General features: G+C 39.2%; 1 protein-coding gene across 1 annotated transcript; it reads left to right on the top strand.

Moving 5' to 3' along the window:
* Window positions 1-28,371: 28,371 nt before the first annotated feature.
* Window positions 28,372-91,056, top strand: CAPN9 (calpain 9). Its single transcript, XM_072647461.1, has 20 exons — window positions 28,372-28,691; window positions 43,333-43,402; window positions 49,091-49,209; window positions 55,172-55,305; window positions 58,245-58,413; window positions 60,758-60,841; window positions 65,481-65,566; window positions 66,253-66,330; window positions 68,092-68,252; window positions 69,792-69,952; window positions 71,374-71,582; window positions 76,446-76,482; window positions 77,343-77,423; window positions 79,710-79,767; window positions 80,022-80,086; window positions 81,036-81,104; window positions 81,806-81,884; window positions 84,952-85,068; window positions 90,531-90,589; window positions 90,906-91,056. The coding sequence occupies exons 1-20, from the start codon at window positions 28,479-28,481 to the stop codon at window positions 90,930-90,932; spliced, it is 2,076 nt and encodes a 691-aa protein (XP_072503562.1). The 5' UTR covers window positions 28,372-28,478; the 3' UTR covers window positions 90,933-91,056.
* Window positions 91,057-105,939: the final 14,883 nt, after the last annotated feature.

Genomic DNA, 105,939 nt, shown 5'->3' with positions numbered 1-105,939 from the left:
GGAATAGATAAACTGTTAAGATCCCTTACAGCTTAAATTCTACACAATCCTACAAGGCACTTTAGTGGAGATTCCATAAAAATTGAAAGAATTTATACTCTAAGATTTCCTGTAGTAGACCTTAGGGAAGGAAAGAAACAAGTACTTATTTTGTGCCAATTACTATGCTAAGTACTTTACAAGTATCATCTTATTTAATCCTCACAACAACTCTGTGGGGTAGTTGCTATTATTATCGTCATTTTACACTGGAAGAAAATGAAACAACAGAAATTAAATGATCTGCTTAGGATCATATAACTAAAAGCTAGATATGAACTCACATCTCCCTGAATCCAGAGCTCTATCCACTGTACCACATAAATATTTCTAGGCTTTAAGATAGTGAAAGAGCCAGATAAATAGCAAAAAAAAAAAAAATGGTCTGCAGTATAACTAGGAAGACATATGCAGGAAAAGAATCATGAATTGTGACCTGAAAGATCTGGTTGAAATATGGAAGTATGATGCTTCGTAGAGAACATTTCTAATTTACTTTTTTAATGAACTTAAGAAATATCAACATGTGAACATTTCAATATACAAATGACAGATTAATGGACCATTCATTCAGCTTTAATTTTCATTATTAATCAGTAGCTTTCCTCTAAAGACTCTTCAGGATGCTTTATTTATCTCTCTCATTGTTCCAGTCTATGGCAGTGGGTTTATGGAAGATGATTTCACACAAGAGGCAGCCAGTAATGCTAAAAGTAATAGGCCTTAATTACAGGCATTTATTACAGGTACATTTTAACTCACAGATTTCAGGCACAGGGAAAGGTATCAATCATGATGTCTAACAAGAAACATGGAACAAGGGAAGAAGGACTTCAAGGTAAATGTTATGTCCAGATCAGAGTCACCAAAGGAAAAAGGGTGTGATTCTGTTCTGGACCTCCTCCACAATATCACCAAACACCTTGCTGCTGACCCCAGAGACCCCATCTTCATCTACACGGGTGATCCCTTCTCTTGATTGGTGACTACAATTTCCGGACATTTTGCTCCGCCACCATAGTTCATTTCCTCTTTTCCTCTCCAGCCATCTCCTCCACAACTTCACCAACTCTCTTGCTGTCACATACATGCTTTTCCCCTCCTTTTTACTGTGGAATAATGACCCACAGTGATGGAGTCAACTCTGTCATTGTGCTTGGATGGGGCATGTTAATCTATTCCCCTAATGTTAAAAGTAGAAAGTCATCTATTAGCAAAGTTACATGGGGGAATGGAAGTGTCTAACATGGAAGCTTCCAGGAATGGAAAATTCCAGGAAAATGAGATAAGTGTATGTAAAACACACATATATACCTTTTACCATATACCTTAAGGTACCACAGACAATAAATCAACTTCAACACATACATGCACCTAATAGCATAGCATCTAAACACCTAAAGGAAAAGTTCATTGGAGAGAAATAGTAAATAGATAATAAACTGGGCAGCAGCCTGGCAGAAATTATGTTCAGAACAATAACTGACACTGTATACCAAGATGAGCTACAAATGGAATATAACCTACAGTCAAAAGAGCACAACATAACTCAGAGAAGCAAGGAAGAAATTCCCTTTTGAATCTATGGATAAAGGAAGAGTCTCTGATTAAATAAGCATTAAGAGAGGCTCACACAATAAACTGGACAATTTTTGATATATGAAATTAAAGTTTTTGCATTAAAAAATTTAAGAGCTAAATGGGGGGGGGGGGGGGTGAAACAATCTTTGCAGCATGTCTCTCTGATAAAGTTCTCATAGCCAAGATCCATAGAAAACTGAATTTTTATAACTAAGGGACATTACCTCTAACAAATGAATGGTCAAAGGATATGAATAGTTTTCAAAGGAAAAATCCCATCTATCAACAATCATAAGAAAAAATACTCTAAATCACTAATAATTAGAGAAATGCAAATTAGAGCAATTTTGAGGATGCACCTCACATGCAGATGACTGAAAAATAAAGAAAAAGCTAAATGACTAACTGGAGGGGTTGTGGGAAGACAGGCACACTAGTGCACTATCGGTGGAATTATGAACTGTTCCAGACACTCTGGAAAGCAAATTGGAACTATGACCAGGAAGTTGCCAAACTGTCTATTGAATACCTGTGACTCCCTCATATCAGTACTAGGACTCTACCTCAAAGAAATAAAAAAAAGCAGAAAACCTGTACGATCAAAAATATTCATAACAGCTCTTTTTATCATAGCCAAAAATTAGAAACTAAGGAACTTCCCTCCTATTAGGTAAATAAATATTGTTGTATGGATTTAATGTAATATTGTTGTATCTAAAGTATGATGAAATGGACAGTTTCAAAGAAAACTGAGAACACCTCTATGAACTTAGGTAGAGTGAAGTAAGACCTAGGAGAATAATTTATGAATGACCTCTATATTACAGAAAAAAAAATCCAACTTTTTCTATCATGTCTATATTTACTACAGCCCTTATCTATGGAGTCTACCTTTGTTTTTTTTTAAGTATAATAATTTTTGCTTCCACACCTTATTTTATCTCTATGGGAATCTTTGTGTTTCAAATATTTCTTTAAACACTGATGGATTCTTTTTTTCTAATTCATTTTGCTATCTTCAATCTTTTTGAGTGAGCTCAACCCATTCATATTCAAGTTAATTGTTTATTTTTTTCCAGCTTGTTTTCTTGTAAGTTTTCTCCCACTTTCCCCTCTTTACAAATAAAGTTAGCAGAAGTGAGAGTTTGACTCATGATTAATATATGAAATGGCTTGTTTCCTCTCTTTTACATCCCTTTTCTTCCCCTTGTTTTGCCCTTGATGCCGTTTTTACTCTTCATTCCTTTCCTTCTAAACCTCCTTCAAGTTCCTCTCTCCAACATTTCAGTTTATTTTGTTAATGACTATTACCTTTCCTATCTTTTAGATTCCTCCTTCCCAAGACCCTTTACCATCTCATTTTCTTTTTAAGTGTAAAATATTGTAATGTAATTTGTTCTTTTACCTGAATTCAGAGGAAAATCAGCTTTTTGCCATTTCCATTCACCCCTACTCTTTTATCCATTGTGGTATATACTCTTATGCATCTCTATTATGTGTGATTTTCCTCCTCTTCCTCCTCAATTCTTTCCTATATAATTCCCTGTCCCTTCCATCTTTGTCTTTTCTTAAAACTAACAAAACAGAACAAAATAATCCATTATTTTATTCTTTAAAAAAAAATCTTTCTCTGTGGCCCTTATAAGTGGCAGATAAGTGACACAGTAGATAGAGAGCAGTGAGCTTGGAATCACAAACACTCATCTTCCCTAGTTCAAATTTTACTAAGCTGTGTGGCTCTGGGAAAGTCACATAGCCCTGCTTGTCTCAGTTTCCTCATTTGTAAAATGAACTGGAAAACGAAATGGCAAACCACTCCAGTTATCTTTCCCAAGAAACCTCAAATGGGATCATAAAGAGTGAGACCTGACTGAAATAATTCAACAATAACATGACCCTTATATTAAGATTCTGGGAAGACTTATCCTTTTACTTAAGCAAATACACACTTTTCTTTCCTTTTCTTGACTCCTGTATTTCTATTTAAAGACATCTGCTTAGTTACAGTTTTTTCATTAGGAATGATTGAAAATCTGTTCCATCAAAGGCCAATTTTCTCCTTGTAGGATGATTGCATTTAGCTTTTTTCTGGATGGGTTGTCCTTGGTTGTATGCCTATATGTTTTTGCTTTTTGAAATATCACACTTTAAGCTTTCTTCTTCTTTAGTGTAGTAGTTGTCTTATGTTGAATAATCCTTATTGTGATTCTTTGGTGTTTGAACTCTTTTTGGCTTCACATGGTTTTACTTTGAGTTGGAAGCTCTGGATTTTGGCTATGGGATGTTCCTGAGAGTTTTCATTTTGGGGGTTTCTTTCAGGAGGTGACTGATGGATTCTATCTTTACTTTTCTCCCTAATTCTAGTTTTGGGGTATATGGGACATTCAGGGAGGATGAACACCTCTGATGTGAGACTTTGCTAAACCTTTTTTAGGGCTGCTTATCCATGTTGGTGTCCACCTGCCACCCAACTTTCACCTGTGGCTTCAAGAAGCTATAGTATGTGTAGTGGCCACACTTCAGTTAACCATCTTGGCAGGTGGGTTAAATCAGGTTGAGGGTAACTGACAGGACTAAAACCCACAGGTGAGTTAGGGGGATGTCAACCTCAAGTGTGTAAAGACTTCCTTCCCCCAACAGAATGGGTGGATGAGAACAATTTGTTCCAATGGCCATATAGGTGACTGAAGCAGACACTGACATGCTTCGAGCTTCGAGCTTCGAGCTTGGTCAAACATTGAAGAGGCCAAACTCTGCACCTTGGGTTATCACCAGTCATCCTGACTTTTGTCTTGAGGATGGACTTCAATGACTCTGGAAGAGAGGATGAGGATGATGACTTTGTGCAAATTTGTCTCACTTAAATCCAATTCTCATGTAAGTCAATACATCACACATCACACAGTGATGTCGCTGGTCCTCTGAAAATTAAAGACAAATAACAACAACACCTTATACCACAATAAACTCTAAATGGGAACATGACTTATGGTTAAGGGAAGAATTTTTATCTAAGCAAGGGATGGCAGTAATCATAAAAGATAGAATGTATAATTTTAATTTCATTAAGTTGGAAGATTTTTGCACAAGCCCAATAAATAGTTAGAATTAGAAGAGAAACAACTGGGGAAAATACAGCAAATTTCTCTGATACACACAGCTAGTAAATGCCAAGTAAGTGTCTGAGGTCAGATTTGAACTCAGTTCCTCCTGACTCCAGACCCAGTGTTCTAACCACTGCACCAACTATTTGTTTCCTGAGAGGATAAATGATTTAGCTATTCAACTTGCTATTAATTAATGGGATAATTGAAGAAAATTCTCCTCCAAGATAAATGTACATTTTAAAAGTGGTCTTCTATATCATGGACTTAGATAAAGTTCTAATATCTTGAGCTATTAAAGAATTGACACAAATATATCGAGCCATTCCCCAAAAGGTAAGAGACCAAAGGATGTGAATAGGTAGTTCTCAAATGAAGAAATGAAATCTACCAACAACCAGATGCAAAAATTTATCAGATCACCAATAACAAGACAAATGCAATTTAATAGAATTTTGGGGTTCTACCTTACATCGATTAGATTAGAAAAGATGGAGAAAGATTTTTTAAAAATGAGAAATTGTTGAAGGAGTTTTGTGAAGACAGACACACTACTGCACTTTTGGTTGAACTGTGAGTTGATTCAACAATTCTGAAAAACCATTTGTGATACCCAAGAACAGATTTTTTTGACTCAGTAATTCTACTATTTGGCATATATCCCAAAGAGGTCAAGTGTACAGGTAAAGGACCCAAGATACAAGAATATTTATAGTAGTATTTTTCCTAATAGCAAAGAACTAGAAACAAAATGGGTATCCATCAGGTGAAAAATAACTGAACAAATTTATATTTAAGCGTAATGAAATATTATTGTCCTATAAAAATAATAAAAGGGATGAATTCAGAAAAACATGGGAAATCTTATGTTAACTATTTCACAGTGAAATGAGCAGATCTAGGAAAAACAATTCACATAATGACAACATTTAATGTGAAGGAAAACAGTTTTGAAATACTTCAAAACTCTAATCCTAGCAGTGAATGTTAGTTACTGCAAAGACTTATGATGAAACATTCCTTCCTCCTCTGGACAAAGAAATAATGAACTAGAGAGGAAGAATGAGAGAGATACATCCTCTGATATGGCCAAAATGCTGACATCTTTTATCTGGATATATATTTTTTTAGAAGGGAGACATTCTAGTGGTGGGAAGGGAGGTGTCATAGGAGTAGCAACAGATATGCAGAAAAGCATCAAAAAAAATTTAATAGAGGAAAAAAGAAAGGGCAGGCAGAAATTTACCTTCTCAAATTATACATATGCATATTTCTTTAAAAACAAACTATATATAGACTAAATTCATATTTTTCTTATGCAATAATCTTACTTCTTTAAATGTTGACAACTGCGTTTTAATCTTGCCTTGAAACTTACAAGCTATATTTCTTTTAGCTTCCATTTCCTCATGTTTAAATGAGGGGGTTAGATCGGATGGTCCCTAGGATCCCTTTTAGCTTAAAATTCAATCTATGAATAGATGTAATGTTTGTTTTTGTGGATGATTATTAAGTTCACAATAGTTTTTTTTTTTAAAAGGGAAGGGAGGTGAATACCAGGCAGGAACAAGAAATATGTCGAGAACGGAGATGGCATTTAACAAGAAAAATCAGGCTTCACGTATCAGAAAGGTTTTTACAGATGACCACACCTGTCCTGCTGCAAAATGCATTTTCTCAGAGAACTTTAATGCCCCTGCCATTTTCCAATACCTTGGTAAACTACTCCCATTATTTGATATCTTGGCAACAACTCCAATGGATGAAGTCATCTTTCCGATCATTGCTTTTGAAATGTCCTTGCTTTCTAATTTAATAAAGAATTTCCTGTTTATCCTGTTAGAAATGAGAAAGCCAGCCTAAGACATGTTATATCAATTCAACAGGACACACTAGCAGGTGACATTTGTGTTTAGTGCTCTGCACAATACCCTGTTCCCTCCACTCCTTCCTAGGTGCTATACACCTTGATCTTCCTCCAGTTCTTCACCCCACTCCCACACTCCCTTTGTGCTCCAATCATTCAATCAGTCCAGGATCTGAGTTCCCACAGAAACATATCTCTTCATTTTGTGTGTATGCTTTTTTTTTTTTTTGCAAGGCAATCATGGTTAAGCGACTTGCCTAGGGCCACACAGTTAGTAAATGTCAAGTGTCTGAGGTCAAATTTGAACTCAGTTCCTTCTGACCCTAGGGCCAGTGCTCTATCCACCGCACCAACTAACAGCTGCCTCTCATGCCTATGTTTTCTAAGAGGACAAATAGCTTAGCTACTCAGCTTGCTATTAACTAATGTGACAGTGGAAGAAAACTCTCATCCAGATAAATGTACATTTTTAAAAGTGGTCTTCTATATCATAGACTTAGAGCTGGAAGAGATCTCAGAGACCATCTCCTCGTTTTATAGATGAGGAAATGGAGGTCCAAAGAGTTTAAGTGACTTTCCCAAGGTCACTCAGACATTGGGTGGTAGAGCTGGGAGCTAAACTCGGGTCCCATTATTTCCAAGTCAATGGAAAATTAAATAAACTTTCCACTACACCACACTGATTTCATATTGGTTGTCTACCAGAAAAGGGTAACATTTCAAAAAGTCCTTGAATAGATAGAAGGGAACTGATGCATGATAGAGCAGATACTAAATGTATTTGAGAGAAGGTGAAATCTTAAGGTTTCATTAAAATCACATGACAGACATCCCACAAATGTTTGAGGTTGGTCCTATTTTCTGGACTGTAAAATCTTTTTCATAGGAGGATGTATAGGTTCCCTTACAAAGTAAACTAATACAAGGAAGAAAGCCAAAAGACAATGATTTGAGGCTTGTGGTTAATAAAAAGAACAAAAAAATGATCCCTTTAAGTCTGGCTTGGATCAAGAAGAGAAAATTAGGGATAAGCCCACTTCTAGGGATCACAGGGATAATGCTAGATAATAGACCTTTCTTTCAGAATTCCTTAAAGCTACTTCATTTTCCCTTTCTCTGCCAATGAGAATGATCTTCAGACTGAAGAGGAAAAAACATAAAGGATTAAGAGGGAATTGAAAACCAAGCCAAGCGAGTACCTTTATTGGTATTATTCAGTCGTTTGCACTCATGTCTGACTATGACCCCATCTGGGGTTTTCTTGCAAAGATACTGGAGTGATTTACTATTTCCTTCTCTAGATCATTTTACAGAGTGGCATATGCCATCATATGTATGGTTAGACCAGGGGTTGGTAACCTGTGGCCTCCAGGCCACATGTGGCCTTCTAGGTCCTTGGGTGCAGCCTTTTGACTGAGTCCAAGTTTTACAGAACAAATCCTTTTTATTAAGGGGATTTGTTCTGAGAAGTTTGTATTCAGTCAAAGGGCCGCACTTGAGGACCCAGAGGGCCACATGTGGCCTCGAGGCTGCAGGTTCCCCACCACTGGGCTAGACCATAGAGAAATAACTGAGAAGAAAGAAACAAAGGAAGGAAGGAAGGAAGGAGGAAAGGAAGGAAAGAAAAAAGGAAGGAAGGGAAGAAGGAGGGAAGGAAGGAGGGAAAGAAGAAAGAAAAGGAACAATTAAGGAAGGAAGAAAGGAAAGAAGAGATAAGAAAGTAATAAACAATGATAAGGGCATGACATGGGGATCAACGTAGACTAATAAAATGAGGGAAGGTGTTCGTTGAAGCAATAAAGTGATTAGGATTAAAGAAAGGCACAATGTTGGTCACTGTTGAGTCTTTTGTTTGTTTTTAGAAAATGTCCCTACTCATTTTATAGGCCAATAGCAAACATGCAAGAAGGCAACAGTGGCTGCTCAGATTCGGATAATTTGAGCATCTGATGCTCTCCTCATGTTAAATAAATATTGAGGCTCTAAAGAAGTGAGATTGATTCTGCAGAGGCTGCACAAGAAATGGGAGTATCATTACTATATGATCGTGGCAAGTTAAGGGAGATGAGGCTCAGAAGGGAGAGGGAAAGAGGAAGGTCCTCTTTGATCTCTTGACCCTCTCTTTTCCAAAGTAACCAAGTGCTTGGGAACCTTCTCTGGAATGTAAGGAAGTACAAAGTCTTGCCTAGACTGCTCTCCTGAAGTAGTGCTGCTAGCATGAGTCATGGAGAACCGTATTTCACAGGATCATCGCTATAGACCTGGAAGCCACTTCAGAAACTGTCTATTCCAGCTCCTTCATTTGTCAGATGAGGAAACTGAGGCCCCAGGAGATTGAGTGACTTGTACAGAGTCACACATATAATAAGCATTAAAGGGGAATGTAAAGCTAAGTCCTCTGACTAAAGAGTCGTTGCTCCTTTTACTCTACCATATTGGCTCGCTAGTTAGTGCTCAGTAAATATTTGATTAATTGATTGAACTCCTTGATTGAAGACCTAAAAAATCCTTCCCTGAGGCAGCCCTCAGGGTTTTTTTCTCACTAACCTGAGAATAAAGAGTTCTAGACATCATTCCTATCTCTGTCACTAAGTCTGTGAGGGGCAGCGTGCTTAGTGGAAAGTGCATTGAGCTTGTTATCAGGAAAACTTCTATTTGAATCCTACCTCATACACACTCTGACTGTGTGATCTTGGACACGTCTCTTCCTTAATTTCTGTGAGACTCAGTTTCCTCATCTGTAAAATGGGGATAATAATAATGCCTACTTAACAGAGTTGCTATGAGGCTCAAATAAGATAATGTATGTAGAGTTCTATAAAAATCTAAGTTTTTATTGATAGTGGAAATAGCACTGGATTTGGAGTTGAAGGACCATTCCTCAAATCCTGGCCCTGCTACTTATTGCCTCAGCGATCTTGGACCTGTCCCCTGTTCTTTCTGGACCTGTTTTCTCATTTGCAAAATGAAGTTGCAGGACTGGACTTGACATCTAAAAATCCTTTGTAACTCTCAATCCTATTGAGCAGAATGGAAAAGCATTTATTAAGTTCTTACCACGTATCAGGATCCTATGAACTTGGGGCAGGTTGTATCTCCTTGAGACTGTTTCCTCATCTCAAGAGTTGGATTCAGTGATGCTGTATTCTAGAATATAATATAGATTAAAATCTAGGATTAGGAATTTACATTCCCTCCCAAAGAAAAACTGAACACTTGAAAAAGAAAGACCCACTAGAAGATCACTGCAATGGTCCCTAAAATTCATCCTCATGACCACCATTCCTTCTCTCGCAGGACATCACCCCATGGACTGGCTATGGACCTTCTGTCCCTATTGACCCCTTGATCCCACTGAACTTTCAATTATTTTATCCTTTGTTGACTATTACCTTTTGACTATTATGTGTTGTCTCCTCCCACTAGAATATAAGATCCTTGAGGGTAAGGACTGTCTTCCCAGCTTGCATTTGTATCTCCAGCAGAGTACCTAATACACAGCAAGTGCTTAATAAATGTTTCTTGACTTGTTGACTTGAAGTATCCCCCCAGGTATGTACAAATTCTGAAGTATCTGTGAAAACAGGCCTGGGAACACCAGACAGTGATAGCTCTATGAGATTAGTTCCTTTATTGAGTGAGTGGTTTGGAAGCAATTTTCATTTGCTACAGCTTAATTAACTCCATCTTTGTCCAAAAGTCATCCTGGCTAGTGCCAGGGACTACAGAAAGCTTTTGAAGGGCCATTCCTCTGGAGAGAAGCTGGAAATGAATTGGAGGTTCTGAGAATCTCAGCCAATGATTTATTACTTACAAATGAGTTTCAATTAGCATTTGCTCAGTGGGCTCTCTCCAGTAATTACATTTGATTTAATGATGCTATTTGAAGGCCAAGGGTTGCAGCTGTGACTAGGAACTGGAAGTAGACTGAGCCCCTGTTCACCTACCACTTGTCCATTTCCACATTTCTGTGCTCTATATGGAGAACTCTGTGGGCACTGCCTGGATCATTCTGACAAGAATACAGATATCACCCACCAACTTCTATTGTACAAAACAAGGAAAGATCTTAGAAAGGACCCTGGCTTTCTCAAGTCCACATCAGCATTGATCGTAATCGTCATCATCACCACCACCAGAAACAGTAATGACCCAACCCTACAAATCCCCTCCCCCCCACCCCCCACTCCCTACCTCTCCCCTCATGCTAGGGGAATTAATCCACTCAAGTTTGGAACACTTCGCTCTCCTGATTGGTGGGTGAATGGCTCTGGATCACCTGCAGTAAGTAGAGCATTGGCCTTGAAATCAGAAAGACCTGTAAGCAAATCTTGCCTTAGACACCCAGTAGCTGTGTGACTCTGGGTAAAGTCACTTAATGTGTATCAGACACAGTTTCCTCATCAGTAAAATGGGCGTAATAATGGCATCTACCTCCCAAGGTTGTTGTGAAGATCAAATGCAATAATACGTGCAAAGCATTTTCTAAATCTTTATGAGCTATATAAATGCTATTTTTATTATAATATTTAATTCATATTATTATATATTATATGTTATATTACATATATAAATATAATATATAATTCATATTATCATATATTATATGTTATATTACATATATAAATATAATATTTTCATTATAGAATTATTATTGTCATTGTGGTTTCGCTATCATCATCATCATCATCACCGTGTCATCTGCAAGGAAACCATGACCTACCCAACATGGATATCTCGCTATTTGCCCTAACACTTCAAATATATCCTATCACCACATCCCATTTTCACCTCTTCCTTTAGGAACAGCAAGTAAATTAAGTATTGCTACCACTATTATTGGAAAAGGTGTGACAAATGACTGCCCTTTGACTCTACCCGTAATCTCTGTGATTTCTCAGACTTTGCAAAGCTCCTTTCCCTAGGCACCATTCCCTGATATGTGTTCTATCTCCCTGAAGGACGTCATTCCCTTAAGGGATTGCCTCACTTTTTAAAATTTTAATCCTCACCATATAACCCACAGCCTGGATCATAATGGGTGCTTAACAAATGCATATTCATCCATTCATTCGTAATAACTAAGGTCCGGTTCTGATGGTTCATCATGCTATGGCAGTGATCCAGAATTCTTAAAAGCTGTGCAAATAAAGGACTAACAGGTCCTATCAAGGTTGAAAAACTTTCATTATCTGGAAAGAACTTTACAGAATAATGCAAAATAGAAAAAAACAGCAAAATCAGACAAATAAATTTCACCCTGAATACACCTACAAAAAGAAGACAAGAGAGAGAATCACAAACAAATAATCTTGAATGGAGCTTGTGAGAGGAAATGAGTGAAGAGTTGTTATGTGTTGAAAAGACTGTTCGAAGATAAACAATTGCAGTGTGTGTTTCTTTGGTTGTGTTGATGTTTAATGTTAAATAATGAATTGGAGCGTATGGGGCATTCAGGGAGGACCAGCGCCCCTGGTGAGAGGGTGTGTCTAGCCCTTCCTAGGGCTACTCACCTACCTTTGGTATCCGCCTGTTAACTACCTCTCACCTGCAGCTCCAAGAGAAGCTGTAGCGCCCACAGCAGCCACACCCGAGTAGAACTGTCTCAGCAGAAGGCCAAGCCAGGTTGAAGATAACTGACAGGCCTCAAGGCTGTTGATGAGTTACTTGGAGGGATGTCTAGCATAAGCATGCGAAGACTTTCCCAGGTGGACAAGAACAATTTGTTCCAATGACCATGAATGCAGCCGAAGCAGGCTCTGCGGAGAGCTTAGAGCTTGGCCATTCATCAAAGATGCCAAGGTCAGCCATTCACTGAATCCTGGGTCATCGCCAGTAATGCTAACTGTTGTCTAACTGCCACTAGACTTCAATGATTCTGGAAGAGAGAATGAGGCTGGCAATTTTGTGCGACATTGCCCCATTTAAATCCAATTCACGAAGGAGTCCAAGACATCACCCTGTGATATCATTGGTCCTCTTCAAAACAAAGGACAAACAGTAATAATGATGAACTGTGTTGAACGCCCTAGGAGCAGCCTGGTGAAATTCAGAAAAGATTGTCATCTGAAAGCTATCCTCCAGAGACTATGAAGAAGTCTGTCCACTAAGGTATGAAGGGATTATGATTTGCTCCAGGGGAAACAGCACCCATAATTAGGAAATCATGGCTCTTTTGAAAGATTAAGAAAGGAATAATAATTATTATTGCTGCTGTGGTGGTTGGCAACATGATTTAGTGGACCACTTGGAGTCAGGATGATCTGTGTTCAAGATCAGCCTCTAACATATTAACCACATCGCTCTTAACCTTTCTGTGCCTCAGAGAACTCCAGAAGTTGCCAGAATTTGCTGTTCAACATCATAGGAGAGTTCCCACACTGTCCCCACACCAATGAAATCAGGGTTCAACCAACAAGGTAGGTAGTGCAAGTATTGCTATCCCCATTGTTCAAACAAGGAAACTGAGGCTTGAGAGACTGGGCAGCCCTAGACCTTAGATTTTCAGACACTTAAGTCCTGAGCTTTAGACTCTGTGAACAACATCAGGGTCTTGACTCAAGCCTTGTGAGTCCCCTCACACGTAAAAAGGCCTTCTACATTTCACATGTGTTGATTACATTTTCCTTTTCACTGCATCAGAAAGTACCCTACAACATGTAGGCTTTCCACGGTGAAAAGGTTGACTTGTCCTGAAATATTCTATTTTTTCTTCTTAAAACTAGTCTAGCTTTCTTTTTTCAACCCAATTCTTACACCAAGAAGGAAACTGCAGTATCAAATAAGGGAGAATGAAACCCTACCTCTGGCCCCCAGTCTCTCCTCCCTGCCTCCCACAAATTGCTTTAGGGTTTCTCAGGGCTGAATTTTTCCCTGTGCATCTGAATGCAGTTGTATATAACCTGTCTCTTTAGCCAAAAGTAAAAAACAGTCCTGAGGAAGGAGGAAGTACAATGCCAAAAATGGCAGCAAGCAGAGATGAGAATGGACAGCCCGCCTGTTGTATTTGGCCAGCTAGAAGTTGAGGGAGCCCACTATGGTGCATTTTTTTGAGGATTCTGCCCTCTAGTGGGGAATTATTATCAATGTCACATCATATTGGCAGTTCTAGTTTGGGGCCAGGGATACAATTTATGGTAGGTAAGATCTTTCCTGGTATGAGACTATCCTCCCTCCTTTGGTGAAGCAGGTTGCTCTGGAGTCATTAAAGTAGCATCACCTCCCAAGTGATGGATACTCTGTTACCTGCTCTCTATGACACATTCCATAGCACAAGAAGTAAGGACTTTGCATCTCAATTTTGAACCCTGGTATGTAATCACTTATAGACCTCTGGATCTAGAATCAAAGAATTTGAGTCTGAATTTGAGCTCTGCCACTTATTGACAGTATGATCTTGAGCATATCTCTAAATTTCTCTGTGTCTTAATTTTCTTAACTGCAAAGAAAGGCACAGGACTAGATGGATCTGTAACATCCTCTTCCATTTTAATTTCTGATGCCAATTCTCTCTGTATTCTGTGTATTGTGAAATTTCCCTGTAAATTTTCCTCAAATCAAATTAAGTCTAAGTAATTTTTAGTTGAAAAATAAATACAGGTTGTCTCCAGTCTTCGTGTCTTTCTAAGCTTTAATAGCTTAAAACTACATTAAGATTTTTGAAATATGCTATATATGTGGAACAGCAATTTAGAAGGATGGGGAGGAGTGAGGGAATATCAATAAATCAAACATTGATAGAAGGGGAAACATTAACTCAATGGGAAACACTGATAAAACTTAAAGCTACTGAAGACAAATAGTAATAATAATAATGACATGAAAGCCATCATCATATTATCATAATCCAAGAATGCTGGATACAGACTGGTGATTTTTAACAATTGAATTAAACAGTAATCTAATTCAATAACTATTTCTCAAACTCCTTCTTTATTAGACTGTAAGCTTTGTAATGGCATGGACTATCTTTTGCCTTTATTTGTATCCCTAGTACTTAGCACAGTGCCTGGCACATAACAGGTGTTTAATAAGTATTTATTGATTAATTGGTTTTAATTGGTTCTGCTGATTGTATGACTCTGTATTAAGTCTTGAGGATATAAAGACAAAAAACAACAGACTCTACCCTCAATAGGCTTCCATTTTACTAGTGAAATATAACGTAATCTGACAAATATGGAGATGATAATTTGAGCAGGTGAGAACGCAAACAATTATCTCCAGATCTCCATCTGTGATGGTATGAACTAGGGCATCAAGAGAGACTGCCTGTAAAAGGTAACCCCTGAGATGAACCTGGGATGAGATCACTGATTCGTGGACAAATCAAGGAAGTTATTCGGCATATATAAGGTGCTTTGTAGCTATAAAGTGTTATGCAAATGGGACAGTTTTTGTATTATTTTATCTTTTTCTGGATCTATAACTGTGAGTTCATTGATGTGAACTCCCAGCATGAAAAGTCTCTCCACTGCTACAAATGGGCAACTTTTCGTAACCACAAAGTTACCTGGGGCATTGAGAGGTGAAACAATTTGACCATAATCACATAGTTAATATGTATCAGATAAAGGACTTAAACCCAGCTCTTCCTGATTCCAAATATAAATAGTAACTAGAACTATGATTTCATCAGTATAAAGATCTCCAAGTGAGAAACTTCTACCAATGCATAGCAATTCCTCTACAATTTATAGTTTTATAGAGTTGTCGGAGGGCATTGAGATGTTAAGCCATTGTCCTTAACATACAGTCAATGGAGGTCACAGGCAAGATTGGAACCTAGGTCTTCCTGGCTTTGAGGCTGATGCTATATAGTCCAGAGGTGGGATTTTATTGTTCTAGAACTGAAAGTAAGCTAAAACAGAAGAGGACTGGGGACACTAAATTTTACATAAGGATTCCTGCAAGCAGCATCTTGACTTAGAAAATCACATATTAACATTATCTGTGTTCTATTGTATTTTTGTTAGTTAAATATTTCCCAATTACTCTTCAATCTAGCCCCGCTGGGCAGTGTTGTGGACCACAATGCAGCCTGTCTGCCATGTGTTTGATCCTTCTGATGCAGAGAATCCCAGTAAGGAAATGCCCTGTGCCAATGTAGATCTATAGTCATTCTTTGATTTAGTCTCACCTGGTGCACTGGGAAGGAAAGGACTTGCCCATGGTTATATAGCCTCTATATAAGATTTGAACATGTTTTTTGTTTGCTTGTCTTTGGTTTTACTTTGTCTGGTCTCTGTCCACTTTACCACAATTCCTCTTCCCCTACCCTTACCCCCATGTATATGAATTTCCCTATTGGCCTTGTTAGTGCCAATGTTTCCATTCAATGTTTCCTGTGCTAATGTTTGGTACAAAAATTGTTAAGCAAGATAAAGGTAGACTAGTTCAATTGATTAATAGATATCTATTTCCAACACATTTATAGCCTGTTTGAAATGTAGCAGCTAGTCTATAAAGCTTGAACATCATCAGCCTTATATAGAGAAAGAACATGAACATTTTCCTTGATTAAATTTTTTAAACAAAAAAAGTGGGAAAACTCAGGGTCCTGAAAATCAGTAACATGAATCTTCAAGGACCAGGTCAGGTTTAAATTGTTTCAATTTAAAACCTAGTTAGGTGGTCAATCAACTGAAATGTCAGCTTTGTTTTCTGAAAAGTCATGGAGTGATCTTTACCAAGTTGTGCAAATCATGCTTTAAATAAATTACCCATGTAAATGATTCTGGATTGGAGCTTCAGCTGGCTCTAGGCTCAATCACACATACAAGATAGTTTGCCTGGGAGTTTGCCTCACCAAACAGTGAGCTCATTCTCATTAGCCATGAAGCCCCCAGTTCACTTTCTAGGTCAATTTCTGCAGGAAACCTTTTCTGATCTCCTTAGTTCATAGGATCTGGAATTTGGAAGTGGAATTAGTTGTCTGTACTATCTTGCTCCTCGAATTATCTTGGATATGTTTATCTATTTACATGTTACATATCCTAGTATGGCAGTTCTCAAACTTTTTGGTCTCAGGATTCCTCTACACCTTCAAAAATTACTGAGGATTTTCCAATAGTGCTTTTGTTTATGCACGTTATGTGCAATAGTGTGTTGGAGCCAACCTTTACCAGTTTACAAGAGCTGAATGTTTAATTTTCAGTCTGAGTATTTTCAAGCTCAGAAATCAGCAAATGCTACAAATCAGAGCATGATATATTGCTTTAGTGATTGTTCTAGAATTCAAAAATTAGTGGGGAAAATGTTAATAATGTAGATTATACTTAAAAATGTCAAGGGTACTTTTTTTGGAGATCTAGCTGCAAAATATTTACCAATATGGCACTGGTTATATCTATTGATATTTACCATATCTGAAGTTCAAACATCTTAACATTATTATGAAAATATTTTGATGTCACAAATGATCCAAAAAGATCTTATGTTTTTACACAAGGTGTATAAAATATAATTATATATAATATACATAACACATGTGTATATTTGTAAATATACATTTTTATCCATATATATTATTTATATTATAGGTGCTTAATAAGATGTCAATAATATATCATAATATATTATATATGTCACATTGACATTATTGTGTATAATGCATGCATAACTATGTATAAGCCTATATGTCCAGGTATTGTATCCCTAGCACCTGAAGCCTTTTATATAATAGGTAGTAATAAGTGGTTAATAAATGGTTATTGAATTGAATTGTAATTGAATTCAATTGCTAAGGCTAAGCCTGTGATACTTTCAGATATTATTGGATCATGGTGGCATTATTATGAGAACCATCATTATAGCAATAGGACTTATTAGTAACATATAAATAATAAATCACACTGAGATGAATAATGTTTTTTGTGTACTGCAACCTACAAGAACTCTAAAGGGAGCAGAATTCGCCACAGCAGGTAGAATTAGACACAATATACACAAAACGTTAATGATCAAAATTAAAGAAGAAATTTTATTTTATAAAAAAGACTACTTAATGGTAATGAGTAAAATACACCACTTAGAAATTTACCAAGGGCTATACAAACGCAAGGTCCTCTCACTATTGTTTTATGATATCTCATTGAGGGATGGGGTATGACTGACAATCTGCAATTTTACAAATTGTCTTTTCATAGAAATTCAAAGTAATAAATTTGCTTCAGAAGTCCTGTCATAAAGATTGCAATGAAACTTTATGAAAGCCATTAACTTACAACAGACAAATAGATATTTTCTTGAGCTATTCATCCAAGCAAACATATTGTGTGTTTGCTGCTTAATGCAGCTTTCCCAAAGTGGTAGAATATATCATTTACGAGGAATTGAATAGAATATGTCAAAAGAAGGAAATGGAAAGCAACGATGAATGCAATGCCAGAGAAGATGCAAAAGGATAGATCATCACATGCTGAAATACTAATTTTCAAAAAGAAGATGCATAGATATATACCATGCATTAAATAAGCATATATAGCTTATTTTATATTATTATATTATTATAGTACCAGAAGAGAATTCATATAAGAGGGATTTTTTTTCTTCACAAATCAATTTTAACTTGTATGGATTAAACTAGAAATTCTGGCAAATTGTAGGACAATCTTACTGGTGGGGAGAAAGGAGGGGTCACAGATGATATTTTGTCCCATTTGGAGCTTTCTCTGGCTGATCTCCAGAATGAAGCACAGGGAGATTTATCATCAGGTCAGGGTTGTGGTGGGATGGGAAAGGGGCAGGACTCTCATGGTGCTAGGTAAACCCTAGGAAAAGGGCAGGACCCTCATGGCCCTACATGGAGATTGGTTACCAAAAGATCTCAGGGCACAGCAAGTCTGGGACAGAGGACCACCATGGGACAGAAGTGTACCCATTGGATATTGGTATCTTGGAACCATCACTCCAGTTGCTACACTGTAGTTCTAACTGCATATACAAAAGTAGTAATATCATATAGAAAATTCTCATAGTCTCCATAATGAAACACTGTTGGTGCTATATTTATCCCTCATTTCTGGGTTAAACACAACTAGTTTCTTCAGTCAATCATATGGCATAGACTATAGATTTTTTTTAAAAAATCTTCCTGGTTGCTTTCCTAGGAATGCCTTTCAGCTTAACAATGCTCTTCATAGTGATGGAATACTATTGTGCTATAAGAAATGAGGAACAGGATGGTTTCAGAAAAACCTGGGAAGACTTAAAGGAACTGATGCAAAGCGAAATGAGCAGAACATTGTATAAAATAACAGCAACATTGTTTGATATTCAACTCTGAATGAGCTAGTTATTCTCAGCAATGCAATGATTCAAGACAATTCTAAAGGATTTTTGATGAAAAATGCTATCAACCTTCAGAAAAAGAACTGATGGAATCTGAATGCAGATTGAAACTCCCTTTTTAAAAAAACTTTTTTATTTTTCTTATTGTTGTTGTTGGCTTTATTGGTCTGTGTCTTCTTTCACAACATGAAAATATGGAAATATGTCTTGCACAACTGTACATGTACAACCTATATCAAATTCCTTGCCTTCTGAAGGAAAGAGGGGGAGAGAGAAGGAGGAGGAGAATTTGGAATTCAAAATTTTTAAAAATGAATGTTAACAATTGTTATGACACGTAATTGGGAAAAATAAAATATAAAAATTAAAAAACAAAACAATGTCCTTCCTAAACTGTGGGGCCCAGAGCAAAACACAATATTTCAGATATTGTCTGACCAGGGCAGAGGACAGGAGCCATTGCTTCTCTAGTCCCGGACACCATATTTCCTCCACTATAGCATAAGCTCACATTGTGTGTTTTTCTCTATCATATGACACTATTGATTCATACTGAGCTTGCAGTCCCCAAAAACCCTCAGATCTTTTTCAAAAGAATCACTGTCTAGCAATCAATCAACAACCTTTATTAAGCTCCTGTAAATGCCAGGCACTGTGCTAAGTTCTGGGGATACAAAAAGGCAAAAGACAGTTCCTGACCTCAAGGAGTTAATAGAAGAGACAAATGCAAATAAATATTTACAAAGTAAGCTATATATAGAATAAATAAGAAAGAATTACCAGAGGGAAGGAATTGGAATTATGAGAGGCTGGGAAAGTCTTCCTATAAAAGATGGGAATTGAATTGGGACTTAAAGGACACTAGATAAAGGAGTAGGCATGTACCCATGGAATTTATTTTTTGAACCCAAATCAGAGACTTTAAGTAAATTCCTACTTAATTTCATTTCATTAGGTTCAACATAAAGTTTGTCTCATTGAAATCTTTTTTGGAACCTGACTATAATCTAGTATGTTTCTTATCACACCCAATATTGTGTCATTTGCAAAATGGAATAATTTGGCATCTGCCTCTTTTTCCAAGTCAGTGATTATGTGAGTGTGTGTGTGTGTGTGTGTGTGTGTGTGTGTGTGTGTAGTAATAGTAGTATCAGGCCAAGCACAGATTCCTGTGGCATTATACTAGATACCTCTTTCCAAGTTAATGTGGAGTCATTAATGACAATTTTTAAAGTCTGGCCATTCAACTAATTCTGAGTCCACATAGTTGTACTATCATCTTTCTACATTACTAGCCTTGAAAACAAGCATGAGTAATTTTGTCAAATGCTCTACTAAAATCTACACAAACTATGTCTATAGTATTTGTCTTAGCTATAGATCAAATGAGATTGTCAAAAGAAGAAATGAAATATATCTGGCATGACCTAATCTTGATGAAACCATGTTCTTTATAATTATTACTTCCCTTTTGTTCACTTGCTACCCCTGTAATACTTAACCACCAGGGGGTGCTGTTGTCATTCACTGAAGAGTCTCACTCTCTACTGATCCGTTCATGGCATACTGGTTTAGAAGTGTCAGGTAATGAGGTAATGTTGTATTACCACAGAGCCAATGAAATACTAACCATTATGTCTCTTTACAGGGTTGCCACTTACTAACTAGTGGGGTGTGTGTGTGTGTGTGTGTGTGTGTGTGTGTGTGTGTGTGTGTGTGTGTGTTTGAAGATCTATCCAATCAAGATTAGTTCTCTGTTGACTGGCTAACCCAACCCCCTTTTGAGCTCTAGCATTGCAACAAACATTAGCAATGTGGCCATGGTATAATGGAGTTGGATCTCCTAGCGAAGCATATTGACATGAGAAAATTCTATATGCAGAGATTTTCTTCTTACAATAGAAATAACAAGTCAATAAATTGTACTTAATAACTAGAGAACAGATGTATAATAAAACATAAATATCTACCCAACACTTGTGAGCTCAATACACTCCTAGATCCCAGAAGCCCCATCAGATATAGACCAGGACATAGTCATATGAATGTAGGCAGTATGGACATCTAGGACATAGACAATCTGAGTCTTCCCTTGAGTAGGTTAAAGTGTACAGCTGAAGTTCCCTCATGATTCTGAACTTTGACTTTCCATTGTCCTCGAATGCAAACACAGGAATTCTGGAGTCAAGTTCTTAGTTCACATGACATGGGAAATGGAGTCTGGGATCCAATATGAACTAGGATTCAAGAGGTTTGGTAGTTACTGGGGAGTGCCTTTGATCTCATGTGGCCATTCTTAATTCACGTGACAGAGCAGTTAGTTGAATGCACAGCCAGCCTAGGCAAGGGGCAATGATGCCACTACCCTTGCATCTTTATCCCATGTCCTTGAAACCCATTCCCCTTGAACAAGGGACCACCTCTCTCTGTTTCTGCTATGTCATGTCACTATCTTTCTTGCTCCCTGAATCCAAAGCCACTGCTTCTCATAGCAAGGAGAAGAGGAGAGAGAATGACTGGAGAACAAAGGGTGCTTGTGTTACAAATATGTTCTTGAATTTTGCCCCAAATGGAAGTCAGATTCACTGCCCCTAATTTACAGACTCTCCTCCCTTTTTTAGAAATGTTGTATTTTCAGCATTGGGTCATTTGACCTGTGGCAACTCTTCCATTTGCCAAAATCCTTTAAAGATCACTCAGAGTGGCTGCGAAATCACTTTTTTCAGTTTATTGGTTTTTAAAATAATTTGGGGGGTGGTTCATCCATTTCTTGCGACTTTATCTTATCTAGGGCAGTCAGGTGATCTCAAATCATCTCCCAGCGAAAAGCAAGATGGGCATTGTATTTCAGATGCGTGTCAGTCAACTTTATTTATTCATTTATTTTTGTTTATTTGTGTGTTTCCAAGTAATCTGCAGGGGAAGTTTGCAGATTCAGCACTCTTAAGAACTCTGAGAGACAGAACCAATGAGACAAGATACAATCAAAACTACTGTAGAGGGTCCCTGCGGGTTAAACACTGGGGAATGGTAGAAATAGGAAGTTGTCTCAAATTTCCTCTGGTTATTTGCAAGCCAAAATCAGCATTTTTGTTTGACTGTTAAAGCCGTTCACAATCAGGGCCTGGACAACCATTCCAAACTTGTTGTAAAAACTTTTCTTCTCCCACTGTCTCAATCAAACTGATCTTCTTGCTGTCTGTCTCCTATGAAGTTCCATCTCTTATCTCCATGCCTTTGCATAGGCTATCACATAGCCCGGAATGTACATATACCATCATGCTTCTTGGGATTCCTGATTACATTTAACCTTGAGCTCAAGTGCTGCCTCTCCATGCAGATTTTCCTGTTCCCCCCCAACTCCTAGTGTCCTCCCATACTCTTTCCCCAAGAAATAGATTCTACTTTGTATATACATACCCATTTATATGTGTACATATTACTTCCTTAATTCAGGGGAAGATCCTTGAGAGAAGAACTGTTTTGTTTTTGTCTTCAAATTTCTAACCCTTAACACAGAACCTGGCACAAACTAGGTGATTAAAAAGGCAGCTGATTGATTGATTGATTAGCAGTCCCAATGCCATGTTCTTTCTGCTACCCTATGCCACACACTTAACACTTCATCACTATAATATCAAAACCTAAACAACCATAATATTTCTAGAAACAACATTTTTATGGCATAGAGAATAGAAAGTAGAAAGAACAAAGCAAGTTGATTTCAGGTCAAGACCACCCAGGTGCACAAGATCCCACTCCAGGCTGTAAGTCAATTGTAGAAACTGGAAACTATATTAGCAGACTGTTTAAGTAGCTGTCAGCTGCTCAAAGCAAAAACATAGCTAAAATGATAAATGGTCTCGGTAAGGACTCTATGGCTGAACATCACTCACACCTCTGGACTTTGCTCTTAAAACTGATGACATTGTCAAGCTGGTTAAAAAATGAAGACACCCCTCTACCCAATGATAACACTATCAACTTTGATAGTATTTTTCTCTAAAGAGTAGAAAATATCTCCTGGTGACTATCCTTTCAACACATTATGAGTTCTAGATTTGGGTACTGGGTTAGGTCTAGCAATCCATAAAATAGAGCTGTTGAAATTGTTCTCTCTGTCCAGGCAAAGGAACAGAAAATGAGAGAGGGATGCCAAAGGGTGTGCAAGAATTGGTGAGTATAAACGATTTGTACAATTAAATTAAAAAATCAACAAGCATTTACTACAGTGCTAAGTGCTGGGTATACAAAGGTGAAAAAAAAAAAAGAGTTCTGTCCTTAAGGGGCTTACATTTTATTGGAGAGAAATCATGTATAAATATGTGCAAAATAGAATATGAAGTAAATATAAAGTCATTTCAGGGAGAGGGAGACTCTAGTGGCTTGGGAGGATGGGACATGCATTATTCACCAGCTATTAAACCTAGAAGAAACCTTAGAGATTGACTCATTCAACTTCCTCCTTTTATAAATGGGGAAGCTAAGGGTCTTATCACTTGCCTAAACCCTGGGAGCTAGAAAGTAGCAGATTCTGGATTTGAATTGAGGTCTTCTAATTCAAATTCCATTTCAATTTCTGAGTTGGTCCTCTTGCTGTGTTCTCTCCTTTGGAGTCTTTTAACCGAAGTGAAAATGTAATGCAAGGGTCACCTAGATGACGCAGCTCTAGAACAATAACAAGGCAAGCCTTGGGAGCCAGCAGCTCAATTCCTCTAGTCTTCAAGGACGGACTGAGCTCATAAGAATGGTACTCTTGTGGGCCCTGGAGTAACTGGGAGGGGTGATTAATAGAAATATAAAGCACTCAGGGGCTGAAAAGCATTAAATGTTAGTAACACCCATATAGCTTTCTGACAGCATTGAATTTAGCTTTGAGGTTCCTTCTCCACGCAGCTGGGTCTTTGGAAGGGGAGTGCAATAAATGCTGATTTTCTTTTCTCCCAGATACAAATGTCACCAGAAATAAATGGTCTTTATGCCACCACACCTGCTCTCCTGCATGGTGCCCTTAATCAGCTCCAAGCAGCATTGCTTCACTGGGCTCATGAGGAGCCAAGATGATGGCAGCTGAATCCTTTGGAGCAGAGGCTCATTTGACTGCTGTTGTAAACCTAACATGGCCCCGGGGCCTGTGGTTCCAACATCCAGCTAGGAAAGGGCACAGAAGAAAGAATGCAAGAAGAAAATCTCCCCAAGAAGAGCTTGAAATATGAGACGAGGATACCTGATATATGAAGGCTGAGGAAGGTGACTGATTGAGGCAGCTGTTTGGTGGTGTGGATATAACAGGGCCCAGTGCACAGAAAGTCCCCAAGCCAGAAGGGAAGCTCTTGTGGGTTTTTAAGTTACGTAAATGCTAAATTCCTATTTAGGCTCTTGAATGTAATGGTGACCCTAGGCTTTTTGTTTTGCTTTGATTTACTGCCAAGTTAACCCAGCTCCTTCCAAACCCCAAATTTGATTCACTGTGTGACCTTAGAAAAATCATTCTCCCCTTTTGGCTTCATTTTCCCCCAGCTATAAAATTGGAATAATCATTGATAGACTGGAAAAGTTGTTGAAGAATATTGATTTTAGATCATATTTAGAGAGTTTTTCCAGTGCAGAAAGTGTCACTATTTGAAAGTGGGGCTTTTTCCTGAAATTCCTTACTGGGATTTATCAGATACTGTAGATGGGATTCTGGCACTGAATGGAAAAATTGCACTAGATGACTTTTTAATTCCTTCCCAATTCTAATATTCTAGCTTCCACGCTTCTAAGTGTACCATCCCACTGTCATTTTCAGGTCCTTGGGACCTGCTTGAGCCCACCATTTGTTCAAAATCCCTTCATATGAGCCCTTGCTTTAGCCTGAATCTTTTTCTGACCTAGCCAGTTTATAGCACATGTCATCATAGCAAGGCAAAACTGATAAGCCTGGGGTGGGGGTGGGGGGAGATCTAAGCATTTGTTATGGGCTAGGCACTGTGTTTTACAAATATTATCTCACAACATTCTGTGATGTTTAAAAAGTTCAAGAGACATAATTTCTGGATAACTATTCATTTTATTAATAATGCTAGCATTTTATTAATAAAAGGAGTGGTCATTTGACTGTCTTCTTTGGACCAAAGACCTCTCATGGTGGTAGGCTCACAGTTTACATACTCTTGGAAGAGTGAGTATTCCTGAGAGTGTCAATCAATTCTGATTGGTTAACAATTAATGGTAGAGTGAATATTATAATGAGAGGTGGGCTTATTCCAGTGAGGGTCTTGAGGTATGTGACACTGAGCACCCAAATCTTGGTCAAAGAGACTTATCAATCTCCATATCACCCATCTGACAAAAGAAAGAATCCACATTTCCCCAGACCTTTTTGAGTAAACACAAGGAGCAAGAATCTATCAATTCACCTAAACACCCTCTTTGAGTAGATCTTAGCTTTCCTGACTAGATAAGTCTTGTCCAGGTTTTCCCACAATGTTTGATTTCTGGATGAGGAAGTAGAAAAGGGGAACAATTTTGATCCTAATTCAATAATTAGTTATTAAATACAAAAGAGAAATAATCATTTTTCTCAATTCCCTGGAAGATAGGTGCTATTATTATCCCTATTTTACAGTGGAGGAAACTGAGACTGACAGAGGTTAGTCATGTAGCTAGTGTATAAAGCTAGATTTGAACTCATATCTTCCCAATTCTAGGGTATCTACTGTATCTTCTGAGCCGCCTAGTTGCCTCTCAGTAGTTATATTACAAGGAAACCAAATTAAACTACCACTTTCACCAATCATTTTTCAAAGCTATCTCCTCCTACTTCCCATGAAGGGGCGAGTTCATCATCCTAATTCACAGTATTGGGAGATAAGGAACAGGTAACTTATATTGACTTGTCTGCTGAACAAACAGAGGAGTCTCAAGGTCTGGCAGCTGCTGGGATCTCAGGGTCTCCAGGGCTCTCTTTCCAGACTAGAACTTCATTGTGATCATTTGTTCTTGTGAGCAGCTTCTTGAGACAAATGGTGCTGCCATCTCAGCCTCTGAAAGTCTAGCAATGCAGAACTGTAATTAGCAGTTCTGACACTTGGGGCAAGCTCCACAAGACCTGTTGGAAGAAAGCATAGAAGTCACTCTCAGAATAGCTTTTGAAGACAAATTCATTTGAGTTCAGGATGAGACCTTAAAATTCAAATGACAACATCCCAAGGGAAAGCTCTTGGGAAACCACCCTATTTGCTGGGAGAGCGGGGACAAGAGACAAACAACTTGGAATAACACAAAGCTATTACTGAGGAAGGGAGAAGTGAGGAAGCCCCAGCTAGAAGAAACTCACCTAGGGACTCAGAATGTTGTGGGATGTTACGTTGACTGATGCCCAATAGCCTTCAACTTATTTAGGACATTGGTGACTTTTGTGCAAGCCTTTGGACTCATTCATATTTCAGGATGGGTCACCACTGACCTTGGCTACCACTTCATTGCACCCTGGTTGGGTTCAATCATGACAGGATAATTACTCTGTCCCCCAGAAGTGGGGAACCTGGAGCCTTGAGGCCACTTGGTCTAGGTCCTCTAGGTCCTCAAGTGGGGCCCTTTGATTGTAACCAAACTTCACAGAACAAATCCTCTTAATACAAGTATTTGTTCTGTAAAATTTGGACTTAGTCAAAATTCTGCACCCAAGGACCTAGAAGGCCACATGTGGCCTTGAGACCATGGGTTCCCACCTCTGGTATCCCATGACCTGGCTGTTATGATACTTGATCTCACAGTCCTCAGTTGGAAGTTAAGAGAGAAATCAGGGAGAAAGTGAAGCTATGGTGAAAGGCAGGGTAGTGGTCATCTCATTTGACTCTAGGATATAACAAAAATGTGTCATTGGTGATCTTTAGCAGAAACAATGAAACTGTTAGAGGAGGCAGCCCAGGGTCCAGGGCAGGGAGTGGGGGAGATTGTACTACAGGTAAGCTCTGTGGCACATAGCTGACAGACCACCATCAGGTGTAGTTACATGAATCAAGGGTGCTCTGAGAGAAAGCACGCACCCTATATGTGAGGTGCCAACCTAACTCATTAATTGTTTAATTTCTAAAGAAGCACAAGTACTATCAGCACTCTCTAAGTGTCAGGCATCCTAGGACAAATATCCTGTCACCCCACCTTGGTTATGGCTCTAAGGTGATGCTTGTTAGAAGTAATAGGAGTTAGATTCAGCTACAGACAGCCTGTAGCCTTTACATTCATTTTCTTCTTCTCTCTTCCTTCTATTTTTTTGGGGGGTGGTAGGCAAGGCAATTAGGATTGAGTGACTTACCCAAGGTCACACAGTTAGTAAGTGTCAAGTGTCTGAGACCAGACACCAACTCAATGTCCTGATTCTAGGACCAGTAATCTATTCACTATGCCACCTAGCTGTCCCATCTTCTTCCTTCTATTTCAAGTCTCCTCATTTTCTGCCACCTGGAACATCCTGCTTTTCATCTTATAAGTATTTATAGTTTTTTTCTCACCAGGTATATCAGAAATGTTTCTATAGGGATTCTTAGTAATTGGGGATGGCAAGTTGTGATTTATGATTGGGAGGTGTTATAAGAAATGACAAAGGGCAAGTTTCAGAAAAACCTGGCAAGACTTATATGAACTAATGCAAAGTGAGGGGAGGAGAACAAAGAGAATATTGCACCCAGTAACTGCAATATTGTAATGATAAGTAACTGTAAAAGACAGTTATTCTGATCAATATAATGATCCAATACAATTCCAAAGGATTCATGGCAAAAAATACTATCCATCTCCAGAGGGAGAACTGATGAACTCCAAGTGCAGATTGAGACATAATTTTAAAACTGTATTTTTCTTGCCTCTTTTTTAGCAACATGGCAAATCGGGAAATACGTTTTGTATGATTTCACATATGTAATGGGTATCATTTTCCTTGCCTTCTTAATGGGTGAGGGATATCTTGAAGGTAGGAAGAGAATTGAGGACTTAAACTTTTTAAAAATGAATTTTTAAAATGTCCTCATCCAATGAGAGTTCACACTGGGATACACACCTGCTAAACATCACATATGATTATAGGGGATGTGATACTCAACGAAAATGACCCCAAGCATAAGATTCTATGATCTAAAGGACATTATCACTCAAGTAAGGGGCGTATGCCAGACCACTCTCATTCCACCAACATTATGAGAAAATAACCCACTTTACCAGTTCCTGAATGGACTTGGCTCTTTGCTCTCCTCCCATCAAGCAAATATTATTTTCTCTGCCACATAAGTCCATTAAGCAGAAGGGTGCTGCCTCTCTGCCTGTTATGTTAGTCTAGCTACAGAAGGAATTCAGAGAACTGCAGAACTCCCCTGAGCTGTCAAACATACTCTCTCCAGTTTGTTCTGAGGGTGTGCCCCATTGCTCAGGAAAGAAGGGTGCCAGCAGAGACTGAGCTCATTCATTGCCTTGAGGTGCATTTCTATTGGGCTCACTAACTCATTATTGACCTGGTGCAAATACTTTTGCTTTCCTCACATCCTTTGTCATTCCTTGCCAGCCTCCAGACCTTATCTGTGGGAGCAGAGAGCTTCAGGGTAGTAACTGAAAGGGCCATGCCTTACCCCTACCAGGCCCCGGGACCCCAGAAACATGCACTCCCCAAGGATTCCCATGCTATACACTCCTCAGGCCAGACCTTCGAACAGCTGAGGCAGGAGTGCCTACAGAAGGGCATCCTGTTTGAAGATAGGGACTTTCCAGCCAACAACTCTTCTCTCTTCTTCACCGAGAGGCCCTCCGTACCTTTTGTGTGGAAACGTCCAGGGGTAAGTGCAGAGGCAGTTGGGGAGGAATGAAGGATACCTGGGTTGCTGTTCAGTTCTGTGGCTGGGAGTCTCTCTCTGAGTTACCAAAGCAAAGTGAGGAAGTTGGAAGGACTGTGCCAGGAAAGTAGGGGAAGCAATGAGGTAATCTGCTGAAAGCTGTGATTAAGCCAGATCTTCCGCATCCCTGGTTCTGAAACTTTGCATCCTGAGGATAGGAAGACAGTAAACAACTGGAAGCTGCAGACAGGGCAGGCAGGTGACAAGCCCAGGCTGCAAGGGTGGGGAAACTGAGGCCTCCAGGCAATATGTGGTCCTCTAGGTTCTCAAGGGCTGCCCTTTGACTGAATCCAAACTTGACAGGACAAATCCTTTTATTATTAAAATTAAAATGAAATAATTTTATTGAATTAATTAAAAATTAAAACAAAAATTACTGTTAAAAGGATTTGTTCTGTCAAGTCTGGATTTAGTCAAAGGGCTGCCCATGAGGACCTAGAGAGCCACATGTGGCCTCTAGGCCACAGGTTCCCCACCCCTGGCCCAGGGCATCAGATGCCCATCCCATCTCTGTGACCAGGACCTTGTGGCAAAGAACTGTACAGAGTGGTCTAGAGAGTGGTAAGGCAAATGTGCAGCAAAAACAGTTGATATTTTTAAAAATTGTAAATAGAAAAGCTTTAACCTCTCTTGGTGAAATTTCTTTTAAAAAAGGAGGGGGAAATTTTCCATTTCATGCAATAAAATGTAGAAAGGATACAGCGTTTGGGGGAAATTGACATGTCAGTGAGTGCTGAGAAATAGAGCTGTAGAATTACAATGCAGCTACTGCTCGGATTTGCTGTTGGGAATTCAGGAGAGCTTTTCTCCCGGTACTGATGTCTCCCTATTCCTAGGGGAGACCCAGCAGCTAGGTAGCCTTCAATCTGTAGCAGGGAAGGGTCCAGAGCAATCCTTGAGTCAGAGAGTGAGGGCTTGGATTGGCAGTCTTAGGAAGAAAATGGGCCCCAAGTTGTAGGGACATCTCCTAACAGAAGGTACTTGATATGAAATGTTAATATTTGTCTCTCTAGATAACAGCGGATTGTCTTTTCCTGCTTATGATCTGGTTTTTCACCCCTCTTGGGTGTGTGCTGGTTTGGGAGTGGTTTTTGTTGACAACCTATCTATATCTGCTCTAGGTCACCCACTTTGAGATGAGTCAGGTGCACAGCCCATCCCTGGCTTTACCAGGGTAATTACACCCAGGTCTTGGTTTCCACTAATACCTAGCTTGCATATTATTTTGCACAATGCTTCATTTGATCCTCACAAGAACCCTGGGGGGGAGGAGCTATGATGATCCTCATTTTATTGGTGAGTAAACTGAGGCTGAGAAGTTAAGTGTCTTATCAAAGGTTGCACAGCTAGCAAGAATCTGAGGTAAGATCATGCCACCATGCTGCCTTAAGAGTTGGCATGATAGCAGAAGAGGAAATTTCATTCACTTTGCTATTCTGCATGGGGTTGAGGAGAATTTGTGGCATTGTTCTCATGCTCTGAATTTAAAGATGACCTCTCTGCACCTCAGCTTCCTCATCTCAAAAAATGGGATTGAACTAGATGATGTTTACAGTCTCCATCATTTCTAAATCCTTATGATCCTATGGCTCTGATGACAATGTTATTTCCCATTCAAGGTTTGCAACCAATGAGGAGAGAGAGAAACAGAGACAGAGACAGAGACAGAGACAGAGAGACAGAGACAGAGAGAGAGGCAGAGACAGAGACAGAGACAGACAGAGACAGAGACAGAGAGAGACAGAGAGAGACAGAGACAGAGACAGAGAGAGACAGAGACAGAGAGAGACAGAGACAGAGAGAGAGAGACAGAGAGGGACAGAGAGAGACAGAGAATGGCATAGTGGAGAGAGCTGGCCTTTGGGGCAGGAAGACTTGAGTTCAAATCCCACCTCTAATATTACTTACTACCCGTGATATCCTGGCAAATCACATAGACTCTCAGTGCCCTAGGCAACTATAAATTGCTGAGCCAGGGCTAATCTGACTGGTACAGGAAGTTTCTTACCAGCAGTTCCCTACATTAGTGAGATCACAGCCCCAGTAAAAGCAAACAAACAAAAACAAGAAAACTTTCTAGCTTAAACTGGTAATGGTGGCAATGACTGCTTTCCTACTCTCTACACCTAGTGTGGAGCAGCTAGGTGACACAGTGATTAGAGCACCAGGCCTGGAGTTAGGAAGACCTGAGTTCAAATCCAGATTCAGACACTTAATAGCTGTATGACCTTGGGCAAAAAAAAACCAAACCCTGTTTTCCTCAGTTTCTTCATCTGCAAAATGAGCTAGAGAAGGAAACATCAGATAATTCCAGTATCTTTGCCAAGAAAACCCCAAATGGGGTCATAAAGAGTTGGAAATGACCAAACAACAGTGACAACAAACATCCAGTGATCCAAAGGCCTAACAACCTGTCAAGCTCAGTTATATGATGTTGAGCAAGTAACTTATTTTCTTTGGGCCTTGATATTCTCAGGTGTAACATGGAAATAACAAAATTCACCTCATAGGATCATAGATTTAGGGAAAAGAAGGGACACTACTACCTGTGATTCTTAGAGGTCACCTAGTCCAATCCCTTCATTTTGTAGGTGGGGAAACTAAGACCTGGGGATGCAAAGTGACTCAACAAAGATAAAGTCAGGACTTGAACCCAGACCCTTTGACTCCAAATTCAGAGTGTATTCCATTACTCTTCATCCTTCCCTCACAAGGACTTTTAGGATGATTAATCAGTTGTCTATAAAAAAAGCTCTGCTCTATTCAGTAAGAAGTCCAAAGTAAATACAAATTATTTCTGTAGCCTTACTGTGTGCACATATGAGTGTATGAAGGGGCGTGTGTCTGTGTGTCTGTGTGTGTCTGTGTGTACGCCTGTGTGTCTGCATAGGTGTGCCCCTGAGCACAGGAAGCACATGTGCCTTTTGGCTTCATTTATACAGGGAACTAATTTAAATACAATCATAAAACACTATACAAACATGAAAAGCTATTTAACGGGGGAAACAGCAATAAAGATTTTCAATACACGCTAATAGAACTGGGAATAAAAACCAAGGAGTTTTTTTTTCTGGGCCCCTTCCCTCTGGTAATATATAAAGCCACTGTTAAAAATTGTGTTTTGATTCTGAATGTATGTGGTACTGACATGGAATCACTTCAATTCAATTCAATAAACATTTATTAAGGGCCTACTTTGTGCCAAGAACTATGCTTAGCACTGGGGACAGAAAAAGAGCAAGGAATTTACAATCTGATGGGAGAGACAATGAGCAAACATATACAAGGCTAGGTATATACAAGATATATAGGAACTAATTAACAGAAGGAAGGCACTGGATTTAAGAGGGATTGGGGGAGGCTTCCTGTAGGAGGTGGGATAAACCAAGGAGGTCAAGAGTCAGAGTGGAGGAAGACGAGAGTTCCAGGCATAAGGAACAGCCAGAGAGAATACCCAGAGCCAAGAGATGGTGTCTTGTTCCTGAAACAGCCAAGGAACCAGTGTCACTGGATTGGAGTACATGGTGGGGTGTACCATGAAAGAAGACTGGAAAGGTAAGCAGGGGCTAGGTTGTCAAGGGCTTTGAATATCAAACAGAACATTTTGTGTTTGATCCTGGAGGTAATTACAAACCACTTGCATTTATAGGGGGATGACATGATCAGACTTACGTTTTAGAAAAATTGCTTTAGTGGTTATAGAGAGAATGAATTGGAGTAGGGAAAGATTTGAGGCAGGTAGACCCACCAGCAGGCTATTTCAGTAACCAAAGTATGAGTTGATGAGGGCACCACAGATCATATACAAGCGTGCAAGAGGGGACAAAGTCACTCCTACCAGAAAGGAAATACTGTTGCCAGATTTACAATTACGATAAAAGAGCTCAAAATGGGATTCTCCAAAGGATACTGAATACCACCATCAGGATACTTTAGGCTTGGCTGGATTATTAAGAAAAACTTTCTAACAATTAGATCTGTCCAAACGTATCAGGGATTGTCTTAAGATTGTCAGTTCCCCAGTTTTGGAAAGCTTTTGTAGATTGTTTAAGCAGAGGCTGAATGATACCCACTTTATATCAATTCAACCAACATTTGACAGGGATGTCTTAGAGGGAAGTCATGCTTCACATAAATATTGGACCAGATGACCTCTTCTAGGAGTAGCCCTGGGTCTTTAGACCAGAACAGATTTTGGTATCTCTGCAAAGACTACTTTAGCTGTCTTCACAATGTTTGCCAGCTAACTTTTGGATAAGCAGTATATCATAAGGTCATTTCTCACCTTGTATCATGTGAGAATCATGTCAACTATCTCAGCATCCATATTATAAGAACCATATTGAAAAATGGCTTGGTTCCCAAAACTACTCAAGTTAAACAATATAGCTTTTTAGATGTCCAAAATTAATTCACAGTCAGCAGCACAACTAGGAATTTGGAGGCCCTCTCACTCCAGAAATATTTCAGAAAAGGCTCAATGTCACTCCTCACTAGCCATGATAATATTTCTTTTCCCAGTATCTTCTACCCAGACTGTGCAACCTAATTCTTTTTATGTCCTACTCAGCTTCTACTGAAGACTTCTATAGTCCTTTTATAGCCTGCTCTGCTCTCTCCCAGACCTCTCCACAGCTTGAAAGTACTTCAGTCCTCCTCCAGAGGAGGATGCACTCTCCAGAGTGCAGAAAAGGTCCTTGTCCAAAACAGAAACACCACAAGATGGGTCATGCAAGTCACAACCCACCAGCATTTCCCCAGACGCCTTTTCTCTTCCACACTGGCCAACACCAGATCTTTGGGGATAATTGTTACCTGGGTGTATGTACTGATTCATAGAAAGATGAGAAGTGGAATTGAATCCTATAGACTTGGGAAACCCATTTCATGCATATGGTTTGGGAATTAGAGGCCACATGGTATAGCAAAGACTATTAGCTAAGTTAGGAAGACCTGGTTCATGTTCTGGTTCTGCCAAGTTGTGTGAGTCACCTCAGCTCTTTGGGTCTTGATCTTCCTATCTGCTTTACTTGGTGTAAATGGGATGATAACAACTAATAATAGAGAGAAGACAGAGCTGTTTAGTCTTCTTTTGCTTGGTATCTTTCCAGAGAAGGGTGATGTTTGTACTGGAAATGACAGAACAAACCTCCAACATTAACTCCAAGTAGTCAATATACAAGATAAATAAGGAACTAGGAGGAGAACACCTCATTGCCCTACCTGCTCCAGGTCAACTACATCCTTAGGTCTTAAAAGAAATTGACAAATATGATTGTTGAGCCATTGTCAGCAATATTTGCAAGATTGTTAAATGTGACTAGGTGACTTTGGGGAAAGGTGTTGGAACTGAAGTCAGGAAGACCTGAGTTTGAATACTGCCTCAAGTGTTTAACTCGCTCTGAGACCCTAGGCAAGTCACAATCTCTAGAAGCTTCAGTTTCTCTCTTTGTACAATGAAGGTAATAACACCCATCTCACAGAGTTATTGTAAAGATCAAAGAAGTAATATATGTAAAGCACTTTGAAAACCTTAAAGTGATGGATTAATGTTAACATGTTGACATTTATAATATTTATTTATATATTTATAATATTATGTTATTATGAACAGCAGCAGTGTTATTACAAGATTTAAAAATGGTAAAGGGCAAATGTTGCCTTGATTGCCAAGACAAGAAAAAAGAACAGAGTCTAATAACTATAGGCCAGTGATCTTGACTTTAATTATTGGTAAAATTCTTTCAAAAGATGGTTGGTGAGTAACTAGAAAGGGAAACAGCGACTAAAAAAATCCAAATGGTTTCATCAAAACCAGGTCATGCCAGACTAACCTCCTTTCCTTTTCTTGACAGGCTTACTTTAGTAATCTAATCTAGTAGTAATCTACTAACAGATTAATGAAATGCTGTGGATACAATTTACCTAGATTTTAGCAAGTTTTTGTAGAGTACCTCATACCATTTTTGTAGAGAAGACAGATGTGGTCTAAACAATAGAATCAGATAGATTCAGGGCTCATTAGATGGTCACATTCAAAGAGTAGTTGTTGTTAATGGCTCATTGACAATGTGGCAGATTTCTAGTAGACTAATCTAGGGATCTGTATTTGGCCCTATGCTGTTTGACATTTTTATGAGACTTGGAGAAAAGCTTACATGGTTATTCATCAAATGTGCAGATAATTGTATTATCTTTCACTCAACTTTGTAATCTGGGAAGGATAGCTAGCACAATGCATGATTAAGTCAGTGGCCAAAAGGATCTTGGCAGGCTAGACAGAGCATTGGCCTTAAACAAATAATGTGAAATTAAGGAGCAAGAAAGTCTGGATTATCAAAAAAAAAAAAAAAAGAAAGAGAAAAAAAACGAAAACCAAAACAATCAAACTCCACCAGCATCATTGTATAGAGTAAGGGAGGAGATCACTGTTGTTTGGAAAAAGATTTGGGGGTTTTAGTAAACAGCAAGCTCAATATAAATTAACAATGTAATAAAATATCCAAGAAAGCTAATGGGGTCTTAGACTGCATTAAGGGAGATGTAGTTCCAGAAATAGGGAGGTGATAGTCCCACCATACTCAGTCCTTTTCTGACTTCATCTGGAAAATTGTGTTCAGTTCTGGGTATCGTGTTTTAAGAAGGACATAAATAATCTGGAGATGAAAGCAACTAGGATGGTGAAGGTCCTTGAGTTGATTACACATAAGGACTGGTTAAAAGAAATGAGCATGTTTAGCTCATAGAAAATAAAATGGGATAAGGAGTCAGCCTGGAGTCAGGAAGACTCACCTTTGTTCAAATTCAGCCTTAAACACTAGTTGCATGGCCTTGGGCAAGTCACTTAACTCTATTTGCCTCAGTTTCCTTATCTGTAAAATGAATTGAAGAAGTAAATGGGAAAGCACTCCAGTATCTTTGCCAAGAAAACCCCAAAAGAAGTCAGGAAGAGTCAGACATGACTGAAAAATGACTGAACAACAAAGAAGACTCAGTGGGGACATGACTGGTTTAATATGAAGTCTTGTCATATGGAGAACATGTTAGATGTATTTAAAAAAGAAAAAGCTTTGTTCAAGTATTTGAAGAGTTGCCATCTTGTGGAGGATAGATTTGCCTTGTTCTCTTTGATTTCAAAGGGCAGAATCAGAAACAAATTGTGGAAATTGTAAAGAGATTAATTTAGTCATGATGTCAGGAAAAACTTCCAAATGATTGTTGTTGTTTAGTTGTGTCTGACTCTTTGTGACCCCACTTGGTGTTTTCTTGGCAAAGATAGTGCAGTAATTCACCATTTCCTTCTCCGGTTCATTTTACAGCTGAGGAAACTGAAGCAAAAAGGGCTAAACCAGGCTGAGGGTAACCAATGAGCCTCACACTTGTCGGTGAATTAGGGGATGTCTACCCCAAGCATGTGAAGAATTCCCCTAGTAGAATGAGTGGATGACAATAATTTGTTCCAATGGCCATGAAGGTTGCTGAGGAAGGCACTGTGGAACACTTAGAGCTTGGTCAGACATAGAGGACACTGTGGTCATCCACTGCATCCCAAGTCATTACCAGTCATCCTGACTTTTGTCTTGCCATTGGACTTCAATGACTCTGGAAGAGAGAGTGAGGCTGATGACTTTGAAACTCTGCCTCACTTAAATCCAATTCACCCACAAGTCAAGACTTCACCCTGTGATGTCATTGGTCCTCTTTAAAAATGAAGGAAAATGACAACAGATGAGAGAAAACTAGGTCTCAGAAACATTGAGCCACTGGTTCAAGGACACTGAGTCACTTATTCAACAGATACTTATTGAGGACCTAATAGGAAACCTAGGAGACATGTTTAAATAACAATAATTATAATAGCTAGCATTTGCATAGCATTTTTAGGATTTGCAAAGTGCTTTGCATATCTCATTGGAACCTTGCAATAACACTGTAAGGTATGTGCTATTTATTATCCCCATTTTATTGCTGAGTAAACTGAGACTAAGAGAAGCAACTTCCAGCCAGTAAGTGTTTGAGGCAGTATGAGAACTTGGGTCTTCTTGACTCCAATTTCAATACTCTATCTACTTCCCTACCTAGACGAATTCCCGCTCCATTATTTACTTGCCCATTATGGGCAAGTCACAAGAATGATATTTTTGCCTAACAGGTTATTTATGGGGAGAATGCTATCTGCAGTGCAAGTCACTTATGGGCATAATAATATTTGAGGCACTTTTGTCACAGGATCATAGTGTGTGGGATGGCTCAGGTCCCTACATAAATCAATTACTCAGAGGCCTCTCAAAGTGATGACAGAAAAGAGTTTTATTCGATTCTCGAGAATCTGGACAATCCCACAGCAGTTCACCTGGAGTAGGAAAGCCGAAGACAAAAATCAGGACAGTGATTTATAAACCCTAACGCAAGTCCCTCCTCCCCCCACTGACCATTATCCTCATTAGCTGAGGATATGGTCTTACATTCTAGACACGAAATCTAACCAATCCCTTTAAAATGAAGACATCGAGGAATTACGCAAGTTTTGTCCAATCATTGAGACCCCAGTACACCACACAGTTTTATACCTTATATGGAACTATTCTATTCCAAAAACACTGCAGCCCCGAGCCTCCAGGCCCCACCTCACCCTTGGGAGAAAACCACAATCTGAGGAGTCTTCACCAAGTCTATCCCACTCAATAGTAAAGAAAGCACTTTGTACATCAAAAATGCTATATGAATGAAATTAAGTGTAAGGAACTGCTAGGTCAGAACAATTAAGCAAAATGTCCTAGGGCTTAAAGGGATCTTAGAAATGAATTAGTCCAACCTGATCTTTTTAAATCTTAGGAAACTGAAGGTGAGAGAGGGGAAATAATTTGATCTAAGTCATGCAAGATGGAAATGGAAGAATCAGGACCTGAACCCAGGTCCACTGACTTCTCATATATCAGTCTGTCTGTCCACTTTGCCATATGGCAGCAGCAGGACAAGACATGGGAACACAGGCTTTCTGCCTCCCACGTCAGTACTCTTCCTATCAGCTAATCCTTTTATGGGAGGTGTCTCTTGGATGTTCTCCTAAACTAGCTATGATTTCGCTGTTCACCCAATAATAAATCTCTTTTCTTTCTGGCTGGACAAGTCACTAAACCTTTAAGGGACTCAGTTTCTTTACCTGTAAAATGGAAATAATAATGCTTGTTTTGCCTACCTCATAGGGTTATTGGGAAGAATGTGCTTTGCAATCTGAAAATCACTAACATAATGCAAGGTATTGTAGAAAATACCTCCAAATGCAATTACTATATGAAACCGTATAGCCTGGAAAATGTGTGTGTTTCCAAAAAGTGCATTTGCCTCAAGTTGGGACCCATTAGCTGAAAAGCAGTTGGAATTTCTCCAAAATAAATGGTCTATGCATTTTCAAGCAAGGTTGCTATTCCCATAGTCAATAAGAAGATTATCTCCTCCCCCTCCTCCTTTTCAGTTGCATGCTTCTCACACCAAAGTTTGGGTAGATGCCCCAACAGCAAACACAGCACCTGAGCTGGGACCAGCTGTATCTTCAGCACCACCTCTTTGTTATACACAGCACAGCCCTATGGAGAGGCTAACATGGTAGAACAGAGAAAGAAACAAGTCCGTTTTACAGACTGATCCCCACTCCACCCCAGATCCAACCCCAAGGGACATTCCCCACAATGTAAACAAGAAAGCAAAATTAGAAAGGACCCAGTGGAGGAACAGGTTCAGAAGAGAAAGAAAGAGAAAATCCCCACAGTTCTCAGTATCTTATCCAAGGTCAGTCTGTGTGCATATATAGAAACAGAGAAAAGAGAATTTCCATTTAAATAGATCTGAAAAAATTTGGTATGCAATCTGAGGTAATACCAGGATTTGGAGCTAGAAGAGAAATTAATGTCCTCACTTTGTAGATGAGAAACTGAGGCACAAAGAGATTATCTTTAGGCTATCCCGGAACATCAGAATTGCTGTTTTTCTAACCAAGGTGCCTTATCCCACAGAAGAGCTGAGCCCTGGATGTTTTTTCTGTGTTTGTTTTTCATGTTTCTCCCACCTGATTGTTGTTTTGCTTTTAAACAGACCTGTGACATCATTAGTGTAAGAAATGCCCATGAAGAAACTCTCTATCAATTCAGATCAGGAAAAGTTCCACAGATTCTAGTCTTCAAGAGTTGTGGATGCCCATCAACTGGGGAATGGCCAAATAAGTTGTTGTATACGATGGTACTGAACTATCATTGTGCTCTAAAAAATGACAAGCAGGGTGATTTCAGAAAAAAATAGAAACTTACATGAACTGATACAAAGTGAAGTGAGTAGAACCAGGAGAACATCATACAGAGTAACAGTAAGACTGTATGATGAAGAACTGTGAATGACAATTCTCAGTAAAGACAATGATCCAAGACAATATCAGTGGACTCATGATGAAAAATGCTGTCTGCCTCCAGAGAAGGAACTGATTGATGTCTTTCTTTCTTTCTTTCTTTCTTTCTTTCTTTCTTTCTTTCTTTCTTTCTTTCTTTCTTTCTTTCTTTCTTTCTTTCTTTCTTTCTTTCTCTCTCTCTCTCTCTTTCTTTCTTTCTTTTTCTTCCTTCCTTCCTTCCTTCCTTCCTTCCTTCCTTCCTTCTTCCCTTCCTTCCTTCTTCCTTTTCTTGTCTATTTCTTTGCACAGAATGACTAATACGGAAATGCTTCACATGATTCACTGTATAGCCTACGTCAGATTGCTTACTGTTTTGAGATGGGGGGGAAGGAGAGGAGAGAATTTGAAAAACAAAAAAAGCAACAAATGTTAAAAATTGTTTTTTCATGTCATTGGGGAAATATTATTTTAAAAAAAGATTTGCCTGCACATGAAGAATTTAGGAGACTTGCCCAAACTAATATCTGTAGGAGTCATGACTAAACCGAGCTCTGTCTCTATCCTACACCACGCTGGCTATTCCCTAGTCATTCAAATTGATTTTCCATTCTTCCTCAAAATCTGCCTTTCATTGTTGCCTGACCATGATATTTGTTATCCTCCAAATATGTCTGTTTGTTCCTCCACATCTTTGTTCATGCTGTTCTCCCTAACTGGAATTCCCTTCTCTTTCTCTCTACCTAAACTAATCTCATCATCTACCCTTCAGAGGCCAGTTTATATCCCATCTCTTCTATGAAGCTGTCTCCTCATTCTCATCAGCCAGACTTTAATCTCTTGGGCAGGAATGATATTTTTGAGTTTCCTTATAATCAACACAGAGCCTAGGAGAGCTCTGAGTACTTAATGGTTTCCAATAATTATCTATTGATTAATGACATCTAACATCTCAAAATACCACTAAATGATGTAACAGACCATTTAAAAATGATCGTTTAACGTAGAAAAAGACTGAGTCTTTAAGCAAATTATATAAAGGCTCATAAAGTAAACTTAATGGTCCCTAGAATCAAATATATCATGTCTCTCAACCCTTGGATGATTCATGAAAATCACCTAATGGTCCACAAAGGTTTTACCTTTTGTGTTTTGCAGGACATAATCAATTGTATCAAAGACTCATTCAAAAGAGTGTGTTACAGTAAAGAAAGTACCAAGATTTGAGTCAGAAACCTGCTTTGAAGTTTTAGTTTCAGCACTTCCTAGCTAAATGGCTTATTAAATGGCTTATTCTCTCTAAAGCTTACTTTTTTCCTTTCTAAAATGCGCTTAATATTTATATTTATATACCAGTAACCTATGTTTAATCTATGCCCTATTATACTGTAATGTTAATGGGAGTTAAAAGATCTTCCCCACTCATTAATGGGCCTCAGGTGGAGCCCGTTAAGGGAAGCTTGATTAGGGGAGGCTTGTTTTGTAGGAAGGCCCACCTCTTTTGTTAATTTCTAATGAGGCACTGGGTCATGAGGGTTGTGATACCCTCCTGCTCTGAAAAAGCTTATATATACTCTGAAGTGAGGTTTTGCTTTGGGGGCTTACTCTATGGAAGAAGGTTATGTGCCAGATGAGACTCTGAGCAGCTGTTAAGGACTCCCCCTGGCTTTGAAAACACAGATTTTGGTGCTTCTCTCTCTGGTAACTATGTATGTAATGGTCAGACAGCTGGATCTGTCTGTTGATCTGTGATGTATGTATTGCTTATGATCAGTCAGTTAGAAGCCCTGTCTGTGGGTCTTTATTTCCCTGCTTGTATTTTCTCTGTTAGTATATGTGATTAAAGAAGATTGTTGACCCCTCAAAAGTTGCTTTCCTTTTAGAAAAGCAGATCTAAGAACCTGTGCTAGCAGGCCCTCCTGGATGTGTCAGGGTGCTTACTGCTACATATACACCATTAACCTATGTGTAATCTATGCCTTATTATACACCACTAAACTATATGTAATCTGTACTCTAATCTGATCCAATGATCCAGGTAAAAGTTTTCTTTTGGGGGTAAGGAAGAACTTCTCATGAAGTCTCTCTGGCTCATGTTCTTACTCAGGGAAACCATAGGAATATTAGTTTCTGACTCATTTTTCTCTCACTTTGAAAGCATGCAAATAGGATATTAGATATCGAATAGATTTTATTTAACTCAACAAAATGTATAGGAAGGGTCCTATCCAAGCCCCATGACCTTCAGGAAAAGGATTAGGGAGGACCCTTTGCTGGCACTGAGTGCATCTGGTGCTAATTGGCACCTCTATTGCCCACAAGAGGAGAAAAAAACTAGAGTTACAGTGAAGACTCACCTACTCAGGAAAATGGAATATAATCCTTCAGGGGAAAAATAGCTATTTAATGAATTAGAGGACTTCCAAGCAGTAAAGACAAAGTTCACAGATTTTTCTTCCTATAATGGCTCTGTGCCTTGTTTTGGGTTTTTTTTATGTATGTGTATTTTTCTGATGTGCCTATTGTTCTATTGTTAGTAGAGAAAAATTATATGGATTTTTTTCTTCCTATCATAGCTGTGCTGATGTTCTATGATTTTGCATGGCGCCATCTTTTTTTGCATGTTTTTCTCAAAAGGGGTCACATGTACCAAGCACCTTTCTCTTGAGGTCCTGAGTGCAGCTTAGCATTCCCCTATGTTTTCCTTGCTTATTTCCTCTACTAACTGGAGCAGATCCTTTTTTGTATATGCACTCCAGCAGCCCACAGAGCAGAGAAGGGTACCTCATCACAATGAAGAAGGATGTTTACCTTCATGCAGTTAAATTCTTCATTGGGTTGTTATGAGTATCAATTGAGATTTTCTTTATATATGCATGTGTATATGAATATAACTAATTGTGTATAATGTATAGAATATATTTAATTATATATAATGCATATTACATGAATATATTGTATATATGAATACATAGTATATATGAATATATATGAAAGCTCTATATAAATGTTAGCTATTAACAATTAAAAGTAAACATATGTTTGGACCATTGGGATGCTGATTACAGTGGACTGATCTTCTTAGACTTGACAGTAGCATGATATGAAAACATATGTGTAATATTCAGGCAATTTTCAGGGTGAAAATGTTTAAGTTCATTTTTGTTCCTTTGGTATGTTTTTATGCTTTTATTTCTTCCCCTGCCTAGCCTGACAGATAACAAAGAATCCCTGGGGAAGAGAAAGTAGTTTCTAGTAGGGATTAGGAAGAAGAGATTGTTTTCAGTATAGGGATCTATGGATGAAGGAAAACACTTGTCTCAAACAGCAGAACAGTTTGGACACACACACACACAGACATACATACACGTGTGCATATATGCACCATATATTGTCATCATGTATATTCACATATATACTGTGCATATGTATATAAATATACAGGAGTATGTATGTATGTGTATACACACACATATATATACATACATATGTAAATATACCTATATGGATATAAATATGACAATACTCTGAATACTCAGTTTCATGAGCATTAAAAGATTACCCCATAGAAAGAACTCTTTCAGTCACTGGCTCTTAGAGAAAAATTGCTTGTACAACAATTTACTGCCCATGTGACCCTGGGCAAGTCATTTAACCCTGTTTGCCTCAATTTCCTCATCTGTAAAATGAGCTGGAGAAGGAAATGAAAAACCATTTCAGTATCTTTGCCAAGAAAACCCCAAATGGGGTCACAAAGAGTTGCACACAACTAAAACAACTGAACCACATGGGCCAGGCACTATGCTAAGCACCAGGGATCCAAATACAAAAAAAAAATAACAATCCCTCCCCTCCAGGAGCTGGCATTCAAATGAGGGAAAGACAGCACATCAAAGAGAACTAAAGAGTAGATAAAATATCCGCTTGAGGGGAAGTGGTGACAAAGTTCAGAGAATCAGAATCCCCCAGAAAGAAAAATGAAACATGTCCTCCAAATGGCCCAAACCATCTTCAAAATAGAGGCTTCTGGGAGGAGCTCATCAATAGAAGGGGGCCAGCACGGCAGAAGGGAGGAACCAAAGGAAGAAAGGAAAGTCATCTTCAACATTAGGTACTAAATGCTGACCTCTTTGAACACAGTGAGAAAGAATAGCCCTGGAGGGACCTATTTTGCTGGGACTTATTTTAATAACTCTCTCGTTTTTCTAGGAAATAGTGAAAAATCCAGAATTCATTCTTGGAGGAGCCACAAGAACTGATGTTTGTCAAGGGGAACTTGGTGAGTGTGTTTTCTTTTGCTGGCAGCCCGAAGAGCTGAGCTTAAACAGTTATGCCATTCTCAAAGTGTTTCAACAAATCGTGATGGAAACAGGAGTCCACTGAGTAACAGGAGCTGTAGCAAGAGAAGACGTGTTGTGGCAGTGACAGCAAAGGACATGAAGACAAAGGCTCTGGGTTTGAATTCCCAGCTCCGCTCCTTACAACATGGGTTGGCCAAGTAAATCATTTCATCCCTCCAGGCCTTGGTTTCTTCCTCTGTAAAAGGAAAGGGTTGGATCAGATGATCTCTAAGATCTGTTTCAGCTCCTAAGCCTAAGATTAAATAATCATTCATTTCCTCTGCACCCACTGGGTTTGATCCTGATCAATATAGAATACGTGTACCCCATCTAAACTACCTTGATTAATAATCATTTTCCCTTATTTATATAAAGTCACAAATTCCACTGGACAATGTGGTGAGACAAAACTATTTTTGTACATGAATTCTATATTGATCAGGATCAAACCCAGTGGGTGCTGAGAAAATGAATGATTATTCAATCTTAGGTTTAGGAGCTGAAACAGACCTTAGAGATCATCTGATCCAATCCTTTCCTTTTACAGAGGAAGAAACCAAGGCCTGGAGGGATGAAGTGATTTACTTGGCCAACCCATGTTGCAAGGAGCAGAGAGGTGCCAAATTATAAAAATCCAATTTCTTACATTAAAAAAAAATGGCTATTTCACAAGTTAATTGTGGACTTGACCCTGCATCAGTTTCCGTATATTCTAAATCAGAGATGTTAAATGTAGGACCTTACATGGACCCCACAATATTCCCCAACGTATCAGATTAACATGTAATTGGGAAATATTCAGCAAACTAATAAAACACAATATAAGATAGATTATGTTAATATGTGATTTTTCTAACTCAACATAGAAGTCACAAATCGTGTAAATCTTCTTTCTAGTTGAGTTTGACACCACCATTCTAAATCACCACCACCTCCCACAATTTGCATATACTGCTAATGCCAAGTGTATCTTCACTGGCACACTCAAAGTCAGTTATGTTCCTCACTCTTCTAATTTGTGACTGAATCAGTCCCTGAACCAGCTGCTATACCAAAGCTGACTTTGAAAACTCACTGGTAGAGTGAAAGAAAAGTCCCTGAAGGTAGGAGAATAAATTACGTCTATTTTCTCCGTCCCCCGCTTCCTTTCACCAAGATTAATGACAGCACTGAGACGTCTACAAAGTTAGAGCAATCTAAGGCTACGTTGTGTACTGGAAAGAATACAGAATACAGAACCAGAGGACCTACGGTCAAATTCCAGTTCTTTCTACCTAACCTCTCTAGGCCTCCCTTTCATTGTGACTATGAAAACCCTTCCAATTCTAAATCTATGACTTTATAATCCTATATGACACTGATTATTTCAGAATTCAGATAGGAGCTGGACTGAAATTTAACATTTTACAGTTTATGGAAAATACGCTTTCCTAAGAAAGTTAATAATGCAATCTAGAGAACAAGGAGAACTATTTTCAAGGACTTTATATATATATACATACATATATATATATATATACATATATATATACATACACACGTACATATATGTATATATAGATATAGATATATACATACATAAATCAGAGACAGAATGGGGGTATCAATTAATTGTGTCCTTGGGAAGTCACTTAACCTGTCTGAGTTTTCTAACACATGAAATGGGGGGTGGGAGGTGGGTAGAGAGGAAGAGGTGACTAGATCATCTCTTAAGATATTAGAGGCAACTAGATGGCACAGTGGACAGAGTCCTGGACCTGAATTTTTTTTTTAAAGTTGAGTTCAAATTCTGATTCAGACACTTACTAGCTGTGCAATATGAGGCAAGTCATTTAACCTCTGTTTGAGGCTGTTTGCCTCAGCTTCCTCATATGTAAATGCGGATAATAATAATACTTATTATTAGTAATAATAATTTCAAAGCTGTTGTTGGGGATTAAACTAAGATGCTTGCAAACTGTTTAGTGCAATGCCTAGTTCAGTGCAAGGGATGCTTGCTAGTTATTGTTATAGAAGAGCAGCTAGGAGACGAAGCGGATAGAACCCTAGGTCTGTGTGACCCTGAGCAAATCACTTAACCATGTTTACTTCAGTTTCCTCATCTATAAAATGAGCTGGAGAAGGAAATGGTAAATCACTACAGTATCTTTGCCAAATATGTCCCAAATGGGGACACAAAGAATTAGATATGATTGAAACAACACAACAGCGTCATTATTACATTTTTAGGTCCTAGTTTTTGTTTATATCAGATCTACTTATTCATCAAAGTGTGTTCTGGAAGTATTTCTACTAAATTATGCTTTGTTAATTTCAAAAATTTCTGTGATTTAGACATTTTATTAATTTGGACTGATCTCCCAAATTAATGAGATGTTAGACATTAAGTGGGAGACCAGATCTTGCCCTTGTCTATTTCTTTCCTCCACATCTCAGAAGTCCCTAAGGTATCCAAATTTCTGAGTTGGAAAGGACCATCATCTAATCCAACTCTCTACTTTTACACCTGAAGAAACAGACCCAGAAAAAATAAAGGAAACTGCTCAAAGTTCCACAGCTGCTTAGTGGCAAAGCTACAGTTAAAGTCTAGCATTTATGGCTTTCAATCCAGTGTACTTGTTGATAGATGTTCTCAAGGATTTAAGATTAAAAAAGAAGTTTCCTGGCTTATAATACTGGATGGTACACATTTCTGAAAGGATCAACCTCATAGTTAACCTTTGATGCAGTTGGTGCCATGATCTGGAAACAAAGTATGAGATGCTGCCCATCTGATTCATTTGGTTGGACCAATCCAATTGCAAAGCAATTTTTTTCTAGAGTCTTGTACGATGTGACATGAGCGTCTGACTTACCTCCTCAGCTGACAATCCAAGGTGTTTTTGCTTGAGTAGGCATGAGTTGCTTCACCTTTACTTGAGGAAATAACAAATTCTTTATTTGTCTAAAAATGACCAAGCCTTTATAGCTTGGAGATTGAAAATCGGTTGTTACACTTTTATCATAATCTCCAGCTAACCTTTAGCCACACCCCTCTCAAGTTGGACATTAAAGAGCAGGAGTTTCTGTTCCTGTAACTGCCACCCTACCCAAATAGAATGGGTATGAATACTATCCTCATGCTGTCGCTTACTTGTAATTGCTAACTCACATAGGGTTTGCATGAAAACTAATCTCTGTGTTGACACCTCCTTGTGACTGCCACGCAAGTCAAGTTACATGTGAATTCAACCAAAGAACTATGAAAATGGGAAATTCCTAATGCCTGAGCAGAGAAACTGTGTGGAGTAGCTGGAAAGCTGACTGATAGCCAAGGTCATAAACATTCTATGACTTCTTTTTTATATTATTCTATTTGTTTTCAGTGTTGTACAATCACTTCCACATATCTTGGATTTTTTTCCCCTCCCTCACTCCCTTCCCCCCTACCTCCCCATTCCCTCCCTGAGATGGTATACAGTTTTATATAGGTTCTACACATACATTCCTATTAAATACATTTTCACCTTAGTCATGTTGCATAGAAGCATTAAAATGAGTGGGAGAAATCATAAAACAAATCTATGACTTCTAAGGTCATAGAAAACCAGGAATTGGAATAACCCAGAATTGGACTTCCTGGTTTCATTTTTCATTGTTTATCTTTTGCTTGGTAAACCTCTCTCTACCATGATGAGATGATTTTCTCTGAAGCTTAGAAGTTATATGGACATCTGGTGAATGGTATATTTCTCGGAAATCCACCCTGGATCAAATGAGTGTAATTCTTCTCCACCTCCCCCTACCCCCAATGATGACTGCTGGCATTCCAGTGATTCCACTGGGACTATGAGACAACAAACATCTGAATGAAAATTTGAGCCAGCAGCTCATTCCATTGATTATCTGGATATTTCCAGATATCCACATTCAAATATTTTGCATCCTCTCCCACCTCCCAGCACCTACCACAGTGCTTATGCACGTAGTAGGTACCTAAATGGATATTTATTGAACGAACCTGTTTGAATCTGATGTGGTATTGAAAAAATGTCTGTATATTTGTCTTAAATTTGTTAGCCATATTCCACAAGTGCTGACAAAATAGCAAAATCTTAAAAATGTCAGATAATTGAAAACAGCCTCACATTCTGATCCACTCTTAAGATCAACAAAAACATTAGAAGCTCAGCGCAGTGCTACACAAGCAGGGCAAGGAGAGTTAAACTCCCACTTGTATAAGTTCTTCCTGACCTCAGCCCACTGCTCTCACCGTCTCAGGAGCTCAGCTCTCATTGACCTTGGAAGGAAACCTCTTTCTGTAGTTTTACTCTGTATTCTCTTTCAGTCTTCTCTTCACCAACCTCCTGGTGACTCTGGAAAACTTGTTTCTCTGCCCTATTTCCCACTCTCATTGGGAACCCTAGTGAACTGAAAAAACCAGCAAGTAATGCCTTACTTCACTCCCTACTCTCCCATCAGGGGCAGCTGGGTGATGCAGTGGATAGACCAGGAGTCAGGAGGACCTGAGTTCAAAATCTCACCTCAGACACTTGACACTCACTAGCTGTGTGACCTTGGGCAAGTCACTTAACCCCAATTACCTCATCTTGGATCATTTCTAGTCATCCTGATGAATATCTGGTCACTGGATTCAGATGGCTCTGGAGGAGAGGTGAGGCTGGTGACCTACACAGCCCTCCCTCACTCAAAACAAAGTCAGGTGCAAGTCATGTCACTATTTCTCTGTTGTCATGGTCTGTCTTCTTTGGCAACAGATGAACACACTCTCCAGTCATCTCCCCCTTGACAAGTACCTTGCTGTATGAAGATCAGGTACCCTTCCCACCCAACACCTACACCTTTCTGAAACTCTAAACCAGAGGAGGGGAACCTGTAGCCTTGAGGCCACGTGTGGCCCTGTAGGTCCTCAAGTTTAGCCCATTAACTTTGAGGTTGCAGATTCCCCACCCCCGCTAAACAATCATCAAACCTATTCTTCCTTTGTTCTTGGATGAGGTGTATCAATCTACTCCCCAATGCTTCCATTCACCATCCCTGTAACTTTCTAGACTAAAATTCCTTCCTCAGCTCCCAGTTCCCCTTTCTGTGTTGTCACTCCCATTGGAATATAAGCACCTTAAGGGTAGGGACTATATTTACTTTTGTATTTTTTAATCTTAGTGCTTAGCAAAATGCTGGGCATATTGTAAGTGCTTAACAAATGATTTTTCATTATTTCGTCATCCATCTACATTCCTGTCTGAGTCCAGCAGAAGCTGCTGGGGATAGTTACTCTACTATTTATGATGGTCATGCCTTCACTGACAAAACCTTGTGTCCTTTGGTTGAGAGAAAGGTGGAATTACAGTCAACACATGCTGGAGCCATGTGTTCTGAAAATGGGGAATGTTCATTTTGCAAAGTTGCCAAGAATATGACAGTTCTTTATGATAAACTGGTCCAGGGAGAAGAGGAGGCAGACGGAAGATCCATGGAGATTTTTGTCAGCATTCTCCCCATTAAAAAAGATACCACAAAACACATGGTCGCATCTGGAACTTCCCCCAGCCTCTTCTTGCATGTAAGCTTGCTGTATTTACTGTAGTTTGTGATGAAAACAATGATGTATGGTTTGCAATTTGCAGGAGACTGTTGGCTCTTAGCAGCCATTGCCTCTCTTACACTTAATGAGAAGACTTTGGCTAGAGTTGTGCCCCACGACCAAAATTTTGGCCCTGGTTATGCTGGAATATTTCACTTTCAGGTAAGTGGGAAGAAAAGCCTAATGAGCTTATTTCTTATGGGACCTGGGTAGCCAAAAAATATACTTAATATGCCTGATCATTTCAGACAGAATACAATTAGACCTTGCTTTTATTGAACAGTTATAGTCCTAAGATACATGCCAATCGTTTTCTGCAAATAAAACCGTATTTTAAGTAGATTAGATGGCCATTTGAAGATGAACCATGGTAGATCTTTTTGCAAATAAACAATCAGCTTTTATGTTATCTTTGTGATGAATCTGGATTTTCAGTGTCTATACCTGTAACACCGACATGTCTGAATTACTATATAATTTCAAAAAGATCCTCTGCACTGAAAAAAATGGTCACATGAAGTTATTAAGAGAGAAAAGTACTGAGGGAAACAGAAAAACAAAAAGCAAAAGAAGCACACAGGGAGACTCAAAGGCCTCAGTTGATGGGGCCATGTGGAAACAATGATATCTCTCAACCATACACAAAGACCAAAAGTTTATGTTTCTTGCTTTCACCTCACCCCCCTTCTTGGCACACTCTCCTCATCTTCTCTCCCACCAGAAGTCTCATACTGCCCCAGGCCTTTCTGGAAATGGAATGATTGATTTGAGAAATTAATTCACTTTAAGGTATTAGTGACTGATAACAGAGGCAGCATGCTGTGGTGGATAGGTCTTGGAGTCAGAAAGAATTACCTCTGTACATATTGGCCGAGTGAATCTGAGCAAGTCACTCACCTCCAGGTGTCCCATCTTACACCTGTGAAATCACTGCTCTGGTAAAAACAAAAACAAAAATTTAAATCTGTTAGCTCAGTTTTAACCTGATTACCAGTGTATTTGTTTTCCCATGATGGAGATATTTTAATGAGCATTTTTGGAAGCGGCAATGTTCATCTGGGTCTGGGTAGTAGTATGTGTTTGTCTTTCGTTGCCGAAGAAGACCATGCCATCAGAGTCAATGACATGACTTTCACTTGACTTTGTTTTGAGTGAGGGAGGGCTGTGCACGTCGCCAGCCTCACTTCTCCTCCAGAGTTATCTGAATCCAGTGACCAGATATTCATCAGGATGACTGAAGATGACCCAGGATGAGGCAATTTGGGTTGAGTGACTTGCCCAAGGTCACACAGCTAGGGAGTGTCAAGCGTCTGAGGTGTATAGAGACAAGGTGAAAGAATAGGACCAGACTGCTCCATTTACACCTAACTGATGTTAATCTTCTTCCTTTATTTCATCTCATTTTTCTTTATAAAAAAGTAGGTGAGGAAGGCAAAGGGAGGAAACATTATAATAGGATGTGATAGAAGAAAAGAACCTAACAATCATAACCATGAGTATGAAAAGTACGAACTTACCCATAAAATGGATAGAAAAAAATAGATTCAACAATATGTTGTTTACTAAAACACATTTAAAACATAAATTATTCATACATACTTAAAATGAGGGGTTAGAGTAACATTTTTTTATGCCTTAGCTGAATTCAAAAAACCAAGGCTGGTAATAGTGATCTCAGACAAAGCAACTGTAAAAATAGACAGTGCTAAATGAAATAAACAGGAAAACTATATTATGCTTAAAGCATCATGGTTAATAAAGCAATAGCAATACTAACTATGCATTGAATGGCACAGTCATGGGAATTTAAAAAGCTAACCAAACTGTATGGGTAAATAGAGAGGGAAGCAATAATTACTGCGAACTTCAACAGCCCCTTTTAGGCTGGGACGTATCTACTAAAAAAAAAGAAAACAAGAGTTACTAACAGTTACTTAGAGTTATTAGCAAGAGTTAGTAAACTGAATAGCATTTCATAAAAAATAGATTGACCTCTAGCAATTACTAAATGGGAATTATGAGAATTCAACATATTTCTTGGCTTTATGTGGCACACTTACAAAACTTGATCATGTGCTAGAGAATAACAAACATAAACAAATGTCAAAAAACAGAAATATACACATTTTACTAAACACAATACAATAAAAAATTATAATTAAGAAGGAAGAATTTGAAGAAAAGATTCAAACCTAAATAGAGACAAAATAATATAATCCCAAGGAATGATTGGATCAAAGAACAAACATAGGAACAATAAATTTCTATGAAAGAAAATAATGAGACTAATTTGATCAAAAAGGCAATATTTGATCTAAAGAAATATATCTCTAATGACAGCATTTCCAGGACTTTGGCACCTAGGTAAAGGAGATCTTTGAAGACTGAAGGGTATCTTCCCGGTTCTCTCATATCAAATTATAAAATTAGAAACCTCCCTCACTACATAACAAGTGCTCACATTTATCTCAAATTTCAAGATTTTACCAAGCACTCTCTTCACAACAAACCTATAAAATAAGTACTATAAATATCATCACCCCCATTTTACATAAGGAAACCAAGACGATGGCAGCAGGTTAGTGACATACATAGCTTTTAAATGTCTGAGGCAAGCTCTGAACCCAGGTCCCCTGATTATAAATCCAGCATTATGTCCTCTATACACAGAAACAGTACTTGTGCCAAGGTGACAATGCCTCCTTTCCTTGCCCACAGAACTGGAGTTTTTTTAATCTTCTATCTTGTGCATACTATCTTCCCTGAGTTTTCCCTGGTAGAAACTTACCCTCCCACCCTCAAGTTTCCTCTGCCACTGCCAGAGTTTTTTCTTCACACTAGAGGCTGGCAGTCATGGCAGATGCCAACAGATCTTCTCTCAACACACTAGTGTTTTCTTAACTCAACAGCTTTGGAACTGATGGGATAGACTGGAGCCAGTAAGTAGAAGATATCTCTGCTTCAAGCCTCCCCAGTTCCACATTAATTTTTGTTTAGCTGTTTTTCAGTCATGTCTGACTCTTTGTGATCCCATTTGAGATTTGCCTGGCAGAGATACTGAAGTGGTTTGCCATTTCCTTTTCCAGCTCATTTTACAGATGAGGAAACTGAGGTAAACACAGTTAAGCAATTTGCCCAGGGTCATAGAACTAGTAAGCATCTGAGGCCAGATTTGAATTTAGGAAGAGATGTCTTCCTGACTGTATGCCTGGCATTCTATCCACAGTGCCACCCAGCTGCCCCTATATTAAAGTACAGTTATCAAAACAGTTTTAAAAAACAAGTTCATGGTCCCCAAGTTAAGAACCCTTACTCTAGTTCCTACCCTACATCACCTCACAAGTGAGGCAATATAGCTTTGTGGATGGAATGCTGGAGTTTAAGTCAGGAAGACCTGGGTTCAAATCCTACTTCTGACCCTTAATTAGCTATGTGACCTTAGGCAAGTCATTTACCTTCTCTGAGCCTTTGTTTCCTTATTAGTAAAATGAAGGGGTTCAGCTAAATAGCCTTTAAAGTCCCTTCCAGCTCTAGACCTATGATCCTAAGTACAATGTCATTTCTTTTTCTTTTCTTTTAAGTAAATGCTAGTACAAAATAGGAAGATGCAGGTGCATGGGTGCTATATGGCCAGTTAGGTCATTTGGGCCATCCTGAATCACTTTGTTCTTCCTATCTGAATGCCAGTCATTAGAATACCTTAATGGGAAGACATTATTCCCAACCGCTTGCTGCTTTAGGGAGCATAGGCCCCTGATCGCTCATTAGACATCTGTCCAAATCTTATCTACCCCATGTGTGAAGTTCCTAACAGCAGGAAAGAATGTCCATGAATTTAGCAATCACAAGCAGTTCCATGAACATCTGTCAAGAGGTGTGAGATTCCCTTTACAAAGAACAGAAATCTGAATTTACCCTCTGGCAGGCAGCTTGCTGCTGTGCTCAACTGAGTTCTGACATCTCACCATTTAAGATTCCATAACAGAACTCTGGAGAAATGAAAACAAAAAAATAGCCCTCTGGCCTGACCCAGGGTAATTAATTGATGCAGAGAAATGGTCAATGTCCAACAGCATAGCTATAAAGACACAGCTGCTGCTGCCACTGTATTTACCATCTCCTTCCATTATCCTCTGCTCCTCGTTGAAGCCTCAGGATTTTCATTCTGTAACATAATAAGGAGTGTCAGATGGGGAAAGAAGGAAGGAAAAAGGAGGAAGACTGAATTTTAAAAGGAGAAGCTCTAAGATCATTGCATGACCCCCTGTCCTCATCTGGCCCTGTGCTACCATTCTCAAGGGTGAGCACACTAACCCTCCCAGCTCCCCTTTCCCCAGGGTGTAAGTTGGCCATGGAATACTATTTTAATACAGCATTTCTTGTGTGAATGGAAAAACCAAACAGACAGGCAGACAGGAAGACAGACAGAAAACAGGGTAAGTCTGGTCTAGGTGGAACCACCTATGCTGAGGATATTGATGAGCATTAAGGATACAGTTAGAAGGCTGTTGATCAGCTGGAACAGGGGTAGGAAAGTGGGCAGCAAAGGAGATGCCATAATAGATGAGAGAAGGTGCTACATGAAACCACTTAGAGCGTCAGAGACTATAAGGCCGGTTTCACCTGCTCTCCAGCCCCAACAGATACAACTGGTTGTATTTGGATTTGGATGAGGGGCAGGACCATTGGAGGGAGTCAAATGTACAGAAACAAGGCTCAGTTAATTCAAGATTTCTTGAGCATTGGACCTGACTGTGCTTTCTGTAAAGTATCAAACTCAGGTCGGTCAATATCTTTCCTTCCCTTCCCTGCCTCCAACTCCCCCTCAAAAGACCATTAGCATTTTGCAGTGGGCCTTAGGAGCAAAGAATTATAGATTTAATGTTGAAAGATACCTTAGAGGTTAACTACTGTAAACCCTAACTTTATAACAGGGGAAACTAAGGCTTAAATACATTAGGTGACTTATTTAAGGAAAAGGTAGGTAGGTGGTGCAACAGATAGAGCACTAAGCCTGAAGACAAGAAGACCTGAGTTCAAATCCAGCCTCAGACACTTATGAGCTATGTGATTCTGGCCAAGTCATTTATTCTCTATCTGCCTCAGTTTCCTCTTTTCATAGATGGAGATAATATAAAGACAGTAATCATACTTCCATTCCAGGATCCATTGAGGATCAAGTGAGGTAATAATTATTGTCAGGGAAAGAAATGAAACTCAGTCACTCTGATTTCAAATCCCACTCTCTTTCTACTGGACTATGCTTGAGATCAGTAGTTCTCAAACTTTTTGGTCTCAAGACCCCTTTATACTCTTATAAATTATCAAGGACCATGCAAAGAGCTTTTGTTTATGTGCATTATGTAACTATGAATGTTTACTATATTAGAAATTAAAACATTTTAGCATTATTATGAAAATAGTTTTTACCTTACAAGACCCCTAAAAGGTGTAGGCAAGTCTTAGGAGTCTCCAGATCACACCTGGACAACCACTGCTTTCGAATGTGCGACTACAGATTTGGAGTCAGAAGGGACCTTACAGGTCTTCTAATTCTCTCTCTCTTCCTCTCTCTCTTTCTCTTTCTCTCTCTACGTCCCTCCCCTCTCCCCTCCCCCTTTCTCCTTCCTTCCTCCCCCTCTCCCTCTCTCCCCTCTCCCTCCCTCTCTCCCTCCCTTCCCTTCCCTTTTTCTTCCTCCCACCCTCTCCTTTAGAGATGAGGAAAGTGAGGCCCCAAAGGGTTAAAGACTTGCTAAAGGTCCCACAGGTAGTAAGATGAATGAGGCAGAAGTGAGAATTGAACCCTGGCCCTTTTAATCTTTCTGCTATTAATACATTGCCTCTCAGCTGTTACTCATGCATTACTGTGGCTTACAAACTTCACCAAGTGTCCATCTTCTGGTGATAAATTCTTCTGAATTTAACTGGCTGGTTCTCAAAAATCAGACATGAAGTACATTGATTGAGGGAAACTCACATCCTTCCCAGCTTGATAGGACCTGCCCCAGTCTCTTTTCCAAGTGACATGGCCTTTCAAGATGAGGCATAAGTGAAGGCCATTAGTGGAACTGTCAGTCTGTTTCATGATTTACCCATTCATCTTTCTTCATGTCTCTGGTAACAGATCTGGCAGCACAGCGAGTGGCTGGATGTGGTCATTGATGACCGACTCCCGACCTTCCGAGATCGTTTGGTTTTCCTTCACTCTGCTGATAACAATGAATTCTGGAGTGCCCTGCTGGAAAAGGCATATGCCAAGTGAGTGTCCACCTGCTCTTGACTGACAAGAATTTCACTATCTCACAAAAAAGCGTACAAATCCCTCAAGAGACTGTTTCATGGTTATTATTTTTGTATAAACCAAGTGGTAGGGGAAGCTTAGAAGCTGGGGAGGAGGAAATGAGAAAGAACTGGGGATTCACAATGCTGAATAGCATGCAGTTTGTCCCTAAATGACCTAATCTCATTTTGATGTGGACCAAAAAAGGACCACATGGTTCCTCTGCTACTCTCCAGCCTTTTCCCGGTCCCTAGACCTAACAATACCCCTTCTCTGCTCCCTTTCACCACTTTGGGTTTGGAAAGCAAGAGAGAGGAAGGCGAGAGCACGAGAAGGCAGGAAGGGCACTCCAGAATTGTCGAAATGACACAAAGAGAGAACATACACCCACACAAAAAAACTACAGTGCAAAGTTATTAATTAATCATGTATCAATATTGTATATTTCTAACCATCACATATATGGATGTACGTGGGTGTTATTAAGCAGTGTCTATGTATAATGTCAACTCTGAATCTTCAGTTGCATGGATCATGTACTCCTAGCACTCCAAACTCTGCCACCATGCCCTTGCATGGCACCTTCAATCACTTTTCCCTCAACCCCCTTCTCCTTTCAGCTTCCTTTTTTTTTATGTGGTGCCTTCCCCCCATTAAAATCTAGACTCCTCAAGGTCAGGGACTATCTTTCTTTTCTGCTTCTATTTATATCCCCAGCGATTAGCATTGTTCCCTATACTTGGAATGCCCTTTCTTCCTCTCTTTGCTTGTGGAATTCCTACCTCAAATGCCACCTCCTTCCTGAAGTCTGTCATGATCCTTTCTGTTGGGGTGAAGATCCCCCTCAAAGTAATACTTTGCATATCTCTAATTTACATATATTATTGTGTATTGTGGTTATCTGTGTATATCTCTTATACACATGTATTATGTATATGTCTTATCTGCTTATGTCTTATACACATGTATTATACACATTGTGTACATGTGTTTTTATCTGTATATGTCTTATACACATATATTGTGTATATGTCTTATACATATACCCGTGTATATGACTGTAAGTTCCATGAGGGCAAGGATTATGTCAACATTTTTATCTCATCTAGTGTCCAGAAGAGTATTCCCTATATAGTAAGTGCTTTTTTGTTGCTGTCCAATCATGTCTGACTCTTCATGACCCTATTTGGGGTTTTCTTGGCAAAGATATGGAATGGTTTTGCCATTTCCTTCTCCAGCTCATTTTTACAGATGTGGAAATTGAGGCAGCCAGGGTTAAGTGACTTGCCCAGGATCACACAGTTAATAAGTGTCTGAGGCTGGATTTGAACTCAGGTCTTCCTGACTCCAGGTACTCTATCCACTGCACCACCTAGCTGTCTAGTAAGTGTTTAGTAAATGTTTATCAGGCTGAATTGAATTGAAATTGAAATTCCCCCAGCACATATTCTTGCCTGGTTATTTCTATTCGTAAAGGCTCAAAAAGAGGCTGGCAGTTCCCTGAGTCAAGCATGTCCCATAAAGATGTTTTATTATCTAACAAATGACTGAGCTCAGGGCCTGTATTAGCTCTAACTTCACTGAGTTACAGATGACTTTGGATTATTTGGTTATGGACTGATTTAACCATATGCTCTACAAGCCATTTCCTGCCAGCCAGATGCCAGGAGCTGTACCATGGAAGTGAGATTTAACTTGTCCTACTTGCCCCAAGACAGCAGAACTGCTAAATGAATCAGAGGTGAGGGAGGAGGGGATCATTATAAAGAAAACCTTCCTAACAGAGACAGCCCCAAAGTATAATGGGATACTTTGAATAGTAGTAGCTGAATTACATTACCGATAGGTATATTGTAGATTCAGGTTCAGATACAGATTTGACTAGATGGTCTGTGATGTTCCTCCCAATTCTGATATTTTGTGGCTCCCTCAGCTGGTCTAGAACTGTTTCCACACTACCCAAGGTCACCTCAAAGATTAAGGATACCATCCATCCTGGCTGAAGGATAAGGATCCCTGCTACACCTGGGAACAGTGCATTCTAGGTAGTCTGGCTGAGCTGGTGGGAAAATAAAAATTCTTGTTTTCTCTTAAGCTTTCATAACTCTCCCCAATAATAGTGGGGGGAAGGCAGCATCAGACTGAGAGTCAGCAGTCCTCATTTCTAGTCTTCCAGCAATTTGCTATGCAACTGTGGCAAGTTACCTGCTCTCTCTAGATCTCAGTACCTTATCTGCCAAATGGTGTTGGGGAAAAAACTTCAATACTGTGAAATTATAATGACCATTCTTGTCCCTAAATAAAAGATGGAAAAAAAGACCCCAACACTATAACTCTCTTATTTGAAGAGATGGGATATTATGGGTATGTAACACTGCATATTCTGTTGGGACCAATTAGTGTGCTGGTGAGTTTTGCTGAACTGTTTTTTTCCCTCTCCTTCCCTCTCTTCCCCTTTCTCCCTTTGCTCCTCCCTTCCCCCTTCTATTTCCTTTTCCCCTTCTTCCTTCTTTTGTTTCTTTCTTTCTTCCTCCCCTCCTTTCTTTTTTCTTCCTTCTTCCTCCCCTCTCCTTCTCTCTGTCTTTTCCTCTCTGTCTCTCCCTGTCTCTCTGTCTCGGTCTCTCTCGTTGTTGCAAGAGATAATCCACTGAGTAGAGAAGGGAGGAAAGATATATTCAGAAACAAAAGCATTCTAAAAGCAAAAAATATTAAGTAAAATTGAAAAACAATAAACTAAAGACAAATTGTTTAAAGTTAGGTTAGTAGTAGACAGTTTCTCAGTTTCCTTGTTATCTCTAGGATCTTGTGATTCTTGACTCATCCCCTTCCCTGAGGACTGCCTGCTCCTTTCTTTGGAAGATGCCTGTTTTCCTACTGTCTCATAGCAGCCTTGATGTCTTCCTCCTCTTGTTTTCAGATTGAGTGGAAGTTATGAAGCCCTGAAGGGCGGAAGCACAATTGAAGCTATGGAAGACTTCACAGGAGGAGTAGCAGAGACTTTTGAAGTTAAAAAGGCTCCGGAAAACTTCTATGAGATCCTAGAGAAAGCCTTGAAGAGAAGCTCTATGGTGGGGTGCTCCATAGATGTAAGTTACACACATAAGGACCATGGAGGAAACTATAGAATAGGAATGAACAAAGAATGGGCACATTTTTTATCACTGTGACGTATGGCAATTCATTTAATATCACTGCACTTTAATTTCTGTATCCAGAGCCAGATCTAAGCAAAATTGGAAAGGGGAGTAGGCTTGTCCCCTCACTTTACCTTTCCACACCCTTTTTTCCGTTATGGACCCTGCCCAACTCAGTGTCCCAGGGATTTCCTATTCTTCCTTATCCAAAACCTAGAAAAGGTTTTTGTCAATTCTTGCATACTAAGGTATAAGTAATTGGCAAAAGTACTAAGTTTCAGAAGTATCACAGAATCACATGATTTTAGAGTTGGGAGAGACCTAAAATGCCCATCTAGTCCAGTGACTGAAAAAAAAGAATCTCTGTTACAACATAATTGAAAAGTGGTCAGGAAGCCCATTCTTGAAGACCTCTAATGAGGATTAATCATCTGCTTCACAAGGTGGCCAATGCAGTTTGGGACAACTCTAATGATTACAAAGTTTTTCTAGATATTGCCTTAATTTCACACCTGGTTGTATCCTTTAGTGCCAAACAGAACAAGCCTAATCCCTCTACCACATGACAGTCCTTCAAAAACTTGAAAATAGCTATCATGTCCCCTTTTCATACTTCATATCCCCCTATAACTCTTCTCCAATTTCTTCTCCACTTTTTCAATGGATCCTCATATGGCATGGATTCAAGTCATTTACCATTCTGATTGGCTTCTTCTGGACATCTTGGACAGTTTTCTTTGATGTCCACAAAGGGCTTGGTTTTCCAGAATCATGTCATTGTGGTTTTATGATATGAATTAAGCGCATTTATTAAATACCTGCTGTATGTCAGATGCTATATGTACATATACACATAGAAGTACATACAAAACACATAGAAAGTAAATGCAAAGTAACTAAAGAGTAAATGGTCCAACTATTCAAATGGTTACAAATACAACTTACTATACGGCTGCCTAACCCATACAGCTCTGTTTTTCCCATAGGAATAGCATGCTGCGCTTTGTTAAATACACCAAATCAAAACAACAAGGAGAAAGGGAACAACATTTATTAAACACCTACTATGTACCAGGCATTATGTTAATGATTTTAGATTAAATAAATATTTATAAAGTGCCTACTAAATACCATGCACTGTGTTAAGGACTAAGGATACAGAGAAGAAAAAGACAGTCTCTGCCTTTAAGGAACTGACAACCTAATGGGGAGGGGGATTTAGGAGTATGACGTTCTATGGAGTCAAAACCAATAATAGCTGCTGATGGAAAATAGAGAATTAGCATTGTACTTACAATTAGGTATTAGGTACTGGCAATATAAATAAACATATATATATGTATATGACAAATATACATACATATACATACATTTATATACATATGCATATATGTATACATAAATATACATATATATGTAATATGAAGTGGAGGCACTAGCAACTTGTGGGGATCAGCAAAGAACTCTTAAATCAAGTGGCAATTGAACTGAGCCTTGAATGAAGCTAGGGATTTTAAGAGGTGAGGAGAAAGAACATTGTAGGCACAGGGGCAAGCCAGTATAATCTTCGCTAAGGAAGCATTATACTTCTGATGGATGCGGTCCATTGAATGACTGTGTAAGCTACCGCAGTGGGCAGAGGGGTACTAAGAAAGAAAGAATAGTGACTTTGTTGTTTTAGGCACAACCAGAATTTAATTTTGAAAAGGTGAATTGCCTTTAAAAACATAAATTTCAAGCTAAAAGAAAAGGTTGGGGATGGATGGGGGAAATCTTGATTCCTCCTATCTACTGTGCTTAATAAATATTTGCCAACTGATGGAGCTCCACCATTTGTTGTAACAAACATTACAATAAAAAGTAGGGGAACACTTAAGAAATGATCAGACAAACTCCCTGGAGAAATGAGAAGGGGGTAAACTACTTGGAAATAAAAGAGTCGAAGTTCTTGTTGGTAACATTCCCAGATGTGCCAAGCACTATTATTTAAATGAGAAAGCTAATGCTGCACTTGGATTATACACAAAGGTCCAAATTCCCCCCCTGCAATCCTCATAGCATAGGGGAGCACAGAGAAACTAAAAGAGAAGAATTTTCTGGATTGTTCATGGACCTGCACACTCTCAGTTGGCAGGTATGAAGGGGTGGCAGAAGGTGGCAGTGTATGGAATGGTTATTGGAAGGAATGAGTTGTGCCTCGTCAATGTGTCTACTGCCGATGAGGATTTAAAGGAATAACATTTCAATGAATTGCAAAGCTCTACTGTAAAGAGTCTACTTTCTGCTTTTGCTTTAGGTCAGAAATTCTTCAGAGTCAGAAGCACGGACACCTTTTGGCCTCATTAAGGGTCATGCATATACTTTGACTGGAATTGACCAGGTAGGTGAAAGAATTATCTGTTATCAAGACACAGGAGAGGAAAGAAAAGTGAATTGGTCCAGAGAGAATGGGATATTAAAACCAAACCAAAAAGTGTAGCGAACTCTTGAAGGCCCAATGACTGGCCAACATGGTATCACATTCCAAACACTTGGTATTATATTCCAAGCTCTCAGAATGGATTTCAGATATTTTAAATGGTGGGTGTGGAGTGAGGGGAGAGGGGAATCCCAGACAAGAGTTGCTTCAAAATTTTTCTTTCTTTACCCCATTCTTCTCAACTGCATATCTATAGACCTTATCACTGGAGAAAGTACTAATCCCAAAGGGCCAAAGAACAAAGAAACGTCACTCCCTCCATAAGCACCTCCAAAGGGACATGAGTGTTTTGTGCGCTTGGGGAAGGAGAGAATAAGTACCTGCAGGACATTTGAGAAAGAAAAAGACCAAGAGAAGGGAGATAAGAAAGGAGGGAAAGGAGCCCAACAACAGTGCCTGTCTCTTCTTCATTTCCAGCGTTTGAAGATCAGATGTACACCTTTCCTCATTTGAAACCTCTTTTACCTAGCCAATTCAATTATTCAGGGGCTAATTATCCAGTTTGCATAATGCAGACCTTTTATTCTTCTGTTACCCATGATGTTGGCAGGATATTCTGAACTGGCACTTCTACTTCTGAGTGGAGAAAGAAAGAGTGGGGAGCGGGGGAAGGACAAGAGATAGGGAGGAAACAAGAGAAGAACAAAGCATTGATTAGTAAGTACCTACTAGGTGCCAGGCATTATGCTAAGCTCTTTACAAATATTATTTTATTTGATCTTCACAACAACCCTGTGAAGTAGACACCATTTTATAGTTGAGGAAATCAAGGCAGACAGAGATTAAGTGACTTGCCCAGGATCATACAGCTAGGAAGTATCTGAACCCAAATTTGAACTCAGGAAAAAGACTCTTCCTCACTCTAGCTCTGCCCCTCTATCCACTGCACAACCCAGCTACCCATTAGTTGTGTTCATTTCTTCCTTCCTTCCTTTCTTTCAACTGAACCTATTATTTCATCTGAATTAGGAGTTCCCAAAGGGGAACTTTACTTTATCAATTCAGATTAGCACCTGTGCGGAAATAGAGAGCTACCAAGGTCATGGAGACATTTAAAGAGCAACTTGTTCATACAGTCAAGGCCAATTCGTGTCAGAGGTAGAAACTGAATACAGATCTTCCTGACTTGGAGGTACATATTTAGGTATCTCTCGATAGATAGATAGATAGATAGATAGATAGATAGATAGATAGATAGATAGATAGATAAATAGATGGATGGATGGATGAATGGATGGATGGATGGACGGATGGACAGACAGACAGACAGACAGTAGACAGATAGACAGATAGACAGACAGACAGACAGACAGATAGATAGATAGATAGATAGATAGATAGATAGATAGATGATAGATAGCAGTTAGGTGGTACCGTGGATAGAGTGCCAGGCCTGGAGGCAGGAAGATACTTCTTCCTAAGTTCAGATCTGGTCTTATAAACTCACTAGCTGTGTGACCCTGGGCAAGTCACTTAACTCTGTTTGCCTGGGTTTCCTCATGTGTAAAATGAGCTGGAGAAGGAAATGGCAAACCACTCTAGTATTTTTGCCAAGAAAACCCCAAATGGGGTCATAAAGGGTCAGATACAACTGGAAATGGCTGAACAACAGTGAATATACATACGCCTATTTACATATACATATGTGTGTATAATATATATATACACATATATGTGTGTGCATATATATGTGTGTGTATATATATTATATGTATATATCGTCAGAAGCACTGTGGCATATTGATAGTTAACTCAGTGTGTGTGTGTGTGTGTGTGTGTGTGTGTGTGTGTGTGTGTGTGTGCGCACGCACGTGTGTAGATGGATAGGTGGATTCCCATATTAGAGCTTTAAAAATCTCACTCCAAAGAATACACTTCCCTGATCTTGTCGCTGTCCTCTTTGCTTTCTAAGTCACTCTTTCTCTCCACTTCTATGAAGCTCACTATTACATGGATCATGGCCCTTGCCACATGCCGCTTCACATTAGGAATGGCAGGGAAGGAAAAGTATTGTGAGCCTGAGTCAGTGGAGCTCCTAAGAGCAATGAGAGGAGACATTAGGAAGAAGTAGAAGGTATGGACCAGGAAGGACTGCTGAGGGGAGAGAGGCAAGCCAGTGTGTGTCACAAGCCCAAGGCCATTGATTTCATAGGGATGCTGCCTGTTCAGAATGAGGTGGGAACATGGGGGTGGGGTGAGTGGGGAGGATAAAACCAGAGTCTTCTGCACAGAGATACTGCAGTCATGTGAAGCAGCAGCAGCAGAGAAGATGGGCATTGGGGATTTTGCTGGGTCTATTTGCTTTTTGTCACACTTAGGCAGTGCTGAAGAGCCATAGCTAACATTGATTGTGTTTCCCTAAACTGTTTATATTAAACTCTGGGATGATGAATTTCTAGGTACAGACGGCACTCTGTAGTGATTACACTCTTTATAATTCTAAAGACCCAGTGAATATATACAGTTAAGTAGAACAGTACATTAGAGTGCTCAATGTCACAGTGGCTAGAATATTAGACTTAGAGTTTAGAAGAACTGAGTTCAAATCCTACTTCAGACATTCGCTATCTCTGTGATACTGGACAAGCCTTCTAACTTCTCTCAGGCTCAATTTCGTCATCTGTAAAATGGGGATAATAATAGCACCTAGAGCTCTGTGAACTTTAAAGTACTCTCTAAAACTACATCTTATTACAGTGAATCTCAAAAAAATTGGACCATTTGGGAAATGGCATGTTCTGATCAATTGAATCATCCACCTACAGCTATCTCATAAAACCCTTTTTCTTTCCACACATTGTTGCAAATCTTTCCAGATGTCTATATTTCTGCATTACAGAATGGAGAATGCAATTGGACATTTCTTTAATAATTCAGCACCTTGGAATGCTTCAGTGTTATTATCTTAAATATCAGTAGTCATGGTACCAATATTAGAGATGTAGCTCTAGAAAGTATGAGATGTTGGCCTGGATTTGTATTGAACCAACACATCTCTTAGAAGCTAGATTTAAGATGAATACTGCATAACAACTTGTTCATTTGCCATTTGCCATCATTCTCCTAAGAGCAATTCTACTCTTGCTAAAGAAAAAAAAAGCTGGGGCAAAGATTGAGGGTTTCAGTTAGTTGGCTTTTAGTTAAGAGAGATTGTATTATAGTTCCCAATTGCCGCTCTGGGATGATTTAAACAATATTATTCAAAATGTGAATCAACCCTTCAACTAGGGGATAGAAGATTTCAAGGGTTATTTAGCATTTGATAAGTTTTTCAGTGACTTAGCTTTGGTGCCCAAAGGGTTTAAGAGTGACTATAAATGTTCTTGTTGGTAGTTAAATGGGAGATTCACAAACTTAGTGGCAAAGCAAAAGAGTTTTTAATTTAGGCCTTGTTCATGGAGGCAAAAGGCCTTTATGCCTATACACATTGAACTACTAGGGAACACGGTTAACCACTAACCTAATTCTGTTTACAGTAAGACTCAGGTGCTAAACAGTCCCACTACTCAGTGCTGAAGTGAGTTCTCAGAAAGTTCCAATAGTGGAGATTCTATCTCTGCCAGGGAATTGAGGATCTAGAATTCCCTTCTAGATGGAAGTTTGTTCATTTTGCTAGTCTAAGGGGCATGTTCAGAGCACATTTAAACAATCAAAACAGCTCTCAAACCCCCTTTCTACAAGGAGGCCCTCCCCTATTCCTCCCTAAGTCTACTGACTTCATCAAAAAGTAAGCAGATGCTGCCACCCAAGAGACCATATAAATATGCTAACTCAATATAGTTTCTATACTTAAAAGTATAAAATCAACAAAAGGAATTATATGAAAATATATTCAGACACTAATGCTCAGCTATGCCCATAACTTCTCTCGGACTCTGGCCACCCAGGAATTTTGCAAAGGCACATTCCCATTGTTCAATCCTTCTTCCCCACATGTACACAGACCCTGAGAGCAGTTACCAAAAGCTATTTTGCTCACTACCTTATGGAGGGATTATTGTCCATTGAGGGATCTTAAGATTTAGAGCAACTGAAGTCTTCTTCATGGTGTGGGGAAGTAGACTTGGATGAAGCTCCGGCTGGGAATGAAGTTTCTCCACTCCTTTTTTTTTTTCTATCTTCTGCTTGTCTTGGGTCAGGCCTCCAGCTTCTGATCCTTCCCCACAAACGTAATGAATCAGCTCTTGCCCAAGAGACCTATGGTCACATAATGTGGAAAGGCCAGAGCAGACACTCTCCCCTCTGGCTGATGCTATGACTATGCTTCTCCCCATTGTTGAAAACCCTTTGGCACCTTCCCCTTTGATTGTTATATTAACATCATTTCCACCTGCAGTCTTTCTTTGAGTCATTTCATGATACCTATGCTGGCTCACCCTCAGAGGGCAGTGATTGGGGGAATTTATCTATTCCTTCCTCCCTGCCCAGCATAGTTATAGCAATAGGAGGGAAGGAAGATTTGGGCACTCACTACATATGAACACGTCCAAACTTTCAAACTGTTTTAAAATTTCATTTCTCTCTACTACTTCTCTTTTAGGTGAATTACCGAGGCCAAAAGGTTGATCTCGTCAGGGTCCGGAATCCTTGGGGCCAGGTAGAATGGAATGGTCCTTGGAGTGACAAGTCAGTATCCTCTCCTTCATCTTGAGCTTCTAACAATGTTTGGGTTGCCAGACAAGGGAGCAGTTACATACGTGGGATCCACGGCAGATAAATTCTTTATATGAAATTGTGATGTAGATAATGCCTGCAGGCTCCCATTTGACTTTTTCTCTTATGTGGTTTCCTCTCCTCTGCCACGTTAAAGGCTTATTTCTCTTTCCACTATCAAAGTTGATCTCAGGAAAGAATCTAATAGCAAGTTTTTACTTAGCATTTAGCATGGATTTGCTGAAATCAACATTATCACCTCTCCCAAAGACATTTGCATTTAAAATCTTCCCTCTTATTAATGTCAACATAACCAAACCAGCCTCTAACCAGTGGGGGGCAGGCATTGAACAGAGCAGGCTTGAGACAGGAGAGTCAAGAATCAAACAGAAGTTTAATTTCAAAGTGAGGGGATCTAGACACATGTGCTGAGGCCCCACCCTTGGTGGGGGGTCTCGAGGTAGTGTGGGGAGATCTCAATACCTATACTAAAGGTGTTAGAAACATGCTTGACACTGAAAGGTATGAAGGAAAATTTATTACAGCAGAGTTCAGAGGATTTGAATGCTTGGGAACCTCTTCAACTCTAACATTATATGATCCTATTTTAGGTTTTAGTGAGGGTGCTCTTCTTAAAAAGTAACTTTATTTTCTCATAGTTCTCGTGAATGGAATTCTATCGACTCATCTGAACAAAAACGCCTATGCCATTCTGCTCTTGATGATGGAGAATTCTGGTATAGTACCTGTGTCTAATGCTATTAAATAATTCCAATTATCTTTAAGGAAGGTGGTATTATTTACACATCTCCTCTGTATTTACCATAATTTCATTCATATCATTCATTCAACAACCATTTATATTAGCCACTTGTATAGATGTCTTTCTAGGAGACAAGAAACAAGCTTACTTAATTAAGTGTTTACTAGATACTGTTAAATACTTTACAAATATTATCTCATTTTATCCTCACAACAATGCTGGGAGGTAGGCGCTATCACTGTCCCCATTTTACAGTTGAGGTAACTGAAGCAGATAGATGTTAAATGACTTTCCCTGGGTCACACAGTTAGAACATGTCTGAGGCTGGATCTGAACTCAGGTTTGCTGAATCTAAGCCTACCAGTTTATCTATCCACTGAGACACCTAGTTGCCCCTAAAATTACTGGACAATAATCCCCTTGAAGATAGTTATCTTAGAGATTTTCTGGCCCAGTTCATTTAATAAATGAGGAAATTAGAGCTTAGAGAATTTTAGTGACTTCTCAAAGGTCACATGGATGAGTGACAGCACTGGGATTCAGAGCCACGTTCTCTGCTTCCAAATTCAGGGCTCTTCCTGCTGCATGATGTTGCATTGTTCCTTGCACACAGTAGGCACTTAATTGTTATTATTGATCACTTCTAAGGTCTTTCCTATCACTCACATTGTGTAACTCTATTATTTTAGTTCCTGCTTTGGTTTTCTTGTCAAACAAAAAGAAAAAAAGGACTTTATTTTCTTCTGAATATCATTCTTCTGATTCAACCAGAGCAAAAATCCCAAAGGTCATCCTCCTCTGAATTTTGGGGAGTTTGGAGCAAATATCAAGAGAAACTTCAAACTGACTGTCACAGAACCAGACCAAAAAATGGTTGTTTCTTTCATTGTGGAAGGGTTTTTATTAATTCATTACAGTAGGATCTTGACACCTAGGTATTCCACTTTGGTTAATGCTCACTATCAATTAGAGTCAAGGATGTGGATTCATTACCTGAACAATCCAATTAATATTTCACAAGGAAATGTTTAATTCCATGAATATGCCCTCCTCCCCCCCCCATTCTGTCTAATCTTCTGGCAAAGGCAGATCATGTGTAACAAGGTTTGTTGAGAGAGTGTGGATTGATCAAAGTATATCCATCACCACTATTACACAAATAGCTATATCTTGCCACTAGGGGTCAGGTCAGTATAATTTTCATATTTTAAGGACAGCATTATTCTTGCAGTACTTTTTCTCCAAAATGATCCAGGAATTCAACTAAGAGCTTATAGGTGTGGCCAGAGGTCCCTGGCATATTATAAGTGAATTTCAGAAAGTTGAAAACAATAAGAAAATAAATAGAATGAGACACATGAATCAAGAAAAATAGGACCTTTTTACCAATAGCCTTCCTTCTCTGTGGTGACTTGTGAGTCTAAGGTATTTAAAACAAGTTCCACTGGTTTACATTGTTGCAACACCTCCTGTTTCTATTGTCTCCTCTCCACTTCAGTGGTTACAAAATCCCTGATATGGCACCCATCTGTTCACTCCCTTGGGTGTCACTACTTGTGAAAGGTCAGTTTGAAGTTCCCATTCCATGACACCTGGTGCCTTGTGGGATTGCTCTTGGCGTGTACAGTGAATGCTAGGGGTCCTTGATGATACAGAAAGACAAAAAAGAGGGTAACATAGATGGCTTGTCATTGTCTAGAAGCTCTGCCACTGACAAAGCTCCTCTTCTTTTCAGGATGACTTTTAAGGATTTCAAAATTCACTTTGACAAAGTAGAGATCTGCAACCTCACTCCTGATGCCCTGGAGGAAGATGCCCTTCTCAAATGGGAAGTGACTATCCATCAGGGGAGCTGGGTCCGAGGATCCACTGCTGGAGGATGCCGCAATTTCCTGGGTCAGTTGTCTGCCTGCCCCTTCTCCTTCCTTGTCCTTTGGAGGTTCAGCCCTTCAATACAGGGTCAGAGTAAGAGGCATCTGAGAACCATAAGGGAACATCCGTAAGGCAGGACTGAGGCCAGCATTATGGGGGAGGCCATTAGCAAGAAGTCAGAGAACATGGATTTATGATTAAGTGAGAAGAATCTGAGACTGGGTGAGTAATTAAGGAAGAGTTGTACACGGAAGCTTCCATACAAGAGTAGATTCTTTCATCCATCTTTTTCTTCCCATTAACACCACAATCCCTTTAGTAGACTTAATCACCTCTCACCAGGACTATTGCAGTGGAGACCTAACTGGTCTCCTGCCTCTAATATGTCCCCTTTCCAAAGCACAGCTGCCAAATTGATATTCCCAGAGCTCTAGTCTAACCATGTTCTTCCTCTCCCCACCTCTCCAATTGCAGCAACTCCCTGTCACCTATAGGTCAAAGAATGAAATGCACATTCCTTTATTCAGCATTTAAAGTTCTTCATAATCTGATTTCATTGTGCTTTAGTAGGCTTATTACCCATTATTCTCCATCACACACTAGATTATGTGCTTTTCCTTATATATGGCATTCTATCTCTTGTCTCCATCTCTTTGCAATTGCTGTCCCACATTGCTGGAATGAAGTATTTGCTTTTCACTATCCTACAAGCCAATGCTGTTGTTCCATTGCGTCCAACTGTCTATGACCCCATTTGGGGTTGCATTGGCAAAGCTATTGGAGTAGTTTACCATTTCCCTGTCCAGATCACTTTATAGATGAGGAAATGGAGGCAAATAGTGTTAAGTGACCAGCCCAGGGTCACACAGTTAGGAAGTGTCTGAGACTAGATTTGAACTCAGAAAGAGATGTCTTCCTGCTCCCAGGCCCCCAGCATTCTATCTATTCTATCTATCTACCTAGCTGCCCTTTAGAATCCCTCATTCCCAGGAAATCCCAGCTTAATTGTTTAGCACCTATATATGACTTTTTTCTAATTCTTCTCTTGTATGTCAGTACCCTCCCTCCTTCTTCCCAAATACTTTGTTTTAATTTTGCATTTTCTGATACCATAAACTATTGTTTCCCCGATAGAATATATGCTTCTCAAGGACAGGGACAGTATCTTTTTTGTCTGCATCCCTAGTAACTAGGCTAGGAATTGGCACATCGCTTAATAAAGCCTTGTTGATTCATTGGATGATTGTCTTAGACAGGGGCTTGAAAAATGAGAGAGGAAGAGGGTGTTTAGCACACTAGGGCTAGAAGATACTTGGAACTTAGAATAATGCTCAGAAAGTGGTCACCAGGAAGAAGAAGAAATGAAAGGACCAACAAAATGGAATGTTGGAAGAGAGCACAGGAAACAGGCCAAGAGGGCAGAATTGAGGGCACTAAAAACAGTGAGATAGAGATGGAGTGGAGTGGAGATGGAGTCAGATCTGGAACAAATACTATTATTAGGACTTTTGTTCTTTTGTTTTGCTCAAGGAGAAAACAATTTTTCTGTCTTTCAAATGGCAGACACCTTCTGGACCAACCCCCAGATCAAATTGTCTCTGACTGAGAAAGATGATGATGGGCAAGAGGAATGCACTTTTATTGTAGCCCTTATGCAAAAGGACAGAAGGAAACTCAAGAAATCTGGAGCTGATTTGCTGACTATTGGATATGCTATTTACCAGGCATGTTCTGCCCAGGTTCCAAAGGTGGACCAATGGGAATGATTTATTATAGTTGTTATGGCAACTCATGACACCGTCTTCTGGGGCTTGGAGGGTATGATCAATCTGCATCAATGGAGAATATGTCCACATATGAAATCAAAGTTCTTTTGAAAAACTGAAGTTTTATCCTAACAGCTCTTCACAAATGACTATCCACTTTCTAAGTACAAATAGTTCAAAAACAGGTCAATGAACTAAATGTGGCATTGGGGCAATGGGCAGACAGAGAAGACGACAAAATTGCCTTGAGCTCCTTAGAGGAAAAATTTAACACAAATTTATTTCATTACTTCCTCTTGTAGGTCCCAAAAGACACCGTTTTCTTTGCTTTCCCAAATCTTACTTGTATAAATCCTAGGAGGGGCTAATAATCTCTGTCTTATACCATAGCTTTTCTAAATCTTTCTCTAATATATAAACCAAAACTGCTAACTGCAAAGTACTATCAATTGGCATTTCATTATTGGAGAAAGCATCTCATGAAAGATAAATGAAGCTTTTACATACTTACAAGTTTAATTTGGTTTTTTACACATCGAACCCGAGCATGCCAACATGTTTTTTCCCTTAAAATATAGATCAATTTGGGGGCTGCATACTACATTTTGGGGTAAACTATATTTGGACCAATACAACAATTTACCAAGGAAATGAAGTAAAGTGGCAGCGATATGTCTCTAGATATAAAATGAGATAGAATAACTTTTGGAGCTGTGGTTGTCAAAGAATAAACATCAGGTTGCTATTTACTCAACAAGGGCTTCATTGTAGGCTGATTGGAATATCCATGATTTTTATTTGTCAGTGACTCTGATTTTATTTCTTTTGAAGATTACTAACTAACCTAGGATGTTTCACAAAAGCCAGACATCACCTCACTGCTATCTCATTAGAGGCAGAACCCACCCATTCTCATTAAATCTGACAAGTTCAAGAGAATGTGAATTATTTGAGCAGGGACCATTTTTTAAATCTTTTTTTGAACTCCAAGCACTTTACACAATGCCTGGCACAAAGTAAGAGTTTTGTGGATTGTTGACTGATTGACTAAATGACAGACAAGATTTAGAAGGTAAATAAGAGAAACTTGAGGGAACCTTTTGCTCCAATAAAGTGGAAATAATGAAAAAGGCCAAGAAATCATAATTTGTGATGTGGAAATATCCCTGAGCACGATGGAGCTGATATGTGGGGACATATGAGTGGGAAACCTGCTGTGTAAGGTTCCAAAGCACTCTAAATGGAGTTTTGGGGGGCTATTTGGGTGGGGGAGAATTTGGAAGTATACATCCTCAAATCAATCATGTGAGCATCCCTAAAGTTAAACCTAGTGCTATACTATCCTTTAAGCAAACTCTGCTTTCTGACTTTCATTTTAGAGCCCTGCCAAAGATGAGCATCTCACCAAGGATTTTTTCAGATATCATGCTTCTCGGGCCAGGAGCAAAACATACATTAACCTAAGAGAAGTCTCTGAGAGATTCAAGCTGCCCCCCGGGGAATACATCCTGATTCCTACAACTTTTGAACCACACCAGGAAGCTAATTTTTGCCTTCGAATATTTTCGGAGAAGAAGGCCATTACCCAGTGAGTAACAAATAATAATGATAATATGAGCAGTTAAGTGATACAGTGGACAGAGCACTGAGCTTGGAATCAGGAAGACTCCTCTTCATGAGTTCAAATCCAGCATCATACATTTATTATGGGTGACTGTGGACAAATCCTCAGTTCTGTGTGCCTCAGTTCTTCTGTAAAATGAGTTAGAGAAATAAATGGCAAATCACTTCAGTATCTTTGCCAAGAAAACCCCAGATGGGGTCACGAAGAGTCTGACACAATGAAAAATGACTGAACAACAACAAAGACGACGATGATGATGATGATTAGCATAATTAGCAGCTTATGCACTAGTAACAGGAAGTATAAAATATGCCTGGGGTAGGCAATAGGGAAGAGGCCCTTGATTCAAATTTTAAAGATAATCCATTTGAGGGTGGATTAATAGCTTTCTTGGAGCTCCCTATTTGAACTAATTATTGAGAATCAGCCTCTATAATGGATAGAGAGCTGGCCTTAGATTTAGGAAGTGCCAGGGTTCAGATCCTTCTCTGATACAAACTGGATTACATCAGATAACATAATTACAGTATTATATAATTGATAGCTATTACTATATGTTGTGCTTTATAAATGTTAAAGTGCCATGTAATTGCTAGATATTATAAATGTTAGGTATTATTATACTGGCCACGTGATGATGGATCATTTAGTCCAATACCTTCATTTTACAGATGAGGAAACTGATGCCCAAGTGACTTGCCCAGAGTAAATATAAGAGGTAGAATTTGAAGACAGGTCCACTGAGTTCAGAGTCAACACTCTTTCTGCTGTACTGGGAGTTATACCAGTGAGCACTGGTCTTGGAATTAGGAAGACTCATCTTCATGAGTTCAAATCCAGCCTCAGATACTTACTAGCTGTGTGACCCTGGGCAAGTCACTTAACCCTGTTTGCCTTAGTTCTTCATCTGTAGAATGAGATGGAGAAGGAAATGGCAAAGCACTCCACTATCTTTGCCAAAAAAACCCTAAAATGGGAGCCCAAAAAGCATCATCATTTAATTAGGTGCTAAATTTGGTTGTTCCTAACAACTGAAGGGAAAAAATGTAGTCAGTCCTGTGAGTTTCGGGGTTCTGGGACAAAAATTTTGTGCTGCCTAAAAAAAGGTAGTATACATAAAGCTTGGTAAGATTTACTAAATCCCTTTATTAGTTCAATTTGCCCTGACAGCAACTCTATGGCTAGTTGGCAACAGGGTGAGCCCCAGAACCAAGAACTCTGTGTGTGTGTGTGTGTGTGTGTGAGAGAGAGAGAGAGAGAGAGAGAGAGAGAGAGAGAGAGAGAGAGAGAGAGAGAGAGAGAGAGAGTCCTCTACTCAGACATTAGCTTATTCTCCATTGCCTTTTATGCTTTCTCCAAGCAGACTGGAAGCAAATAAGCAGTTAGACCTCAACAAATAAGGTAAAATAAGCTATAAGCATAGATTTAAAGCCAGAAGAAACCACAGAGATTATGTCATCCAGCCTTTTCATTTACAAATAAGCAAACTGAAGCAGATGAAGTGACTTACCAAGGGTCATACAGGTGGTAAATGGCTAAATTCTGCCTTCCTTCTAACACTCCCACCCCAACCCTGTCCCAATAAATTTTATCGAGGGTCTGCAGTACACCATATCAAAAAAGACTTCTACCAAATACCCCGAGGAGGGAGAGTTTCTTCTTAGCAACAGCAGCAAAGCACTATGGGAACTGGTTTAATGATTTGTGCTACCGAATAATGGAGTTAGGAGGTCCCAGAGGAATACTCCTGTGGGTTCTCCCTGAAACTTCATTCATTTAGGTGACAACCAAAGTCCATCTGATACTTAATACTTCACATCCATAATGTATCATCATCTCTTTCAATTGGTGGTTATGGAGGAACTTCCTGTTTTGACCACTCACCCCTATGATCTGGACTGATAATGACAGTAACTGACATTTGTAATTTACAAGGCGCTTATCATATTTTATCTCATTTGATCCTCACAAACTACCCTCTGCGGCAGGCTAGGCACATATCTTCTCCCCATTTTACAGATGTGGGACCTGAGTTTCATAGAAGAGAAATGACTGGTCCACAGTCACACTTTTAATAAGTTTTAGAATTAGTGCTCAAACATAGGACTTCTATACCTTGTGTGACCTTAAGGGAAGTCTAGTTCTCAGTTTCCTCATCTGTACCATGAGTTATATTGTAGTGTGATGACTAAGGGTCAGACCTTAGAGTAGGGGAAGACTTGGGTTTGAATACTGCCTCCAACATATATTGGCTAAGCAATAGAGAGAAGCTGGATCTGTGATTTCAATGGTAGAGAGAACTCCAAAACACAAAATTATCAATGCAGGTCAATGCTTTCTTGGAAATGCTGGGTCTTAAACAGATGCCTAGAGCACCAAGAGATTGAATGACTTGCCTAGAGTCTTGCAACCATTATGTATGAGGCAGGGCTTGAACCCAGGTCATCCTCACTCCAAGGTCAGCTTTCCATTATCCCCTACCCCATGCTACCTCTCAGTGGCTGAGTGCTCATGGATAGAGCATTTAATTTCTCTGAACCTCAGTTTCCTCACCTGTAAAGTAGACATAATCATACCTAAGTAACTACATCATAGATTAGTTTGAAAGACCCAGTTAGGTAATATATGCTAATTGTTATATAAATTTCAGATTTCATTATCTGCAATCATTTTCAGTGCTAAATTCTATGATCCTAAACCCACAACTGTTATTCCAACATTATAAGCAAGGGCACAACCTAGTATAGAGGAATCTGTCCCATTCACAGTTGGCTTACATTCCAGAGATCCATGAGTACAACAAAATGTTCACAAACATCTGGTTATTGGAGTCTCTTATGAACATTTGAAACTGACAATCAAGAGGGTTTCCTATATTGTATATTAAGGTTATGGTTATTTATGAATTTAATAGAGAACCTACATGCCCTCACTTCAAAAATCCTTTATAATGGTTAAAAAATATCTAATGAATTAAAATCTTTTCCCCTCCCCTCTATTATGGCTGATGAATATGAAAATCTTAGGTTATATTCATAAAGAAGTACCAGATTTACGCAAGGACTTCCCAGCTTATTTTGATCTTGTGTCTGGAGTGAGGTCAGCAAGTCCTTGGGTATGTAAAGAGCAGAGTCCCATTGCTCACTGTTCTTCGGTTCTTGAGATATTTATATTTGGCAAAACTAACTTCATCTTTACTCTTATAACTGACTAACTAAGCTTAGCCTATTATAAGCTCTGACCTCAGAATCTGTTCCATAGCCTAGGGATAATACATCTGAATTGCTATCTGCCTCCAGTGGCTTAGCTAGAAATTTGAAAGCGCTAAGTAAAAATTTTGGAAAGGTTCTCCTTAGCTTATTAGTTGAAAAATAAACTTATCTCCAGTCTTCTTTCCTCATACTTTCTCCAGCATATTTCATATTGATATTTTATCTCTATGGAATGGTGAGAGACAGACAGAGTCAGAGATAGAAAGAGACAGAAAAAGAAATACAGAGAGAGAAGACAATGACACAGAGACAGACAGAAACAGAGGCAAAGAGAGGAAGAAACAGAGAGATAGAGAGACAGACACAGAAAGGGATAGAGACAGAGACAAAGAAACAGAGGATAGATATAGAGAAAGAAAGAAAAAGTTGAGTGTGTGTGTGAGTGTGTGTGTGTGTGTGTGTGTGTGTTTGTGTGTGAATGTGTATTCTCTGCTCAGACTTTAGCTTATTCCACATTGCCTTTTACATTTTCCTCAAGCAGACTGGAAGCAGATCAGTAGTTAGCCCTCAACAAACAGTAAAGTAAGTTATAGGGATAGATTTTAAGCCATAATAGACCTCAAAGATTATGTAGTCTATTCCTTTCATTTACAAATAAGGAAACTGAAGCAGAGAAAGTGATTTACTAAAGGTCATACAGGTGGTAAATGATAGGGATAGTATTTAAACCCAAGTCTTTGGATTCCAGGATCATCGCTCTTTCTATTGTACTATGCTGCCTTCGGTATGTGAATAATCATGACATATATATCACTTTACGTTTTGCAAGGATTTTTTTTAAAAGTGACTCTTTGATGGTAGACATACACATATTATGCCCATTTTGACAGATGAAGACAATTGAGGCTCATAGAAATACTGATAATCACCTGGCCACTAAGACTCATAGAAGGACTCCAGGTCTTTCAACCCAAGCTCAATGCCCATTCCACTATCTCATACAGAAGTTCTTATGAAACCTTGATAGTTTAATGTAACAGACAACATTCCTCATGTATCCCTTCTTGAAGCAGCAGAACCCTCAAATAGGAAGGACATGATGTTCTGGTTAATTCATTGATTGGTCCCTAGACTCCAAAGGTTGTTTGGGCTATAGCCATGCCCATGATTGTGGTGCAGTGGAAAGGTCACTGAAGAAGGAACTCATTGACTAGGGATTTGTTCTACTTGACCTAGCTGTGTAACTATGAGCAAATGACTTCATCTCTTCAGACCTATTTCCTCATTAAAAAATGGAGATCATTAGACCTGTTCTGATAACTTCACAACTGCTACAAAGATCAGTTTAGATCATGGATGTAAAAGAGCTTTGTAAATTGTAAAGAATTATCCAAATGAAAGGTATTGATACAAGCAAGAGCTTGTTGGTCCAAAGCCAATCTATGGAACTCTTACTCTCTCTTCCCAGAGTATCCAAAAACTTTGAATAATGTGGCAAATGTCTGAAAGGAAGAGAGACCTTCTCAATGGGTCACAAAGTTGAAGGGAGTATGATGGAGCAGAGATAATTATTGCAACGGGTTATAATTGAATCAAGTGTTTTCTAATTCCACAGGGATATGGATGAAAATGTGGATATTGCCCTCCCAGAGGTAAGTCTTTAAAGTAGCATGTGTTTTTAAGGAGTTCTAGAAAGTTAATGATTCTATTATTAATAATAGGCATTGTTAATAATAGATACATATTATAGATAATAATATATATTAGATATAGATAATAGATAAAAATAGATATTATTTCTAACAGATAATTCTAGAATGTTAATAATAATAATAATCTAGTTAATAATGGGGTGGGGGGATTAATCATGTGACTTTTAATCATTTGACTGGCTAATGTTTTAATGTTAATATAGCGTCATGGATAGAGCACTAGATGTGGAATCAGAAAGGATTGGATTTCAATCTCTCAACTGACATTTATTTATTAGCTGTGTGTCCACTAGCAGTTCACATAATCACTCTGAGACTCATTTCTGCATCTATCCCTCCTCCTTTTTTTAAAATTTCATCATGCTGCTTCCTGCTTTCTACCTTTACTCACAGTACCTTTAACGTTTTCAGGAGCCTTATTGGGGTTGAAGGAAGGACATGCCAGGTCTCCATTGCTCCCACTTTTTGTGCTTCTTCTAAACCCAGTGAATTTAATAGTCAGGCCCATGAGAGAGATCACTGTGGAGTATCAAAGAAGTCCTATCACACCATTCTGAAACCATTACTCCAATACTTTCCATTTGTCCTAACAGTACACCTAACATCCCCCTCACCCCACACCATGGGTACATCTGGAAATAGCTGGAATGTATTAGAACATCAACAGGTTCATTCAATAGCCACATTCTATACCAGCAGCCTACATTGGGCAACTCAGAATGAATTCTTTCTATGCAAAGCATTTCAAAAATATTTTTCCTAAGTCTCAGAATACACCTTTGTTGGGTTTTTTTTCCTAGCCGTCTAAACCACCTTCACCTAGCCAAGAAACCGAGGAAGATAAACAGTTCCGTGCATTGTTTGAACGGATTGCAGGAGAGGTAAAAGAGAACAAATATATTTGAATTCAAGCAAAAATAACACATATTTAGACCTTTAACCTGAGAAAAGAGAGTCATGGGACTGGATCACTTTTATTTCTTGCCCACTTTTAACATGGAAAGATTTGAAGGAGAAGGACATTTTGCCTTTCTTTTCCAGTCTTCTCAGAAACTTCAGTGGTAATAATGCAATTTATTAGCCTGAACCTTGACAGGAAGACTGTGAAATTTAATGACTCTTATAAAAGTGGGCACTGAGATAGATGACCAGGTGACCAAACGTACGGTGCTATAATTTGAGAGGCATTTTAGGGTGGTGTCAAACTGAAACAGAAATGGGGGCTGCTAATTTGTACATAGGATCCCTATAGGCCTCTAACTTATTTTTAAAATGTAATGTTATCTACATTTTACTATATTTTTATTTATTTTGTTGTGGACAATTCATGGCAGACCTGTGGTAGAGCCATCTGAGTTCATATTGGTCTGATCAGCCAGTCAGACACACTGTACCTTGACTCTAACCTAGTGATGTAATTTTGATCCTCTTCAAGAACAAAGGATAACAATCAACCAACCACTTATTTTATTAAATATTTCCCAGTTATATTTTAATCTGGTTTGGACTGCACTCTGGAGCACTGGTGACCACATGTAGGCTATAGGCTGAATATTTGACACCTCTGCTCTAAAAGATGCATCTAAAAGACTAGAATTATCCCAAAATTTGTGCTGAAATTCCCATCCTAAGTATCATTTCTTTGGGCTAAGACATTGTTTCTTCAGGAGGCACCTGGAAAGGATATAATTCATTGTTCTATTTCTATCGAGTAGTACATTAGTATGAATTAATCAGTCAACTACAAAAAGAAAAGCTCTATGGTATTGCCAAGTTTCTGAGAATTAACAAAACAATGAAAATGTTTGATATTCAAATGTACTCAGTAAACTTTAATTTTTTGGGTTTGTTTTTTTTTTTTAAGCACAGGAAGTGCTTCAGAATCTTGTAAAGGCTGTCAGGTCATTAAAGTGAAGGGTAGCTATTATTTACTCTTTTATCTCCCTTTCTGCATCCTGCTTTTCCCCATTCTGTTGTCACTCTCCCCCAGTGAACCTGTGCCCTCACAGTGGGCACTGGCTGCTCAAACCCTTCCCATATGCACACTCATTACTTTCATGAAAAACCTAGTCCTCACAGTGTAATGCCTCAAGCTCTGACCTGCCACCACGCCCCCTCCCCAATCTTAACTGCTCTCTTCCAGTCTCTCAGTTCAAAAGAGTATCATCTTCTCAATCAGCTGTGATCGCAGTGTTAGTGACCTACTAAACAACTGATATTAGATGTTAATAAATAGTAACTACTTAATATGGTACCTTCCAAGGAAGACTGGTATTTTAAAATACAGAAGTAGCTGTGGTATAACAGAAAGGACAATGAAATTAGAGTCAAAAGACCTAGATTCTAATCCCAGTTTTAGTTAAGGTCCTTCCCCTGTTTCTCCATCTACAAAATGGAGGGAATAATGTCAGCATTGTCTATCTCACAGAGTTGTCATAAAAATCAAATGAGATAAGTATGTAGAATCACTTCGAAAATTGTAAAGCACCCTAAAAATAGAAGGTATACTGGAGAGGACAATGCCTTAACCCAAAGGAATGAATGGCAAATAGTGGAACTGTAGATACCAGTGCAGAAGGCAGGTGAGAATGGATTTTTGTTTCCGTTTGTTTAATTTTGTTTTGGGGAGGGGGGTAGAAATAGGCCAGGACTTATTAACTTCCATTAAATAAATTTCCATTAAATCAAAAGTTCTTAGATTTTCTGTACCTTTGACCAACTTGACAATCTAATGTAGTCAATGGCTCCCTTCTCAGAATAATGTTTTTAAATGCATAAAATAAAATACATAGAATTACAAAGGAAGTATTATCATCATTTTATTAAAATCCATGGCCAAAATTTACCTTTAGTGAATTGCTTAATTTCTCTAGGCCTAGGAAAAATGAGTGGGTTGAATCAGATGACCCCCTGAGGTCCCTAGGAATTCTAACATTTTCTACTTAATTTTGCCTTGAGCTGGTCCTCTTTTAAAGAGATTTAATGTTTCACAAAATGATGAGGCCAGGAAAGTACAAAGTGCTGAAGGGCCTAATCCTTCCAAGGGGAGTAAGTGGGACTTGGTTAGGTAATTCGACATCCTTGGGCCAAAGACATCTGAAATCTCTTTCCTTTAAACAAAGAAGATGGTAAGGGCTGGGAAAAGCAATTGTCCCTATTTTCAACAGGACATGGAGGTAACAGCAGAGGAACTGGAATATATTGTGAATGCTGTGCTACAAAAAAGTAAGTGTTCAAACCAATCTCTTTGGTTCCAGGATGCAATTAACAGAGGAATATTTATCACTGTGCCATGTTTTCTATTGTATCTTTCTTCAGTTTCACGTTTGCTCTCATTGTGTTCTTAGCTGTTCTCCCTTTTATCAAGGGTTGAGATTTTACACCAATTTTTGAGATGTCCTCATGTATACTTGCTCTTTTGTAATCTCAGGACTGTGTGGGGGATTTTGTTGTCATTTTTGTTTTGTGTGTGTTTTCAGAAAGGAATATTAAATTCAAGAAGCTAAGCCTCATTTCCTGCAAAAACATCATTTCTCTAATGGACGTATCCTTTCAAATGCATGGGTAGAAATCAGTTTTCTTGTCCATAAGCCTTCCTAGCTCTATAGGTACAAAGAAGAATGAGAACAATGGTAGGTAATGGGAAAATTAGTGGGTTTGAGCCCAGAGGATCTTGGTTAGAATCCTGGACCTGATATTTGCTATCCATCTGAGCACAGGAAATCTACTTGACCTCTCTAGAACACAGTTTCCTCATCGTAGTGACCAAATAATCTCTAGAGTCTATTTCAACTCCAGATAGAATGAGGACTTTCTTTTTCCTATTCTGAACTCGAAGAGATAAAACAAACAAAACCATCCACCAGAGGTCATATTTCAACAAGGCCACATGTTAAGAATTTTGTACCAGTGGGTCACCAGAAATATTTATGGGGTATATAAAATACAAGTAGCTTGATGAGGCATCCCAGTTGGGGCCTGAGTCCCTAAATGAGGTCATATCAACATATGACCCAATATGGCTATTTTCCTGTTCTTAAAGAATAATAAAAAAATACCTGGAAGAAGACAAAAAGAGCATAGACATGTACAAGGAGAAGGGATAGGTTTTAAAATATAATTTTAATGACATCCTTTTTTTTTTATATTACCCATTTTTTCTGGCTGCATATCTCTGATAAGAATGACTTTAAAAGAACAAAGTATTCTTTTTCCTACTTGAGAATACTGATTATAGGATCAGAGGGCTTTTTAAAAGAATGTGGGTTTTTTAATGAAACTATTCTCCTATTTCCTCTCTTCTGATATGAAGGGTTTAAATGATAAGATCAAGGACTCTTAATTTTCTTCACCCTCGGTTTCCATAGAGGAATGTTCTTCCTCCCCATCACACCGTCCTTTCCGAAAAGATTCCAGATCTGAAATTCCACAAGAACTCTCTGACCTCTTGACCTCTGCTAATATTCTTTCTTGACACACACTGTCACATCCAGACCAATGGCAATGGAAAACTGGAGTTCGATGAATTCAAAGTGTTCTGGGGCAAGCTGAAGACATGGATAGTATGTAACTCCCATTGTTGTGTGGTTGTGTGGTACCTCACTATCTACCCCTGGTCTAGTGCTTTGGTTCCCCAATGTAAGTTGAAAGGGGCCAGGTAGCCCCTTTGGATAGTTGTAGCAAAGAAATTATAACACAATTCAATTATTATGAAGAAATTCTAATTATAGTACTCTACCAGTCTGCCAGTCCCTTATAAGAGTAGGGGTGAAGGGAATCTTCTCCTAAAGAAAATTGTTCAGTTATTAATTATTTGAGGGCATCAACATACCCTTACAGAAAATTTTCTCTTCCTGACCCTTACCTAAAGTTGTGCCTACATCAAGTGAGAGGAAGAGCTAGCAATCACCTGGATAATATGATGAATGGTACCAGTTGGATGCCATCTTTGAAAGAAATGAAGGTTAGCTTTTGTTGTAGAGAGGAGGTTCAATGTAAACAAATGCTCAGGACACCGGGTGGCACAGTAGATAGGGTACCAGGTCTAGAGTTGGGAAGACTCATCCTCCCAAGTTCAAATCTGGCCTCAGACACTTATTAGCTGGGTGGCTCTGGGAAAATTACTTAACTCTGTTTGCCTCAATTTCCTCATCTGTAAAATGAAAGAGTTAGACTAAATGGACTATGAGGTCTCTTCACCCTATAGAACCATGATCCTATGATCCCTTCTGAGTCTGATATTCTGCAATTCCTTCCTGCATAGAATATCTTCCTTCAGTTCGATGTTGACAGATCTGGAACCATATCCTCCTATGAATTGAGGAGAGCCTTGAAAGCTGCAGGTAAAATAGAAGCATTTTGGCTTTTAATGAAGGGCACCAAGGGAAGATGATGGGTTGACAGGAATTGGAGTTGTATTGAGCAAAACAATGATGCAACAAGAATAAGCTCATTTCAAACCAAAGGGGGTGTCACATCCCCACTTCTGACTGTCGTTCTCACTCTGCATGGAGTTCAAGAGGTTGCAATGCAGCCTGTGGCTCCTCTAATTTTCATATTAGGATGTTAACATTTGTTATTCTAGACTCTAGAGCATCCCACGGTCATGTGATCCTTTGGGTTTGGTTAATGGTAATCATAAAGGTAGCTGCTATATAGCATAACTATGTGTGACTGTTATCACTGAGGCCATCCCACCATCTTTGACATCAGAAGAATGTGAATTCTATGGCTCTTCACTGAGAATTTGGGACAAGTCATTTTATCTCTTCATGTTTTACTTTTCCCATATGGTACTTATTGCCATATGGCAATAGTACTACCTCTGGAGTAGAGAACCTTATTTCTGGTACCTTGGGTTAGTCACTTAAATTCTATGGGCTTCAGTTTCCTATTTATAAAATGAAGGGACTGAAGTAAATGATTTCTGGGGCCCCTTCAGTTCTAATTCTATGCTCTTATGGTATTAGTCAAATAAAATTTGTAAAGTTCTTAACACAGTGGCATATGATAGGAACTATATATAGTAGGAACTATATTATATGGTGCAGTGGATAGAGTATCTGGTCTGGAGTCAAGAAACTTTGAGTTCAAATCTGCCTTCAGATGCTTACTAGCTGTGTGACCCTGGGCAAGTCACTTAACCCTGTTTGCCTCAGTTTCCTCTTCTGTTAAATGAGCTGGAGAAGCAAATGACAAAGCATTATGGTATCTTTGCCAAGAAAACCCCAAATGGGGTGACAGAATTGGACATGACTGAAACAACCAAACACCAAATTTATATTATTAGTGGAATTTCAGATACCAAGGCAGGTACCTGAGATGTTTTGAGTTTGGGGATGGTGATGTAGAAATAGGCTAGGCCTTCTTACCTTTCCTTAAATAAGATTCCATTAAATCAGGAATTCTTAACCTTTTCTATACCTTTGATCCTCTTGGCAGTTTAGAGAAGCCTTCTCAGAATAACAGTTTTAAATGCATAAAACTCTGTTTCATATATGTTATTATTATAGAAGTATAATTATAATATTATAATATGGATTATTATTATTAATGAAGGTGGTCATTGAGCATCCTCTATTCTAAGGTATTTCTTAAGCATCATCTGGGTAGAGTACTAAGCTGTATGTTTGACAAAGTAAGTTTGACAGACATGATTTCAGAGCTCTTTAAGAGTTTAAAAGTTATCTTTCTTGTAGTATACCTATAAGGTGACAATAAAGAAAGGTAGAAACCCTCAGGAACTTGGTCTGCAGTTTTTGCCTATAGGTAGAGGAGAGGTTTAGACATCCCAGGGTCTCATTACCCTTTTCATCCCTGTGAATTCCCTTCCAAGGGCAGTAGGCTGGAGATGACAGGACTTTGCAGAGGACAAAGTTAAGGAAACCTGGGTCTTGAATCTGTCAGAAAGGAAGGCACAAAATTATGTTGCTTATGACCAGGACTCCCAGACTTGAACTTTATAAAAATGGATACATCTCTTCCTCCCAGTAACTGAGGAGGCCAAAAGATCCCAGTGATTAATTGTATACAGTATTCTTGTTTATCCATTTGTGACCTTTTCCAGCAATTTGCTGAAAGCTGAGAAAGCAGGCAGAAATGAAAGAAGAAAAACAACCCACCTTAGCATACATATCTTGCTGGGCATGTTTAATGTGCATTACTCATTTCTGAAAGTTTGTAAAATGTGTGCCAGCAAAGATTCTCCCTAAGAAATGTCTAGTTTTCAGGAGCTTCTGACAGCATCTGACTCCAATGTCCATGGGAAACATCTGCCTATGCTGTAGGTCCCCACAGATGGAGTACCAGAGATGTTGGTGAATTCTGTATGTTGCCTAGCAGCCTTGAAATGGGAGCTGGGACATAACCAGGGATAGCTAACCTGGAACACACCTTGAATGTCAGGAGTCAGGACCTTTGTTAAGAGTGGAGTTGACTTAGATATGGCCACCCACTTGGATGACACTTTGTAGAAAGTGAAGAGGTCCTAAGGGTGGATTCTGGTGTCATGATCTTACCATGATAGTACCAAATTCATGAGAGTAGTGGAAAAGGCACTGAACCTGAAGTCAGGGGAGGCCTGAGTTTGAACTGCACCTCTGGCTCTTAACTAGCAGTGCAACCGTGGGCAAGTCATTTAATCCCTCTGAGCCTCAGTTTCCTTATCTAAGAAATAATAATTGTACCAATCCTGCAGGGTTGTTATGAGGATCAAAAGAGAAAATATGTATAAAATGCTTTGCAAACTTCAAATAACCATAAAAATGCCAATCATATTATAATGAGAGGCAGAGACCTGGCCTCAAAACCAGGAGAACCTGGATTCGAATCTTACCTCTGGCAAATACTGTCAATGTGACCTGGCCAAGTCATATAACCTCTCAGTAGTCTAGGTAGCTCTCTTCATAAAAAGTGTTAGACATGCCCAAGTGCTGCTGAGCCAGAATAAAATGAAATCAGGAAATATTTAGGAAAACAAAAATACAAGAGAGCATAGATAATGTTAATATATGGTTTTCTAAGCCAATAAGAAGCAGCTGGGATCCTCATGTTGGGTTTGGAGACCCCCATTTTATAGGAATTTGACATCAACATTGTAGAGGACATGTTGGTAACTGTATTGATAGAGGGAGTCCCCTATCTCAATGAAGTCAGAGAACTTGTCTCTACCCTTGTAATTATGATATCCTTGGAAGTCTTACATGTTGGGCCAGGCCATGAGCTGCCCAAAGACTGAAACATAGAGGAAGCTAAAGGATCACAGGGCCCCCCCTAGCACAAGGTCAGTTAACATATACCACCATTCAGGACAGCACCTTCTGAGTTGCCACTATTTTCTCCTATATTCCTGTATCAGAGGCCACACTTTAATTCCCTTTGTCACTTACAAGTTCTTCAATTTTTTTTCAGGCTTCCAGCTGAACAATTATCTCTTGCAGCTAATTGTCCTAAGGTATGCTGATGAGCAGTATCACCTCGATTTTGATGATTTCCTCAACTGTATAATCCGGTTAGAGAATGCAAGCCGTGAGTATCCTTCTTGGCCAATGTCGACATCACACAGGGCACAGTCCAATCTAGGCTATATCCAACTCCAGTTTCTCCTGATGAGACAAACTGGTAAAATTAGTGGTGACAAATATACCACCACAAGAGCTGGTTATTCATGTTTTTTAATAGATGTAGTTTAGTGGTTATGTGGTCCGGAGGAAAGCACAGCTGGATTTGAAATTAGAGGATCTGAGGTCAATTTCACCTTATATCTCATATGACCTTGGGGATGTTTGGGGGCCTCTGGCTCTTCAACTGTAAAAATAAAGGAATTTAGTTAAATGACCTTTGATGTCCCTTCTAGCTCTAAATCTATAATCCTAATTAGTGACTCAGTGTAATGGATGAAAATGCTTATTCACCTATAGTGATGTGATTGGATTTGAAAGATTTAGGGGCAGTTAGGTAGAAGAGTAGAGCACTGGCCCTGGACTCAGGAGATCCTGAGTTCAAAATCTGGCCTCAGACATTATCTAGCTGTGTGACCCTAGGCAAGTCATTTAACTCTAATTTCAAGTATGGAAGAAAGGAAGGAAGGAAGGAAGGAAGGAAGGAAGGAAGGAAGGAAGGAAGGAAGGAAGGAAGGAAGGAAGGAAGGAAGGAAGATGTTAATTTGTTCAAACTGTGCAAATCTTAGAAGACTGTCATGTTTTAGGTAAATGTTCATTGGAACTAATACCATTATGACAACAATTTATTTTAATAAAATGAATTCTAAACCCCACTGATGACCTGCTTGTCTTGTGATGTTACATATACAGTATGTTCCTGACAAATACTCATTGCTCATAATTAGATATTTCCTTACAGCAAAGGCTAGAATGTTATCTCTCATGATCAGAGAGTTGGAAGGAACCTTATAGGTAATCTAGTCCAACCTCCTTATTTTGCAGAAAAGGAAACTAAGACCCTTGATCAAGTTCTCATGGCTAGTTAGTGGCAGAGCTGGAACCTGAACAAACATCTTCTAACTAAAAAGTCACTTCCTTTCCACCCCACCACATGTTCTGTATTTTACTTTCTCCATCATTTTCATAAAAAACATTAGCTGCATTTGGAGTCTAATTAATGCTACATAATTTGTCATGACCTAGGAAAAGGCTTCAGGAGTCATGAATGGTACCCCAGAAATCTTGGCCCAATGACCTGCTATAGCCAAGAAGGGCCAACAAAATGCTGGACATAATTAAGAAGGATGTTGGAAATAAAGCAGAAGAGGTCTTCCTGCCCTTGGAAAAACCCATTAACATCTGCACATAGAATACTGCAAAAAGTTCTGATTATCATACATCAAGGAAGATACAATGGAGCACAAGACAGTCCAAAGAAAGACAACTAAAATGACGAAAGTAATGGAGTGTCTTTTCTGTTAGGAAAGGATTCTCTCTTCTGCATAATAAAAGCTGAAGGCATATAAAATAGTAAAGGATGTGGTTTGAAGGAATACAATCTAATTTTTACCAAGTCTTCAAACAAGAGAATAGGGGCATATTGCTTATAGTTTCAGAGTTTTAAGACAATAGGAAGAAATACAACTTTCCCTAACATATGTCAAACTTGGAGAACTCATTTTCTCAACCTATTCAAGAAGGTAAACTACTGAGAAGCAGCTGGTGAGCATAAAAGTTGTTCTTCAAGTATATTTCCATTTACCTGCAGTATTACCATTTTCCATTCTAGGTTTATTTCAGCCTAAAGAATTAAGGCAAGATGTAAAAAGAAAAAGATTCAAGAAATTTTTAAAAAATAAAAAGGGGTTTTTTTTTTTTAGTTTAAAATACATAGCTGACCGATCCATAATGGCTTATTAAGGGAAACAAGGATGTTTGGAAATATGCCTTCTAACCTCCAAGATTGACATGAAAGAGGGCAACCCTGCCCTCCAACAAAATGTTCCTTTGGGATCATATAGATTTCTGGCTTAAAAAGAATATGATTCTGACTTAGAGATATAATGATCTAGGGGAAGGGGAGTGAAGCATAAAATTTCAATAAAAAACAAAACCAGAAATTTCCCCCAATGACATCTTGGAACTACTTTCCCAGCTCAGGAAAAAAAAAGTTAAATGATTTTCTAAAGTTTACAAAATATGTATTTCTCTGAACAAACCAAGTCTTAATGCATTTTCATGTTCCTAACTAAGGTGACTTTAATTTGTAAATGATACTACAATAAGCTACATCACATGTATTTTAACTTTACCCAAAATTTACATTATTTTCTTTTGTGACCTTAAAAATTTTGATTATTTTATAGTTTTTATAGGCTCATAGATTTAAGGTTGGAAGGAGACACCAAGGCTATCTAGTTCAAATATCTTTTTACAAATGAGGAAATGAGGCCAAAATAGGTTAAATGACTCATCCAAGGTTAAATAGGCAATAAGGGATATTGATATAAGAGTTAGGATTTGAACCCAGGTGAGTCTTGTAACTCCAAATCCAGCATACACTTTCCACTATGCCATGTTCTTCCATTCTTATTCTACTCCCCTGGGGAAAGTAGCTTCATTTTTTAGTTATCTGGTGATCTCTGATTTGGACTAATAAAATCTTATGAGGACTATTTGGAGGTCCAGTGAACAAAGCTGTTATTTTCTTCATGGTTCTTCAAGGAACAGTAACATTTCCTATTAATGAAACTTTCTTGATCTTCATGTTCTCTTGCTCTGAATTGTTAGCTGCTATCTGGGTGACTTCCAAAACCAAAATGAATTTATCTCCACTTTACAATATAAACATTCTTGTTGGAAGAAAGTAGGAAGAAACTGGGTCATTGTTTTTCATGTTCTCTCCTCAGCCCCAGTTACTTCAAATGGAAAGTTTCTCCAAAAGCCAAGATCTGGAGTTCCACCACTTGGTGTGGTGCATTTTTCTAAGAATCGGACAAAAATATGGATCATTATGAAATCTGAAAGCATTCATTTATCAGTTACTCAAGTAAATGGAATAAAATAACATTCCAAGTAAGGTGGTATCAAGTAATGTTAAGAGGGCTATTTTTAAAGAGGCCTCAAAGGTACTAAGGTGGGGTCATCTCCACTCTCAACTTTAATCATGAATCTTGGGTTGATTAGATTCTAGTGAATGGATTCATGACCTCTAGCCTTAATCAATGAATGGGTGTTGTCTCAATCATACTGAGACCTGTTAAAGACCTTAGCTTAAAAAGGTCAAGGTGTCCCACTATATCCAGGGTCATCTCCAATTGCCCTGATCTATATCTCGCCAGTGGACTCAGATGAGCTCCTGAGGACAAACTGAGGCTGAGGACTTTGCACAGTTCTCCCTCATTTAAATCCAATTCATTTGCATGTCATGGCATCATCTTCCTGATGTCATGGTCCTCTTCAAAAGCAAAGGATAAACAACGACAACATAACCCCCAACCTCACAGGAGAGATTGGATTTGTAAACCAAAATGCTAGGTAATCTCTTCATGAGATACATTCCTGGCCCAAATGACTAAACCTATTCAAGAAACCAAGTCATTGAACAGAAAAGTCCTTGGTGAGCATGAAATCAAAGGAAGAGAACTGAATGTCCTTAAAGTATATTTCCATCTACCTACAGTATTTCTCTTCTCTGCTCTAGGCAGATGTATTTCAGCCTAAATAACTATTATTGGTCGTCTTAAATTGAGAGCACCATCATTATAGGTCCATCTTGGAAATATTGCGACAAATTCTGAATTGGACACACTCTCCTTTTGCTAGGTTTCATATGGACCCAGATTTTATGATTTCCACATTTCTCTCTCATTGGAAGACCTTTAAAATAACTCTCTATCTCAGTGCAGTTTCCCTTTGTGTACCTTGCCAATGACCTGATTCCTATTTGTATTCCTAGCCATCAGCTGATCCCTGCCTGCAAGGTGTCCAATTTATCCACAGTATGTGTGTTCTGATTGGCCACAGAGATGGGGACCTCTTTCTACCCTTTATGTGATTTACCCTTCACCTAATCCCTGATGTGCATGCTAAGGTTTGGGGTCCCCTGAAGGTCACATGTGACATCTCTACTAATGAATTAAATGATCTTACCTCCAGGGAATAGAAATAGTTGACTATAGATCCAGTTGTCTACCAGGCAGCAAGTTTATCCTGAAAAGTTGCCAAATTTATGTTAGGTGTCAATGTTATTATGATAAGCTATTCCCGGCTCCCTGTTTTCCCATCCCCACTCTTTCAATTCCTTTATGTTCTCATAATTTCTTTCCAAAAGAAACAAAGGAAAAGTTACACATTTACACAGTGCAAAGATAAATATGACCCATTTTGTTTATTATGTGACCAGATCTTGCCCACAGAAAAACTGAGAAACAGACCAAGCTTTACTTGGGCAGCCTGCCATCTTCCCTTTCAGTACCCCTTTTCTTCTCCCTGTCTTTGAATGCTTGTCTTATCTCCCATTTCAGTCAGTCAGTCAACGATCATTTATTAAGCACTTATTATTTGCCTGGAACTGTGCACTGGGAAAGCAAAAAAAGAGAGACAGAGACAGAGACAGAGAGAGAAGAAGAAGAAGAAGAAGAAGAAGAAGAAGAAGAAGAAGAAGAAGAAGAAGAAGAAGAAGAAGAAGAAGAAGAAGAAGAAGGGGAGAGAGAGAGACTGAGAAATAGCCCCTGTTCTCAGTGTGTAAACAACTATGAACAAACAAGATATTGTTCGTTGTTCAGTCGTTTCTGACTCTTAGTGACACCATGTGGAAATTTCTTGGCAAAGATACTGGAGTGGTTTGTCATTTCCTTCTCCAATTCATTTTACAAATGAGGGAATTGGGACAGAGTTAAGTGACTTGCCCAGGGTCACACAGCTATTTGAACTCAGGCAGATAAGACTTCCTGACTTTCTGTACTCTATCCACTGTGCCACCTAGCTGACCCAAACAAGAAATATATAGGATAAACTGGAGATAGTCAACATATTATTTTATTATTATTACTTTCAAGAAGCTATCACAATTCTGGGAGTAATGTCAGTTGATGATGGCTGAAGACCCTCCCTATGGTATTTGTCTTTTCACTGAAACAACTTGAAGGCTGAAAACCTTTGAGAAATAAAGGAATGAGTCTCAAGTGGTGGGTTTTCAAGCCTTGCCCCAGGCAATGGGCGAGATATTTTGGAGTATCTGTCCTGCATGCCTCAACTCCTACCACGTAGGTGACCACCTAGTCCATTTCTTTGTAAGGCTGCCCCATATGGTGCTAGCTTTGAGATTCAATGGGATTTCACTGGTTCAAAAGCATACCCAAGCACTATTCTAATTCCTTCTGAAATTTGTTGGTCTGTTTGGAGCATTTGGCAGTCTGTCACTAGATGGTGCAATTTCCACAAAGTCTACTTGGGACATAGTATAGATGATTTTTGCACTTGAAAATGATTAGGAACTTTGAAAAATTGTCCATAATCAAGCTTCTCTAATGTCTCTCACTTTAGGGGTGTTCCAGGTTCTCAAGGCAAAGGACAAAGAGTGTATTCAGCTCAATATAAATGAGGTATGACTATGGTCAAAATGTCCATGCAGAAATCTGTTTTCTGGTCCCGTTTTCCTTCACCTTTTATCGTTCTTTTTTCCCCCTGTCATCTATGAGTCTCCTGTTTATCCCCATTATAATTTCTCATTCTTTCTCTTATTTATTCTCTTACATCTGAGGTCCAAAGCCACCCTGTGAAACACAGAGTGAACCAAGGAAGGTTGGTTTCTTATCCCCGAGACATAGTGATGAAAATCAGGGACATTCCCATGACTGGCAGAAAAGTTGGAGTAAAGCACAAGCCCTTCTAATTCTGTATCTTTCCTTTTATTTTCAGTTCATCAGTTTGGCAATGAATATATGAAGCAGTACCTGGCCTGGATGTGAGCTTTCACCATGTCATGCCTTTTGGTCCATGAACCAAACAGCTTTTCCTAGGTTGTGCCTATATGTCCAAGAACTGTGAATGAAGGTTCCCCCTTTCATAATCCCACTTTCGCACCTGATGATTCTTCTTAGCTTAATCAAAAACGAATGCCATGGGCTCAGAAATGTTTCTTGTCTAAAGATGAAAGCTTATCGAAGGGAATTTGTGGTGGTGGAGGGAGCAAACTTGCCCATAGAGTAAGTCATCTCTAGTAATCACATGCACTTTGTTAAGAATGACTCAGAGCTCTAACTCAGATAACCCTTGACTTCACCAAATTCTTAATTATTTTCCTCATCCCCACCAATCCTGACACTTTGTCATTTCCCAAAAGTGATTGAAAATCATCTGACAATATTTCTAAAGATGTATATGTGTGATCATAATTAAGTATGCCCTTAAAAACATGTTTCATTCATGAGATGGAATATTAGGGCATTTATAACTGCCCATTTCTATGGTAATAGATGTATACCCAATAGCTTAGAACCACAGCTCTGGGAACACAAAGATTGGGCTCAATCTTCAGAGTTTCTTAATAATAACTCAGTAATTTATATGGCTTATTTTATCTCTATTCCTGGAAACACTTGAATTTGGCTGTTTACTAGGGAGCTTTAGTTCCCTTCTAAAGCGTCAAGCTAATAAGCCCTTAACCATGCAATAGGTTTACTCAAAGGTATACAAATCAGGCAAGGTACTTGCACCCAGGTCATGCTTTTTCCTTTCTCCTTAGTCCCTACAAACTCACAGCACAAACTACTCAAGTAGTTTGCCTCCTACAAAGTTATTGAAGCCCCTTCTGCCAGTTGCTGTCCTCCAAACAGCTTCCCTCCTTCTCCCTGGGGTGTGTGCTTACTTACTAAGCTTTCTATTGACTTTATTCTAATTCCAAGTCATGGATTTCATTTTCTGTTGTCCAGGCTGTCTCTTACCCAATCCCATCGTTTTAAGTTTTACAGCTCCTAGTCAGTTCCAAGAACTCGTTCAGCACCCATTAAATAGCTATTGCCTTTGCTAGTACCTTGATCCATGAAGTGTATGGGGTGTTCAGGGAGACCTCTGGGTGAGAACTTACTGAGTCCTTTTCAGGGCTGTTCATTTGCCTTTGGTGTCCACCTTTCACCCTTTCATCTATGGCTCCAAGAAGCTTCAATATGCATGGTGGCCATACCCTAGCAAAACTATCTCTGCAAATGGCTTAAACCAAGTTGACAAGCCTCAAATTCATCAGCAAGTTAGGGGATATCTACCCCAAACATGTGAAGACTTCCCTCACAGAAATGAATGGATGAGAACAGTTTGTTCCAATGGCCATGAGGGCAGTTGAAGCAGGCACTGTGGAGTGCTTAGAGTTTGGTCAGACATCAAAGGTCATCCACTGGATCCTGGGCCATTGCTGTCATCTTGACTTTTGTCTTGCCACTGAACTTCAATGATACTGGAAGAGTGAGGCTGATAACTGTGTGACTCTGCCTCACTTAAACCAATTCACATGCAAGTCAAGACATCACCCATCATTGATCGTCTTCTAAAATGAAAGACAAACACCTTGATCCAGACACGTTGTTTATCTCATGGAGCTCTTCATGTATATGAGCCCTATCCATGAAAGGACAGGTATCATTTTGGATGAAATCTCAAAACAAAGATTTGGGCTACTAATTAAAGACACAGATTCTTTCTTAGTGATTTCTCTAACCCAGTTATCTTATCCCCTAACCTAAGCCATATATTATGTGACCCACTGAAGCTAGCAGCCTCAAACCACCCTGGATCCAGGATGGGAGAAAATAGATCTAGTGAGTACAGCGGAAGGCTGAGGCTGCCAGGCAGAGCTGCGTACAAGGATCCAAACTACTTAGTCACTTTCTTCTGAAGAAGCTTCTCTTGAGTGCTCTTAACCCTTCATCCTTCACCAGCACCCAGTTCTGGAGCACTTGAGATGCTATGAGATGACTATGAGAGTTATGAGATGCTATAACTATGACCATATCATTTTTTTCCTTCCTAGAAGAAAAGGGACTTCTGAAGTCCTTCTCAAAGAATTGATAACAAGTGCTTTGTATTAATTTCTTTATTCTTTAAGTGATAGGATATAAATTGGAAAGAACTAGTTATACTGTGTCCTTCAGAGGGAACATTTTATGTAGTGGAAAAGGCACTAAGCTTGGGTTCAAATCCTAACTTGACACATATTAGCAGTAAGACCCCAGAGAAGTCACTTAACTTCTCTATGCTCCAGTTTCCTCATCTGCAAAATGAGGGGATTGGATTAGATGACCCACTAGGTCCTTTCCAGCTCTAAATCTATGACACAGCACTGATTCCATTTGGATTATGAAACTGGAACCAAGCAATATCCTGGCAATATCCTCTTTAAAATTTATTCTCAACCTGAATTTCTATCCCAACGCTGACATCCAGAGGCCAAAGATGTTTTTTCATCTATATCAATACAGTGGAATATATTTACCCATGTAGCAGCAAGCATCCTGACACATCCAAGAGGCCTGCTAGCACAGCTTCTTAGATCTGCTTTTCTAAAAGGAAATCAACTGTTCAGGAATCCACAACCTACTTTAACTACACTTACCAAGAGAGAATACACAAGCAGAGAAATAAAGACCAATAGACAGGGCTTCTAACTGTCTGACCATAAGCAATACATACATCACAGATCAACAGACAGATGCAACTGTCTGATCATTACATACATACATAGTTACTAGAGAGAGAAGCACCAACATCTGGATGTTCAAAGCTAGGGGGCTCCGTAATGGCTACCCAGAGTCTCATCTGGCACACGAACCTTCTTCCAAAGAGTAAAGCAAAACCTCACGTCAGAGTATATATACACTTTTCAGAGCTGGAGGGCATCATGACCCTTATGAAGTGCCTCATTAGAAATTAACAAAAGATGAGGGCCTTCCGACAAATCAAGCCTCCCCTTAATGGGTTCCACCTGAGGTCTATTAATGAGTGGGAAAGATCTTTAATTCTCTCTGCCTGTGGTTGTTTATATTACAACCTGCCACAGTATAATATCCTATGTATTAGGATGTGGAACCTGAAGATATACATGCCCTGCTACTTTTAAAAAACAAATGAAATGTCATGCTACCCTAATGGTTTTCACTGTGTCATATGAACATGAGATAGCACACCCCATATACAAACACATATCTACACATGTGTATATGCATATATGTATATATATACACATATACATACACACATATATGTATATACAGCACTAGATTATACATATATCTTCCCCTATAGCGTGTAACACTGGAAAAGGAAATGGCTAACCACTCCAATATCTTTGCCAAGAAAACCCCATGTTCAGCTGGTGTGATATGTCCATGGGGTCACAAAGAGTCACATATAACCTCACAACTGAGTCAAGAACAAGGAGCATATGAGCTCTTTCAGGCCAGGGACTATTCAATTTCTTAATCCCTCCATTTATGTGTTCCTGAGCCTCTATTGCATTACTGAGCCTCTATGTGTAGCTGAGCCTCTATTAATACAAAATTCCTACAGATGGCTTGGGAACAAAGGGAGCTTTCCTATAAGACTAGAATTCATCCCCTGGCATTGTACTGTGTAACTAAGCCCACTATTGTCCTTTTGGGGAGGGCAAAAGAACTATCATTTATTCATCCATTTTCCACATAAAAATTTATTGAGCACTCACTTCATCTAGAGCCCTAAAGAATGTGGTATAAGAAGCCATACTGAACAAGGGAACACTAGTCTAGTAGCAGCATGTATGAGAAATACACATATGAAATGACTAAAGATTCATTACAAAACAATAGATGAGCTTCAGCATAATATAATTTAAACCACCCAGCAAATTGCATAGGGATTGTGTAGCAAAGGAATATTCAGAGAGGAATGTATTATGTATGTGTCTTTTTCCCTTCCACAAATTCAGCTGGGGAGGAAAGTTCCAGACAGCAGTAAAAGCATGGTTAGCACTCCGGAAATTGAAGCCATAACTATAACATGAATGTTTATGTTGAGAAAGCCCTTTAAGGTTAGCAGATTGTTCTACACGTGTTATCTAATGAGATCCTCTCAACCCTGTAGGGTAAGTGCTCTTATCATCATCCCCCTTTTGAAAGAGGAGAAAATGGAGGTTCTAAGAAGTGTGATTGGCCCAGGACCAAGTGGCCAGAAAGCACCTAAAGCAGAATTTCAAACCAGGGCTTCCTAAATCCAAGTCTAATACCATTCACATGCCTCTCAATGAGGTGAGCTTTAGGACTAGACCCTGGTCATAATGGAGGTGATGAAAATGGGTTGATAAAGAGGTGAGGGAAGCTCATTTGAGGTAGGAAGAATGTTGTGTTTAAAAATACAGAGAAGGGGGTGAGGAAACTGAGCCTGCATGAAAGGAAGAAGTCTAGTTTGGCTGAAACAAATCATGCCAGGCTGGAGAATATCACAGGATTGTAAAATCTCAAAATTGGAAGACACATACCTGAACAAGAATCCTGTCTAACAGCACTTTAACGTTTGCAAAGCACTTTACAAATATCATCTCATTTTATCTTCACAACAACCCTGCGAGGTAAGTGCTATTATCCTCATTTTTAAGAATGAGGTAACTGAGGTAGACACATGTTAAGTGATTTGCCCAATGTCACACAATAAGAGCCTGGATTTGAACTGTAGTCAGGAAGACCTGAATTCAAATCTGGCCTCAGGCACTTACTAGCTGTGTGACCCTTGGCAAGTCACATAACACTGTTTACCTCAGTTTTCTCATCTGTAAAATAAACTGGAGAAAGAAATGGCAAACCACACCAGCATCTTTGCCAAGAAAACCCCAAATAGGATCATGAAGAGTTGGACAGGACTGAAAAACATCTGAAAGAAAAATTTCCTTGCTTTATTCACAAAACCAAGCTGTCTACAATATTCCTGACAATGATCACCAAGCATATGCTGAATGACCTTTAGTGAAGGGAAGTCCACTAATGTCAAAGGGAGGACATTTCTCTTTTGGACAGCTCTTATCATTGTATCTCAAAGGTTTCATTTCAGGAAGCTTAACTCTGTCTTATTGCAACTTTCCATCTTTTGCTTACAGTTCTAGGGCCAAAGAGAACAAGTGTAGTCCCTCCTGCATAAGACAGCAATCATGTTTCCTATCAAAGTCTTCTTTCCTCAGGCTCAGCCCTGCCAGGGCCTGGAGCCAATCCTCACATGGCATAGCATCGAGGCCTTTTGCCACCCTGACCCCTTTCCTCAGGATGCTCTTCAACATGTCAGTGCACTTCTCATAACTGAACAGACAATCCAGTTGTGGTCTGAGGAGGGAAGTAGTGTTTAAGAGTGGACCTCTGGGAAAAGATTGGGGGTAAAGATAAAGAGTTAGGATTCATCTGCAGAGAGGTAATAACAAAATCCATGGGAGTAAATGAAGTCTTCAAGGAAAAAAAGAGAGAAGAGAGGAGGGGAGGGGAAGGGAAAGAAAGGGAGGAAAAAGGAAGCATGTAGTCTTGTCTAGTGTAGTCTAATATGGTATGGTATGGTATGGTATGGTATGGTATGGTACGGTACGGTATGGTATGGTATGGTATGGTATGGTATGGTATGGTATGGTATGGTATGATGTGGTGTGGTGTGGTGTGGTATGGTATGGTATGGTACGGTATGGTACGGTATGGTATGGTATGGTGTATGATATGGTATAGTATGGTACGGTATGGTACGGTATGGTATGGTATGGTGTATGATATGGTATAGTATGGTATGGTATGGTACGGTATGGTATGGTATGGTATGGTATGGTATGATGTGGTGTGGTGTGGTGTGGTATGGTATGGTATGGTACGGTATGGTACGGTATGGTATGGTATGGTGTATGATATGGTATAGTATGGTATGGTATGGTATGGTATGGTATGGTATGGTATGGTATGGTATGGTATGGTATGGTATGGCATCGTGTGGTATGGTATGATATGGTATGGTGTGGTATGATATGGTATGGTATAGTATGGTATGGTATAGTATAGTATGGTATAGTATGGTATGGTATAGTAATATGCTATAGTATAGTATAGAAAAATCCCTAGCTCTGGAATCAGAAGATCTGAGTGCAATTCTTGCCTCTAATACTACCTTTGTGATCTTAGATAAGTCATTTAGCTTCCCTGGGCCTGTTTACTCATCTCTAAAATAAGGGGCCTTTGAAGTCCCCTCCAGATCCAAATCTAGTAGAATATGTGAATCAGCAGTCAACAGGAGAGGAGTGGAGAGGGTAAGGGGAGAAAAAATGCCGTGAGAATACAACATTGCAGAAACTGAGAGAGCAGAGTATCAAAGAGGAAGTGTTTGATTGAATCAGAAGCTACAGGCAGTTGAGGTCAGGAAAAAAGTCAAGATATTTGGTGATAAGAAGTTCATTAGTTACCTTAGAGGGAGCTGTTTCAGTAGAATGATGCAGATAGAAGTCACGTCTCAAAGGCTGACAATTAAGTAGGTGGCAAGAAAATGAGACAGAGTATGGACTGCACTATCTAAAAGTTTAGCTCTGAAATGGAAGAATAGGATGATTATAGAAGAAAGGACAGAATATTAATCTATTCAAAACTCAAGAAACCATTGACCAAGGTGCCACTATACAAAAGAAATATTTACTAACAGATGGAGATAATCCCAAAGGACTGTGTGGTTTAGCAATGGGTAGCCAAATTCTGCCCTTCATAATTCCTTGAGCCATGTATCTTTCTCAGGTTGCTGAAGAATACTAAGATCTCACTGGATGTAAATGGACTCCAGACTTGTCTTTATTTGCCAGTTCTGATTTTACTTTCTTGTCTCTATAGGGCTTTGTCTTATAGGGAGAGATGGCGGGCAGAGTGGCAGATGCCAAAGAGGGATTTAGCTTGAGCATGTGACCCAGAGGCTTTACGTGGTTCCAAGCCCTGTGTCAGCTCAACAGGGGGACTGAGGGCTTGATCACTGGAGAAAACAAAGCTGCCTTCTGCCTGAGAGCTGATCCCTGTGAGCTGGAGCTGAGAGCCACTGGCAAAGGACAGTGTGAAGGTTGCTGGCAGCTTCACTGTCTAGGCGGCTGTGGATGAGTTGTGAATAAACAGCAGACAAAGTAAGCTTGCTACTGATAGCTGTCTGGTCCCTTTCCTCAACTCCAGAATTTCTCGCTAAAACAAAACAGTGATGAAAAAAACCAAAACTGTTTTCTCCTTGATAGCATGATGGAATGGGCTAAAATTGTACCAGTGATGGTACCTGTGATCCAAAAGTCTTACTAACAGTGGGAAAGAAGAACTTACCTGCTCAGGGAAAGCCTTCCCCAACCAGGACACATGCATCAAAAATGGGGAGGTTGTAGTGGAAAGAAGACCTGCTTAGAAGTTAGCTCTGGTTTGGCCACTACTAGAATTGTGCAAGCAGATATAAGTCAACTCATTTCTCAGGGTCTCTGTCACCCCCTCTGTAAAGACATGCATCCAGACATCATAGCTCTTAGGGCTCTTCCAGCTCCAACATTCTATGAATTTTTGTCTGACTCTCCATCGTAGGAAGCCAGTCCTGGCTCAACCTAAGGCCAGAGTGGGTTCTCATTCGGCTTTTTTTTTTTTGAGGGATTTTAAAAATTATTTTATTTGTTTTCAATGTTCTATAATCACTTTCACATATCTTAGATTTTTCCCCTTCCTACCCCGCTTCCCCTCTACCTCCCCACACCCTCCCTGAGATGGTATACAGTTTTATATAGGTTCTACACATACATGCCTATTAAATATATTTTCACCTTAGTCATGTTGCGTAGAAGAATTAAAATGGGAGAAATCATAAAACAAACCAAAACAGAATACAAAAGAAAATGATCTGCTTCATTCTATGATCGAATTCCATAGTTCTTTCCCTCGAGGTGGAAGATATTTTGTCTTAAGAGACCATTGGGAATTATTTAAGTCCTTGCATTACAATGAAGTACTAAGTCTACCAGAAAAATTCCTCACACACTGTGGCTGTTGTTGTGTACAAAGTTCTCCTGGTTCTGCTCCTTTCACTCAACATCGGTTCATATATGTCTTTCCAGGTCTCTCTGAAGTCTTCCTGTTCATCATTTCTTATAGCGCAATAGCATTCCATTATATTCATATGCCACAATTTATCCAGCCATTCCCCAATTCATAGGCATCCCCTTGATTTCCAGTTTTGGGCCACCACAAAGAGAGCTGCTATAAATATTTTTGTACATGTGGGACCCTTTCCCATTTTTATGATCTCTTGGGGACACAGTCCTAGAAGCGGTATTGCTGGGTCAAACGGTGTGCACATTTTTGTAGCCCTTTAGACATAGTTCCAAATTGCTCCCCAGTCATTCAGCCTTTTCAAACCCTAAATCTGAGGGATTAGTTTTTGGCAGCCCTAGCTGTTCTGGATGGTTCCTGGGAAATCAGCTTATTCCTTGACCAAGATCAAGATTGCTCTAGGATTGGACCAGAAGAATTAGAGTCCCATTTGGGTGATATCTAGACCTGATCTAGTTTCTAGGGAATGCTTTGTCCAAAGGGAAAACCTGTGGTCAGGACAGAAAGCCCAGGATAGTCCAGAACCAGATTAATCTTCTGGTTTGTGAGTAGGCTTAGAGGGAATGGGCAATGGGTCACTCACCAGACACATGATTGATAGTGTTTGACATTTTGTCAATTACTGCTTAGCATTCTGCTACAGAGGACATGCCTTTCAGAGTACCATAAATTTCAGGCATATAGAAGAGGCCTTGCTGAGCCAACACATACTGTGGTAAAAGCCCTTGATAGAAAACAGACAGGTGCATGGTTCATCTTCTGAACAAAAGGGTTATAGTACAGTTCACAGACACCCTACGTGGAATTTAGCCAATGCAAAAAAAATTAAGGATTATAATAACAATTTCAAAGCAACATTCAGGCAACATAGAAACCTAGAAAAGCCAGAAAACTTGGTGAGATTACCTCAGGAGCACTGTCATCATATTTGTTGATAGGTACTATTTATTTCTTATTTTATTATTAAAAATTCCAGAATCTTTTTTTTTAAATCAGACAGCATTAAATATTGCACATAGCTGATATTTCCTACGAAAGCATTAGGTCACTGGATATAGAGAAGTGGACTTCTTTTAGAATAAGTCAGAGAAATAAATCTGAACTACAATATTCCAGGCTGTGGCTATGATCAAAAAATTTCAAGTTGGAAAATATTTTAGATTTAGTCCAGTCTTTTCATTTGGAAGCAAATTTAATGATCCTAATGTGGAGTGGAAAGAGCACTAGAGTTGGAATCAGAGGTCTTGTGTTCATAACCAGGCTCCACTACTTTTTGATCATAAGGATATGACCTTGGGCAAGTCACACACTCTGTCAGTCTTGAATTCTTATTGCTAAAATGAAAGGGTTAGACTAGATGACTTCTAAGATTACCGTGGGCTCTACAATCACTAGTTTCCACCATATCTGAACTACTTACAATAAGAGTTTAGTCTGGGATCTATGAACTTGTTTTTAAAAATATTTTTAAAATTGTGTTTCAGTATAATTGACTTCCTTCATAATCCTATGTATTTTATTTTGTGCTTTTTAAAACTTTTTTTTATCTGCCCAAGGAATCCTTTGTGGTCGGTGAAAAATAAAATAACTGAAGAAACAAAGGTTTAAACTTCGGAACATATCAATTTATTAAACAATGCATGGCAGTTGCCCAATAACCAAGATCAATTGCCATCTTCAGCTTTGGCATTGAACCCCAATACAGAGGGAGACAGACTTTTATACATTAAAAACAATCATATAAGACCAATTAATTAAAAGGAAGCATTACAACTTTAGACAATCTAATTTCTAATTGGAGGAAAGATTAGGGACTTTCCAAGTTGGGAGGGGAAAGTAAACAGCTGAAATTCCCTGAAATCAAAAAAAGAGATGTCCCATTCCCTGCAATTGTCTGTACACAATCAAAGGAACATGAAAACAATCACTGATTGTGTAGGGCTAGTTTTCAGGTAAGACATGTAGGTTGTCTGAGATGTACAATTGTGAGAAAGCCTCACATTATTCTTTGGATCTGACTGAGTTTCTGATCAGTATAACCTAGGTTTTTAGTTAAGAGTCTCTAAGCAACGAGTAGAGGTGGTCTAGCTACCCAGTCATGCAGGGCTAGGTTCAAATAATGCAGTGAAATTGTCTCCCAATTCTCAGTTAAATAAAGTTTTATCACAAGACAGAAGTTGGGCTAGACCCATAACTGAATAGAAAAGGAACCTGAACTAGCTCCAGAACCGGGTCACAAGATGGGAGTATGCTTCCTTCGATTCTCACAATTAACTACTTGCTTTCCTAATCTCAATTCCCTCACCGTTATACAAAAAAAAAAAAAAGAAGTTAATAACCCCTTCTCCATAATAATCTCTTGGTTCTATTTGATGACCTCCAGTGATGGCTAACCACTGCCTCCTATGGCAAGTTTTACTTTTGCACAGCTGAAGGAAGTTTGTTAGGAAGTTTGCTTGTTTTCTCTTCTACAGAAATGAAATTCCCCTCTTTGCAAATTCTTCCCAATTCTCCTTGCTTCGTACTCTGAGGCCAAACAGGACAATTCTATCTCATCTTCCACATGAAAGCCTTTCAAAAACTTGAAAACAACTATAATTTCCCTCTTTCCTCTTTCCCTACCCACCTTAGGGCAACTAGGTGGTGCAGTGGATAGAGCACCTGTGCAGGAGTCAGAAGGACCTGAGTTCAAATCTCACCTCAGACACTTGACACTCACTAGCTGTGTGACCTTGGGCAAGTCACTTAACCCCAGTTGCCTCATCCTGGGTTATCTCCAGTCATCCTGATAAATATCTGGTCACTGGATTCAGATGGCTCTGGAGGAAAAGGATGAACACACACACTCCAGCCCTGATCCAACTAAGTCTCCTCCCAGACCTAATGTCTTAGGACCTAGATTCTTTCCATCATGCCAGGTACAGCACAGTCTCCATTTCCTTTATCATTTTGGCCCTCTTTCTCTCTACTTGTTCCAACTTCTCAATATCCTTCCAAAATGGGGTGCCCAGAACAGAACAAAATACTCCAGATGTGGCTTAATAAAAAGTATAGTGATTTCCTCCCCTCTGATGTTCTGGATGCAAGGCATCTATTCATCTATCCTAAGATCATGCCAACCCTGCTCAGATGACCATGTCTCATTGTTGACCTAGAGAAATTTTGTCCATCATTCTAGTCTCTTGGTCTTTTAGAATACTGAATTTTCATTTGTTAGGCTAGCAGTACCTCACAACTTCAAGCTCTTTCAATTCAACAAATGTTTATTAAGTACTCACTATGTTCTGGTCTGTGCTAGGTGCTGGGAATACCAAAATGAAGACAAGAAGTACTCTGTTCTTAGTCAGTCAGTCAACTAACATTATTAAACACCTACTATGTGCCAGGCACTGTACTAAGCACTGAAGACACAAAGAATAGCAAAAAACTAAACAAAAAACAAACAGTCTCCCCTTTCAGGAAGTTCACAGTCTGGTGAGAGAGACCACATGCAAACAACCATGTACAAACAAGATATATATATGAGATAAATTGGAAGCAGTCTCAGAGGAAAGACATTAAGATTGAGGAAGACTCAGGCTTCTTGTAGGTAAGATTTGAAGAAATCCAGAGAAGCTAGGATGCAGAAATGAGAAGAGACAGAGACAGACAGAGAGACAGACAGAGACAGAGAGACAGAGACAGAGAGATCAAGTTACAGCCAGTGAAAATATTTGAATGTTGAGTTCAAGACAAAGCACAAAGGCCAGGGTCACTAGGTCACAGAGTACACAGAGGGGAATAAGGGGGTAAGGAGACTGGAAAGGTAGGAAGGAGGTGGATTTGTTGTTAAGTCATTATTAACTCTTTGTGTGACCCCATTTGGAGTTTTCTTGGCAGAAATACAGGAATAGTTTGTCATTTCCTTCTCCAGTTCATTTTCCCGATGAAGACACTGAGGCAAACAGGGTTAAATGACTTGTCCAGGGCCACATAGCTAGGAAGTGTTTGAATCAGCTCCTTTTGACCGCAGGGTCAGTGCTCCATCCAATGAACCACCTAGCTGCTCCTGCGAAATGTTTTAAGTGACAAATGAAAGAGTTTGTATTTGCTCTTAGAAGCCAGAGGGAGCCACTGATGCTTGAGTGAACCAAAAAAAAAAAAAAAGATCTCTGAATATGATAAAAACTGTGATTTAAGAATGTCAATTGGTACTTGTATGGAGGATAGATTGGAGAAGGTAAAGGCTGGATCCAGGAAGAAGGATTTCGCCAATTATGAGGTAATGAAGGCCTAAACTAGAAGAACTGTACTGTGTGTTCGTTCTTCGTTACCGAAGAAGACCATGCCATCAGAAAAATGATGACATGACTTGCACTTGACTTTGTTTTGAGTGAGGGAGGGCTGTGCAGGTCACCAGTCTCACTTCTCCTCCAGAGCCATCTGAATCCAATGACCAGATATTCATCAGCATGACTGGAGATGACCCAGGATGAGGCAATTGGCATTAAGTGACTTGCCTGAGGTCACACAGCCAATGAGTATCAAGTGTCTGAGGTGAGATTTGAACTCAGGTCGTCCTGACTCCTGCATTGGTGCTCTATCCACTGCACCACCTAACTGCCCCCAGAGGAGTTGTAATGTGGAAAGGGAGAAGGGAAGGTAAAATATGCAAGACAGCAGTTGATTGAATGTGATGGGATGAGAGTGAAATGCTAATCTGGGCTTCTGGAAGAATGATGTCACCCTCTATAGAAATAGAGAAGTTGGGAGGAGGGGTCAGTTAAGGGAGAAAGCTTAGTTTTACCCTAGTTTTGTACATATTGATTTTGAGATGCCTAGGAGATATTCATGTGGAAATTTGGAACTGGAGCTCATGAGATAGAAGAGGTTGGGTGGCACAGTGGATAGAGTGCTGGACCTGTTCTCCAGCTCATTTCCGTGAGTTCAAATCTGGCCTCAGACACATACTAGCTGTTTGACCCTGGGCAAATCATTTAACCCTGTTTGCCTCAGTTTCCTCATCTGTAAAATGAGTTGGAGAAGAAAATAGTAAACCATTCCAGTATCTTTACCAAGAAAACCCCAAATGGGATCACAGAGTCAGACGTCAATGTAACGACTGATAAACATAGTGGAAACAAAGGGTACTGATGAGATGACTAAGAGAGTGTAAGGGACAAGAGAAGGCACCAGGCAGAGTCCAGAAGCACACCCACATATAAAGGAGGGGAGAGTGATGAAAGGAACAGTGTAGGCTCTGAAGAATTGAAGTTGAGGATCATTCAAACGGTAGTATAACAACGAGAGGATATAGTGAGAGTGAGCAATCAGCAACACTTTATCAACAAAGAATTACCCAGGAGAAACAGTGTCAAGGATGTTATCAAGTTAATGCATGATTGTAAAAAAAAAAGTGGATTGGTCATGTTGTGAGAGAAAGGGAAAAACCTGCATTCTCCTTTGGCATCTTCATGATGTCAAGAGATCTCAAGGAAAGTCCTCAGCACATTGGGTGAACTCCTTGTAGTAAACTTATGGGAGGCCCTGAATGAGAATTGCATGTGATAGGCACAGTTGGATTGTATCATTGGAATAAACATATTGGTGAACCTACAGATGCATGAGAGTATTAGCGTACTAGAATATATTTGTGCTACATTACTGTTTCAAGTAAATCCCAAGTCTTTTTTCAACTCATTGAAATTATAATTAGTCCTAAACCCTCCCTCAGCTCTTTTGACACACACTAGAGTCACAATGAAGATGTACAGTGGGCAGTGACCGATAGTTACCATTGAAAGGACACAGGTGCACCTTATTTTATACAACACAAGCATTTCTTGCACTTAGCATGAGTTACATTTTGGAAAAGAAGATAACATAAGAGAAAACTATCTCAATGTATTCTTATTTTCTAATAAAATTATCATTATAATAGAATTCCCATTCTCTTCTTTGTCAATATTTCCAAGGAAGATATGGCTTTCCATTCCAAGGTTAACTTTCACACTTTGGCCCTTAAACCCCATCTCCTTCCATATCTCTGAGAAATCTAATCGCTTGGTCATTTTCTTCCTATGTAGGTCATCTTCATTTTCTCCTTATGCATTATTTCCTTCTCTGTTGCCTAAAACCATACCCATATTGCCTTAATCTTTATTCTTCTCTTGACCCTACCACCTCCTAAAATAATAACTATTTATCTTCTCTCATTCATAGTCAAACTCCTAGAAAAAAGTTTTCTACATGTAACCTAGTGTCTCTTTCAAATGTGGATATTTTGATCATTAAAAGAGGCAGAAAAAATTAATGTAAGGAATACTGATAAGATCAACTTGAGAAGAAACTCAGATAAAATGATGAGAAGACAGACTGTTCTGAGGCAGAGAGAGCCAACTGCTCCTCAGAGAAGTGTACGGAGAGAAACTATTTGAAAGCAGAGCAACGACTGAGGTACCCATGGCTACGAGACTTTGTGGGCTATCATCTGTCTGTGATTGTTGTCAGAATTTTGCAGGTTAGAACGAAGAAGTTTTAAAACAAATAACTATTTGGGAATTATGGGAAGATTATTTAAGAACTTCTGGGGTTATGCCTGACAGAAAGGCAGATCTGAGTTTCACATTTTAAGTTAGAGATAGGTCACTGTTCTCTCTGATTTGAGACATCAAAAGTCAGGAAGAGGAGGAGGAAAGAGAAAGAGAAGAGAATGGGGAAGAGAAAGAAGAACCAAGGAAGATGAGAAGAAAAGGGAGGATGAGAAAGAAAAAAAGGAGGGAAGAGAAAGAGGAAGGAAGGAAAAGGACAAAGGAGGGTGAAGAGGAGAAGAATGAAAAGAAAGAGGAGAAGGATGGAGAGAGAGAAAGAGGGACTGA

This window comes from Notamacropus eugenii, chromosome 2 (assembly GCF_028372415.1).
Source record: "Notamacropus eugenii isolate mMacEug1 chromosome 2, mMacEug1.pri_v2, whole genome shotgun sequence".
Taxonomy (NCBI): domain Eukaryota; kingdom Metazoa; phylum Chordata; class Mammalia; order Diprotodontia; family Macropodidae; genus Notamacropus; species Notamacropus eugenii.
This window is presented reverse-complemented; position numbering and strand designations above follow the sequence as displayed.

Coding starts and splice junctions, on each gene's coding strand:
- CAPN9 (XM_072647461.1), top strand. CDS start 28,479: ATGCCTTACCCCTACCAGGCCCCGGGACCCCAGAAACATGCACTCCCC. Junction 71,583..76,445: donor GAGAAGAAGGCCATTACCCA/GTGAGTAACAAA, acceptor CTAATTCCACAG/GGATATGGATGAAAATGTGG. Junction 77,424..79,709: donor TTGAACGGATTGCAGGAGAG/GTAAAAGAGAAC, acceptor TATTTTCAACAG/GACATGGAGGTAACAGCAGA.